This window comes from Dermacentor andersoni, chromosome 6 (genome assembly GCF_023375885.2).
Source record: "Dermacentor andersoni chromosome 6, qqDerAnde1_hic_scaffold, whole genome shotgun sequence".
Classification (NCBI taxonomy): Eukaryota; Metazoa; Arthropoda; class Arachnida; order Ixodida; family Ixodidae; genus Dermacentor; species Dermacentor andersoni.
The window spans coordinates 28637717-28754511 of NC_092819.1; the positions used below are offsets into that span (position 1 = coordinate 28637717).

A 116795-nucleotide genomic window follows, 5' to 3' on the forward strand; every position below is an offset into this window, starting at 1 on the left:
CATAGTGCGGAACACAAGAAATAGCAGGTGAACATGGCTGTGACACTGAATTGCACGTGGTAGGCAACATGAAATATGTGGAGTAAAGGCACCCCCCCCCCCCCCCCTCCACTTTTCAGCATAAAGGGCCATGGATCACAAGGCATACCGTGACAGGGATAAGACTAGAAAAAATAAAAGGGAAAATGTATTTATGTAATACATACAGAAAGAAACTGATGACAGAACTACATGAGCTCTCCTTTGATCATCGACATCACCTTGCTGGCGCTTTCTCCAATGTATGGGAATGGCTTGTAACATATGACCCCCGCTGGCGGGAGCTCCGTCTCAGCGCTTAGGGAAGGGAAGGGTTGTCGGAGAAGTGCGGTTTCAAACGGGCAACGTGTATATCACTAGGTGGTACGGACTATGACGAGACGTGCTACTGTCCACCGGGGCAATCTTGTATGTGACTTCACCGAGCTGGCGGAGAACCTTATAGGGGCCAGAGTAGCAAGACAGAAGCTTCGAAAACAGGCCCATATGGCAGGACAGCATCCAAAGGACCAAAAAGAGCCTACAGAGGTGGCTGTCACGGTAGGCCTTTTGGGATACCTGCGAGGCAGAGAGACGATCCCATTCAATCTGGCAAGCTGTTTGAGCCCGAGCGGCAGCATTGTGGGCGTACTCTGTAAGAACCTAGGGCTCAGACGACAGGAAAATTTCGAAGGGCAGGGTTGGGTGGCCGCCAAACAATAGGCAGAAAGGAGAAATGCTGGCAGTGTCGTGGCAGGTCGATTTACGCAATGTCACAAAAGGCAAACTGCTGTCCCAACCACGATGATCTGCGGAAATGTGTGTTGAAAGCATTGTGGTTAGCGTGCGATCAAGACGCTCGGCAAGTCAATTTTTTTTCCCCGGATGGTAGGCTATGGTTAGCTTGTGATGTGCAGAACACGAATGAAGGATGCTGTCAACGACTTTTGAAAGAAATTAACCCTTTCGCTGTCGGACCTTTCTGGCCGTGACGCACCCCCAGTGTCGGCTTGGCTTCAGGGAGCGAGCATAACAGGGAATGAACATAACAATTTATTTTTGATTATGATTGGTATACAAATAACATAGTCAATGCAATATGCACATTTTAATGTTCTGCAGCTGTTATTAGTAAACATCATCATCATCATCAGCCTGACTATAACATCCGTTCAACATCCGAATCTGACGATGCGGAACTCATCTCTTCGTCGCGTTAGACGCTGTCCGAGTCCAAATCTGAGCTCGGCTCGTATTCTGAATCGTAAGAGCCACCGCTCCAATGAACAGACGAAGGTCTCGAGCTGCTCAGCTATCCGAAAGTAACCGCGCGCAGGGAGGATGCGCTTTCAGTCGCCCGCGCAACGGAGATAAATGGGACGTTGTGTGATCAAGAAGAGGGAGATGGAAAAAGGCTAAAACAAAGTTCGAAGGGCTTTACGTTTACTGCTGCAAGTCGGAAGCGAGGGTGCGGCGAGAGAGCGAAAGCAGCAATCGAGTCACTCTTTTCGGAGAGGCAACGGCGGCGCGTGCACCTGAACTTGACGCGCCGTAGCAGACACACCAACAGAAGAAAATAAAAACGTTCAAACCGGCGGAGATGGCAGAACAACCCTTGAACCCATAACCACACGCGCGCGACGCATGATCCAGCGAACGCGGAGCCACCGCGCCACTCGGCAAAAAGAGAGGGGGGCGTGGCAGTCGCACCATACTCAATACGTGTACTAACACAGGCCGGGGCGAAAATACGAACTTGTAGGAAGAGTCAACAGATGGCGTGGCCAAGTCCGGGAGCGCCAGCTTTGCGCTCAGGCGCGAAATTTTGAAAGCGCGATAGAGAACGTACTGGTACGTCAGTGACACTGCGGGGGTGAAGCGCGATGACGTACCGGTACGTCAGTGACAGCGAAAGGGTTAATGACTGCGATCGGTCAGCCGCTGTCGTGGTGCGCCATGGTGGAGAATGCCGTTGTGAAGAAGAACGTCTGCAACGTCAGTAGCACCAGCTTGTCGGCAGTGCCTGGATGATGGCGTATAGTGTGGTGCAGCCAACTGCTATGGCAATCGACTTGTTCCCCGCAAAAGAAGTCAGAAATGGCCGAATGGGACAGTCAGGATCTCAATAGACTGAAATGGACCAGCGGGCAATAAGGACAGGCACTTGTGGCGCTGGCAGAACTCACAAGCAGCAACATACCGACGCCACACCCAGTTGTATATACAAGACACTCTGAGGTATCCCACAGTTGAGGCATCATGTAGCTGTTGGAGCGCAGCGGAACAGAGTTGCAGGAAGTACAAGCAGAAAGTCTGAGCCGTCGCAGTTAGTACTGCGTCAGAATACCATCACTGAGGACAAACAGGTGGAGAGATGGGTCGTAGAGGTGAGAGCGTAGATGATGGATTATGGTGCGCATGTCTGCATCAGTGAGCTGTGCCTTCTGGATATTGCTGAAGTCAGAGATGGTGAGAACACATGCGTCGGCATCATGGGTGGCAGAGTTTGGAGGATCCATGGGATGACGAGAGAGGCAGTCGGCATCCTGGTGCATTTGGCTGGACTTGTAAATGGCATCAAAGGTATACGCCATGCGCAGCACCTATAAAGGCGCCACTGAAAGCCGCATAGCGGCGTCTGTTGGAACCACAGGCAGGCCTCGTGCGAGACGCCTGCTTCCACTGCAGGCATGACTGACGTGTGTGCATGCGATTTGCCGCTTGTGTGCGTCCCATATACAGTCGCCGACTGACTTTTTTTACTCCAAAAATTCGGACATGCTCCATTATACTGTCTGCTTTGCTACATCACCATTCTCCCCATAGACCATAATGTGTAACAACTGCCGAAAGTTCGGACACCTTGCAACCTCTCGTCTGATTTTTCGGACACTCCTTGAGCCAACTCGATCGATGGCACTTGCCCCCGGTGCATGTTTCGACTTGCTGAACGCCATTGCTGTTATGAACTAAGCCTCCTTGCTGCCCCACGAGGTGACGCTACTCAATGTCCCCGCCCATCATCATCGTTTCTGCCTGGTTCGGTAGAGCGGCTGTGAGTGACTACAGCAGTTTCGGTCTCAGCTTAGTAAGCCATGTCAAGGCAATCCAGCAGCTGATTTATTTCTTTCTTCATGCACAACGCTGCGAGTAGGCCACGTTTTTAGTTTGTGCGAATGGTGCTGGCGTGACAGAGCAGTGGTGTTTGCTTTGTGTGCTGTGTGGAGGTTGCGGTGATCAAACGTGTTATACGGAAACATCGCGTCAAGTGTCCAATGGCACCAATAGTGCCCGCGCAGACTGCGCTGGGGAATGCTGGCAAGCGTGGTACTAAATATCCCACAATGTCAATGGCGAAAAAGATCGCCATTGTGCAGCAAGTCCATAGCGGCCAGTCTCAAAGCGGAGTTGCTCAAGAATTTAATATTTCGAAGCAGACGGTCTCAGGTTATATGATAAACAAGACTAAGATTCTCGGCAAAGCAACTGTCTTTCTCCAGTTTGGAAAGGAAAAATTTTAGAGATGGCAGCCACCCGAAGCTCAAAGAAGCCCTCCACATGTGGTTGTGTGCTACGGTTACCAAGCGGATTTCTGTGTCTGGAGACCTTCTGAAGCAGAAGGCAGAGACGCTCGCTCTGTAGCTTCAAGAAAAGATTCGCCCTTGCTTTCAAGAGCATATGTGGCGAGAGTAGTGCTGTCGACCGGACCCTTGTTGCAAATTATCGCTCGGAGACTCTGGAGTCGCTGTTGTCCCAGTTTTCCAAATGGGGCATCAGCTTAATAAGAAGTTTGGTGTGTGCAGACCGCTTGGTATGTCTTAAGTCATTCGCGTAGCAATCAGCAGCATTCTACAGATGGTAAGCGCGACCATCATTAGCTAGACTTGGCACACGAAATATCGCTGCGGCAAGTTTGGGCTGCGATCATTATGCAGGAAAAAAGAAAGAAAGAAATAAAATTTTGAGGCAAAATTCAGGGGTGCGATCATTATGCAAGTAAATACGGTATTAGGTAAAACGTAAATATTATAGAAAACGCCATTCTTGCTGTCAGTTGATAAAAACAACAATAAAAATGCATATCTACAAAACATTAATATTAAAGGAAACTCTGAATGTACATTTCAAAGATAAATAACCCAGGAATGGTGCTTGAGAAAATAAATGCTCAATACAGCGCCATTATTCGAATTAAAAAAAAAAAATAGACTAGTTCATTGCTCGCAAGCCATGCGGTGAAGCAGTTCCTGAATATTGTGAAGCATGGGTGCAGTCCACAAGTTTAGCACAAAGCTTCTGGTTTTTGTTCAACTTTCCGGTCCTCGTAACACATTTTGCAGTTCCTCTTTTGGGCCTCTTCTGACGATGGTCAGACAACAAGCCGAAGGAACGTAATTCATTAGTTCGTCTAAAGTCATGCACCTCTTCGAGGACCGATCGCTCTCAGCATAGCTGGGCAACTACAAGGTTATGCATCCAAGCATATCTGTTTGCATTTTTGCAGACTGTCTTTATCACCTCTGCAGAAAAGAGTACAAAGAAATCCCACACTATTGTAAACTGTCTTGCACTGATCTGTAGTGCTGGGCCAAAATGTGCTATGGGCGGCCTTCTTGGCGTGAACGGAAGTTTCTCTGCTGCCGATGACAGCACCTCATAACCAAGCGAAGTACGCATATTGAAGATAATCAGTAGAGCTCACAGGTTGTGCAAAAAGATAGGTAGATAAGCGCGCACAAGTAAGGAGACCGCTCAAGGCCGTAAAGGCAACTCGCCGGTGAAGAGCCGCTGATGTCCCATGCTGACTGAAAACACCATCGCCGTCGGAGCTTGAATCTGCTTCACCGTCATCTTTGGAATCATAACTAGAGTCCTCATAACTGAATTGCATGCGTGGTTTTGAGCACGACGCCATGAAAGCGACTTTCGGTAACTGCACAATGACACCGGCAGTGCCCCTTGCTTGAATTTGACGAGAAAAGCAAAACCGAAACTCTTGGAAACTGGTTGAAAATGCCAGGTCCAAATGTTGGAGATGCGGCGGACCTTCAGAAATACACTTTGGCGGAACAAACTGACCCATACTCCGAACCAAAGCTCGCTAATAAAGAACCCATGTCATTTTTGGTTAATTATCACCACTCAGCGCTGTCGGACGGCAAAGCCGGCGATATCATTTAATTCTCAACTTGCTGGGAGTCATTTCATAACAAAACTTAGATGCTAGTGCAGCATAATCGTGAGCAGCGTTCTTTTCTCTTCGAGTGCGGCAGAAGGTGACAGCCATGCCTCTTTTCGCTACAACACTAGCACATTAGTTTGCAAAAAGGTCCGGCAAAATTCACATCGGGGTAGCGCGAAAATTTAAACCGATCCTGAAAGTTCAGTGCCTTTATTTACTACTGGATGGCCTTTTAAGTGGATAAGCAACGGCTCCATGACGAAATCGGCCATCCGAAGCAGCAATCACCAGTGATCAATTTGATTATGTGTGGTAATGAAAGAGTTAAGTATGGATTACCAACACGCCCAACAGTCTGCACTTCTAGACCTTTGTTGGTTAGGTGGCGCCTCCTCCTTGGCTTGGGAAGTTTCCATTTGTCTACTTGGTGCAGGAGCCTGCTTAGGAAGGATAGCATGAGTTGGACTTGAGCATCCGTGCTGTGTACTTTTGTCGACTCTCGTTTTCTATATTTCTAAACATGCTCTAGTAGGCCACCATGTATTCTTATGAAAGCGTCTGCCCATAACTGACACTGTGAATTCAAGCCCTAGTTCATACTCTCAGCTACAATAAATCTGCATTCTCCAAGTCTGTTGCCAACTTCAGCAGCCAGGAAGTTTGTTGTAGCCACAGTTTGTGTACATACTGCACTAATGTGAAATGGAATGTGTTTAGACACCGAACCCTGCAAGCATGGAAGTCAAAAACCTGTTCTCTGCTATTTGCTACATAGTTGTTGCGTTTATAAGAATCCCTCTCATGAAACCTTTCAGTGCAGCAAAAAACAGCATCAAAGGAAAATCTGGTATTCCCCTTCATACTGGCCCATAGTTTACCTGCACTAGCTCTGGCACTGGGGTTCCAGCTAGCAATCAAGACATGGGCTAACACTAGACAGTATTATGCCAAGATGTTTACAACCAAGGGCGGTATTCTTGTGCTATCACTTTCGGAGAGATTTTCACCAGATTTTGTGTGACTAGCGCCGCATGCCTTGGCAGCATTCCTGGCACTTTGCAAAACACCAGCAACACTGTCACTCATAGAGACATCTAGTGCTAGCCGCATGAAATCTAGCAACAGTGACTGTCGGAGAATACTGCACTAAGTGCTTTGCATTGTACACTGTGCCCGAGCCTGTTCAGTGGTTCTTAATTTACTGCCTTTACAGACTACACAGTTATAGACGTACACAAAATTAAGCTTACCTCCGACCAAAGGTACAACAGCATTGACAAGGGCGCCATCTGTCAGGCAGGCAGACAACAGGTCCGCATCGTTTAGTGGCTTGCCTCCCTCAGCATATAGCCGCTGATCCTCTGGCACAATACCCTCAGCTGTGTGAAGGTAGTTCTGCAGAAGAATAAACAATAAAAAAGGACTGAAATGCATCGACTATCTTAAAATTAACAGCGAAGGTTAACAGCTGGCTGATGGGGCAGGGGGTCATAACACAAATCACTTCAGGAAGAGCAACAAGCAGCTAAAACAAAGATATAACAGAGGCTTCATGCCCATTTGATACCTCGTTAAGTTTCACGTCATCCACACTTCTATTCAGCTTCATTGATAACACACACACATTTTACACTACACATTTCAAAAGAAACACTGCCTGCACCACTTCTACGTCTTCTTTACTGCTAAGTTTTTCGTTGCAAAGTGTGTTTGTTCTCAAGCCCGGAAGCACCCCCGCCCCTCGCCATTTTAGGATAACTATTTTTTTTCACATCACAGAATTCTTTGACTTCTTTCTGCGCCACATGTCTCTGATCGCACGTTCAGAGTTTCTGCTGATTGCAACATGATCTACGCGGTAGTCATGGCCTAACAGTCGTTTCTTTTTTCGCATAAGCAGGCACACGGATAGCTAAGCAAGAAACACGGTACTAGTGATCGTTTTCGTGATGCCTACCTTCAGGAAGGCCACTGTCTCGTCGCCAGTCACATCAACGGCGTGACTCTCCTGGCACTGGATGATTATCTTCATTTTCACCTGTTTTCTGCATAATGAAAAACTCATGATAAACAACGCTGCCTAGCTGCTACCAATTTCATACAGGCGCGACAATCACAAAACGCGTAGGCAGCCATACACTATCATCACATAGTCAATATTCATTCATGCAAAGTCCGGACAGATAAAACGGGGTTTGTCCCATGTCCCAACTACCCAAAACTTCCTAGATTGAAAAGCACATTAACAAACTGGCGGATCTTCAGCGCAGCGGAATGAACGACATTCAAGATTAAAAGTGAAAAAGTTACGTTCACAGCCGTCACTCGGGACGCTTACAACTTGCCGACATTGGCACAGCGGCAACAGACACTCACGTGACAGCGGAGGGTTTAACAACCGTAAGCTGTGCTACATAGATAGCAAACAAGAGGCCAGCGGTACATGACAAGTCAAGCTGCCAAACGCCAATACACTTGGCTTCACGAAGAAGGGCGTACATTGGCAAAATCAAATAGCGACGCGAAGAAACCATGCCGTTCCCATAAGCCTAACAAACCAACCGCAACATGAGGAAAATTACTTAACGTCAAATCGCCAGATACATAACACTGTCGTGTTATGACCATGCACGATGCATTACAGAGGATTTGGGTAAGTCTTTTAGCTATTCCGAATATTTGTATATGCATTTATTAGCAACATACCTGGTACTCGCGACGAAGATCGTCAGTTCACCAGCGTGAATGAAGCGTAAAAGGTGGCGCCACGTGTTTTCAGAGCGCGCCACAATCGCTGCATTGTATCCAGACATAGGTAGCCAGTGCGACAAATTTAGCGAAATACAACTTTGACGTGACTTCTTCAAGGCAGTTGGCAGGTCACGAAGCCATATGCAGGCATTTTGTTTTTATATAACAAATATGCGACTTTACAACACCTCGACGGATTTGTACATTAGCAACCGTTTTACATGTCTTCCGAGATTACGGCGTAAAACTGCCATAACGCTTGGCGCGTAAAAATCTCGGAGGTCATGCTTTTGGTATACGGCTGTGTTTCCGCTTTTAAATAGAGAAGACACGCGCAACGCAGTGTTCCCGATTTCGAATGCAAGTAACAACCTTAGATTAGAAAGGGTCTCGTAATGTGAGAGAAATGTCACATTCATCTCAGTAAAGCACTTTCGCTCGCGTTCCTGCTCCCTAATAGGGAATTTTCACGCATAGTCGTTTGTTATATTGGACAGCGAGTGGTACGGGTTCGACGACCCTACGATCCGTCGTTATATGTTATATGCTTAGTTGCTACAAAAATGAGCGGTCAATACTTCCTTCTTTAATTAGGGTTTAGCTTGTGAAATTAGTGTTCTACACGTCAATTTATCCTTGTGTTTATACTATTATTTCCCTCTTCCTCTCTCCGCACATACACACACACAAGAACACATAAGAATGTTGATGTCAACAAACGGTGGGAGCAGGATAAAATCAGATAATTGGTCGTGCGTCTAAGACGCCACCTACTATTCCTCTATTACGGTAGCGCGGCTTATTGTTTATTCTATTATTTTAAATGGTGAATCGAAACATAAGAAAGAAAGAAAGAAGGAAAGATCGCATCCATGGTATCTTCTTTCGTCATATCCCGAAGTTTGTTATGGCAGTAGTGACAGTTTATTTTTATTTTTTTCTTTCTTCTGATGAGTACGTGTGCCTCCCAGTACGACAAAGCACGTACGTTTAACCACTTCGCGTGTGTCCCCTTGTCGAAACGTTGGCTCCAGCCTGAGACATATCCCTATATTCGACCTCTGTTAATTGATAGCTGAGTAAGCTAAGTCGTTAGGGGCAGTATCACACCAAACGCCTCGCTCAACGCCTTCAGTTGCTCACTGCAGCGGCAGGTTATCGTCATCACACGAAGTGGTTAACTATAGGTGGCATAGGCGGAAAGTTTTCGGTTTTCCAGGGAGGGGCTGGGGGCCGACCAACTTTCCGAATGCCACATATATATATAACCATTTACAAAGCCTCGTAGTAAAAGACAGTTCAATTTCTCAGCCTGAGCCCTGTTCCACCACCAAAAATCTGGTGCCTTTCGGTGATGTAATCTACCTACGCGTAAATGTCGTATACTTCGTTAACACTAATACTGCTTCGCTCTTCCGGAGAAAGTGCAGCCTCTCTCTTTTTCTTTTTTCCTTTTCTGTGAATCCAAGTATAAGCGCTCCTGCGCATGACTGCTGTTGATTTTTATTTCGAGTGTTAATCAGGAACCACCGCAACAATGGACAGTCTTTAGTGACTCCAAGGCAGCCCTTCAGTGCATACAAAGCCCAATGCGCCAGGGACCCGATGAACAACTGGCCTCAGAAATTCAACACATGTATCACCGTAGCCATGACAAGGTAGACAACATAATCTTTCAATGGCTTCCAGGACATTACAGCATCAGCGGGAATGACCAAGCCGACGAAGCCGCCCGATCTGCACATGAAAGTGGTCAACGTGTCTTGATTCTACTTTCGCGAACAGACGCTGCGGCTGGCCTCCGACTGATGTCCTGTGAATGTACTTTGCCTCTGTGGGACTCGAATGCTTTCACCATGTGTCGTTTGCGTTAGTTGTCTCCGTACATACGGATGCACCTACCGCCTGGGTTACCACGACGTGAACAGACCGTGCTGTACCGTCTGTGGCTAGGCGTTGCATTTACGAACTCGTATGCCTTCCTTATTGGAATGGCCAACAGCCCACGTGCGCCACATGCAACATCAATGAGACTCTCGCACATATTATCTGTGTCTGCCCGCGATATAGTGCCCATAGGCAAGTGCTGTGAAGAGTACTGGACCAGTTGGACAATCTTCCACTATCAGAATTCAAAGCTTTAGGTCAGTACTCCCTCAGAACATCCACGCTAAAGGCCTTACTCGCGTTATTAGAGACGTTTAGCGTGTCCGGTATTCGGGCAAGCGCGGGCGGTTTTCCGGTTTAGCGGGGGCGTGAAGGTGAGCGGGCAGATTGGTGGCGCCAGCTGGTGGCGCAAAGCGCAACCACACAAACACAGAGCTAATTACTATATTCTGCTTAGCTGCTGGCGTAAATTTTCGACAGTGGCGTAATCGTGTTCACAATTACGCCGCTGCCAAAAATTTGCACGGGTGGCGAAGCAGGATATGGTGAGTTACTGCAGTTTTAGCTATTGCGTTTGTCTGGTTGAGCTCTATGACACCAGGCGGCTTCACCGCTCACGTTTACGCCCCGACCATCCGGTAATCCGCCCAAACCGCTCCCGTTTACCGGAATAGCGTACAAGCTAAAAGTCTCTATTATGGTTCCTGCGGTCTGCGGGCCTTCACGACAGACTGCAAGAACACCGCCCCCTACCGCTCTGTTGTGTCCGCGGTTTGGTCGTGCTTGTCTCTAGTATCTATTTCTTTCTATCTCCCCCTTCCACTTCCTTTCTCTTTTTATCCCCCTTCACCCTTCCCCCCGTGCAGGGTAGCCAACCGGAACTGCCTCTGGTTAACCTCCCTGCCTTTCTATGCATCCTTTTTCTCTCTCTCTATTTCGAGTGAATGCGGCTTGGCCTCATTTCGGTTACTGGCAGTGTTCCCCAACTATCAAGCACCAAGACTTAAAAAAAAAGAGCAGTTACGTTACTCGATGAAAACCTACACTCTAAGAAAAGTTTACACCCTTTGAGTAGTATCTTGCCACGCAACGATAAACGTCATCTGTCCTGTTCCCATTTCCTTTCTTTAATGCTGCGAGCCCGGTACTTCTCAGTAACGAAAGGTATGCGCGTTATCAGCATGATACAGCATTGCCGACAGGAAAGTAGTGGTCGCGGCTTTTTCAAGAAAGGAAACGCAAGCAAAGCAGATGACGATTATCGTTGTGTGGCAGATATACACCTCAAAGCATAGAGAGACTCTATGCCTCAAAGGTTGTAAACGTTTTTAAAGTGTGCATACAGCTGTTTCCAGTACAGGGGAGTAGCCGCCAGTAATTCTTTCGTTCCTGAAATTTAATTCGACAGTTGCAATTAATTCTCTAATTCGATAAGTACTGTCCTAATTATCAAAGTGTAAATGAGGCATTTGTAGGCACTCTCAGACACCCACAATGTTATATATAACTGCTGTGTTTTCAGCGACGGACTAATTGCGTGCATTTTTTTCTGACTGGCAAACAAACCTCACGAAATATTAAAAATACCACGTGAGCGCGCTCCCACCCGCATTATAAAGCAGCGCCCTCAAATAAGCTGATTGAAAGCAACGGCATTGCCTGTGGCAAACCCCAAGAGACAGCGCATCACCTTGATAATGGCACGGAAGGAGCACCAACAGCAGGTTTCGCGGCTTTGTAGGTATTTTTTCCTCTCTTTGCCACACTTTTTATCCGCCTCTCAAGGCCGACTGATCACACTGATAACAAAAGCCCCTTGATAACACGGCCGAAGTGCCGCTCTGACCACGCACGAAAGGCGAAATGTGATAGGCATATCATGTTTAAAAATCCCGGCTTTGTTTGCACCGTATCGACAGAGTGCGCGCGAAGCTATATTTCGCGCCAGAAACTTGTTTCGGACCAAAACCAAATCAAAGTGACGGTTCTAGTTTTCACGAAAAACAGGTTCATGGCATAAAACAAAAGCGAAATAAAGAGACCGGGAAGCGACCCATGTGTTGATAAAGGCAAAACCGATGCGTTCAAGAACGTAAATAACCACTTCTAAATGAGCCGAGTTGGCAATCAGGACGCCTGCACAGAAAACAAACAACCAAAAAACCCCCATCAGATTTCAGTGTGCCCTTACTATGTATAAATTCGTAAGCGCCGTTGAACACCAGCTGCTGCCTAGAGGACGTGTTCGAATAGGTGTCCTTCTGCAGCTACGCGGTACTGAGTCCGCTTTATCACATCTTCAGTGGCTATCTTGATGACAGACGTTTGAATTCTACGGCAGACATCTGTCATCCTTCTCTTGAGCTAATCTGTCGTCCATCTCTATCATGTAAGGGCGATCTTTCACATAACCCCAAAGAATGAAATCGAGAGGAGAGAGGTCAGGTACCCCGCCGTGGCTGCTCAGTGGCTATGGTGTTGGGCTGCTGAGCACGAGGTCGCGGGATCGAATCCCGGCCACGGCGGCCGCATTTCGATGGGGGCGAAATGCGAAAATACCTGTGTACTTAGATTTAGGTGCACGTTAAAGAACCCCAGGTGGTCAAAATTTCCGGAGTCCTCCACTACGGCGTGCCTCATAATCAGAAGTGGTTTTGGCACGTGAAACCCCATAATTGAATTGAATTGAAGAGGTCAGGTGACCTGGCAGGCCAATTTACAGGCCGGTGCCTTTTAATATATTCCGCATGAAAAGTCGCATCCATCCAGTTTCGTGCTCGGCTGCTGTTGTGTGCTGGTGCTCCATATTGCTGATACCACAGAAGCGGAAGACGTGACAGCGAGACTTCGCTGATAATCTCATCCACCACTCCTTCAAGGATTTCGTCCACGTAACGCTGTCTGGTCAGTGTGTGATCGAAGAAGATGGGTCTGATTATAGCACTGACGTAAATTCCACAGCCCATATTGAACGCCCACTGGTACTGGTGCCGACTGCGCTTTACTCAGTGTGCATGCATTGTAGTCGCTCCAATAGTGTGCATTTTGCAAATTTACCTGCGTATTTGTCTGAAAATTGGCTTCATCTGAGCACATGATGTTGCTCAAAAAGTCCGGTGACTTTTTCGCCAGTCGGCTTTTGTGAGGACCCAATTTGAGAAATATAGACCATTCTACAGGTTCCTATATTTTCCAAGCATTGGCGCTGGTTAACGTGGTACGGGTGAAAGGCCGTCGTTTAGAATCCTCCAAACTGATAACCTGGAAATTGATACCTGGGCAGCCACGTCCCGCATGCTATAGCATGATGGTTAGAGGCCATAAAGTCCAGAACACGCATGCGTAGGCTAGGACTCAAAGACGGAGTCCTACGCCGCTGTTTCTTGAAGCTGCCGGTTTGTCTCAAGTTTTCATCATTTCTGATGATAGTCGACGCGTTTAGTCTACCGCCACATTTCCCATGACTGATATATAGTTGCGGCCTTCCTCTTGTTGGAATTTGCAGCTCCAAGACAAGGATCATTTTTAACTTCTGCTCACTAGAGAAAAACATGGCGAGTGGGAGGAAACAAAACACACCTTTAAACATTTGCACTGGCGATGTGAATTCGCTTTTGCGGTGATAGGTTTTGTGGCAATAATAATAATAATAATAATCTGTTCACTTTATCTACGCTAAGACAACAGCTATCACAGCTTGTTTCCAACCAACACCAAACGCGACGTGTTAGTTCGGCCGAGGCGGGGCAGAAAAGGCACAGTGCAGCACTACAGTACCACATCTCACGTAATAGAATATAGAGATGACGGTCGTCCAATCATCACTGTATTACGCGTAAAAATGTCACAAAATCGTTACCATTATTTACACTTTAGCATGCATGGTACTGGGAGCACGTGATGATGATGATGATGATGATGATAATGATGATGATGATACCCCCGTCGTCGGCGCGTGCCTTAATTATCACCCGATCGATGAGAATCATCGCCACCGTCACTGCCTGCTCTCGCGTGCCAGGAGAGAAGAAGACGGGCTCGTTCAAGATACACCCGTCCGTTTGGTTTCCGACTTCGACGAGCGAAGGCGACGACTTCCCACTTTTGGTCAGGATGCTACCGTCGCCTAAGTGGCTGCGGATCTCTTCCTACAGCGGTGTAAATTGGGACAGGGTGTGTTTCTTTTAGTTCTTTTTTTTTTTTTGGCAAAGCGGGACAACACTAATGCCCTACGTATGCCAGCTCGATAGATAACGAGGGAATTAGTGGTTGGTTGATACTTGACTGCAATTATGTCGCAGTTCACTAATGGGATGTGCCTTCTCGTGCAACCACATTTGAACTTTCGATCAAGAGAGAAAGAGGGAGCTTTTGATTCAAAAGCAGAGATATTTGTCGGCGTATAAGTATTCGCCTAGGTGTTTTTCTGTTAACGCTTAGGTCCACGTCACTCGCCGCGGTACCTTAGAGATTATGGCCGTAGCAGCATGACATGTCGCTTGTAGTGTGGTGATGTGGTGTGCATGCAGCCATGTGTGTGGGCTTTACAAGTTAGTTCTTTATTCTATATTGCGGGATGGTGTGGGTGTGGCCGATTTCGGCCGCGCAGGCGGCAGTTACGCAACTGAAGGATGATCCTGTTGAAGTTTCCGGCGGTATGCGGTTTTCAGAGGTCACGCCTGTTGCAGGAGTGTCCCTCGACGAGGTTACGAGTTAGGAGCTCGAAGCTGTGGTCAGATTCCTCGTTGGCGTTCCGTAATTATCTTCGCACGGGCGCGGTATGTTGCAGAAGCCGCTGTCGCGATCTATCGTCGCGACGATAGATAGCTTTTTTTACAACTACTGATCCAGCTGTAGGGCACATGTAACCGACAAACGGAAGTCTCAGGAGAGCACCGGAGATTATAATAAAGCAGGCGGCGCAGGAACTCCAGGTCACCCAAGGGACAGTGGGAGGATCAAAGCTCGAAGCAGAACGGTACGTAGGTTGGGGCCGTCGAGGCAGGCGTGTGCCCAAGGAGTGTTCCCACGGACAGGTTCCCTGGCGCGCACAGCGGTGCCTCGCAAGGTCAAAATACATTAAAGGCATCTAATGAACACATTGAGGCGCCAAAAAAGGAAGAATAAAGACTTGGGAGGGAGAGTACGAAACGACAGATTGAGCGCTGAACTGATTTTATTCTTACAGCAGGGCAGGGAGAATGAACAAATGCGCATGCGTACATCAGTGTTGCCTGATGTACGAATGCATGAAGCATGTATGTACGCTATGTACGCATGAAGGCATTAAGCTTGACTCCTGTCCGTTCCGCTCAGGACAATGGCACACGGCGTCGTATGCGCGCAGCTGCTCTTGTGCGTGCGTTCAAAGCTTATGCCAGAAGCTGCGACAAGCCATGCTCCGGCAGGGCCGATAGATGATGATGATGATGATGATGATGATGATGATGAAGCCTCAGTTAATGCCGATAGAAGGGATGGTGTGCGTGCTTCGCGCGTCCATTTGGCTTCGTCGTCTTTTGCGCTGCTAACTGCGCGTGTAGACCGCGGGGCTCGCGCTCGCCTCGAGCGCCCGACCTACCAGCTTTCTTCTGACGTGGCCATCGAACGAGCGTGGACGCTTCCTTTTTGATTGGGGGCCCTCACACACGCTGGCTGCGTCGGCTGCTCCAGGTTGTAGGCGAAATCCGAGGAGGGTGCGGAGATCTGACTACCGATCGCCTAGAACACTTCGCTAATGAGAACGGGGACCGGCAAGAGACGCAGCTTTGATCGCTTCGACGGGTACTGAGAGCGTCTCGGGCCGGCAGCTCAACGAACACACGGTGAGGATTTCTCTTCGCATACGTCTCTTGCGTGACCTTGAAGGCGGTCGGTATATCGTTTCCCAAGAGCGAAGGAAATTACGTGTCCTAAATGCAGCCGCTGTGACTGTCGCTTCGTCAGGAAGAGCTATACTCGCGACTTGACCGGAGTCGTTCTATTGTTGACGCTCGAACTGACGCATGAGACGTCGTAAACGTGGCGTCTTCTGTGCAACCCGGTTGGTAGTTACGCTACCATGTGTGTTTGTTTAAACTGAATAATTAGGACGATAATGAATTTGGAGGTGTTTTGTTTATGTTGGGGAGAAACTAAAACGGGTATGTATAGGCAGCCCTAGTCAAGCAACAGAAGTTCAGTGCTGGGTCATATGGCTGGGTTCTAAAGGAAGTAAGACAAAATGAATTCGCGTAAAATATTTGTTTTGGCAAGAGTCGAACGTGCGGGCAAGGCATATTTCGATTCCGATAATGGGGATATGGAGTATGGACGCCTCCAATACCCGTTGCGTCCAAATTGATTGTCGCGCATACTGACGCCACAGTTTTCCGCGCCAGTGTAAGTTTTACACGAGCGTCGCTTACCGCGGTTAAACTTAACGGCGGTGTTTCTTTTAACAAAGTTTAACGTCAACCGCAGTCTTCTGCAGCTACACGCGCATTCCCATTCACGGTTCACGGCGGCGATGAGACGCAAATTCAAGTTCACCTGGAATTCTAAGACAATGCCGCACTAACGCAAAAATGGCAACCTAGTTTGGCACGAAATGAGCATGGCGTGAAGAGCAGGCACGGTACGCCAGAAAACTTGCCAGAAGCTTCGGAGTCCTTGCTAGGCGCGCATCAATCTGCGCTCGGAAAAGCGCGCGCAAGCACGTAGCGAGCCGCGCCAATCCAATCCAGGCAGAGGAGGAGGGGGAGTAATAGGTGACGCCAAGTTAGGTAGATATAAAGACGCTGCGTATTTTATACTTTGCATTCATTCGCAGCCACCTAACGTATTTATATAGACTCTTGGGATGCGACTTACAAAACTTAACTTGAACCGACCCGCCACCTACAGAAACGAGCGTTGACAATAGTCACTCAAGCTTTAATGAATCTAGTCAGGCTTCGTTTAATCCAATGAATGTAGTGTCTTATGATACACGAATTCATAATTGATCCATGTGTTTTTAGCGTTGTCAAAAATAATCTACCGTTTCACCTGTCTGTATTTTACTCATCCACTCGAGGGACCAGAAATGGAACGTTCAGAAATTTTAATCTTCATCCTACTAGGAATATTTACGGTCAGCGTTTTATTGAGTTTACTGAGCCCAAAGTTGAGAATGAACTACTGGTAGAAATAGACAGGCGAGCATTTTTTCTTCGACGCTTAATAAATACTATATTGGCCTTAATTTTTTATTCTAATGTTATTCTTCATTTTCCTGAATTACTGATGTTATTGATAATGTGGTAATGTTGTGTCTACTCTTACACATTGTCATTTCAAGCATATGGTAGTACACTCCGTAATTTATTCTAATGCTAACTTATAAATATTTATAAGTCTTTCTTACTACAGCTTGCAAATATTCGCGGTAATTTGACGTTTCGATAGTGGAAGTGTTTCTGTTTATATTTGTTGGTTAAACGGCGTACCTGCGAATTATATAAAACGTGTTATTTTAGCTTTTGTAACGTTTAATTATATGTTCAAACAATCTTTGAAGTGAAAATAATACGTGTACGCGTATGGTGTTCTTATTTCTGTAATGTATTTATGCTGAAACTACATCGTATAATGGTATACCGGCATTTGCTTTACTGTTACTCTTTCATTGGACCCGCAACTAGCCTTAATTTGGCTATGGGTCTAACCAGTTTTGGAAACTCTGCACAAAAAAAAAGAAAAAGAAACTTGAAGAGAATGCTATACGTGATTATACTCCGTTCAATACATAGCAGTCAACTCTGTGGATGCTATAGAGAGACTACATGCACTGGCTTCGTTCGCGCTTGGATATAGTTCGATGTTTTTTGACCGCAATTGTGCGCAACTGTTGTTTATATAAGCTCAGTATCGAATGAAGCAAGTTTTAGTCCTCAGAAACACACCGTGGTATACGGCTGGCAACTTAGCTCGATCACGATGTTTTTCTTTATTTCCTTTGTTTCTTTCTGGCCAACTCAGAGGGAGCTTGTTCGAGGGCGCTGCTTTATGATGCGGGTGGGAGCGCAGTCACGTGGTATTTTTTTTTTTGTTCAGATTTCGCACGCTTTATTTATTGTCGGAAAAAATTAGTACTTAATAAGTACGTCGCTGAAAATACCGCAATTAGATGTCCCTTGGCTGTGCCTACAAATGCCTCACTAACACTTTGATAATTAGGATACTACTTCTCGAGTTAGAAAATTATTTACAATTACATAAACAAATTTCAGTAATGAAAAAAATTACTGCAGCTACTCTACTGTACCGGATACAATTATGCACTAGGTTTTCTTCGAGTAACGCAAGTGCTCTTTTTTTTAAGTGCATGATAGTTAACTGGGACACCCTGTATATATTTATGACCTCTACGTGCAAGTGACGATGTTTTCATTTCTAATAAATGTTGTAAATTATGAGCTTTTTTTTTCATGAGTCGTTAGCATTGCTTAATTGAAAGAGAAGCAATACTGAGACACATATCATTCGCGTGCATCTCACACGCCGTTGATGAAAGACTCTGCCTAAGGGGGCACTGAAGTCTGCAGGTTTTTTCAGTGTCAAAAAAGCCCGCAAAGCAATTTGAAACGAGGTGAACATACAGCAACATATTCATTCTCTATGCATAGGCTATCCATACCTTTAGAAATAACTTTTAATTGGCTGCCTCCTTCTATTTGAAAAAATATAATAAACTTTGTCCTGTGCGTATATTTAAATATACTGTATATGTGCATGGTACTTACAGTGGAAGTTCCGAACAATGCATGTTGAAATGAAAAAAATACGGATGAGGCAGCCGCTGCTAGTGCTTCTAGTGCACATGTCCTCCTATTGTCAGGATTTCCAGAAGAAATGCGAAAGTAAGAATTAAAAGCCGTGAACGTCCGCACCAACAATGATGCAGTAAGCTATTAGCCACAATAAAATTTTAAGTGAGAAGGTCGAGGCAAGCCAAAACAAACCTCAAATGATGCGGTGGCAAAACTCTGGCAATGACACATTAGGTGGGGGAGGGGGGGGAGGTGTAGGCTTAGGCATCGCCGTGAAGGGGGGGGGGGGCTTAGCCCCCACCCCCCACCCCTCGGAAAAGTCTGGAAGGGGCTCGGGACCCGGAGCCCTCGTGTAGTTGGCGCCTACGATACGTGCTTTGCCGTACTGGGAGGCACACGTATACTCATCAGAAAAAATAAAAATAATTAAAAAACAATAAGAATAAATAAATAATAAAGCAAAACTACCAGTACTGCCATAACAATCTTCTAGTTATAACAAAAGAGGAAGCCGTGGATGCGAAGTTGAGGGCACGAAGAGGTTTTGTTCCTTCCTTCCTACCTTCCTTCCTTTCTGTCTGGCCTTCGATTTACCATTTCAAAAAAGCAATAACATCGTGCACAGTTATATAAATATTAGTTGTGTTTAAATTTAACGGTCTCACACGTCGCCGCGCTACCGCAAAAAAAAAAAAAAAAAATGAATAGCTGTCTTAAGACGTTGGTTTCATTGGTAAGCACTTCGTCTCCGTCTTCCTGTGAACTTCTGCCTTCTTTGAATTCTTGAAATTTGCGCGAAAGTTGCCGTTCAAGCAGAGAAAGAAACAACTAATCAATCAAAGGTGCTTAATATTGTGCCCAGGAACAACCTCGAGGGTCTTGGTGCTGGCGCAGTACTACTACTACTAGTACTACTACTACTACTACTACTACTAATAATAATAATAGTAATGTTTATTGCTACTCAAAAATGCAGAACACGAACAGGCCGGTCTAAGCCTCAGTTGGCTTGTAGAAGCGTGCCTATAAACATGACACATATGGTGAATGAAATAGACATTGATGAAACACGCAGAACAAATAATAATAATAGTAATAATAATGACAACAACAATAAGACGTATGAATATGGTGTTTACCTGTACACGCGCACCATCTATAGTACAGAAATTTGTCTGTGGCCTGTTAACTCAACATTTAAAGTTTACATTGTGGGGATGCGCGACTCTCACGCGTCCCCTGATATGTTTTCCCGCATAGCTCCCGTCTCCTGTAAGCCGGCTTCGCCGCGTGGCTATACGGCGGCGGCGGTCGGTATGCTTGCAGGGTAGCACGAGAGATGGCGCGAGTGTTGCGCTGCTAGCGCCACCTAACGGCGGTGTTAGTCGGGCGCGACAGGGAGGAGGCTCCTCTTTGGCTCCGGATCGGCAGGCGGCGCGGTCGTTCCGCGCGTGCGCCGGTCCATGCTTCTGCGAGACCGGAATGGACGAACACAATCGTTTGAACGCGCCACCGTTCGCGTGACCGTACGCGCGAACGACCAGGAGTTAGTGTCCACATATTCGCTCGTTATCCGGTCGCGGTGAGTCGGACTTCCGCGATTTGTCGCGCGCCCATCCGCATGTTTTGTGGATAGCAACTCGGCTAGCAGGCATTGGTCTATGAAAGGTGCAATAAATGCCCTTGTGATTGTTTGCGCGACTGTATTGTCGTTCCTTTGTCCCAAGAGCGCCGGTGAGAATCCCACGATATATAGCACAGCATGCAGCAGTTATTGCCGCACTATTCCTTCTCAGTTTACGCTTTAACTGCGCACAGTTCCAAAGTAGCAATGGCAATGGTACGTATTCATTAATGAATGTTAAGTGAGGACACCACCATACGAATTAAAGCGTTTTCGAACAGAAATAACGAGGAAATGACTTACACTCAATATTATACCTGGACAAAGTATTATATCGACAAAGTATATGTATTGGATAACTGTAATGGCCGCAGTATAATTGACGGGACCCGTGGGTGATATATGAGGGAATCTTTAGTGGAGGGCTCCGGATTAATTTTTTGGTCACCCGTGGTTCTACAGCGAGAACCTAAATATCTGAGCGCACCCGTGGAGCAGCAGAACCGGACGGAGGAGAGAGTGCATGCCATCCGCGGCGGTTTGGACGCACACAGTGAGCTCGCAATAAAGCAGAAGGCGTAGACTGCAAAGCCTGCATAGCCGCCCGCTTGCCGACTCCAAAGACGTCTATCTTTAAATAATGCAGGGCACGACCTATAAGATAACTTTTCCTTTCACTGTGTCTCAGAACGAAATTACGGGCGAGCGATCGAAAGCGAGCGTGGTCGCTCTCCAACTGGGGCAAGTTCACGGCTTCGCGCGGCTGATATATGCGCTACGAGGGCGCGTAAACTAAAAGCGGCGCACGAGAGCACCTCTGGCTGGGAGGGGGGCTGTACGGGAGTGGCGGCGTGGCGACGGCAGCTTTGTAGTCGACGGCTGCGGCGGTGAGGGTGGCGGAAAGCAAATGGTAGCTGGCTCCTCCGAAAGAAACTGGGCAGGAGCTGTACAGTAAGGAAGCGTCGGCGAGCACCGGCTATTTTAGCGTGAGGCCAGGGGGGTGAAAGAAAGCAATTTGTGGGCGGCCTCCGATGAGCGCCGCGACGCTATAGTTGTCGCAATTCGAAGCCACGTGCGTTTGTTTTCGACCACTCCGTGAATGCCGCGCTCTGCCCGAGGTTCCAACGAACCAAAAATATCTGCTCCGAGCGTGTGCGGTGTACGCAGTGAATGCCGGGCGCCGACTGGAATGTATGCATGCATGCATACGCCAGTCGTTGAAAGCGAACGTGCGCTGTGCATCCACACGAACCGCGGAGCCGATGCGAAATGAAATGCGCATAAACGCCAAAGGTGCGTATATATTTAACTGGCGAAAGCTATAACCCAAAGTTCCATAATAGTGTGACCGTACGGTGACAACGCGACGAGGAACAGAAGGGCGACAAAGCTCCGACGGTTGCAGCTACTCGGTTCTTCTTCGCGAGTGGGTGTGACACCATGTTCCCAAAAACGACTACCGTATATGCGCTACATTATCTATACTATACCACAGCATTGCGGAATGGTCACCCGTGGTAATGATGATGCACTGAAAATTAAAAAAAATCAAGTACAAGACAAAACTAAGGGACAGGGCAAAGAAAAGGAGACAAAAATAACAAAATTTATAACAAGACAAGGAACAAGAGGAGCAGGGCTTGTTTAGGGAAGGGATAGTAATCACGAACTTAAAGGTTGCGGAGAGAAAAGGCTTCTGATCAAGATGTCTCGCTACCGGGCACAATAAAAAACAAAGAACAAACAAACAAACAAACAAAAATGTCATTGCACATTTGCGCAAATTGCGTTTGCCTACGTATGAAGCATGCGCACATGTCGTCGTGCGGCTCTAATTGATGTTGCGTAATCGCTCTTTGTCGTCATGAGCACATGACGACATAAGAGCAATTACGCAACATCCATTATAGTATACTCAAAGAGGAAAATGGTGCTGGTTACTCATTTTCATTATAATATCGTAGTTTTGGCATGTTACAACCGAGAATTTCTTTAAATATTTGATTACTCCACCTCCCCCACCACCCCACCCTGAAGATAATTGCTTGTCCCGTGTTCAACTCCATTTTCGAGCTTTCATAGGCATGCATGGAGTTCGTTTGCACTGCTTGAGCCCAAGTGAAGTGAAGAAACTCTTTTTAGGAAAACCATGGCTGTATATGACTCTTCAGATGGCGTTATATGTGGGGCAAACAGTTACGCCCGTGTAAAGGAGTTGCGTAAAAGAGGGCAGCTGCGGTGCGAGGCAGCAAATTAAGTCATTTCCCGTACAGCGTTTGTGCCAATCGTGCACAATCTACGAAGGAAAAGAAAAATGTTTTTCTTGGTGAAAGAACTTAGGAGCCAGCGAACGCTGTTTTGAAACCCACGTAAGGGCAACGTCTGCAGAAATGTACGACGTTGGAGTTGAATGGAGTAATGATGGTTTGCGTAAACCAGAACCCTACGGCTACAGCTCCTCCAGCCGTGGTTTTCTTTTTATATGTTACGTTGACACACAAAGACAGGTAGTAGAGGGCGAGGGCAATAAAACGAGTTAAATAAGAAAACTCGGCGATGTTGCGTGGAGGTTGCACTTTCGTCGCGCTAAAACACGAAGCGCGCGCGCGAGCTGCCCCCGAAACGCCGCGACGTGTTTTGTCCCGAAGTAGCGTTAGTGTGTGAAGATGAGCCCCAGCGAGAAAATAAATAAGCGAGCGGAGAGGCGCGTACGCCGACCACTCGGGCACAAAACAACTTTTAAGAGAACTGAGAGTGAAAGGAGTGAGTCGGCCTCAAAATCTGCTGACGCGTGCGCGAGCTAAAGAAACGAAAAAAAAAAAAAACGGTCAGCAGACGGCGGCAGAAGAGGTCGCGTGGCTACGCGCATGCAGGTGCGGATTTTCATTCCAGGTGGTCCCATAAGTGAATGGACCTAACGAGAACCCACTTCCCGCTTGCCGTCCTTCAAGTACGGGGCACATAAGACAACAAAAGCGAGAATATTAAATGTATGCGCACGCAGAAGAAAAAAAAAAAAAAAAAGAAAGGGAAGACGCTTGCCCCCGTTCTTCAGCATTTCGTAGTTTTTCACTCTCGTATCGCAGGAGTACAGGCATAGTGCGTCCCCCGTTCCATCGTTACAGACGATGAAAGCTGAAAATGTCAACAAGGGCTAGAAAAAAAATGGAGAACAGAACGGAAGAGACGGGGTTCAGACACCAGTGTTTACGGTCCCATTTCCGCCATTTATGTTGAATCCACATCTGTGCTTGATAGCGCAACGCGGTGGTACAGAAAGAAAATTTTCTTTATTTTTCCTTTCCCCCGTGTTCATTTTTAGTGTTTTTTCATGTTCATATACACCCGCGACGAAAGTGAGAACATGGCTATCTCGACCATTCTAAACTTAAGAAAGATTATAACAAGCTATATGAGCAGTTAATGATCGCCATCATTACACTCGTTTTGTAGCCTATATGCTACAAAAGGAATGTAATGATGGCGAGCGACCTTATAAGGTAGCTCGCTCATGCAGTGGCTAGACAGTAACTAGAAATCATCACTATACTAGGCCACGCGAGACTGCTGGGGAATGAACGGGCCCATCAAGCCCGCCTGCGATGTACAGTGCACCAGGATCCCGGCGTCCACTGGCCAAATTCAGACAGAAGGGCCAGAATATAAGAGTAGACTCTTTCTATACAGCTACATCCAAGCTTAACACGAGAGTATACGACACATGAATATGACAACACAAACGAACACACTAACACCAGCCGCGCGCGCATCATTAGCTTCCGGGGGCCATCTGTGCGTAGAACACACCCTGTGGTACACCTTAAAACTGCAAAAGCACACAAAGACGAGAACGAAGAGAGAAGACAGGACCCTTACATTGTGTACCCTTAAAAGTGAATCGATGTGAAAATTGGGCTAAAACTCACGAATTCACAACCAAAAAAAAAAAATAATAATGAGGTGTAAGAGGGAGAGTTACAGACCAATTTACACCCTTATTTACGTTTGAGGGCGTAAATTATTTTACAGTGTAACATCACACACATACTACGCGGTAATCCTCACCATCGCCTATTCTCGCTACATCCATTTCCCAGTACATTCATTTGCTGCACACCGACGGTTGACTCGGACCACGTTGCCTGGACCAAGTCAACGTGGCGGAATTTATCAGCAGCACCACGGGAAAACGCAAGAAAAGCATAACTGATTGAGGGTTTCGACATGATCTTCATTTTATGAATGAAGCGTTCTTTTTCTCTCTCCTTCTCTCGCGTTATCGCATCGCAAGGAATGGCGCAGAAGGTATTTAATTTAGTATGACTACCGTAATTATGCTAAGTTGAATTTATATACATGCACAAACGCAACTTATATATATATATATATATATATATATATATATATATATATATATATATATAAAATATGAAGTGCGGGAGCGAAATCTCTTTAATAATACACAGGTAGGGGATGAGGGGGATTGAAAGGCACTGAGATAGAGGGTGGAAGAAAAAGCTGTGTAAAAGATGGACTTGGCATTTACATGTAAAATGATGTCCGACGTGTCACATTCAAAATGAAGGCGATGTGGAAATGTGAAGTTCAGTCATTCTAATGTGTATATATAGCATTTCCCAAAGCCTTGCCAAGCATGCGAGTATCTCGAAGATGAGCAAAAACAAATTCGAAGCCTTCCGTTGCCTAGAATGGCGAGGTATTGGGCCTAATGTGCTTCTCAGCGTCAGTAGATGGTGCCTGACTATAATTTTGCCCATTCGGCTTTTATGAAAAGTTATTTCATCTCGATGGGCTGTGCTTTAAAACAGGATACGCTCAACAGTTTCTATAGCACCACAACCGTCACAGCAGACATTGGTACACTGCAAGTGTGCCGAGCTGCTCGCTCTAAGTTTCTCTGTTGGGCATAATCAGAAATTTATGTAAGAGTGTTGCTGTAAGAACGTTAAGACAGAGCAGAAACATTGCGCATCCGTTTTCCCTGGCAAGCCCTCCGCGGTATGCCGAGAGCAATGTGCACGGGCACAGCAGGAAATTCCGCAATTTCGATTCCCTGGCGCGGAGGTCGTATTGCTATGGGGGTGGGCTCTGGCACGTCCTTCAATGAACGTCAATCAATCAATCAATCAATCAATCAATCAATCAATCAATCAATCAATCAATCAATCAATCAATCAATCAATCAATCAATCAATCAATCAATCAATCAATCAATCAATCAATCAATCAATCAATCAATCAATCAATCAATCAATCAATCAATAAATCAATAAATCAATCAATCAATCAATCAATCAATCAATCAATCAATCAATCAATCAATCAATCCTTAATTTTCTTTTCAATTGGACGAAGTGGGGCTAAAAGACGTGAGAAAGGCTCTTCGTAACCTGTGTCCAATTCCATGCACAACGTCTTTCATCATTTTCAAAGCTAAACTTGTTAAACCACAAATAATAACGTAAAATAATTTACTGTAACACAAAGCGAGATACAGGCGACGCATTTCGGATACAGCCAGAAGACGCAGCAACCCAGGATGAAAAGTGAAGGCGAGCAACCGCCATGAAAAAGAAGAGGTGCTGTAATCTGAACAAACTGGAGAAATTGACTCTCAATCCACATATGCGGAGGTGCTGATGCGAGCACGTGCCCTTGCAATCTGATGAAGCAAGTACTTTTATCAGAATCCTAAGAAACTGCGTTCACAAGGACTTTGTTGGGTCTGAGGCGCATATGCTGTGCTATAGGCATTACCGCGTATCATTGTTGGATGCTTGTATAAAATTCCATGCTCAATATCTATCTGGCTGAAACAAAATATATATGATTCACTCTTCTACTATAGATTATCGTAGGGAATATTGGTATGGAGGGGGGGGGGGGGCATCACAACAAAAACTAACTACAACAGGCTAATTATTCTACAAAAGAAGATATTGCGCATTTATGAAAACTATCAGGAACCATGTTATGAACCATTATTTTTTAAATACAGAATGCTTCAATCGAACGACGTTTATGATCTTAAACTACTACAGTACATACATAACAATGCACTATATATACGCTAAAACATTAATGAAGTGCCTTACGATATGAGACTAAAGAGAAAACGGAAACTGAAAACAAGGATCAGTTATGGTAAACAAAAAACCAGCTACATGTACTAACTGTCCTAAATAAGCTAGAAGATAATATTGATTTCAATATGACTAGAAATGCATTCAAAAACCACGTGAAGGAATTGTTACTAACAGAGTGTTTGAGAGAGTGATTATTGCAACACAAATATATATTAAAATCCCCCTTTTTTTACGTTGGTACATACACGTTCATGGTCATATGCTGCATTTGAGTGTACTATTGTAATTTACATGTACAAACTGTACTGTTTGTGGACAGGGAGAGGAAAAGGAAAAAGGGTGGGAAAAGGGAAACATTTATTTCACCGTCTATTTTAAGAACCAACAGTAACCCAATAATTTGTCAAATTCTATTTGTAAGTCTCTGTGTAAAGTTATGTGCAGTGTGTGAAAATATGTAACGTGACGTGCATTCGCTCATCGCCGATGAACTGCCACTAAATGATGTTGTACAGGGGCCCCTGTCAGGCGCTGCACGCCTTTTTGCTCCTGCACCTTTCTTGGAATTGTATTCAAAATGAATACCTCATCACGTACGGTTCAGCGTAACGATTTCCGCAGGAAATCGAGAAGCGCAGAAGCGCCTCCAGACTGGAGGCAAATTAATTCCCCGGAGGCGGTTATTTTTTCCTCGTGGAACAGAGTACCGCGTTCTTCATTGTTCGCTGCACACTGTTTTTCTGCTCACGACGCTGCGCAAGGCGCCTTCAGTGACGACGCGACAAAATGTTGCCGCAGTTATGAGGTATGCATACGCGAGCTTCCCCCATTCATGTGTTTAGTTAGCTTCCACTAACCACGGGCACTCTTCAGGGCACATACAGTTACTTATTTTGCAGAGTTGTGTGGGTTAGTTTTAGTAAGGTGATTAGCGGTATCGCGTTTGGCATTTTCACTGGCACGCGCAAGATGCTTTATTTTTCGTCGTTTTTATCCTTTCCCTTCCTCAGTGCTCAGGAAAATCGTGCCTCAATGTCAGTTACAAAGCTCGCGCTGCATGGCAGCTTAAGAAAACATTCGAGTCATTGGTGTTGGAGCGGTTCGTGGAATCGAAATGCGAGAAAATTGTGAAACGAAGTTTTGTGACATGTCTCACATTTTACACATTTGTGAGAGTACATCCTATATACGTATACAGGTATACGCATAGGAAGCTAACGTATACGCACGCGAAGAAAGCGCAACGGAGCACACGCGCCGTTACGCTATATACAAACTCGGGGCGTTATGGCTGCGATGTATAGCCACTGTCACACGGGACAATACTTAGACCGGGGCCAGTTAGTGGCCTTGAGAGGTTAACTGGCATGAAGGACTTCCTTACTACTTCGGCCATGTGCTCAAAATAGTATAGGGTTAAATTTACGTGGATTGCTCGCGCTCATTTAAGGAATACATTGTTGCTCTAAAAGCAAGATAAAGACTTAGGAGGGAGAATAAGAAATGACAGGGTCCGAGCGCTTACTTTCCTACTCTCCCTCCTAAGCCCTTATTTTCCTTTTGGCGTAACAATGTATTCATTAGATCTCAACCAACTCGCCCAGCAACAAGTTCTATACTCGCCGCTCATTGTTTCGTAATTTTTTTGCTCTCTCTCTTGCAAGTGTCAGTGTTTTCTCGTGCTAAAGTGTCCTTGATTATTATTATTATTATTATTATTATTATTATTATTATTATTATTATTATTATTATTATTATAGTTGCCGTTGCTGCTGCTGTTGTAAGCCACTGCTTATTATTTTTTTTCTCGTCCCGATACGTGAAATGCAGCTTGAGACGTCTCCAATACTGAGACACCAACTAAGTTGAGCAAATTTGTTTACCAATCATATCCGTTAGTGTCAGTATACGAGCAATTGCAGGAGTAGTGAAGTAAGCCTCCAGTTTGAGCCTTTTAGGGAATTGAATGAACAGGAGTGCGCTGAGCTTCTAAGGAGCTATAGGCTGATTTTGTTTTTCTGCGAGAAGTAATTTTGGGAAATTCATTTATCAATTAGCCAAGTTAGTGTTGAGTATACGTACATCTGCAGGGCGAGTGTTATTTGCGTCGAATTTGAGCATTTCAGATAATTTAATCAATAGGAATGCGGTGAGGTACTGTCTATAGGCTGGCTTTTTTTTTGCGCTTTACCTAAGTTGAGCAAATTCGTATTTGAAACATATAAGTGAGTGGCAGTATACGATCAATTGCAGGAGTATGACCCGCTTATTATTCACGCGTATCCCTATGGCCTAACCGCGAACCCGTTTTCGCTGTAAACGCGAGCGGTTATCGTCATTCATTCGCACGCTGTTGCGCCGGATCATGCGCGCGAAACTTCTAAAACGAGCCGAGTATAGGTTACGGGCAGAATGACGGACCAAACCTTCACGGTGTTAGCTGGATGTGCATGCTTAAAGAAAGAAAGAAAGAAAGAAAGAAAGAAAGAAAGAAAGAAAGAAAGAAAGAAAGAAAGAAAGAGTTCACCGAGCAAGTCTCGTCACCCGGCGAGAGATTTTTTGACACAGGAAAGCACGACGATCCCGAGACGGCGCGTTATACCAGCGTTTATTACTTCTTTTTGTTTTCTTGTTCCGTAATTCTCCTTTATAGCATGGTACGCGCGGTCTTAGCACGGCAAGGAACAAATTGCGCATCAAGGTAAGGGTATGTATATATAGGATGCGAGTTGTAAGAATACGCGCGCGCGTCTACCGCGCGTTGGGGCGTGTGACAAATATAGATTATATGCGCGCCGTATACTCCGCGCCTCTCCCCGGCCGGGTGACGGGCGTGTGTATACGTGGCGAAAGCGTTGCAATCTGCATGATGAGGAAAGAGATTGAGCGAAGTCTATAAACACGCATTGTCGCGCACGGGGCGCACACATGCGCACGGGCTTTTGCGTCGAACACTGCACGTGCGCTTAACCTTGTTCTGTTGCCTTGGATGCGCGTGTGTATGTATGTATGTTTGTATGTATGTATGTATGTATGTATGTATGTATGTATGTATGTATGTATGTATGTATGTATGTATGTATGTATGTATGTATGTATGTGTGTATGTATGTATGTGTGTATGTGTGTATGTGTGTGTGTGTGTATGTGTGTGTATGTGTGTGTATGTATGTGTATGTATGTATGTGTGTGTATGTGTGTGTGTATGTATGTGTGTATGTGTGTATGTATGTGTGTATGTATGTATGTATGTATGTATGTATGTATGTATGTGTGTGTATGTGTGTGTGTATGTATGTGTGTATGTGTGTATGTATGTGTGTATGTATGTATGTATGTATGTATGTATGTATGTATGTATGTATGTATGTATGTGTCGCGCGCACTAAGGCACGAACTCAGAAAGAGAAACCAAGAATGCGAAATTCTATTTCATCGTAAAAGTGTGCGCTCATAATAATCTTTCTCGCCATGAGCACACACAGTACAACTTTCCGCAAGCGCTTAATGTAACAAAGGGAGCAGCTGATGTAGGCGTGATAATTGAAAGAAAAAGTTAACGATCAGATTTTAGAAGCCTCGTGCGTGCTCAGATCCGTATGTACAGCAACTGCGTCTAGCGAGCGTCGCCGTATATTGGCCGATGTATCCCTGTAACGACAAGTATGACAAGTGACAAGTATGTATTATATAGAGGTAGAGCTAGGGGACGATGGTGGGAGGGTCTCGTGCTCCACATCCCAGCGTGCATGCACGTTTTTTTTTTTTTCATCGGCACTGAGCATCACAGAAAATCGCCCACGCTTCGCAAGTGGCTAGGACAATGTCCCCATGTAGTGTCTTCTTATTCTTACTAACATATATTTCAACAGACTTCGATTAGCTGCACAATAATGACAATATTATACGAGAAAAACTTGGATCATGTATTGGTACCCCAGTTCAAAAAGGAGACAATATATCATATTTTAATTGCTTATTGCTTATTATAGTTGGTTTCCTTGATTACCACTCAGCTCTGTTCGTTTTATTTCAGTGTGAGTTAAGTGAGCAATCATGCATAACGTTTGCGTTGTATGCTCCTCCCACAATACATAAATGGGAAAAATGTCATCCTTTAGTCAAACTGTGTAAAGAGTGTTCCATAGGCTGTTTTCTTTTTATTTTCAGGTTTTATTTCCGGTTCACTATATGGTATATAATGACATAGCGGTTTATCATTTAAGTATTTTGAAGAATACTAATGTTTCATTATACTGCAGTACAAGTGGTTGCCGCCTTGGGAGTTGCAGCCTTTGTAAGGCAGATTGATTGCCTTTAGCCCGTGCCAACTGAGACATTTGTAAGTCTCGAAATTAATTTCGCTCAAGTGGCGTGTGTGTAGTACGTATAGCAATCGAAGAGTCTGTGAATCATTTCGACTTTCGAGACTCAGTCAAGCACAGATCTAACAGTGCCAGGAGCGTATGGAATCTAATATCGAATACTTTTACGAATAGTTCTTGAGTATTGAACAGGGCGCTCTAACAATCAATATAAAAAGACGTTCGCATCCTAGCATTCATAACGTTAGCATTAAAAGCACAAATGGACCCTTATGAACGATTAAGCAGCTTCGTCTCACGAAGATAGCTCTTCGGAGTGTGCAAATGATCGCCGTAAAGCCAGTCAATTATGGCGCCCTGAGCAATGTAGCCCTCTCCACTACCCTAAGTTCTCACGTTTTGTGCCTATGTTCACGGAGATGAAATTTATCGTACCGTTTTTCCAATTTCACGTTTAATTTGGCGCGATAGATGCTTAAAAGTATCCGAAAAGAATGCCAAAAATATTTGTGCTTACGAATAGTGATTATTCGATTCGGAGGCCGAAATCGAATAGGACAATATGCGTTAGATTCGTCATTCAAGTTTTCGAACATTCGCGCACCCCAACCTGATCTACATTTGGCCACCCCACCACTCTGCGCATAGTTGAAATCAAGAAAAAGAAATGGGCATGGGCAGGACACGTAATGAGGAGGGAAGATAACCGATAGTCACTAAGGGTTACGGACTGAATTCCAAGGGAAGGGAAGCGTAGCAGGGGGCGGCAGAAAGTTAGGTGGGCGGATGAGATTAAGAAGTTTGCAGGGACAACATGGCCAGGATTAGAGCATGACCGGGGTAGTTGAAGTATGGGAGAGGCCTTTGCTCTGCAGTGGGCGTATAACCAGGCTGATTATGATGATGATTTCGCGCACTCCGTTATACGCCACTGCGCTTTCCTCTCGTCCCTCGAAAGCGCCATGCCTTCCGCCGCGGCCCGCTCATGTCTCGGAACGCCGCATGGAGCGTTACCCTATACACGCACCTGCACATACACGGGAAACATCATCCGGGAACCCCCGCGCTTCCTCGTGAAATAACGCGCACGTTCGCGCTACTGCCGGCGCCTCCGGGATCACCCGGCGAATGAAACGGCGGCGTGTGGCAATCTCGCGCGCGCGTAACTGCGGAGCGCACGACGGCGACCACGACAACGCGCGCTCGCACCACACCGCGAACACAACGCGCTCCGCGTCTCCTCTCCGTCACGCTCGAGCAAGCGAGAAAGGTAACGGCAACGTCAGCAGAAACAACAACAATAGCGAACGAAAAAAGGTAAGACAAGAAACAGAAACTGACAAAAGGTACACAGAAGGAAAGCCCGAAAATCACGTACAAGAGAGACGCAGAAAGCCTAAGTGAAGCAGCAGTGTAGAAAGCCCCACCGCGAGTGCGTCTCCCCCATAGGCGGCAGAGAGAGAAAAAAAAAGACATAAAATAAAAATAAAAGCGAGAATCTGCGGATGAGCGAAAAGCGAGAGTTTTGGCGAAGGGAGCCCCGTGGAAGGATGGCTTCGCGGTGCGCGGCAGAGGTGCAGGCCGGCGGGCAAGGCGTGCGAGCGAGCGGCGTCGTGCGATTTCTTAAAGTAGCACCTTCCTGAAGGCCCGTTTCCCGGCCGACCCCGCGCTTGGCCCGGTCCCGGCAACACGCGGCGAGCCAAAGCGCGACAGCGCGCGCTTACACGCTTCTCGTCTCGTGCTGTGTGCTGCCACTGCCGCTCGAAAAAGTCGCCCGCCCTATGTATGGGTGGTTTGTATTTTGCCCAAAAGGAGGTCCTCACGCCCGGCTGCGTATAATGAGCTGGCGGAGGTACACGCCGCTGTACAGCGCGGAAGGTTAATCACTGCTGCGCGCCGCCCTGGCTCGAATCGGAAGCGTGTACCTTCCTGCATGAGAAGGGAGGAGGTGCCCACGCGTGACAAAACTTATGTATGTATATATATATATATATATATATATATATATATATAGGTAATATCGACAAGCGCCCAATATATGCGCCTGTTGCGAGATGTGTCGTCACGCCTTCGGCCGACAGCCTTCTACAGAATGTGGGTGAGGTTCGGTGTAGTTACATATGTAAAAAAGAAAAAAAAAGAAAAAGAAAATGTGCATATATCAGACATGCGGCATGGTGTGCTATTCGTGCGCCTACACGGATATGTATACAGGAGAGGCCGAGGTCACAAAAATTTCCCTTTGTAATTACTATTCTTCTCATCGGCAGGTAGAACGCCTTGACTAATACTATGTGTCTACTACTCTCATATTAAAGCCAAAAAATAATTCCGCATCAATGAAAATTAGAACGAATTGATCACCTTCATTTCTAGCCATTAAATGAACATGCGTACAACAGCAAAAAAGAAAAAAAACGGTGTTTGAGTTAGATTCATTAGTATAGTAACCAATTAATTAGTAATTGGTTTGATGAGCTGACCAGACCTGGCGAAAGCTTTGCTCCAGCGTATCAGAAACGCGACTACGGGTTTTGTGCCAAGTTTTTTACAGCGAAGCTGTTTACCGCTACCCCCAAACGGCACAATCGTGTCCACGGACAGAAAAGAGCGAGAAAAAACTATCATCATCAGCAATGGCTCATACCCAAGCAAGCAAGCAAAAAAGAAAAAAATGCATCATAGAGAACATGTTGAAAACTGTGATGATCAATGGCTCATACCCGCGGAAGCAATGGCTCATGCCCCCGGAAGTAAGCCCATATATTCAACGCCCAGATCGGACATCGAGTGATTCATGCGAACGCACTTCTCCGAACTGGCAAGTAACCACAACACACCGGTCATTGTTATTGGTCATCTTAATATGGACATTATCAAGCCACAAAGCAGGTGGTTTGTCCAGTTGGTCGCCGACGAGTTTGCCTTGATGTGCTTCACAGATACCACTCAGTCAACAACCACACAGGGAACGTGTATTGATCTTACGTTGGCAAAGAACATTTCTGCGGTTAGAACTGAAAATTTAGCCGTATATCATAACGTAACTCTGTAACTCACAAAGCAGTGGTGACGATTGTTACAAAATAAAATGTTTGCCAAAGTTTACTGTTTACGCCGCCATATCGTAGGGGGTGATGGTTCCCCCACAGCTTCCCTGTCCAACCACCTTCACAGGTTGGAATGGGTCCCGAATTTCTTTTTTCTTTCATCTCCCTCTACCTTTCTGTCTCCCCTTACCCCTTCCCAAGAGCAGGATACGTAGCAAAGTGAATACCTATCTTCCGGTTAACCTCCTGCCTTTCGCATCTCATTTAACTCTCTCTCTCTCCCTTAAAACTTTAGCTCCAAAGGGCTATCCAGGCAGTTGAAGGTTACGTCGGACCTAGGAGACTTAAATGTTCACCGCAAAAATCGGAACTGCTTCTATACCAGCCGAAAAGCAGGGCCAGTAAGGAGGAACCGCAAATCTCTCTCACAGCTGGGGGGATCCCCATTCCAAAAGTGGACAAAATCAGAGTTCTGGGACTTTTGATTCAGGCCAACAGCTTTAATGGCGAAACAATAAGGAAACTAGACGGCTGCGCACTGCAGACCATGAGGCTGATCCGCAGGATCGCCAACAGGCGGTCCGGGATGAGAGAAGCGAATCTAGTTAGGCTAGTCCAGGCCTTTGTGATAGGTAGAATAACTTATGTGGCTCCCTTCCTCAATTTTAGGTCATTCGAGAAGAAGAAGATTGAGGGCATCATACGTAAAAGTATAAAACAGGCGCTGGGGCTTCCCATCCGCACTGCAAATGAAAAGCTTTTAGCTCTAGGGCTCCACAACACTCTTGAGGAGATTATTGAAGCAGTGAGGATCTCGCAGTATGAGAGACTTGCGGGAAGCCCTACGGGCAGGAAAATCCTAGCTAGGCTGGGCATAAACTATGAGGGGCAAGAAGGCATCAAAGTCGACCTGCCGCGAAGCGTGCGGAATCGACTAATAATCCCACCACTACCTCAAAACATGCACCCAATCCATCACAAGGAACGCAGAGAGAAACGGGCGGAGGCTCTTGAGAAGCGTTTCAAAAACTCGAAGGACGTGCTCTACGTTGATGCTGCAGACTATGCCAACGGCCGCATGGCGCTAGCTGTAGCGAGCGCTGAAACTAGATTGATAGCCAGTGGCACAGTTCCAACGGATTGCTCTCAGATTGGAGAAGAATCTGCCATAGCACTTGCAACTGGAAGTACTTCAGCCAAAATTATAGTCAGCGACTCTAAGGTTGCGGTGATGAACTTTGCCAGAGGCAGAATTTCTCCCGAGGCGAACAGAATCCTGCAGACCTGCAGAGATAGCAGGAAAATTGAAATAATCTGGGCACCTGCGCACGCCTCCCTCGCTGGGAACGAGGCGGCCCACGAATTAGCTCGAGGACTTACATTCCGAGCTGGTGGGCTAGCCGAAGGCTTCACGGGGCGAGACCGCTTAGTGTGCTACAGAGAGATCACACAACACTACAGACTAGGGCGGGTTAAATATCCTCCGGCTGATGCATCCTTAAACAAGAGCCAGGCCTCCACTTGGCGTCGCCTGCAAACCAACTCGTTTCCAAGCCCGGTGTCGTGCAGCCTCTACTACCCGGGTCAGTACTCCAGCCAATGTAAGCTATGTAAAGCCAGGGCTAATCTTAATCATATTCTGTGGGAATGCCCACAGGCTCCCTCTGAGGGAAGGATAAAGTCTTTAGAGCAATGGCAGACCTTATTACTCAGCTCCGATCCGGAGATTCAACTGAAGACCGTCCAACTGGCCGAAACCGCCGCTAGGGTCCAAGGACTCCTGGCCGTCGTCTAGGTGGGAAAGCTTAAAGCCTTTCCTACATCTGTTGGACAAATAAAGTTTTACAATCCAAAAAAAATTAGGTCAATTTTTTACTATGAATTGGCAAAAATCGCAAATTTTCAGAAAACGAGACTATCAAGTTTACAACTTCGTAACTCAGCAACGAAAAATGATATCACAATTCTGTGAATTGAATCTCATAGTACATGTAAAGAGTACAAAACTGACATGTTACACATGAATCTCAATAAATTTAGTAATTTGTAAATACAGCATTTGCAAAACCCTTGTATCCATCGTAACAAATTCACGTAATACATGAATTCTCATATCGAATTTGTCCGCTCGGAATAATCTAATGGATGCCGTTTACAGAAGCTCGACGTGTTCTTGACGGAGAGCTATTAATTTGTAAACTTCGTGTTTCTACATTTTTCGAAAGTTCCCCGTACTTTTGAAAATTACTTCAACAAAATTCAGGCCCTAAATCGCAATTCCGCTTCCAACAGTCACTAGAATTTAAAGTTCTCTCTCAAATGCAGCAAATTTCATTAAAATAGGTTCAGGGGTTATTTTAGAAAAGCGTTTCTGCGTTTACATGTATTTGAATTTCGAAGTTGTATGTTTACGTGTATTTGAAGCGTCGGAGTTGGGCCCGAGTTAAAGCTTCCTCTTTAGCTCAGGCCCAACTCCGACGCGGCCTATTCATTCAACTGGATATTCAACTGGAGATTGGTTTCTCTAAATTCTTTATTAACGTTATTTCTCCCTGATTGTAGCCCTTTTTAACATTCACCTTTAAGTTAGTGTGACTGCCCGCTCGCATACTGGTCTTGTTATTAACAGCAGTTATTTTTTCCTCCTTTTTCGAACGTTACTACAGGTGTACCACAAGGCAGGGTTCTTGGGCCATTACTGTTTCTAGTATACATTAGTGACCTTACCCAATAACATTTCCTCACACGTGCGCATTTTTCCAGACGACTGCGTTCTTTATCGTTCCATCATGTGTGCCGAGGATCATACAATCCTTCAAAGAGATCTAGAACTTATTTCTCTTTGGTGTAACACTTAGCTAATGAAGCTTAACGTTTCTAAATGTAAAATTATCTCTTTTAGCCACAAGCATACTAAATCTACATTTCTTTATCACATAAATAACATCACTATTTTGCATGATACTCAGTATAAATATCTTGGTGTTAACCTAACTTCGACTCTTTCGTGGTCAACGCATATTGCATACATATGCGCCAATGCATCGAGATCGTTAGGGTACATAAGACGCAAGTTGCATAATTATAGTAAAGACATTCGTAAACTAGCTTATCTAACATTTGTTCCACCTTAGCTTGAATACGCCGCATCCGTCCGGTCTCAGCATCAGAAATACTTGATCGAAAAACTCGAATCTATTCAGAATAGGGCTGCGCGTCTTATTTCACGTTGCTATGACTTTAACAAAAGCGTAACGCAAATTAAGCTCGACCTCTCACTACAGCCCTTGCATTACCGTCATGATATAGCCCTGCTAATATATTTCATAATTATGTCCATAATACAGCACCATCAGTTCTGCCTCTTGAAACTCCTCATTAGAGGTCACATCGGTTGTACAATCTGTTCAATTTCAAACGCATCAACGGAAAGACTAATTCATCTAACTACTCAGCTATTCAAGGAGCCATTCGCCTTTGGAACAATCTTCCTAACGCCATCGCTTATGAGGGTGACCGGGAAAAATTCCGGCATCTTGTAACAACGCATTTTTCAAACTCAACATAACCTAATGTATTATTTTTTCTAGCCTTTCTCGTTATTATTGTGCTACTATCCCTTAAATACTGCTTTGTTATAGGCAAAGATGTCCCTCTCGCTCTGTAATTATATTGATTATATTGTGACATCTCGCGTTCAAAAGTATTCGGTTTGTCCATTGTACAATTTTAACACCACATTACTGTATGTTAGCGGATTTCTTATACTGTATTTTTTTGTATGTGTATTCACATATGTATTGTAATTATTGTATAATCTTTGAGTGTACCCTCCCCCCTTGCACAATGCCTCTAGGGGCCTCTAAGGTATTCTTAAATAAATAAATAAATAAATAAATAAATAAATAAATAAATAAATAAATAAATAAATAAATAAATATTGCATCATCTCCTTTTTTGTTTCTTTTACTTACTTTTTTACAGTGAGCCGCGCCCTCAGCGGGTACCTGAGAAGAAAGAAAGAAGAAAGCGCTTTCTTCTTTCTTCTTCTCAGGTTCCCGCTGAGGGCGGGTTCGAAAGAAGCATGCTAGAATAAGTGTGGGGAAAGCGTCTTGTCCTTTCGGGGCTCCCGCTGTTCTAGCTTCTCCTGCTTTGGGGGCTTATAGGTCAAGTGTCGGGTGGTATTTTCTTCCTTCAGCTTGTTATTTTACGTTAATAAGTTTTTTTTTCTCCTTTTTCTGATGTGTCCTTGAGTTATAGACTTGCTTGATGTCTGTATCATCACCTGGCTACCCAATGGAACTTGGCCGATGGCCGACTTAGTCGGCCGGACAAGCGAGGGCCATGCTCCGCTCATGCCTGGTCATTGACCACGTCGGCAGAAAGTCGGGCCAATTGCTTCGCCCAACGTCTTTGGGTGACCTGGGGCCGTGGGCTGCTCTCGCAGGTCGGTATAAGCGAGCGTGGCCGGTCAACCTCCTTATTAGATCGGTAGCTGACCCGCGCCGTCGTGAACATACGAAAAATTGCGTATGTTCGCAAATAAATAGAAGTGTTCGCCGGTCGGGATTCTAACACTGTGAGGCCTGTTTGAAAACCCGATACTCTACAACCGTTTGGCCACGGAAGCGTACCTCACCAGGTCGCACGCAAGCCGGCGTGTTGAAACGCTGGTACATCATTTAAAATAGGCCCGCGAAACGTGATCCGGGACTTTTTATAGAAAGCACGGAGGTCGTGACACGAGGTCGGAAAAACCCCATTTTAAGGTTTTAGAGCCAACACTTTCTTTGGTTCCTGGGAACAAGATAGGTCAAAGATAAACTGGCAGTGTATCGGATAAGTTTTTCATTGTATTGGTCTCGGGAGGTTTTTAGGATTTGTTTTTCTTAAGTGTAACGCCTAACTTTATTTTTGCACTTGATTTTACACGCTATAATATACGGTGGCTGCTGCTGCTGAAGTGAGAAACCGCTTGGCAGTCGCGGCGGCTGGATCGGTTATCCGGCATGCCAGCATTACGGACGCTTCTGCGACGCAGAGCCGTTTAACCATTCTTAGAAAGGCAAGTACTCTGTAATGAAAAATATCTGTTCATGTGTTAACGGCATAATATTCCGATTTGGCCGAGGGGGCAAGACGCCCCCGTCATCCTGTTGCAGCTAAGCTTGAGACGCCGGTCTTTAAAGTAAAGGCTACTTTTTGTGTTATTTCGAGTCATGAAACGCAGCGTTGTCTCGCTGAAAGGCACGTATTTCAGCTCCTGAGCATTGTCCTGAGCTTCTGGAACGCGGGATAATGTTGCCAGACAGTTCGAGGTAAACAATTCCAATGATTTTTTTCGTTACCTCTTCATTTGCAGACTGCCTCGATAGCGAACCACTCCAAAGCCTAATGCAAGATGTGAGCTCCGTTGGGATGCACTGGATCTTCAGAACCCAAGACAAAGAGGACGCACTGAAAGACTCCAGGTAGGTTAGACAGGGTGCAACTAACGGGCTTGACTTAAATTCACCGAACTGATTTTTGATGTTATCAGAATCTATACGGTACAAATATCAAATTATATTTATTTTTAAGCAGTACCTAGAAAATGTCATCACCGAATCAGGTATGCTTCCTAATTTCTGCAGTACAGTTCTTAGTCTAGTCACGCGCATTAAAACGTGAAGAAGCTTGAGTGCTTCTACCAAGTACGTTTTATAGATCTTTGTCACAGTGAATGGACCAGAAATATTCGCTGCATTCGGTACTTGTGTGTGCTGACCTTGCACTTGTGTGCATGTGCGGCTGCTTTACAAATGCATATACGGTGCTTTTTTTTTTTTTTAGCTACATCAAATTAACAAAGGCCCGTGGCAGATTAGCACAATTATAACTATCGAGATAAATTACTCGATGAGCGCGGCCATTACCTTTACGAAAAATCTGAACGCTTAATGGAATTACGTAACTACGCGAATCGACTCTGTAATTTGTTACTTTGCGGCACTTATTTCACTTTTCGAATAGTAGCTAGCGAGTTTGCTAAGCATACTTGGAACGAATTCTGATAGAGAATGGCATCGGTTTCAACATATGCGCCGTCAATCTTGCGATAAAAACGGACTGTTATTCCACTTACACTGTTGTGAAAGCGCTTTTTGATGCATTAAACACAAAAATAACTGGAACGTAAATTCATTTCGTCGGACACTTCGTTTCAAGTGAATACGCCTTGCGAACTCACCTGGTATAATTCGTCGATTTAGATATGTACCTTAAAATGATTAATTAAAAAGTTAGTGAGTGCAATTATGGTAATTATTGAATAAGCATTTTGATTTCTTGTAGAAGTAATGGCCGCGCCTCATCGTTTAACTCAGAAGGGTTTGGGTGCGAGCTAGTTGGTACGGATCATTCATATTTAAAACAGCGCCAAGAAACACAGACAAGGGAGGACACAGGACAGCGCTCGTCCTGTGTCCTCCCTTGTCCGTGTTTTTTGGCGCTGTTTTAAATATGAATCATCGTGTAATTTAGCTCAAGGGTTAGAATTGTGATATCTGCCACAGAAAATTTTTTAAATTTTGGAGCGACTAAAGAACACCTTGTATAAAAACAAATACATATATGTATAAACAAGCGGCCTAACAAATTTTGTTAATTATCAGCGGGCCAAGCATGTTCCCACTGTGGCTAACAGCTGGCCAGGTTGGCCATTCAGATCGGCCCACTGTCGCTGGCCAAAACGTCGGCCAACGTGAGGCCAGTGTCAATCCCCAAATGTGGGCCGCGCTCGCCCGCTGACCATGTGCCGAGTTCGGCCAGGTCGGCCAGAGACCTCGCGCCACGTTGTGCCGAGAACTTTTGTACCATTGTATACGGGGCTTCCCCGTGGTCAGCCTCGGCAGCTCCTCAGGAGCTGCCACTTGAGTTTTTCTTCGCAGTGGAACCGGCAACGTTCCTGTGGCCACGGTGCCTACCGACCGCGGTATGGTCGGTTGAAAAACCCAAAGGCGATTCAGGTGGAATTGCAGAAGGCTTCAGCTCACTTCCGACAGATCACTTAGGTCCGCCAGTTCGCCAGACCAGACACGTGTCAAGGAACTGCTCAACTGTTCGACATTCGCTTCGCATCAGGTGAGCTGTTTCGTACCGCCGCATCTCGCATGGTCTAGAGGCATTGCACTTCTCATAGGGAATCTCCCGGGGCTTTCGTTGCGCGCATTGCAGGCTCTTCTGAAACTGAGGCGCGTCCCTCAACACTCGGGGCGCGATGGTTCCAACGGGACGAAGCGGCTGCGTCGCTTTGCTTCGTGTCTATTCGCTGCGCGTGTTTGTGACCCGCCGCACAACTCTCGGATGGTTTTTAACGTGAACGCGTTAAAGGGAAGCCGAAAGCCTTTCCAGAAAAAATGAGGGAAGAGCAGTACGTCATGGTTTTCAACCCTCTGAATTCGAATATCGCATCGAAATTGAGCGAAAGGAAGCGCAAACAGATTTTATTTCGTCGAAAAGTGCAGCAGCAGACTCGGGGCAGCTCGCGCGCCTCGTTTCCGCCTGTGATCGGGCACTTCGTGACGTCAGCAATGGTGTTCGTCCGGACCGACTGCTGCCGCTATGCACGAAGCACGGTGGGTTTGGTGCTATTTTGCTGAGACGGTCATGGAAACTTTCGAGAGCTTGCGTTTTTCTGAGGAGTTCAGCGTTAAGTCCAAACCCCACGAGAGCGATCTTGCGCGCGACGGCGACGGGCGACGGCTTCGAGCGACAAAACAGGCCGTCGCTTGAACAGATCGCTCGGTGTTGGCGCTCCACGCGAGCCATCGCTCGCGTGGAGTTCGGCTTGTAGGCGACGAGTGAACGCGACAGCCATCGCCTCGCTTGGCGCTGTCACGTGCAAGATCACTTGTATGGGGTTTATACTTTAGTCCCTACATGTACGAGCCGATTGCGAAGAGCCAGCCTCTCCAAGAAGCAAAAAATGCTCGTGCAAGCAGTGCTTTCCACGCGCACGAAGGCGAAGTGTTAGCGTCTCCTTGTGTTGGAAATGTTCTTTGGCGAGTGTTTTTTGCTAAGCTGCACTCAGCGATCCAGTGAGTACGTTTCCGGGAAAACAACTGTAGTGTTATGTTCCTGCATGCCTCCTCGTAGAACGTAAGCGGTGATGCGATCTTCGGCATTTGTGCGCTGCCCCAAAGCTGTCGGCAATCTACACAGACGGTTTAAACGCGGGAAAAGTTTACCGGCTGCTGTAGCACGTGTAGCATAGAACCTTCATCAGCGCGCCATCAGCACGCTACTCGTAACCGGCGAATTCCGTCGGCTATGTGAGATGGTCGGTTTTTCCATGTGCGCGAGAGAAGGGAGAGCGCAGCATCCTGGCGTGAGCCGGCTTTCCAACACATGCAAACTTTGCACTTGCACTGCGTTATGGTAGCTGCATGCAGGCTGTTTCACAACACACGTGCGAATAGAAAATTCGCGGCGCTTGGCAATCAAACCTGCGTCAAGGGTGGGAGATAAACATGCACCTTCCGTTCAGCATGCTTACACGAAGGAGAAACCAAAGCACGCATTATTGATAAACTCTGGTAGTAATCGTCGTCACGGAAGTGGTTAGAGCACAGCACTGTCGTTCTTGAGCGCTTGAAGTTCTTTCGCTTCACAGCAGCCTCCAACTTAGGTGAAAGCTTCTTGTCTTGCGGGAACTAATAGAACATCGGAACATCGTCGCGGCTGCTGGCGTTCGTGCAACCGTAGGATGCACAGAACACCGGTATGATCGGCCTACAAGTTCAATTGATGCTGCGCACGTCTACTACCACTCCACATACACACAATCAAAGGAATGTAGGGTCGAGCGAAGCAGATTAGGACGGTACGCACGCAGAAATAAGCACGGTCAGGCACGGTCGCGGAGACTGCGAACGAACAGAACACCAGTGCTGACGTCACTACGCCGCTGTTTCCGGTGACTAAGAATAGGTGAACAGCATTCAAATGATTTGAGCGTGGTAACGTATGGTAACCGCGCACGGTTATGACATCGACACTTGGTCGAGCATTAAGGTGCAATTTGGAAGCTACGGTCACGCCCAGTGTTTGCTTAACGTTGTCACATAAAAGGATATGTGATTTCAATTAAGGAATTGATTTAACGACATCGTCAGACGCGCCATGAAAGGGTGTGACGATCGCTAAACAGTGGACGAATAATATAATCCGAATTGTCTTTGTCAAGGCAACAGCAGCTTCGACTATAAAGCAGTTGCCCTGGCAAAGACAAGTGAGTGCTTGGCCTCATCATATTTCTTGTGTGTGCATGCGTTTGTTTTGCATCCAAATTCTTTTCCTAACAAGATAGGCCCATCTTTCTTGTCAATATGTTTGCTCCGGCCTCAACAACTTGTTCACCCACTGTGAATCAATTCAAGTCTACATCATTCTGTGAGCCCTCTGTCTTGCCTGAAGGCTGATTATTGTTGCATGGTGTCTATATAAGGTCGTTCACACTCCAGTGCTCTCACAAGCTTTAATAAATTTCACTGGAAATGCATTCATTTGCATGGAATTACTTATAGGTAAGCTTGCCTGGCTAGATTATTACTGGAAGGATCTCTTTTGGTGTTATTGTTCAACCATTACAATATATAACACTTGCAGACAAAAATGTGCAGAATTTTGTCTCTGTTTAGCAAATGGTGGTTTAAATTGTCAATAACCTGCAAATGTCTGCCATGCTTTGCGATTGTTATGACTGCAGGTGCTTACTCAAGGCCTGCAGTTTTACTGAATATTACATGAACTCTATATCACTACTACGTGCTGCGAATGCCACATATGATCTTAGAACTAATGTTCCTGCACACCACTGGGAATCGACTCAGTGTATTCATAACACTGGTGGTGCAAGTGCAGCATATTGCGAGCACCTTGAGCACTGCGGCGCAGGCTTTGTTGTACACTTACAGCTAATCACTCAGCATCTGGTGCTTTGCACTGCATCCTTTTTAGTTCAGCTCAAGTTTCAAGGGAGTTAGTCAATTGTCAACATATGTCCATGGTATTGTGCTATAAGTGATGCTTGTTCATCAACTTGCACACGGAGACCTTGTTCAGTTATTGAACAAGGTTTCTGTGTGGAAGCCTAAATACCTAACCTCTTTGATGACTCCACTTTTGTTGGCATTCTGCTTCTTTCCTTAGTATGGAGTTTTAACCATTCATTTGCTTTTTAGCAGGCGAATAACTACTATAGTCTCAACCTTTCACGTGGAATTGATGGCACTGCTCTTAATATGTCAATATTGAATACAAGTTTGTTAATGCCTCAGTTATTGTCTCAAAGTTTCATGTTCTCTTTTTTTCTTTCAGCTCTTACGAGCCTCCATAAAGAGCAAAACAAACCGCGAAACGCAGCGGCGTATCCTTTTGTCTGAATGCTTCCACTCACAATGATGACACACTGGTGCATGCTATAGGTTTGGTTTTTGGCTTCTGTGTTCTCATTATCATTAGTACTAAATAAATTTGAATGCAAAAGCACGTCCCTTTTGCATTTTTAATTTGCATTAATGTGACTCTGCAACATTCGGATGAAGCTTTGCATGATCTTCTCAGCCAAAGTGGTATCTGTATTTTTGTTGTTTATGTTAATTGTTTTTTTTAGTTCTTGCGTAACAGAATTATGTTTTCTCGTAAATTAAAATTACAGTCCGATGCTATCATGTCTGTAGGTGGTGTGAAAGTCGTACTTTAGTTTTTTATGCATTTTACGTTGAGGAATTCAATTAGTTCAGTAATTTCCTTGCGCCACATGGAGGTCCTGCGTAGTTGGGTGTGCGAGGTTCAAAATTCTTTTTGCCAAAGCAACATTTAACACTAGATGCCGGACGCCAATGCCGGATTTTCTGCAGCACGGGCCTTTAACGCTATCGGGTCAATAAGTGAAATTATCAGCAAAACTTTGTCACCTACTGCATTTTCAGGCGCAATAGTCTAGCCCAGCTAAACTGAACATGTCTTTCTCATACAATTTGTTCTTCCACTTGTCTGGGCACGGAGAGGGGAAGCAAGGTAGAGGGGAGCTATGTGAGCTGCGTACTAACAGACTTTATTTTTAACAGCGGAGGGGGGGGGGGCACGTGCCCAGTTGCCACCGCCTGGAAAGATCATATGTTGCGTATATGCTGCGTGACACCTGCGGTTTAACAGATGTTACACATTTTGCTGCCATGGCCACAAGTGGTGCTGGCCAACACTCCCCAAAGCTTGATTGAAATATGTTTGAATAAATACCAGCATGAGATGCATGGTAGAACACTGTGCATTACATGCATAGGTTCTGGGTTCGACTCCGTCCTGTGGCACCTCGCAGGTGTGTCTGCATAAGCAGGCGTTTGATGTGTTGCGATATCACGTAACCGAGCACACGAGGGTTGAACCGTCCCGCGTCTTACCGTGCGCAGCTTAGCCTTGTACGGGTAAAAGAGGATCCTGGGGGTTGAGCCAATGCCGGGAGTTTGGACCTTTACGGTCCCTCAGTGGAGTCAACACGCCCCTTTGGCCTCGGCTTCATGTAGACAGCACTTCCGGGCTCACCCATCAGGGAGAAATTGGTAGTTGCTTTTTCCTGTCTTTATCTCTCCCTTTCCACCTCTCCTATTTTCTCCTCGCTTCATATACTTCCAATTTCCCAGACAGCAAGGGTTAACCTGGTGTAGTTCATCCAGCCTTAGATCTATATTATTAGGTTATAGTACCTATGTACATCTGCACTTCGTTCGTGTCTCTCATTGTCCCCTTGTTGGGCTCGGTGGTGGGTGGCTGGCGTAGCTACTGAAATATAAGTTATTGACGCTTTTAAGCACCTTTCCCCGACTTCCTGATCGCCCTCTTTCAGGATGAGGGTGCACTGAAGAAACTTCTCAATTTTTTGCCCAACGCAAGGGATCCTTCCCGCGCCACCATGTGATACATAGTCAGTGCTCTGAAAAGACATACGAAAAGAACTTTAATTATTGCGAAAATTCTCACCGACGTGCTAGGTCAAAGATACAAAATCACTAAAATGGCTAGTGGCGACCTACTGCTTAAAGTATGTGACCAGCTCCAACTTGTTCCAAATATTCTGGCTTTTGGTGATGTCATAATCACAGTAACCCCGCATCGCTCCATGAACACATCCAGAGGTGTGGTATCAGATGCTGAGCTTTTGAATCTGAGTGACGAACTGCTCGCAGGAAGGAAGGAGCAGGATGTTGTCAATGAACAAATAATTAAGATCAAGCATGACAACAAAGAAATTCCTACAAGACATCTCATTTTCACCTTTTCTACAATTGTACTGCTAGAATCTCTTGATACAGGATATATAAAAACACAAGTAAGACCAGACATTACAAAGCCACGTAGATGTTTCAAATGTCAAAGATTGGTCATGGCTCACAAAGCTGCCGAGGCCATCTCGCTTGCACAAAATGTGGTGAACAAGAGCATGCTTCCGACAACTGCACTGGCACACTCCATTGTGTGAACTGCGACGGTGATCATGCCATATATTCCCGATCAAGTCTGACGTGGAAAAAGAAAAGGATATTATCACACTGAAACTTAAAGAAAACATATCATTTCAAGAAGCGCGGAAACATGTTTCATTAATACCACAGGGTATGTTGGTGCGGCGTGTAAGGGAGCAACGCTGCAGGAGATTCCGGCATTGGCCCAACCCACAAAGTGCGGCCACGGCTGTGCCACCAGCCTCCTTGGCAATAACAGCCAGCGCTACTTTTCTGTCACTGAAAGAGGGCCCATCGACCTCAGGGTTGGTAGGCACCAAGGGTTGGTAGGCATCGTCTATTCAGGTGAGGCCTTCACGACAAACACGCCGCTCACAAGAGCGGACGTCCAGTGCCTCTCAAGAGGCAATGGACACTACTCCAAGCCGGACGGCGCAGCCAAAGGACCGTCGCGACCCCACTATCGACTCCAAGGAACAGAATTTCTTAGTCTAATTGATGAGCTGCCTGAGCTTAAATACTCGGGGATTTCAATGCACCATACCCTCTGGGGAGACTCCGATGCGATGCCAAAGGCCGCTTAATAGAACTTTTCCTTGTTTCTTCAAGTGCATGCTTATTAAATAAAAAGGAGCTGACATTCTGTAATATAGCGCATGACACATACTCTGCGATAGATTTAGCTATCTGCTCTGCCACACTTCTACCATGCCTAGAATGGAACCCATATGGGAGTAATCATTTTCCCATCTACCTCAAAACTTTAGAACAAAATGAATTCCTCCCACACCCTTCTCAGTGGAAAGTTGCATCCGGAGATTGGTAAAAATTTGAGGAAATGACCCAGATGCAGCGAAGCGCTGTTAAACATTTTAGTGTGAACGATGCTATTGCTTATTTTACCGCTTTTATAATTGACGCTGCAATGAAGTGCGTTCCACAGACAAAGGGGGCCACAAAAATGACACGTGCTGTGGTGGAATGACCAATGCAAAAATGTGTGTAAGGAGCAAAACAAAGCCTGGCGTTTACTACGTCAGCCTCCAACGACAGAAAACCTCATAAACTTTAAGCATGTGAAATCCCAAGGCGGACGAACGCAACATATTGCAAGAAGCAAATGCCTGGAACAGGCTAAGAAAATTAATTGGTTGACAAGCCTACCATATGCCTTTGGTCGATGATTAAGGCTACAGCCTTCAAGGCCAGGCGAACCCTCTGGGACAACATTTCGAGCGTTTGTCTAGCTCAGCGAACTACTCAGTCATTCCAGAAACATAAACAGATAGAAAGTAAGGCGCTGAACCGTACAGAGCTTCTTCGAATGACTGTGCGAAGTCGGCACCAGGAACTGACAGAGTAATGTACATACTAGTAAAACATATTCATCCTGACACATAGATGGCTCTGTTGTCTGTTTTCAACATTATCTGGGAAACAGGAGACATTCCATTGCCACGGAAAGAGGCAATTTTAGTCCCTGTCTTGAAATTGGAAAGATCTGTCCTCTGTGGCAAGCTACCAGCCCATAGCACTCACAAGTTGTTTATGTAAACTCTTCAAAAAAAAAAAAAATCAATCACAGGCTTTTACACTTCCTTGAATCAAACAAGCTCTTTGACCCATATTAGTATAGCTTTAGGGAAAGAATGTCGATGGCATACCACCTCGTTTGCATTGAAGCATATATTCGTGACACTTTCGTGCACAAACAGTTTTCTTTCCGTGTTCTTAGACTCGGAAAAGGCTTACTATATAACATGGCGGTATGGAATGCTATGTGACCTGTCGGAAATGGGCATCCGCGGAAAAATGCTTAATGTAATCGAAAGCTATTATCAAATCACACATTCTGTGTCAGAATCAATAATGTTCTCTCGAGACCATTTATACAGGAAACTGAGGTACCGCAGGGTGGCGTGCTTAGCTGCACACTTTTTATCATAAAAACGAATTCCTTTCGCTCATCACTACCGCATAGTATATTTTATTCGGTATACATTGGCGACATTCAGATTGGGTTTAAGTCATGTTATCTCACTATCTGTGAGTGACAAGTACAGCTTTGTCTAAAGTTGTCTAAATGGGCCAATGAAAATGGCTTTAAGCTCAATGCTAGCAAAAACAGCTGTGTTCTTTTCACACAAAAGAGAGGCCTCATAGCAAATCCCGATATAGAACTTCAGGGGCAGCACATATCTGTGAGCACAGAACACAAATTTTTAGGCATAATTTTAGACACGAAATTAACCTTTATTTCACACCTGAAGTACCTTAGAAACAAATACCTAAAAACCTTGAACATTCTTAAAATTCTGTCACACACAATATGGGGTAGTGATAACAAGGGCATCATGAACCTTTACAAGAGCCTCCTTTGATCACGCTTAAGTTAAGGGGCCATAGTTTATCAGTCAGCTACTCCTAGCGCATTGAAGATGCCGAATCCTGACCGTCACCAAAGTATCTGCCTGGCGACTGGTGCCCTCAGGAAAAGTCCTGCAGAGAGTCTCTATGTTGAAGCTAATAAGTGGGCGCTTCATCTTCAGAGGTCTTACTCAAGTTTTATGTACTTTCTGAAGGTAAATGCTAACTGCGAACATCTCTCTTACGTAAGTGTAAACAACATGACATCTGCAACTTTATTTAATAATTGACCGGCAGTTAGAGAACCCTTCTCATTGCATATACGGAAACTTGGTCAAGAAGCGGGTGTTCCACTTTTTGAAGTCCTCTAATGGCTCCTGTCAAGCTATGTCCACCATGGCAATGGTAGCTTGTTGAGTGTGATACTTCATTTGTTCAAATAACAAAGAACGCTCCCCAGGTGCACATTAAAATGCACTTTCTTGAACTTCAGTCCAAATACTCTTGCCAAGAATTTTACACAGATGCCTCAAAGTCGCATGCTGGCGTTTCATATAGAGCCATCGGCCCACCACTTTCAGAATCTAACTTCCTTTACCTGAAAACAAGCATATTCATTGCTGAGGTATATGCTGTAGTGACAGCTGTGAAACATATCAAGTAAACAAAATTGCAAAAGGCTATTATATTCACAGACACTCTTAGTGTCGTAAAATCTCTAATGTCACTCCAGAAACACAACAATCCTGTAGTCAATGAGATGTATTCGCTCCTCTGCAGAGCATATATGTCTAATCAGCATGTCATAGTATGTTGGGTACCTGGGCACAGAGGCATTAAGGGCAACATGTCTACTGATGAAATTGCCATATCCATTGCAATGAAAGCTGGTAACTCCTCCGTAGGTATTGCGGCCACATAAATAAAGCCATTTCTGCGCAAAAAACTTCGAAGGCATTGGCAACAAGTTATACACCGAAACCTCCAATAAACTTCATTTAATCAAGCCACAATTTAAAAATTTGCTACCAATAACAAAAATACGGCGAATCGAGGTCTTTTTCTGCCACCTTAGGATAGGTCGTATGTACGGCACACTCTTTTCTGTTGACCGGTAGTGAACCTCCCATATGCTGTAGATGTGGCAAGACGCTAACCGTCCTCCATGTCTTGCTGGAGTGTAGAAAAATGGAAGCTGAAAGGAAGAAACACTTCCCTCTAGCCTACCGACAGAATATTCTTTTTCATCCGGCAATGTTGCTTGGTGCCGACCCATTTTTTAAAACAGAAAATCAGTTTTTACTTTCAGCAACACGTTACTTCATTGCAAGTTATAGGCCCAAAAGTTTCGTAGCACGGCATCTTGACAAAGGCTAGTGCTGCGATAGTAGCATTTTGTAGAGCACGTGCCTAAAGGCCCTTGCATTTAAAGGCCTCGTTGAGGCAATAGTGGTATTGGCATTTATATATTTTAGTATCTTATACCATCAGAGCATATCTTTTAAATTCATAACACATCTGAGAAGTCATTGTGGCTATTTTAGTAGTTAATAATTTTATTCCTGCTTCTTAGACCCCTATACAGCCAGGTTACATTGTTATAGCTGACCACGCTGCCAATTGTCATAATTGCATAATTGACTGCATTACAACATTGCTTGGTGCTCTGAGGCCATGATTGGGCCTTGCGCCATAAATAATAATAATAATAATAATAATAATAATACAGGAAACTGAGGTACCGCAGGGTGGCGTGCTTAGCTCATCATCATCATCATCATCATTCCAGCTGTGGCAAGCTGTCTTTCTTTTTTCATTTTCCTTTTATGAGGAATATGAAGCAAGTTTCAAAATTTGTCCCTCATTCATAATTCTGCTGTGCAATAAAGGAATTCATAATTTACCCTATGTTTTCCTTAACTTTGTCTATTGGCATTGTGTGGTTACTAAAAATTGTACCCCTTGGATTTTCTGGTTCTCACCAAACTGCATATGTTGCGCGCATACTTGACATACTGTAGATACAGGGTGGGGTTACTCCTCATATTAAAGGTGTGTTGCATGCTCTCTTAGAGAAGCCCAGGTGCTTGAATTAATCCAGAAGCCTTTACTACATTGTACTTTTAGTACTTGTGTGTGTGTGTTAGTAACATCAAAATCTGTCAGCCTGAATGCTTGCAACACTCTTCTGCCACTATGGTCCTTGACTGTCTCTTACAGATACATAAGGAGACACCTGAAGCAGGAGAATAGGGAGGCAAACACTGAGAGGATGAAGGTATGGCTTTCTTTTAACACTTCTGTACTAGGTACACGATTGAAAAGTCGTCCTAAGGTGAAGCATTCTCTGCTTCAATCCTGCATGTTGCAGGAAGCTGCCTGTCTTGCCTCAATTTCCAGTGCACCACCTTTGGCATTGGCAGTTGCCATGCGACCATCATCATGATTTAGTCTTGCTGTCATTAACATTGTGCTGCTGTTGTCACCATGCTGCTGCCATCACCCATGTGTCAGTGTTGTCAAGCCGTCATAATCGCTGCCGTCACTGTAGACACACACTTAGTTCATATGCATAGTCCTTACATAGACACATTGTTCCATCTGGTAATACTTTTCGCAATCCGAAATGAGGCTAGATAGACAGCTATCTGCCAGTGGCGTAGTACTGGGGAGGGCTGGAAGGCCGTGGGCCCCAGGCCCCAGATGTCATTTGGGGGGGGGGGGGAGTCATATGTCTCATGACCCCGCTCTTTCCACCGGCTTCACTGGGCATAAGTGGTAAAGAATGCTCTGGTAACCAGCAGCCCGAGCTCGTGTACCCGATGTACCAGAAGTGTAATGTCGCAGAATTGTCGGCTGTAGCTTTATCAATATCCTATGTAATAATTAATATGAATGTGCAGGCTAAAAAGTTCAGTTCGCTAACTGGTCGCTAACGTGCTCGCCTTAGTGGAACGTTTCGTGTGCGGTGCGCTCACGCTCGTGCGTTGCTAAGCATACAGTCTAGCGATGTGACTCTTGGGTCCCTCTTTCGTTCAGTCCGCGCTATCCTAAAATAAGATATATTAAATAACTGTTTAATTAGAAATTATAGAGGAAACATTGCAATTCGGGAATTGAAGACTCAGTCATATTAACTCAACAAAGACTTCTCTAAACGAAATCATCTTGGGTGCTAGAGCCTGCAGTAGTTTGACACTGCAGGCGGCCCAGTGTGGCAGTACCAAAAGAAATATCCAATAGTGCACCAGTCGTGTCGATCTCTCTATCCTCTCCATTGCGAGTGCAGACCAACAGTAGCGGAGTCTTTCGCTGGCACGGACTTCTTCGTGGCCTTCTCTTTTTTTGCACGGTGACATCAAGAATCGATGCGAAGCATGCTCTATTCCGTTCCCGAACTTGTGGTTGTGCCACAGCAGGATAATCACATTTGGCTATAGCAGCAAATAAAGACTATATGGATCAGAATGACAAGAACTCGTAATGTCATAGCACTGTCGTCCACGCAGCAGGGAAGCAGGTGGCATTTTCTTTTACGGTGGGGAGATCAGCGTCACTGGCACGCTATTTAATTTTCGTTTGGGATCAGGGCTGCCCACTGCCAAAATACTGCACACCGTAGTACCTACAACGATTTCTGTTAAGTTGTTGTTTAGCAACATATGACTGTCAGGCTTCAATTTTGCAAATGCCATGTTGCCTCTAAAATTGCTAATTTTATTATTAACTTTATTAAGATGTTTTTGTTACTTGTGAGCCATATTTTCCACTATGCCACATCTGCATTGGCTGCCAAGCATTCCAGTCTGACAGCAGATGTGCAAATGCACTTATCACAAGTTATTACTGCAGCACCCTGTGTTATTTGGTACAGAAAATGAAACGGCATGTGTACCTGCTACATTCGCGATCTCTGGGAATGAAAGCGAAGGGTGGAGGGACATGCGCGGTATCCAAGTTGGTTGTGCTGGTGCTTGAACATCACCCCACTGCCCCTAAAATTTTTGAAATCCTCGCCTTCCCTTCTACACAAGGGGGGGGGGGGAGGGAGGAGAGAAGAATGCCTATGGGCCCCGGGTGCCAGATGGCCTAGCTACGCCACTGCTGCAACATGCCTTGCATAGCATTGATTCCCACAGTGAGTGTGACCTGTAATATATTTCTGTCTAATGTTATTGAAAGGACAACCAGTAATCACCATTTCCACTGTCAGCAAATAGGCAGAAAACAAGCAAGTGTATTTTATTTTGAATGTAGTCTGAAAGTTGTATGTTTGTAGATATGTTCTATACATATAGAGTCCAGGGTAGCTCATAAGAAGCACATTAAATATATATCATGAAGTTCTTGAGGATTGTTTTAAGCGTTTATTTATTTTAGGAGCACATATGAAGCTTTGTTGAAGTGTGTGTGGAAGAGAGTGGGAAGAATTTTGTTGTTCTCAGGCAATGTTCAGTGCATAGTCAGCTAGGCACTGACAAATGAAAACATCTGCTAAGGCTGTTCCACTCAAGTGTTTGCTGTTTCTTCCGTAACTTGCTACTTGAAGACTAATTGATACTGTTGATGCATTTGTGAGGGTCATCTCTACTGTGCCTTCAGGAACATAGATTAAGCAATAGAATTTAATTGAAGGCTTTATTCAAGTGTGCAACTTTACATTTGGGAAGGGAAGACAAAAGGTAACAATACCTGACGGAGTCATATATGTCTCATGACCCCGCTCTTTCCACCGGCTTGACTGGGCGTAAGTGGTAAAGAATGCCCTGGTAACCAGCAGCCCGAGGCCGTGTACCCGATGTACCAGAAGTGTAATGTCGCAGAAGATTTCAGTAGGAACGATAATTTTAATTTGGTAAAGAAAGTCTCAAAAACCAGCAAGTGGGGAGACCTGGCAGTGAAATCTAGGTACTTTGGATGTATTCTATGAGATTACTGTACGTAAAACTATCTGCCTGATCGCTTTCATTTCGTGCATATTCATAACGAAGATGCCACTTTACTGTTGCATCGCGAGTCCCCCAGGGCAGTGTGTTGGGCCTATTATGAACTGCTATTTTTGGACTTACGTTTACTGCCCTTCCACTTATTTAGAACGTGACTTGGGGATGAAGTTAGACCTGGTGGCTCCGTACTCTTATTCGGGAATTATGCCTGTATAAATGATCAAGTAAACGCAAGTAGTTGTCACTGAACTCTAGTACCAGCCGAGTGCGCCGTGTGAACAATGCTCGTTTTTTAGTCATTCGTCAACCTACCCCTGTGCCATATCTCAACTTTGCAAGGGAATATCATATAGCATCACTTACGAAAAGTCTTTTTCTAGTAGTTTTTAGAGCCATATATAGATGTGTTCACAAATGCCCTCACTCAAATTCATCATGGAACCGTAACAAAACTTCTATTTCCATCACATGATTTCCTGAGCACTCAACGTTCCATGGAATGAGCCAGAACTTGTTGAATCGGCGCTTGCAAGGTGGAGGCTGCGTCCTCCTTTTCAAATACACATGGTGAGGATATGGTCGTAGTACAACAAGTTATACCATCTATTTGTAATATTTTGCCTGGCTTTTCTGTAGTTATAGAAAAATGTTGATTTTAAATGTAGCCAGAAAGTATCCATGTAGCCAACCCGAATGTTTTCCCGACGCGAGCCTTCAGAAGCAGTTAAATTGGCGCAAAGACGCAAAGTAGCCAAACCTGGGAACCCTGGCTTGTTGATAATTTGAATATGGTAGGATTTTACGGCATTGTGATAATCGATCCAACAGCTCCAGCAAGCTTTTAGCGGAATCAAGGGTATTTCCGCTGGGAGGTCGTTGATAAGCATGACACCGAGCGTTGACGTAAGCCGAATGTCGTAGCACACTGCTGTGATAGGATTATTGATAAAATTAAGCCTTCCGTCCGCAGTCTATTTCTCAGGCGACGAGTGGTGAACGTGTTCTTCTGTTCACTTTTCACACTGACCTAGCCACTGCGATGCCTTCCAAATATAAAGTATGATTGTGTCATAATTCCTGCTGATTTTCTTGCGGAAACATTCTGCAGTTTCATGAAGGTTACATTTAAGTAAACGGTGTAAGCCATCTATGAATTTTCATGAGCGCGAAGATATAATACACAGTATATGAGATAAATATGAGATGGTGGCTTCTTTGTAGAAGCCTGCTAGCATCAAAAACAAGGAGAATTACTACCTTGGTTGTAGGTGTTCTGTGTTACTAAGTTACGTTGCAGTCAATGGGTGTGTTCTTGGTGCACAGCACTTCGAATAACCAACTTTCCGATGTCACGCTTGCGCAACTCACCGGTCGCACTGAGCTCTTTTATGCCAAGAATGCCAATCGACATCGCTTAACGAGTCACGGGGTGCTGAGAGGTTGGCGTGGTTTGGTTTCTGTGTTGCTGTGTGGTCTGACAGCTTTCCCGGTTTTCGCTTAATCGCAACCAACTATTAAAGGTTTAGGTGAGCACTAGTATCGCTCACCTTTCCTCCGCCTTCATGACGTCGTATCGCGTATGTATTATCATTTCTAATTATGCTTGCCATGCTTGCGCGCAAACGGGAACAGCTGTGACAGCGCATTATTTTGGGAACTTCAGGCTGCTTCATACGTAGGTGCATTAAAAAAATAAACAGATATAGCTTCTTTGTAGTGCTGCCGAAGTTTTTGCGCACGTCTTGTAGCCATCAGTTTCCTGCGAAACGAAGGAGAATAAGCCGTTCTTTCATACAGAAGTGGCTTGAGTTATTGTTTTGGCGTGTTGCGTATGGTTACATTGCGTTGCATCTTTAAAAGAAAATACTCGCTAAATGTTTTGGTAAAACTGTCTCGTCAAATCTGAGACGCCTTGTCCTCGTTTGCAGACATCCATGGTGGAATCGACAATAAAGGAGTTCAAACAGTTTCTTCAGAAGGACGGCCTATACCAGGCCTTAGGAGAAGGTGAACAGCATTCAAATGATTTGAGCCTGGTAACGTATGGTAACCGCGGACGGTTATGACCTCGACACTTGGTAGAGAATTAAGGTGCAGTTTGGAAGCTTCGGTCACGTGCAGTGGTTGCTTCACGTTGCCACACAAAAGGATATGTGATTTCAATTAAGAACCTGATTTAAAGACATCATCAGACGCGCCATGAAAGGGTGTGACGATTGCTAAACAGTAGACGAATGATATAATCCGAATTGTCTTTGTCAGGGTAACAGCAGCTTCGACAATAAAGCAGTTGCCCTGTCAAATACAAGTGAGTGCTTGGCGTCATCATGTTTCTTGTGTGCATGCGTTTGTTTCGCAGCCGAATTCTTTTTCCTAACAAGACAGGCCCATCTTTCTTGTCAATATGTTTGCTCCGGCCTCAACAACTTGTTCACCCACTGTGAATCAATTCAAGTCTACATCATTTTGTGAGCCCTCTGTCTTGCCTGAAGGCTGATTGTTGTTGCATGATATCTATATAAGGTCGTTCACACTCCAGTGCTTTCTCACAAGTTTTAATAAATTTCACTGGAAAGGCATTCATTTGCATGAAATTACTTATAGGTAAGCTTGCCTGGCCAGATTATTACTGGAAGGATCTCTTTTGGTTTTATTGTTAAAGCATTACAATATATAACATTTGCAGACAAAAATGTGCTGAATTTTGTCTCTGTTTAGCAAATGGTCGTTTAACGATGTTTGCATGCCTAGGTGTAATAATTACAGCTAAATCAAAGGTTAACCAAGTGAAACCAAGGCTTAACCAGGTTAAACGAAGCTTTTGCTTTGCATATCCAGGGTTAGCTGAGCTACGCCGCAGCCATCTTTGTTTTCACTACGCGCGCGGTTCCTGCTGCATAAATTTCTTTCAGAGCTTTAAGTTATCACAGCTGTATAAGTTTCTTAAATATGCAGTAAATGCGCTTGAATGCCGCAGTTAATGTGTATGGCCGTGCAACAAAGGTATTTCTCGGCCTAGAGAGGGTCACGGCCGGAGCAGCGTGAAATTTCCTAATCCTGCCGATGTATCATTGGAGTGACTCTGAAAAGAGCCGTTTTCGAAAGGAAATAAAATTGAGAGGAGAGGATTTTCGATGGTAGGGGCTGTTGACGGACATCCACCAGATCCAGGCAAGGTGCGAGCGCACCAGAACCGGCGACGTTCGGTTGCCGTTCCGAGCTAGTCGGCGCTTCGCCTTCTGCCATTCGCTCTCGATGCGTTGCGTGTTGGCCCATGCAAAAGGGCGTTTGTTAACGGTGTGCCAGCCGAAGTTAAGTGGCGTCCGCAAGGCTGGGTGTGCCCATTCGTCGCTGTAGACTGTCGTAACTGGGAGGACATTCATGGCGATGAGAGGGCCAAGGGTAGCCGCGTTTCTCTTGTATATTTTGAACAGCCTCAGCTACTTTGTCTGCACGCATAGCAAGCCAAAAGTACTAGCGCCCCAGTCTGATACAACGCCTGTAGTTATTACGGAACCTGTGAGGAACGTTATCACCAGCAAGGAGGCGAACACCGTTCGATTTGCGTTTGTCTCTCATTAGGCACTTGTCGATCTGCACCACCTGGCCTACACCTCGCAGCGGCGGCTTTTCTATAAGCTCTGCCAGCGCCACTTCTCTAATAATATTTCGCCCGTCGGAACGATTGATGTTGATCATTTTGAACACATTCTGCGCTAGCTTTTCCGCGCTTCTGGATGAGAGCTCATTCGCCAAGGCGTACGTCATCCAGATTATTTCTCTTCGTGAAAGTTTCACGTTCGGACGTCCTAGTACACCAGTGCAAGCAAAAAATGAACCCCGCCCTTGCTGCTCGTGCAGCGCATTGGTTCCGCGGAGCTGGGAAAGCTGCCTTCTGCAGGCATTGCATTTACAGTGCGGGCCGATCTCTTCAGGCGAGCCGATCCTAGCATGCCGGAAGACAAGAAGCTCCGTCATTTGATGCGGGGTGTCAAGAAGCACCTTTTCGGTGTACTTGTTCGTAGTCAGCCGAGGACGGTTACACACCTCCCAGAAGCCACTGTTGTGGAAAAGGCACTACAGCCGCAGTCGAACCAGTATGAGCGGCAAGTGAAAGCTGCTTCGACCGCCATCAGTCTGGGAGCTTTCGCAGCCACTGACATTGATGTACTCCGCGACATAATACGTTCGGTAGTCCGCCACGAGTTCCAACAGCTGTACCGGGCGCAGCAGCCTACGGTCAACTCTCCCCGAAAAAGCGCTCCAGGCGAGTGACTTTAGGCGCACTACTTACGCTGAGCTTCCTTACTTTGGAACCCACCACCCAAGGCGAGCTACTTCCAGCGTGTGACATATGGAGACACATGGAGGCGCTCCATTCCTGCATCAGCAACGCTAGGCCCCGTTAACTCCGCCCCCCCCTCCACGCTATGCTACGTTGGGCACAGGCGGTTCTTTAAAGACAAACGCACTGTCACACATAAATTGTACATTTGGCGCACGCCCGACCGACGACCGCTTTGTTATCATTGTGGTGAGGTGGGTCACATATACCGCGAGTGTCACTACCGCCAGCTTGACTGCAGGGTTTGGATGTGAATTCGCCTCGACCCCGGTTCGAATAGAGGCCGCGCGAAATTGAAGACTTCATCGCCCAGCAGTGCGCGCCACAGTCACCAAGACGCCAGTCGCAATCGCCATGGCCGCTGCGATACTATCCAAGACATCGAGCATGACGCAAGGACGGTCTCCAAGCCCTCGCCTGGAAAAGTGACGTCAGCGACCTTTCGGCGCAAGGCCGCCGATATGCAACTTGCTGAAGATCTCCATCCGAGGTGACCTCGACCGGACGGAGATTCGACGACGCCTGTATCCAGAGATTTGACGACGCCTGTACCTCAGCCTGGAGACAAGTTCTCAACGAACATGTGTGCTCGTCGACGGTCGAAATATCAGTGCGCTTGTAGACACTGGTGCAGATTATTCGATTATTAGTGGAAAACTGGCGAGCCAATCTTCAAGAAAGTTGTGCCTTGGACTGGCACGCAGGTTCGTACAGCTGGTGGTCACGTTGTCGCACCGCTTGGCGTGAGCACTGCGAGGATACGAATATGAGAATGCCACGTTTCTTGCTAGCTGCATTGTTCCGCATGAATGTTCTCGGGATTTAATACTTGGAAGGGATTTTATCCGGGAATATGGCGCCATCATCGACCTAGGAAAGCATTACATTACTTTCTGTACGAGGAAAGCTGCGACACAAGATGCCTGCCGCCATCCTCGCGTTTGTGACGAGAGCGTGGCGATGTCGCCCCGTTCCAGCGTTATGGCTTAGATGATATCTGAAGGGGCGCACAACGGTGAAGTCTTAGCAGAAGGCAACATTTCTCTTTTGCTGATCGTAAAAGTTTTTGCGGCAGCTTCGGGATAGCAGGGTTGAAGTATTGCTTGCAAAGTTTACCGACGACCATTGACACCTTTTTCGCGGCACTCCTATATCATCATGCGCTGAAGTCTTGGAGAACATCATTGAGTGTTTCGAATCTGAAGAAGCCGACACCGATGAAGGCTCGCTCCCAGGCATTGACATAATAACGAGCTGCTGGAGGAGAAAAGGAAGGCAATGCGGCAACTGTTATCTGAATTCAAGGCGTGCTTTGATTCCTCGTCTGAAGTTGGTCAAACGCCATTTACACAACACAGAATAATCGCCTACGATGGTGCATGCACTATCCACCAGCAGCCGTGCCGTATCTCGAAGGAACGCGACGCAATTAAAGCACAATTAAAGGAAATTATTGACGATGGCGTTATCCGGCAGGGGCCTCCTTCTGTATACACAAATTTTTGTAATAGATCTTATGCCTAAATAAAATCACTCCTGGCTTGCGACTTCTGCCTTAAAGCAGACCGTGGTCATCACCGATCGTCCTCGTCAAGAAGGATGGCAGGCTTCGCTTTTGTGTTGGTTACCAAAAGCTCAACGTAATAAAAAAACACGTTTACCCGCTGCAGCGCATCGATGACACTCTCGGCCGGCTACGTCGAGCTAAGCATTTTTCATCCCTTGATTTAAATACAGCCGCTATTGACAGATAGTGGTCGGCGAGTGGGACCGTGAAAAAACTGACTTTGTCACTCCTGACGGTCATTACGAGTTCCGGGTGCTTCCGTTCGGTCTCTGCTCTGCTCCAGCATCTTTCCAACGGATGATGGACACCGTACTGGCCGACCTGAAGTGACAAAGCTGCATCGTGTACCTAGATGCGGTTGTTTTTCAGCCAGCTTTTCCGACCATCTTATCCGACTACGTCAAGTACTTGAGGCAGTCCGATCGGCTAGCCTTACATTCAAGCCTCAGAAATGCCACTTCTACCAAGAGTTTAAGTTTCTTGGTCATGTCGTGAGCGCAGGAGGAGTCCGTCCCGATCCAGACAAAACTGCCTCTGTGGCAGCTTTTCCTGCCCCTGCCGATAAGAGAAGTGTCTGGTACTTCCATGGGTCTGTGTGCCAACTACCGGCGCTTTACGAGTAATTTTTAAGACTACTGAACCACTTACTCGTCTCATAATAGACGATATGCCGTTCATTTGTAGCGCTGAAAAAGAAGCAGCTTTCACCGAGCTCCGACACCATCTGGCTTTGCCGTGCGTTGTTGGATACCTTGATGGAGAGGCCGAGACTGAAATTCATACAGACGCCAGTAACATTGGTCTGGGCGCGGTACTCGTACAACGGCAGGCGGCTGTTGAGTTATCGCGTTCGCAAGTCGCACTTTTATTTATTTATTTATTTATTTATTTATTTATTTATTTATTTATTTATTTATTTATTTTACTTTCAAGGCCCGAATGCATTACAGAAAGGAGTGAGTGAACAGAACAAAAAAAAAAAAATCTCACAGCTCACCCGGGAAATTATAGAAGCTGATTTCATCAGAAAACTGGGTAGTGTGTGCGTTAGTGCCCCCTTTATCGCGGTGACCCCTGTGAAGTCATGTATCTCAACAGATGGAAATCGTAATGGTCTTTTTTTTTTTTTTTTTTCAAGTGACGATGTTCTTAGCACAATGACTGTCTGTTAGAACAACCCTTGTGACTGCCTTTAATTTTCTGCGCATGCCTCCTCTTGTATATATACACACGATGTGGCAACGCAATAAGATATTGTTGGAAGTCAGCGCTGTGTATGTCATCTCTCGCAGTCCTTGTCCTTTGCGCTGTACGTCATTTTTTGTATACTCGCACATTTACCCGGACAGAGTACTGTCACCTGTGCGACGAGCTAGCTTCGCTAAGTCTCATCCTCTGGGACTGTGAGGAGAATCCCCCTCCCCCGATCTCCTAGCCTCTCCCTCACCTTCATCGTGGGAGGAAGGGCTCCTTAGCTCCAGCCCGGACGTGCAACTCCGAGCCGTGGAGCGAGCCGAATATGTTGTAGTCACGCGTCGCCTGGCCGCCATCTAGCCTTCCTGACGAGTCCATGAATTAGCACTCCAACCTGATGAATGAAGTTCTCTCTCTGGAGGGAGGGAAGCTTACACACAAGTGAGGACGCGCTGCCGGCGCCGAAAACGGCATGTTTTACTGGGTGTACGCGTGCTTTCGAAAGCGTCCTGCACATAGCTGCACACATGTTATAAACGAGTGGGGCCTGCGTCTAAATTTTAACGAATCCAGCCCGCAATGCGCTGTGCAGCCAATCTTGCTCACTTTTCGTGCAGATGCCGGAGAGACTGCTCGGGATACTCCGGAGACCGAGCAGTGAGAACCCTTTGTTGCCACTGGACGAAGAGCTTGAAGTAAGGATTTAGCTGCCTGCGATCCTACAAGTGACAAATCATTCAATGGTATTAGGTAAAAATCAGGGCAGGAATAAGAATGATTCTATTCCAATGCTATTCCTTTTTTTTTACTTCAGATGGGCGATCATGCTATCCAGCCCCGCCCTGCAAGACCAGCTCCGACTGATCCACAGGGGCCAGGAGGCCCTGGAAGCATATGGAACCTGTGAAGAGGGAGCCACCCCATCAGGCGGTTAACGCGCTCCTTTTCATCTCTCGGTGGTCTGAGTGCCACTCCACCAATATCACTGGGATCAGCAGACTGAACGGTGAAGAAAAGAAAGGTAGAATTAAGTAAAAGAAATCCTTACATTATACCAGATTTTTCACTCGCCAGTGAAAGTTGGAAGGCAGTGATGTACTTGAGCCTCCGCTGTCTGTAAAAGTTATCTCTTTGGTACTTAACAATTGTTTTTAACAATACTGTGCTTAATATTCGTCTTTAGTGTCACATTAACATAGTCATTCGATAATCCATTGAGGTAGGCAGGGAGTCCGATTACAAACTGTGTGCTCCATTGTTTCAGATACTGACAAGACGTAACACACTTTATAATGAACGGAGAACACCACACCTGTGATGAAGATTCAGAACCCCAAAAACATCGAGCACAGGAACCTGCGGGTTAGGTTCAACGAAGAGGACGTCATAGACGCGGGTATGCTCATGAGCATTCCAGTGATGCCGGTTGGTGGGACATTAACGTTGTGGGATTCTGACCCATGCTCTCGGAACAAAGGAACGAAACAGCAAAAAGAAAGAAACTGTTTCAGTTAGATTCATTAGTGTAGTGACCAATTAGTAATTGTTTCGATTAGCTGGCCAGAACTGGCGAAAGCTTTGCTCTAGCGTATCAGAAATGCTACTACGGGCTTTGTGCTGTTTTTTACAGCGAAGCTGTTTACCGCTACCCCCAAACGGCACAATCCTGTCCACGGACAGAAAAGAGCGAGCAAAAACTATCATCATCAGAAGTGGCTCATACTCACCTAAGCAAGCAAAAAATTGATCTTGGAGAGAGAGAGAGAGAGAGAACATTTATTTCTAATGAGATAGGGTGACGTCCTCGTAGGGTGGAACAACATGTCGACAACTGTGACCATCAATGGCTACCCTCGCAAGCAATGGCTCGAGCACCCGTAAGCAAGCCCATACTCAACGCCCAGATCGGACATCGAGTGATTCATGCGAACGCATTTCTCCGCACTGGCAGGTAACCACAACACACCGATCATTGTTATCGGTCATATTAATATGGACATTGCCAAGTCACAAAACAGGTGGTTCAGTTCGTCGCCGACGAGTTTGCCTTGATGTGCTTCACCGATGCCACTCAGCCAACAACCACACATGGAACGTGTATTGATCTTACGTTGGCAAAGAACGTTCCTGCGGTTAAAACTGAAAATTTAGCCACATATAATAGTGACCACAAAACAGTGGTGACTATTGTTACAAAATAAAATGTTTGTCAAAGTTTACTGTTTGTCTCGCCGCCATATCGTAGGTGGTGAGGTTCCCCCCACAGCTTCCCTGTCCAACCACCTTCATAGGTTGGAATGGGCCCTGAATTCCTTTTTTCTTTCATCTCCCTCTCTTTCTCTGCATGTGTATATTTCTTTACCTTTCTGTCACCCCTTACCCCTCCTCCAGTGCAGAGTAGCAAAGTCTATCTTCCGGTTAATTTCCCTGCCTTTCGCATCTCATTTAACTCTCTCTCCCTTAAGAAGAAGCTTCAGCTCGGGTGCTCCTATCTAAATACGTGTAAAAGGAGAATTCGGTTTTTTTGACAACCACTGCACCAAATTTGACGAGGTTTGTTGCATTTAAAGGAGAACCTTAAACTCTTGTGACTGCTGTTCTCCAAGTTTTGATACAATTTGTCAATTTTTAGTAAATATTGGCGAAAATCGCAAATTTTCAGACAACAAAACGATCAAGTTTACAACTCCGTAACTCGGCAATGAAGAATGGTATCACAATTCCGTAAATTGCATGTAACAGTACACCTAAAGCGGACAAAAGTAACATGTTACACATGAATCTCGAAGAATTTAGCAGTATGGAAATACAGATTTTGCAGAACTTTTGTAAAGAACGTAACGAATTCACGTAAAATATAAATTCACATACCGAATTTGTCCCCTTTGAATTATACACTGCACCAAATTTGTCCCCTTTGAATTATACACTGCACCAAATTTGACGAGGTTTGTTGCATTTAAAGGAGAACCTTAAACTCTTGTGACTGCTGTTCTCCAAGTTTTGATACAATTTGTCAATTTTTAGTAAATATTGGCGAAAATCGCAAATTTTCAGACAACAAAACGATCAAGTTTACAACTCCGTAACTCGGCAATGAAGAATGGTATCACAATTCCGTAAATTGCATGTAACAGTACACCTAAAGCGGACAAAAGTAACATGTTACACATGAATCTCGAAGAATTTAGCAGTATGGAAATACAGATTTTGCAGAACTTTTGTAAAGAACGTAACGAATTCACGTAAAATATAAATTCACATACTGAATTTGTCCCCTTTGAATTATACAACGGATACCGTTTACAGAACCACGATATCTGTTATTGATGCAGAGCTATTAATTTATAAACTTCGTGCTTCTATTGTTTCTAACTTTCGAATTTTTTAAAATTCTTTTACCAAAATTCAGGCCCTAAACCGAAATTCCGCTTTGAACAGCCACTATAATTTAACTTTCTCTCTCAAATGTAAAAAGAAATTCATTAAAATCGGTCCAAGGGTTACTTTAGAAAATCATTTTTGCGTTTTACATGTATTTGAATAAGCCACGTCGGAGTTTGGCCCGAGCTAAAGCTTCCTCTTAAGTTTCAGTATGGAGGTATTAAACTCAAACATCACCTGGGGGCTCTTTAACGAAACAAAGATGAATGAATGAATGAATGAATGAATGATGGTGATTTCTATTGACAAACCATTTGAAACGGGGCAACGACAACCTACCTCTAACCTGTTTCAGCTAGTCAGGTTGTAGTGCATCCTTTTCAGGTTAGCATTATGCCTATCTATACTTTACATTTTCTCTCTATTCATTAAAACCCCTATCTCTATATTGTACCTCTGCCTGTCATGACACCTGCTCCTGCCGATCTCTTCCTGCTTTTTTTTTCCCCACCAACACTCTAAACGTCTCTTGCTTATTTTGACCGCTGACCAGTCAATAAGAACGCTCTCATCAGCTTTGAATCCCAGTGATTCTGGAAGGTTGAATTTCCTTACGGTCCTCGTTGGGTTAATATCTTGGCATTCCATTACAATGTACTCGGTCGTCTCCACTCCTTTGCTGCAGCAGACTGAGAGGCAAGTGCCCCTGAACGCCCGCTAGCGAGGATATGCTCCCATTCTTAATTAAAGTTTGTCAGTACGGGTACTTTGGTAGTACTCGAAGATACTTTTTGCCGGTGCCTGTAGCTCCAACTAAGGCTGCTCTTGGGATGGCACATCGGTAGCTTCATCGGTGGCGCCAAAGGTGTGTGTGTGTATATATATATATATATATATATATATATATATATATATATATATATATATATATATATATATATATATATATATATATATATACCTTTGACGCCACCACATCTACGACTGGGCTGTGACCGGCACAGACTAGCTGTATATACGGGCTTAATATATACTCCAGAAAGTATACAGAGAGAGAGACAGACAGAATAGAGGCTGAGAGTTTGACTAGACTTTGTCCAGTTTGCTGCCACTCACGTGGAGAGGGGGTTGATGGAGTGAAAGAAAGAGAAGACAAGAGTTAAGATTACGTACGTGCACTGGACGAGGCACATAGTTTCTATAGCCAGGTCGGCTGATTTCAGGAACTAAAGAAGCGTTCGCGTGTCTCTCTGCAATGATGAGTGGTGAGGCCAGGCTCCCAGGACCTGTGCTTCAGTAAAAGGTCCGTCGTGCAGTCTGCTCGGGGTACACCGGCGAGTCTGACGTCTTTCGTCGAAGCATGAGCGAACATAAACACGGTGCGCATATATATATATATATATATATATAGAGAGAGAGAGGGGGAGAGAGAGAGCTGTCGGACTGAATCAGAAATTACCGTTTACTCCGTTTACTTTGAGTTCAAATTAAAGAAAGGAAACCAATAAGAACATTGTACTGTTAGCACTTGAATATAGCATTCAGGAAATTTATATATATATATATATATATATATATATATATATATATATATATATATATTCTAGATTGATTTTCCAGTAAGCATTTCCTCCATAAATTTTACTGCGATGATTAGCCCCTGAACAGAATTCCTTGCTGGATTATTGCGCTTCGGCGTTACGTATATAACAGTGCGAAACCAATTTCTCGGTTGCGATATTCCAATGCTAACAGTACAATGTTCTTGTTGTTCTTCTTTTTAATTTTATTTTAACTCAAAGGAAGCAATTATTTCTGATTCAATCCGCAAGATCCACCTGACCGTACCTTCGCGCATCTGTGGCTGTTGCGAGTTCGTAGACAAACTAAGAAAAAAAAATAATAAAGCGAGAGAAAAGAAGAGGGAGAGACGGGGGCAAGTTTGTGGAGTGCTGACGTGAGCTTAATCCGAGACTCATCGAGGTTAATCCCCGCTGCGCGCTAGGCACTTGAAGACGAACGGAACAAGACTTATAGGCCGGCGGCACGATACATATCTTCCGCGCCGAGGTCATCTCGGTCATTTTGCAGCTCCCGCGGCATTCCCGGGGTGCCATGCGGGCCTTTCCGACATGTCCACCCTGCGCGCTCTTCCCCACCCTTCTCCGCCACTCTTCCCCCTTATCTTCTAAGCTGGGGGTTACGCTTCACCGTTTCAAGGGCGACTCAACGCGGCACGTAATAAAAGCGTCTGCGCGTCAGCGCGCCGTTACGCGTCTGCGCACGTTCTCGCGGCAAACGGGCTCCGTTTAAGCCCTAATCTGGGTATATGACGCCGGATACGCCGCGTGCATGCCAAGGTCCAGCGACGGACAAGCCGGATGTGTGACCCTACTCGTTCGGGTGCAATTATGACGCTTTGTTTGGGCCGAAGGGCGCGGAGATGAGGGCGTATATACGCACGGAGCTGTGTATAGCATAAGCTGAGCGTTGCGCACATTGCGATTGTGGCATCGCGCAGAGGTTGCTGTATGCACGTGCCACGCGCGCTTTTTTTTTCTACGCCGACTCAATAAAAAAAAAGAACACGCAGAAAATTGTTTGGCAAGAAAGCATACGCTTCACTAAATTGAACTGTAAACAGTCGGATTATCCGCGTTTTCCAAGCATTTTCATTGGTCCTTTATATTTAACACTGTGCAGCTTTCCCTAGAGAGGGAGAGAGAAATTAACGAAGCCTTACCGCGTGGTGTTAATAGCTAGACTTGAGACTAACACATATGAGGCACCAAGGGCAAGGGAAATATTTGTTTTAATTCAATCGAACTACGACTGAAGATTTTTGAAATTAAACAGTTTCGAGCATGCACTCGGGAAAATGTAGGTGTACTTTGGTGTTGCTTTAAGACGATGCACATACTGCGGAGCAGGGGCTCCAGAAGTGTAGCTTGAGTGAGGAGGGGGCAGAAGCCAAGGCTTATTTCGCCCACGCACATTTCTTCTTGTTGTAAAACCAAGTCCTAGCTTACTATAATAGATGGTGGTGGGCCCTCGAGGCTCGTGACCACTGGGCGCTGCCCCCTGCATTGAAACCAGGCGCACGCTCCCAAAACTTGTTTATCAAGGGACCTATACTGCACCCCGGCCCCCCTTCCCGGTTTCGAACTCTCTGCTACGGACACTTCAAGGAGTCGCTGCCCTGCACCGCGTCGAGTGTTGGCCGCTAATTCCACTAAAAAATATGCTCAGTTGCTCTTTGAGACCCTATTCCCAGTGAAAGGGCATTTTCTACTATATGTAGCCCTTGTGACCGAAAAAAAAAAAAGAAAACGCAGGTTCAACGTAGTGTTAGAATCTATGCGAAGCGAAGATTTCGTGAAGCCGGTTAATCAAATGCCATAAATTTTCCCGTTTCATTTCCGCGTCTTTGACGCAAGAGAAACTGGCGCGCGCGCCCCAACTGCTCCTGCGCACCCGCGTGTTGCACGTGATGTGACACACGCGCGCGGTGATAATCTCAGAGCGCTATGATTGGCGTTGGCACGACAGAACCAGACGTGCGATTGTCCATGCATATACGATTTTTCCATAATCTATGCAGGCCTATCAGAATACTTACCTCAAGAGCACATTTCTCTCCGGTGATTATGCAAATGAAGGTAATTTACGGTCAAAGATGAACGTCAGCTGTACTGGTATACACTTCTGACTAGGTGTTTAACTTCTCCTGTCAAGTTTTTGTTGTAATGGAAGGTGTCGCTTTGTATGGCGTTTTCTTTGCGTGTACAGTGCTCGTCGACATTTGCTTGTGATTGTCTAGTGCTCATAATATTGTAAGTAGTTAATGTGCATAAACCATTTCGTTCATTGTAATAAGTACGATGCATAAAGAAAGGGTAAGAAAAGATTGTGGCCTAATGGTTAGAGCATCGGGCGGTTGCCCTGCGTGACCGAGGTTCGGTCCCACCATCGCGCAAGTAATTGCCCCTTTTTAAAAGTGTGGTCTATTTGGCAAACCAACAGCACCACCCAGCAGCCACGGTTTTCTAAAAAATAGAAGAATAAAGGCTAAAAATGGACGCCTATTGAGTCTGTGGACTGTTTCATTCCTGGGAGGTCATGCCGGGCGCCTTTCATAGAATTCGCCATGTTTGTGCCCTTGTCGCGTGGAGTGAACTTATGTTTCCTTTTTCTTTGCGGAAAGCGTACAGTCTTGTTTGACCAACATGGACCCGCGCTCACAATGAAACTAGTTACGCTGGAACTGTTCGTGGCACTGGATACGAGCGAATCACGTCGTCGAACATATACACTCGTAGTCATACGGGTTTCGAGCCTCTTCGAGCTGTGTTGCCCCTAAAGGTGATAGGGCGATCCACAATGAAAGGGAAACCGGCTTGAGACGAAATTTGCCTCCAGCTGCGGGGACGACTTTGTTTTCGAGGAAACCGTGCAGTTTCCACTATGAGGAGCTCCGTGTGCTACGTCCGGGTAGACGCCAACTTTTTCCTTTCATGAATCCAACTCCAAACCCGAGAATTTCCGCAGAAATGGTGTGGCTGATTAATGTATATTCTCGGCTACGGCTAGGCATGTTCTAGCTTGTGCAGTAGGTTACTCGGGTGAAACCGCAGTTAACGTCACGCTCATCTAAATTCGCGTACTCTCGTGGCCGGAGGCGCGTATAGGGCCCCCTGGAGTTATCATAGTTTCTTAGCCCGACGTCCGATGCTAATAAATGATGGTGACTGACAGTTACCATAGTTCATCAACATTTTTTTAAAGAAACTACCGGCACAGCTTTCAAAACACGAAGGGCCACTTCATTTTCGCCTAGTACGTTATTATGCTGATCGATTCGAATATCTAAATGGTATACGACACTTCTGTGCTCATTCTTAGCAATTTGCTGATGCTGATCATTTGGACTCGTTACGAGCTATTCGGTTACTTGCGCGGCTTCATCTGGCGGCTATTAGTAGACGTAGATGAAATGGCGGATTAATTGGCGTTAAGAAGGTCATAAAACTAAACGTATGCGGAGTGAAGCGACGGGGTGGGGCATTTAATATGATGAAAAAGCTGAGTGGCTGACCTGAATCAACGTTATGCTTCGCTGTTCAGCATTGGGCAATGGAAATAAGAGCATTAAGGGGGAAAAGTGCTGACAATGCGGAAGAAGATGGTGGTTTGAGTGAACAACAACGAACGCTCTTCAAAGTACCAAATCCAGACCGCTATCGTGCAAGAATATAACGATAGGGCCTTTCGAATATCACGTCGTCGACAAAGGACCAGCCAAGGTTCCAATAGAACCTTTTCATACAAAAAAGTTGGGGGATGAACTTTGACATAAAGCTGTGCCACTGATTGTCATCCTCGCATACAACCTGTAAGAATACAAGTGAAATGATGGTCGAGCCTATTCCACGCGGGAAAGGCCACACCCGCAAGCGTGTGCGCAAAAAACTGTGTGAGAATTATGTGAATTCTGTTTTTCCGAAATGCAACAACGACAACGACGACGACGACGTACTTTTTGAGGAAAACATATTCACTCTTGTTAATATATAGGCTTCTCACAGTGAGGACAGAAGAGGTTGAGGACGTGCTAGTGAGGGCTCGTCCTCTTCAGGGTTGCCATGTCTGATCGCTTGACGCTACGGTTCGATGCGCATGGCAAGGTGACGGCTCCTGGTTGATCACTTTCGCGATCGTCATCTCCACTACAGGAGCGGCTCGCACAAACACTTAATAACGAATAGAATAACGAATTTAAAAGCGCGCTCTAGTGCGCTAGTAGTTGTCTAGGGATCATTTCAGGACGAATGCTTAAATTCGACATTATTATTTTTATTAAATGTTCGTGCAAGCCGGCCCAGAGATTTCATTTTCTATAACGGCGACTTTTATGGGTTGTTTCGGCTCTCGATGTCTCGACCCACGGGCGGTGCCGTGAGACTATCATCCAAAAGACTGCAACGTGCAGAAACACCCTCATCATTATGTCATCCTGTCGTAAGAAGAACTCGTAGGCTCAAGCAGTATGTTGCCATCCCCGTTTATATAACACCAGTCTGCCGGCGGCTTCGAATAATAAGTCTAAACTCTAGCTGCGCACTGGTCACACCAGGAACCAAGCCTGTGACCTCTTGATCTCAGTATCGGCGCTTCATAGCTGACACAAAGTGTATTCTAAAAAGAAAAAAAAGGCGTAGCGCCTTTTAAAGTAAGTTCTTCAGTGTGAACCAAAGCAGCGGTATCTTAACAGACGACGTCAGCGTTGACGTTTCACGTCGCGTACCCTGGATCAGCTGATACGGCAGCCTTGTAGGAGGAGATCAAGAGCTAAAAGGTTCGGTTCCCTGTGTGACCAGTGTGCAGGGTTTACAGTCATTACCTCGTGCCGCCAGCGATGGCGATCGGTGTTGGCGATGTCGTCGGGCCAATGCGAGAGCACTGCACGCTGAAGACGCGCCTATCTGTGCATTGTATAACCGTTGCAGTGCCTCAAAAATATCAACGAAGATGCGAAGATGAATCTCGTTCCACTATTCTGTCGAGCTATAGGTGCGCCATAAAGAAACCCCCGCTTTTTTTCTTGCGGTCAAACTTGATTCGGAGCCTCGTGCCATTGAAGAAATGCATTTTTGGGACATAAAACCCCCTCCCCCATCAAGAATTTATTACTTTCTTTTTTTTCGCGGCAGTACCAAGGACGAATTCCACTCGCGACTCCCTCCGTAATGCGCGATTACGCTATTAGCTACGGCGATGGCGTCCACACTTCCGGTGGTGGACGCACGATTTGTGACGTCACTCCGTCGATGCGTCCGCGCGCGTCGCGCGGCCCCTGATGGACAATGTGACCGCGTCCATCGAGGAGACCGGTGCGCGGTGACCCAACGTCCGATCCGTGCCATTCCTCGCGCGCGCACCTTACGGTGCTCGCGGTCAATGGGACACCCGTTTGCCCCGGCGCTTGTGCAAGCGTCAATTTCGAGTCGCCCTGCAGCGTTCTCATGTGCTCGCCGTGCGTATACCGATCGAGCCCGTCGCAATCAGGGTTCGCTGAAAGCGCGCGCACAAGCGTTTGATACCTCGAACAGACAAACGGTCTCTCGACCGTATAGCCTGTGCGGAAGGTCGTGAGTTCGATCTCGGCTTCTCTCCCGCCCGTCGTCAGTGGGCGAGCAATTTCGAAGGGCGTTGGCGTCCGGTGACCGTCGTCGTGAGTCACGACTGTGTGGACGCGTGTGCAAACTCGCTGCGTGGTTTTGCTTGTACGCGTACGGGCGCGCAGGTTAGGACACCGGTTTCGCGAGTGAGGCCCCGCGTGCGATTCGTTTGATAAGATGAATGCACTGCGTGTGGCACGGTCAGGACTATACCGTGCAGCCCGCTGCATTCGATACACCTAGTGCTTTCAGGAAGTCTTGCATGCGAAGCGCTCGCTGGCGTATATACTGCGATCGTAAAGTGCGATAACTGCAGGAATGCGAGTACGTTTCCTTTTAAATTCAATGCCAGTGATGCGCATTGCGACGTCGTAGTTTCAAGCAAGGTCACGGGATGCGATCTGAACGGGTGCTGCGATACAGATAGCGGTAGAGCTGGATGTGAGGTTTGACAGCATGTGTACTGAATCGAAGCGAAAACGACCATACCTGCGATGCCGAAACTTGATTCTTCCTCTTCCTGGAAATGAATTTAATCGCCGTAACTTAAGACCTTCATTTCACCGGCGAAACGCAGGCGACAATGTCATCATGATCCAACCGTGAAAGCGTTCCTGGCGCAAAAACAAAGAAAGAAAATCTATCACACGGGGCGTAATGTTTACATCACGCGGCAGCATTTATGTCTTTTTTCCCCTTCCCTAACACCACCATTTGTGCAATTCAGTCAAGCGGTTTGAGGCCATTATCCGCAACCCGGCGTCAAGAAAAGCAAACGAAGGGACGAACTGAGGAAAGCGAAGCAAGAAGAAAAAGGTTAGGAAGAAGGACAGAAAAAAAGAGACATAAATAAAACCCTGCTCGACGCAGAAAGTGACGGAGCAGGTCGTTGGCTGCGTGCAGGATGGGAAGCGCGAAGCGAGGGACCACCACCGCAAATAAAACAAACAAACAAACACGCAAAAATGAAATGACAGCAAAATCCCAGCAGGGGAGCTGCCAACAGTGCGAGTGCGACGCGCTCGCCGCAGCTGTCTCGGAAGTGCTGTCCACGCACCGGGCTAGACCGCGACACGCGGAACGCGTACCGTGAAGTCGGCGCTGCACGGACGCGACTGAGCCAAACTACGCGCTCACGCTGTCGTGCTCATTCTGCCCACACGAGCGCTATAGCTGTTGCGGAACCGTTCCGAAAACTTCTCCTTCCGACCTTCCTTCTCCACTGCTTAGCCTCATGGCCGGACATCTTAAGGTATACCATACGCCCGCCTGTCTCGTGATGAACGAGTTTTTGCTACCTTATGCGCACAACGCGCTGTCTGCACTGCGACAGAAAACACGTCGGTTCGGAACGGCGTTAGGGTTGCAGAATTAGACTACCGACCTTCCCGAATTCATGACCACTCCGTTACAGTATAGAAAAAAAAATATTACAACTACACCCGCTCTGTTGCCTATATGAAATGATTTGCCCCTGAGGTGATAACCATGCGAACGCATCACACCTATGTGCTGCTACTTAGTCCAATGACGCTAAATAACATTCAAGAAGCGAATTGGAGCCCTGGCTCTCGAACAATTTAGAACTTTTCTATAGGACATTTGTTCTCCATTCGTACCCTCCCCTGTAGAGTAGGATATAAGTGATTATACGCCGCATAAAGATTCTGCATTTAAACAAAGGGGTACCTTTCTCTATGTGTCTATAACTTTTCATAATACATTTGGTTTGGAAGCACACACACAAAAATAACAAGAAAACGGTGACATTAGAACAAACGTCGAAAAAGCCATAAAGAAAGGTTGCTTAATAACCCACTTGTTTCACTTTTGCTTTAGAGAAAATATAAATAAATAAATAAATAAGAAAGAAAGAAAGAAAGAAAGAAAGAAAGAAAGAAAGAAAGAAAGAAAGAAAGGGGCCACCGCCCAAGTGCACGTGACAAAGTAAAGTGACTAGCAATGACACTGCTACTCACTTTGCTTTCAAATGTGCACTACGGTGATTATAGGGTCTCCGGAGCTTTCTTCGTTGGCCATAGCTGTAAAGCACAGCGAGCAAGGCTATCATCCGCCTCATTTCGCACTGCGCCTGCGGTGCGAGGGAAGCCGTTCAAACTTTCCACTGAAATTGTGGCCGCGGTGTAGTTCCTTGAACCAGCGTAACAAAGTGTTCGCGCTAGGCCGGGGCTAACTTTTGAAGCAACTGCGAGGCGGACTCGCTGTTCAACAGTGCCTACACGGGCCGCAACCCTGCGAGACTTGGGCTTTCTTACAGTGGTCACAGACAAGCATACTTTCGACGATATGACGAAGCCAAGTCGGGCAGTCCAGGATATATTAAAGGTCAAAATTACCAATGTGGAGGTACTTGCTACGTGTTCCTCACCGATAAAACTGTCGGTAAAGACTTTCAGATACGTCAACTCGGTGCATTACAACGCCATCAAAATTTTAGATTCCGCGACAAGCCCATACAGCGCATGATGTGTATATACGAGAAGTTGTCAGATGGCAGTCCAGGTTTTTGTTGAAGCAGATGGCTCAAGTCGCACCCTTTGTTTTGGATACTCCAGCCCAGAAAGGTCGAGAGGGTTAAGAATAGTGGAAGTACGGGGCTCACACGTCTTCGGAGGAGCTCGCTACGCGTCAGACAAGGTTAGCAGACTGCCTACACAATTGATTGTGTAGCCAGTCAATTGACACGCGAGAATACGAACCGCTGGCAGTCGAGGCTCGTAGAGCGATACACTTTGACGTCATTAGCTGCTTGTGGCAAGCAGATGGCTGCTGTTAGGTTTTGTCTCCAGTCAGTTGAATTTCGATAGAGGCAGCTGAAAAAAAAAAGCACGTGGTTTGCAATCGCTGCTATATATGTAACTTAATCACATGGGAGGTGTAAGGACAGATGACTTCCCGAACTGGTACCAGCCGTTCCTTTAACCAAGTTTGCACGCGGCACAAGAGTAGCATTCAACGCAAAACACCAGGTCGTCCTGAGCTCAAACGTGGTCTCAGGCAACCACAATTAACAATGTTTCTTGAACAACGTTATTTTTTGGTTTCGTAAACTTGGGCCGTGATTCCAAAATGCAGTTAGGTGGAAGAAAATGTTGAAACTCGTTAAGGTCTTGTGCCATATACCCGCACCAAATTAACGGAATACCCACCGCCGTGGTGGTTTACGTGTTTGCGCGGTTAAGCACAAGGCCGCGGGTTCAAATCCCACCCACGGCATCCGGGATTTTCGGACGGGCGCTTCCGTCTGCTGACGTAGCTGCGGCGGTGCGCTCGGTTTCAATATTGCTTGGATTGAGCGTTGAAATGTGATGATGAATATCTCGTATTAGGTGCCATTCTCAACAAATAAAAAAAAATCATAATACATAAAAAATAAAAAGGAACGGGTGTATAAAATATGACTGCCTCCAAATTTGCCACATAAACAACTGCCTCCAAGCCTCTAATTAAATAATGAAAAAGCTAATTAAATATTTTTGTCAATTGGTATGCTGATGCTGATGCTGATCAGAGGAAATGTATGACCTCCTCGCCCAAGAACTTTTCTGCGATAACGCAATGTCCGTTACGTTCATCGCCTGTATATATATATATATATATATTCATTAGCTTATTGATATCCTCTGCAGGACAAAGTTCCAGGGTTAAAAGATAGCATGATCACGTACAGGGAAATTGTCGATCATTACAAAGCCGAAAGAAGAATCTTTCCGCCTCCGCATCGGTCTCTCTCTCTGGAGGACGCTCGCATTTGGCGACGCCTCCAGGGAAACAATTATACATTACCACATTGGATCTACTTAACACAGACGAGGGACTATAACGACGCCCTCTGCAAAATTTGTAAGCAAAAATGTACGCTAGACCATATAATATGGGAGTGTGCTGGCTCCCCAGGGGCCAAGGAAAAGATTTACAGTAGAGAAGCCTGGGAGGCCTTGCTCCAGAGCGAGGCTGAAGACGACCAGCGTCGAGCAATCTGCCTGGCCCTTGAGGCCGTGAAGACTCACCGTCCTCAAGGCGCGGGGACTGCTTCGTCCTCCCCCCATACCTACGTGTAGATTAAGAGGCGGACACTCCAGCTCGGTGGAATAATAAAGTTTTCAATCAATCAACCAATCTCCCTTCGATCTTCAATTACCCCTCTCTCGCGCCAACCGATTCCAACTAGCACCCACAAATTTCCTAATTTCGTCGAACTACCTAGTCTTCTGCCGTCCTCCACTGCGCTTCGCTTCTCTTGGTAACCATTCTGTCACTCTAATGGTCCAGCGGTTATCTAATCTGCGCATTACATGACCTGCCCAGCGCCATTTCTTTCTCTTAATGTCTATTGGAATATCGTCTATACGCGTTTGCTCTCTGATCCAAACCGCTCTCTTTCTGTCTCTTAAAGTTATGCCTACTGTTCTTCGTTCCATCGCTCTTTGCGCGGTCCTTAACTTGTTCTCAAGCTTCTTTGTCAGTCTCCAAGTCTCTGCGCCATATGTTGGCACCGGTAAAATGCACTGATTGTATATTTTCCTTTTCAATGATAACGGTAAGCTCCCAGTCAGGAGCTCACGATGTCTGCCGGATGCGATCCAACCCATTTTTATTCTTCTGTGAATTTCCTTCTCATGGTCAGGGTTCCCTGTGATTAGTTGACCTAGGTGAACGTATACACTCCTTCACAGACTCTAGAGGCTGACTTGCGATCTTGAACTCTTGTTCCCTTGCCCAGTTATTTATCATTATTTTTGTCTTCTGCTATTAATCTTCAGCCCTACTCTTACACTCTCCCTGTTAAGGTCTTCAATCATTTGTTGTAACTCGTCTGCTGTGTTGCTGAATAGAACAATGTCATCGGCAAACCGAAGGTTGCTGAGGTATTCTCCATCGATCCTTACTCCTAAGCCTTCCCAGTTTAATAACTTGAATACTTCTTCCAAGCACGCAGTGAATGGCATTAGAGAGATTGTGTCTCCTTGTCTGACCCCCTTTCTTCATAGCTATCTTCCTACTTTTCTTATGTGGAATTAAGGTGACTGTGGAATCTCTGTAGATATTTTCCACGGTATTTATGTAAGCGGTCTGTACTCCTTGATTACGCAATGCCATGACTGCTGGTATCTCTACTGAACCAAATGCTTTATTGCGAATCGCCCATATTGTCGCTTGTATCTCACTTGTAGCAAAACTTTCCTTCCGTTGAGAGCACTGAGCGACTGACGTCACAAGTCCTACCATGGACTACGGGGAAAGCCATGTGGTTATTGTCAAGCGGTTCTGCTGGGATCTGACACTGTGACATGAATACCGAGTGAATTTTTTTTTAATTATTGGGTTTTACGTGCCAAAACCACTTTCTGATTATGAGGCACGCTGTAGTGGAGGACTCCGGAAATTTCGACCACCTGGGGTTCTTTAACGTGCACCTAAATCTAAGTACACCGGTGTTGTCGCATTTCGCCCCCGATCGATATGCGGCCGCCATGGCCGGGATTCGATCCCGCGACCTCGTGCTCAGCAGCCCAACACCATAGTCACTGAGCAACCACGACGGGTGAATACCGAGTTTTCACGAAATTATATCTTGCTGCTTCGGCTATACACTTGGCGCGGCACTATTGAACACGTCATATTAACGTCATTGATCGGTAATTGGTAACTTAGTAGAATATAACCAACCGATCTACATAATTTTCATAGATTACCAAAAGGTGTTCGGTTCAGTAGAGATACCGATAGTGATGGACAAATTGCGGAACAGAGGTGTTGAGGAAACATACGTGAATATTTTAGAAAATGTCTACCGGGATTACACAGGCTACGAAAAAAAAAAAATATCCCAGTTAGTAATATTGTGACGCGTGCAATATAATGTATCAATTATTATTCTCTGCATGTATGCATGCTTGATTGGGAAAGATTACGTGTGGGGGCTAGCAGCGAATGTCCACGCGACTTGTAGTCTGCAGACTACAATGCCCTGTTAAGAAATGTGGCAGAAAGCTTGAAATAAGCTAGTGGAGGAGCCGGACCGGCAATACTCAAGGGTAAGGTTGAAGATTAATACGAAGAGAAAGAGAGAGAGAGAGAGAGAAGGCAATGCACGAAGGTTAACGAGGTCACAATTGAAACATGATAAGAACTAAAGTAACATTCAATAGCCTTACGAAGAAACAAGAGTCGGTGATTGTCAGTCAGCCACTTGTGTACTCAGGCATTTGGTAGGAACTTCAATCGTGGACGGCAGCCTACCGACGTCCTTTAAAAGAAGAGTGATATAATCGATGCATAGTATCTAAACGGCTGAAGATTCATGGATAACTGTGAAACTCGAAAAGAAGGAGAGGCCTGGGCCGCGAGCGATAGAACGGGGTGCAATGGGTGTAACGTTAAAAGAGAGAAGAGTATGGTAAACACTGGTAGATAATATTTTAGCTGAAATTAAAGGTAGATGTGAAGCTGCAGGGTAGGCCATGTATGACGTAACGCGTACGAAAAACCTAACCGACAGTCTATCAGCACAACAAGGTGATCCTGCGGCGGCGAGGGCGGCGGCGGATTGAATGAAGGGGCGAGGTTAAGAAATTTGCAAGTTTATGACCGAGTCAGTTGACGCAAGACAGGGGTCACACGAGCTCACTGAGAGGCCATCGTCATGCGAGTGGGCTTACTAGGCCGACGGTGGTGATGACGACGAACTTACGTGAACGAATCAAATAAACAGCAACAGTACAACATCAAACGGCGACCAACAAAGGTACTGTACACACAGAAGCGTGAGAAGTCTTGCATTGGCTTCTGCCGCTCTTTCCACACAACTCGGCCGGCGAAGTTTAGGAAACATCACCTTGACGTGACTTTCCGCATGCCGCCTGAGAGACCAGCATGTACTCTTTTCATCGCATTATCACCGCCAGATACCGGAAAACGAGCCAAAGACGCAACTGTTTGAATACGTTCCCGCGTGAAAAGCCGAAGGTGCCAACCAGACGGCATCCTGCAACGCCTCCGGCCAAGGACCCAGTGAGTGACCGTGCCGGACCCCGTGCCACGGGCCATGTACACAGTGTGCGTGTATTGCGGGAGGGTGGAGCGGGGATGTGCACGACCGTCGGGCGGCCGCTTCTTGGCGGATGGCGCGAACGGCGTGCGCCCACAAAGCGCAAGGGAAAGTACGCGCGCGAAACGCAGAAGAAGGGAAAGGGCTCGACAGTTCCTCCGGCGCGCGCCAAGCAAGAAAGGCGCGGGAAGAAGGTTCCCCCGGTGTGGCTGACGGCCGGCCCACCGACCTACATAGCGCGTCTTTCGCCGGCCTGCTCGTTATAAGAAACCAGTCTGCCGGTTGCGTCGGCGGACTCGAGCGAACGCGCACCACCGCTCCGCGGCCGACTCCTCTTCGTCATCTTCAGCGTCGTCCATCCCGGCTTTAAGCGGACGAGTAACGGCGCTTCGGGCACTCCGAGCCACAGGTGAGTGTCGCGCACGCTGCGCGACCGGGACGACGGGAATACGCCGATGGTGGACGCAGCAGTCGGAGGATATACGTAGAGGAGTGTGCGTTGGGCTATGCTATAGCGCGGCTCCATAGGATAAATGTCACCGGCTCACTCGTCGCTTCGAAAGATACGGCTCCCAACCGTGTCCGGCGCAAAGAAGGACGCTTTGGACTCCGCCCTTATCATCCGAGGATACTGACACCACACTGACAGCCGTTTTGAGTACGATTAGGTCAGCGTGCGAGCGAGCGAGCGAGCGAGGCACGAGAAAAAAATGCTTAAAAAATATGTGAAGGGCTTCAGTGAAATTTGCGTTCAAACTAAGTGAAAACTGAAAATGAAGGCAATGGTACTCGCCGCCATTGACCAAAAATATGAGTTTAAAAGCTCGAGGGTGGAGTTACACTATAGCTATATACGCGCTTACCATTAATTTTTCTTGGAGGAACACCTGAAACGTGGCACCAGGTTCTTCCCTAAACGCCAGCTATCCGTCATAGCCTTTGCTGCAAACTTGCTGTGACAACACTGGCGGTTTCAATTAACGGCTTAAAGACGGAATTAAGGTGTTCGTGAACAAAGGTCCGCATCAAGTGTCGGTGCAAGGGTGTAGTTCTCCTGGTGGAAACTCAACGCATAGCGGAGCACCAGCTTCCTTCCTCGGTCGTCGCCGGCTGCGGCTGTTCACCGTATTATGTGTAAGTCCAGCTGCTGAGCACGATGACGCGGGTTCGACTCCTCGGCCGTGTTGGCCGCATTTCGATGAAGGTGTTGATTGCTGCAAGGACCGCCATGTGTTTATGATTGTGGTGTGCGTTTGATAAATCTATAGATGTCTGTAGGGCCTTCCTTCCACATATACAAGATGTTACCAGGGGTTTCTTCGGAGCTATAGTTGGTGCATGACTTAGATACAAAACAGAGCAGAGATGACGCAAAGAGACGTTTAGGACGTTAGGAGACAGCAGGACTTGCCCTTCCACTGCGTCCCACCAGTGCTCCGAACGCTGCACGCTGCAGTGATCCAAGTGTCGCTTGGGAAGCCAACCATATCGGTCTGCGGTCATCAGCGTCTCAACCGTAGCGTTCTAACTGGTCTGGCTTCTTTTTACTTTACGGTAAGCGACACCACCCTATTCTACACCACCGCATCCTAAAGAAAGCGAGGGAGAGGTGAGTTAAGGATTTTGTGAACCCGGTTAGGCAGTCAACCTTACTCGTGTCCCGCCGGCGGCGGGCGCATCGCGTTGACGCGAAATGAGGGGGGGGGGGGGGGTGGGGGGGGCTCCCCGCTGGACCCAATGCGAGCATCTGGGCGGCCTTGCCTTGCTTTCCGAAGCGCGACGGTATGCGATGCGCGACGGTCATCTTCCAATCGCCTAGCGGGACGCGACACGGCGCGGGCGATCTGCAGGCTTCCCACGCGTCGGACGTGCGTGGCGTGGAACCAATTGATCGCTCCGCGCACGCAGCGAGCGATAACCCTCGGGGTCACTGTTACGCAATCAGCACATTGATCGGCGACCGAAAGTGCGCGGTGAAGCCACTGAACGCGGAACTGAGGTTCGCGAACTGCTAACGGCGCCAAAGTGGTATAGCGCCATTAGGGCTGGTTTTACCGCTCTTCCCTCGATTATTTTTGTTTCTCCAACCTTCACTGGAGTCACGGCTGAAGTATATGAAATAAACAAGCAACAGACACGTTTCTTGCCATGAATGCGCGCTTGTAATATTGCCATGAGGCAATCTACGCAGCCGTCTCGTTTCGCTGCCTGTAATTGCCGGTTACGTAAAGGACCAAATATAGTTGGCTATATATATGTATACATGATCTTGGCATTCGCGCTGTCTTTGCAGCATTGTCTCTATAGGCTTCTCACGGGAAATTTCCGGGTGAATCTCCATGCTGACCGGCTAGCCATTTTCACAGACGGAAGCGGGAGTACGGTTCATCGATAAGCGCCCCAAACTTGCGAAATCCGTATACGCACATGCACTCGAACGGTGTTTCGCTGTCCTGAGTTAGACTGAAAATCTTCCAGCAGTCCATTTCACAATCGTGATAACTGCCGCAGATAGGAGCAGTGATACAAGTGGTGCTTTGCGTGGGTTTTGATATCTGAAATCAAGATCTGCGTTGATAGATGAAGAAAACCTTTTATCAAGGGCACTTCTATATATATACGCCTAAAGAGGAGGCGCATTGTACGCGAAAATAGTTCCAAAGGTAACAAGCAATCCGCTGAGATTACATTCACTTCAAGCAGACTAACACATTGACAACGACAAGAACAAAAAAGAAACAAGCGAATGAACAAAGGGACGACGCAGGTTCGGCGGTCGAGCAAAGAGGAAAGTGCACCGCCAACAAAAACGAGTTCGCTTGACCCTAGCGACCCGGCGAAAACAGCCTTGCAGTGCTACAACCGGTACTACGAGAGTCTTCGGCGTACAACCAGGGGAAGAGAATAGGAGCATCGGCTGCGCGAATTACCTTTCAGGGCGCGAAAATCCTTCGTGCCGCTGCTGTTCCGCAGTACACGTGCGTGCGGGAATGCATACACGTTCACAGGCGTTTCGCGACGCAGTTCAAGGAGGTTACACGCGAGCGTTCACGGAGAAAAGAGGCAGCGCGGAATAGCGCGCCATTTTTGATCCAAGCGCTAGCGAGAACTATGCGTATCGGTACAGAAAGATGACAATTAATGAAAGAACGCGTACACATAACGGCACGCCGCTTTTAAAGGTTAAAAGGGACACTAAATATCAATAGAACGTAATATAAGGTAATAATAAAATATAAACCACATAAGATAGTGTAGAGTAAAGAAGGAGAGAGAGAAAAAGAGAGAGGTTTAATCATAAGAAAGGCGAAGAAGTCGTCTTGAGGTACATTCCTTCAGCCAGGCATACTGTATGCTGGACTAAGGGAAATAGCGAACAGAAAGAGGAACAAGATGGGTGACGATCGTGTCATTCGTAAATTACGAGCGTGATGCCAAAGCTATCGGTGTAGCAATTAGCGGCGATTTGGTAAGCCGGAAAGGATGCAAAAAAAGAAAGAAAGGAAAAAAATGCCGAGGTGGCTTCTAAACCATTTTGAGGTTCCCATATCGGTTCTATATACGCGTGACGTCGCCGGGGGAAATGTTGCACCGGAAACCGGACACAGTTGCGCGATAAAATTTGCCACCACACTTTTCACCAAGGACCAAGAATGCAGCTCTCACTCTGGTATTGTTACTACATACCCAACATTTGGCTTACCTATTTATAATTATTTGGCTTAATTAGGAATTTTGAATTCTCAGGACACTATTGCACTTGAGAAGACATCCGCCGCTCTCTTATCAGGATGTTGGCAATTCATCACACTTTTCTCTTTTCTGGTATTGTGGGACTCCGAGGTCGAGCGTGTGAAAGTGCTAAACATTACTTTGGCGCCTGAGGAAGTGTTTAAAAAGAGATAATCATTAAGCTGAATTGTACTACCCCTATCCCGGCGTTGTTCTTTACGTGTTAAGGAGAAAACCAAACATACATTTCTCGCTTTATAGCATCCACATATCTATAATTACGGATCGGTGCTCACAAACTTCAAACTATACCCCACTTATACTATAACTATAGAAAGACGGGTTTCGTTAGTTCTGCTTTGTTTATAATTTACGCCTGCCTCTTGCATTCAGGTTATTCAGCGATGGTGCATAAAGTAGAAGTTCTTAAACGTGTGGGTTTCGCTTTATTCTCAAACAATGCGACCACGTTATTGCTGACTAATATGTAAGAAAAAAATAAATAAAAAAGGTCAAGCTGGCTAAACAGGATCGGCACAGGAGTTGAAGGTCGGTACCATGCAGAAAGCTTGCACTTTTCGCAACCTCGTCGACGTTCACGAGCGACACGCCCCCAGCGTGTAACCGCTCGACCTGCGCGTAGTTTATCTCGAGTAACAACAATCTCGGGTCGCATAAAAAATCTCGCCATCCCAGATTTTTTTTTCATGTTTTTCCCCCATGTTCGCTCTGCAAACGCCGCAACTCCCTCACGTTTTTCCGCATGCCTGCGATGTGTCTCCTATCCCGTATATTAATTATACGCAGTACAGTATACACGCGTTCTCATCGTGCAGTGCTTTTGGAGCCGCGGGCTCTTTTTTTTCTTTCTGTTTTTCTGTTCGTATAGCCGAGCTTGAAGATTCCACGAAGCGAGCAAGTCGCATGCGACACATCGTGCACGTGGTACATAGTGCAGCGCGCGCTCAAACCACACGACTTTCGTGTCTTACCTGAAAAAACGTGACCCGCGGGCGATCAGATAGACGGCGCACTGCGCGCGATTTCGATCGCGAGCACGGAGTGCTACGAGAGGGGGGTGGCCACCGGCAACGAAGCATAATAGCCGGCTCCCTATCTTGAAACCTGAACGCCCAGCGGTGCTCGAACAATGCTGCAGAACCCAAAGCTGCGCTGTGTTGGAGGCTTTCCCTGTGGCTTGCTATTCGCCTTACAAGTCGCCAGCGGCTGCAGTTTCGCGTAAGAAGTGCGAAGCATGACTGCGATCAAAATTTGAAAAAACTGCGAAGACAGCGTAAACTTGATATCTGGTGGAGGGGTCTAACAATAAATCACGCACACACTGCGGTATCTCGGCGGCTATACTGAGTGCCCAACTCTCGTGCACCAATTGATTTAAAGATGTACAAATGCCATGTAGATGGATAGAACCGGGGTAATGTTGTTTGCCGTCGCTTGGAGGTACCCAGAGTATATTTTGCATTCCAGCTAATTAGATAATTAGTCTTAACAAATTAACAAACTTCTCAATTATTATAATTAGATGAAAAGTGTAAAGGAGAAAATCGTAGAGCAACATGACAAACTCCCGATACAGCTTTCTTTTGCTCAGTACGTGCTACATAAAAGTGTTTTTCCGAGCACAAAAGAAACCCGCAAATACACGCAGTGCCTCGAGCGGCCAGTCGCGCGGCATTTTTGCTTGTATTGGCGGGTTTCTGTCACACTCGGAAAAAAACACCTTTATGTGGCACGCATTGAGCAACAGAAAGCTGTATCGCGAGCTTTTCATGTTGCTCTACGATTTTCTCATTGACACTTTTCTTCTAATTATTATAATTGAGAAGTTGTTTAATTTATTAAGACTAATTAGATAATTAGCTGGAATGCAAAAAGAAATACTCTGAGTACCTTCAAGCGACGGCAAACAACATTACCTCGGTTTTCTCCATCTACGTGGCATGCGCATATTTTTAAATCTTGGTCCATGATAGTTGAGACACCCTGTATATATGCGCCTTGTCGTCTACTACGAGGTAGCGAGTTTGACTTCCGACTGCTGTCATTGCAAACTTGTTGAAGGGGAATGCGAAAGTGCCTTTGTGCTGAGATTTCGGTACAGTTTAAATACTTTATGTATAGTTAACAATAATTCCGGAGTATATGTTATGGTGTTACTTCTCTTCAGATCCTGGTGTTTGTTGCTAAAACTCCGAACCCCTAAATTCGGCGTACGGCGTTATTTCCCGCTTGGAAGATTCCGACGATGGTGTCAAACTGCTTTAACTATAAGAGGCTCTCTGTGCGTATACGTCTTCTACGCGTTACGTCTAGAGGGGCCGAGTCGTGAAGACGACCGCTGCCAGCTCTGGAAACGCTGCATTCAACGTCATATACACAGGAAGGAACAACCTTGTCGCTGTTGGTATAAACTGTAGTGAGATCTGTTTATAACTTTCTGCGTTCTTGAACTTTGTCAGCAGTGACATTAGCCAGGTTAGTGAAACCGCGATATAGAAATTAGGGCGCAGGCATACTTCATTCTACCAGCCGGCATTGTCATAGCTGAATTAATTGGGCTCTTGGCCATCGCGATCCACGAGACCGACGTCATAGATAGGCCAACACATTGTACCGTCTCTGTACCATCTCCTGTCAACCTTCACTTTTTATTTACTGTGAAACTCTTGACAAAGATACGGCATACAGCTGACGTGCCCATGGGATCAGAAGTATGCGAACCAGGGGTTCTGCGGAAAAAAATAAAAATCCAATTTGCTCAATGCCTTGGCATGTACGTAACGTGAAATTGAAACCCGCCGTGGTTGCTCAGTGGCTATGGTGTTAGGCTGCTAAGCCCGAGGTCGTGGGATCGAATCCCGGCCACGGCGGCCGCATTTCGATGGTGATGAAATGTGAAGACACCCGCGTCCTTAGATTTAGGTGCACGTTAAAGAATCCCAGGTGGTCGAAATTTCCGGAGTACCCAATACGGCGTGTCTCATAATCAGATCGCGGTTTAGGCACGTAAAACCCCACAGTTTAATTTAATTTGTGAATTTGAAGATTGCCGTTCGGATTCGGCATCGCAAACACCGCACTCACTTTCAGCTTGTCAGTCTGAATTGCCAAACAGTTCGGTTCTTTCTTAAAGAAAACTTATTGCAATTAAATTTTTCGCAATAGCAGATGTCATATAATCGTGATGTCGGACACGTCGTTAGCGAAGGCGGCCGGGCAATTACGAACAGTAAGCTTCGTTACCTATTCGGTCCCTGGTCCGCATACTTCTGATGACGGGTGTGTATAAAGCCTCGACTTTTCCGAAACAAGCAATTCGTAACGGAGGGGAGCTACACACTCCCCGTACTGCAACACCCGATGTAAAAGACGAAAGCGTTTGCAGGGAAACTATACAAGCAGGTCAGACAAGCAACAGATCAACTCGACCATCACTCCTCCGCGAACGGCGCTATGTGCCTCCCGACACCGTTTTCAAACGCCAGGATTGCAGGCAGCTGGTTTCGAGAAAGGCTTGCGTGGATGAGCGCATGTACGCGGTCGCGCATAATTTCTTCCACATCGCGAAGGACCCTCGCGCGGACGCTGGAATTTATGGCAACCGCGGTGGGCACGTGTTCGCCCGACCCGAGTGACCACACGTATACGTTTCGGAGAGGCCGTGTATACAGCGCAACCTTATAGCGATTGTGTACAGTTTGCCCGGTGACCGGGAGGTTAATGGCTGCGGAAAAGCGAAAGCGTGCTTGTTTGTCTTCCGTCATGCGGTCGACTAACTCTACACGTGCCTCTGTGCTGTTTGCTAAGTGGCGTGCGCGCACGTGGTGCGTAACGGCGGGGATCCGGCGCACCAACGACGGACTCCTCGCGCGAATCGCAAGTGGCGCGGTCAAGGAGAAAGAACTTGCGCATCTTTTATCACGTTCGCGTCGCCTTCTACGGTGGGAGAAGGGTGGGGGAGGGGGGACGTGGCGGGAGAGGACAGCGCTTACCGTTACATAAGCCTATAGCTTTCGCTGGACGTTAACTCCCGAAATCTTTCAGAGGCACGTTTGGTTGCATTTAAATGTCACATGCGGTTTGTCCCGCATAAAGTGCGAGTCGCGTCTGCGATGTACGTGATTAACGTAGCTAAATTACCGACTTGCACAGGAGTGAAATAAAAAAATAATAAAAAAAGCGTAAGGAGTTGTTTCTAGCGCTTTTTTTCCTTTGCACGTTATGGCTCCGAGTTACGGAGAGATAAGCAGCGTTTACAGTAACGACAGAAAAGGTGTTTGTATTCTCATGGCGTCTCGTTGCGACGCCGCACTCGATGCTAGAAAGAGCTTTTGTCGCGAGCAGGGATTTCACTGCAGAAACACCTCTGCGAGAATGTCTTTTATCGCTGTGCCTATGTGCTTGTGACGGGTCATCGAAACTGCATGCCCCATAGGGAGCAAAAGAACCTTGGGGGATTCTTGGCACGTTTCTTGCAACGAAGAAAGCTACCAAGAAACGTTAAGCCAGCTTCACCTTTCTTTGAACTGCGAAGCTGGCTTTTCCTCTACACGTCAAGGACATAATTGTGGCGGTCGACAAGTTGTTAAAATAATTTATGCATGCTATTACTGCGTTGTTCTTACTTTTGTGCTTTCAACATGTTGGGCAGGAAATTGCACAACAAGAACAGCGCAGAAGCAGCACATTCATCGATGCTTAACGGTGAAGGGCTATGGTGCTTTACAGAAAAGTAAACTTCACAAGATTAGAAAGAACGTATTGTGATTAGTTGCTAATGACCACTTGGGATTTCTATAGTGTCAGCTCTGCTCAGTTACGGCCAGTTGCGGTCTATTGTGCGACAAAAACTGCGCGTTGCCTCTCGCGCAGCTGCCGGCAGAGTGCGTCTTCTTGTTCTCACGGCCAGAGCAATCGAAAACGCAGAGAAAAAATACCGCAGGGAAAGCACGCAGGAAACGTATAAGCTTGCGTGTGGCTTCGTTCCTGGAACGCACTGCGCATGCGCTGTCTTTGCCACTCTCCATCCCAAACGAGGCAGCCGGTGTTACTTCGCAGGAAAAAATGTTGCTCGGCTCTTACTCCACTCACGCGCCTCGCACGGAGATCTTCATTCGTGCCTCACCGAGTCGGGCTCCTCGGCTTCGAATTAAGTACCGCTGGCGGACGGACACTCGGCGAAGTCGTTATATATATCCTTAATGAAGCAAGCACGCGCATCACGTCGGCTATAGCTGAAGCAAGTGAGAGAGTTGGCCACCGGTTTCGACTGAAAGGGTCGCTAGTTAACAAATGACCGGACAATGGCGCGGCGACCATTAGAGCGCGGCGCGCCAGGATAGCGCGGGAATAAGCGCTCGGAGATGAGAAGAGAGGACGGGTCCGGGAGCGCCCGCCGGCGCCGGACCTTGTCCCACATCGCTCTCTGAACGAGTGCAGCAGCAACAGAAGCAGCAAGCCACGACGCTCAAGCGTGTGCTTGATCCCAAGACTAGAAGAGGCGATGCTTCCACGTGGATGGCACGGCGTCGCGGAGGTCATGTCTGCGGAGGCGTCACGAGCCGGCCGGGGCGACGGCGACCTCAGAATGCCGCGCGGCCGGATCACATCCTTGACGGCCCCCCGCCCCCCTGCTCGAGGGTCGACCAGATCACGTGCACGCACGAATATGCCGGACTGGTGTAGCGCATAATGTGCTGCTATACGAGGCACCTTGCGTCCGCAGCCGCCAGACGTACCTATACACATATTGTCCACGGCCGCGAACTCGAAGGACATCCAGCGGTCAGGACGTGCTGCGTACGGGATCTCTTAATGTTCCCCGCGGCTCTTCTTCTTTCTGGTCTTGACTGATGCGTGGCTATTGTTGGGTACAGCGTAGGCGAGGACGATGGGAGCTGAGTGCCTTGCCCCGAAGATGAGGCCGAGTTTAACGTATACCTATACGGTTGGATAGCCCGCATCGAATCCTTTTTTAACATGTAGTAATGACTGTGTTACCGTTTCAAATTGCGCGTAGTTGCGATGTGCACCTCCAGACGAAGCAACACCCTCAGCGTTCTTTCTTTTCCTTCTTTTCATCTCCTAACCACCTTTCCCCTGCGTAGGGTAGCAAACTGGGCGTGCGTCTTGTTGACCTCACTGCCCTGCTTTCACTTTCTATCTCTAAACCACGCAAAGTAGCCGGGAAAGAGGAGAATAATGGGAGAAAGGGTACCGCGCAAAGCCAGAATACCAGACACGTACGTATAAAACTTACTAGGCAGGCATAGTGGAACGCAGAAGTCACTTCGTCTAGCTGACGAGCCGTCCTTACACGACCTGTCCTCGAAGGCGGAAACAGCCAAGCTATTATGATATCCGAGTACCGCGACATAGCGGAAACACTCAAAAGACTTTTGATCTAAGCTTTCCTAAATGCAATTTGCGTAAATAAAGCTCTCACGCACTATAATTTGTAAAAGCTCATCGTGAAAGGTTATCTTGCCTGTCACCTTTCTTGTGTTACTAACGCAAGACGTTATTAGCCAATAACGCTACGATTATTGTTTTATGCATGAGCCGACCAGCTTAAGAACAAGGTCTGTCAGCCGTTTTGCGTACACTCAGTCACTTTCGCTCATGCATTTGCTGATTACATCGAAAGTTTTACGCCTGGAAGGATTGCCGAAACAAGACAAAGTAAAACCACTTTCACTTTTCATAAACTTAAGTCTCGTGTCTTACAGAGCGATGGGGGAAAAAAACCGGTACAGGAACGGCGGCGCCGACGTGCATGCCTTTGCTTTTCACAAAGTTTTCACGTATACAGCTAGGTTCTCCATCTTGTTTAAAGTGGTAGAATGTAGTCACCCGTGTTTCCTCGGTGTTCTTGCTAATCCTCTTGCGTAACTTAATCCAGTCGTGAATGCACGTCTTCACATGCAGTCGACCTACGTGCCTGACCATATAATGTGACCTCGGTGGAACGTTCGGGTCTACGAGCACGTGCGTGGAGCTTTAAGCGCCAAAACTGGAACCGTTCGCGCATGAATCCAATCTTTAGTGGGTCGAGGGCTTCTACCCAATCCGATAGACGCAGTCGACGTTGTGGTATACACGTCTCGGCCTCTCTTCTCCATGAGACCTCAAAATTCACCCCGTTTGGAGAGCAGAAGCATTACATGCAACGAAATTTGTACCGTGTTGAAAAATGAAGCTCGGCTGTCTAAAGCCATCATTGATGATTCTGAGCCGCGCTGGTTAACTTGTAGTTCGTCCTTGGTTAACCTCCCTACCTTTCCATTTTCGTTTCTCTCTTTCTCTGCCGACTGAATCATGGATGAATGATCGATTTACGCCAAAACGATGGAAAATCTTTGTCAATTTAACGCCACTGAACTCCTCAGTACGATAAATTGCTGAACGACTGTTTCCACCAAAATTTCACGAAGCGCAGCTGGCAGAGAAACATGACGGAGAAGCCCCGCCGATCGAATTGAATTCATTCGATATCAAAATTTCTCTCGCACTGCAGGACAGCAGTGGTTTGAGATTAAATGTGTGTAACAACCTTGTTGATGCACGGAAAACAACTTTTGTTTGGAAAGAGGACAATCTGAAGAAAAAAATAAAAAAAAAATAAAAGAAAGAAAGAACTGCGACTTTGATTTGAACTATACGAAAATCCTCGTCCTAACTTCATAATATCTTGTGTTCGTTATACACCTTGCTGCCTTTATATTCCGCCATAGTGTGTCTATTTGCCGCGACCCGAAAGCCACTGAAATGGCCTTGGTCAAGCGCCACGGCTTCGGCTAAAAATAGAATTCAAGACGATTGTCGGTGTTTGCATGGTACAGTATACCTGCGTAAAACTAAATAGCGCGCAGCTAACGCGTTAAAAGTGTAAATAGACAACATCTGTATACACCGTCACGCAGTGTTTGCTCATGGAAAGCTTGCGAACCTCAAGAACTCTTCACCTACTCATTCCAGGACTTCACCTTGACAGGGGTGCTATCAAAACGCCACGGCAAACAGTTTCCTCATTTCGCGGACACACGCAGACCTTTCTTTTTTTTTCCTGGAATTGACGCCGTTAATGCGATGCCACGAACAAGGCGCGCATACCCAGTATTGTCTTTTGTAGCGTGCAGTGCACGTGAGATCGTCAGCTGTATAAGTGAACGTCTGCCCTCAGCCCCTACTCCTCCCAAGAGAACGCAACATTAGATGACAAAGCTGTCCACTCGATGGATGTACATGAAGCTTCACGTGAGTTTGCTCCAAAAGAAAGAAAAGAAGGCGATAACCACAACACAAAGAAAAACGTGGTCGTACAAATGTCCTGAATTAAAAATAAGTCCTAAAAGATGTAAATTTGAAGAAAGAAAACATACTATAGCAAAAAAATTAACAAAGCAGTAATAATGTAACTATCGAGCTGCCTTTAAACGTATGACGTTAGGTCTGTTCTGCGTTAAGTGGCGTTATATTCATGCCTGTCATTCGTTCGCTAACGGCATTTACTATATCCCATATATGCGCATTGAAGAGCGAAGGAAAGTACACTCGGTTGCTTCACAGCAAGAGCTTCACATTCTAAGGATATGCCGGAAAGAAAATGTAAATTATGGGCCAAATAAATGAAGTCTAGGCGGCTCATTACAAGAAATGCCGAAACGCTTGCGGTATAGTGACCGCACACGTGTAACAGGGAGACAGCGCGAACACTCGGATCTTTGAATAATGCTAGGCTGTTTTCACCGCTTTATTCAAATGAAAGCTGCCTCGAGCGATCCTATCTTACAATAAGTTAGGAATAGATGTGCGTGGATGTTTTATCGCCCACTAACGGCACGTTTGGCATGTTGGTACGCGCATACGCGGCACATTAGTATACGCGCATATACGCTTTCTGTACCTTGCAGTTCGGAACGTTTTCTTCATATGGAAGCTATAGGCTTGCAAGGAAACTTCTCCCGAACCTGTGTCTTTTACAGAGACACCTTGATATCCCGGGAACGCCAGTAGTGAGACTGCTCTTTCGGATTCGCTTTTTGAATCACTCTGATTATTGTGAAATGCTTAACACAGCGTAAGCAGATGTTGCTGCCAGACGCTGTGACTGCATCTTGACGCCAGCGAGCCACAGCGTTTGGCTGTGGCGTGATAATCAATGCCCGGCCGTGTGGAAGCCTTTCGCCAAACGGCACGGTCGTCGATGATCGCCGCCCTAATCCTACACACTAATAACAGCCTGTTGCGAGCACGTCTTGTTCTCGAGGGAGCCATTTAGTGACGCCGAAGTGCCTTACGTTTCAGAGAAGGCATATATACCCGAATGTCTGGCGTCCGCTTCGCCTTCCTCGTTCCGCCTCTCGACCGCGTCGAAACGGCCCGCGAGCGGTCGTCCTCTTCCTTTGGGTCCCTTCGCGCCACGCCCACGTCCGCCACATCATAAACCCTTCATTATGTGACGACCGCATTGCTGCATCGTGGTGAAGCGTGCCGTAGGGCTGCAACTGCGCAAAGGGAGTACGCGGGCTGGTCACCACCCCAGAACTTTTAATTTTTTTCCCCCTCCTACTCGAGCAGAAGTTCCTTCACGACACGTCTGGTGCAACCGAGACAAGAACACAAAGGAGCCCGCGGGCGCACCCGCTATATATACGACCCCGTCGCACCTAGCTCACTTTTGGTATACCAAAACCCGAAGTTCGCGGCAGACAAAGGCTTCCATTTATAACCACTCCGGGAGCGCGCGCGCCGACCTCAAAATCGCGCTCCGTCCCACGTCGAGTGAGATCCTTGCCCTCAGCACGGCAGCGAACGCGCACTGATTGGCTGTCGTCGCTGGGCGTTCGACCATCTCCTAAAGGTCACAATCCATTTGCATACGCATGACTGCTATTCGGACAGGCAAAACGCTCCCTCCTGCCCATTCTTTCGCTCTTATGGCCCGAGATGGCACGCGGTGACGCGTCCCACTAACTTTAAGCGCCAAGCGTTGGCGTCCGCGCCGGCGGACGAGAATATTTCGGCCTCGACTTTCTCCTACTTTAATATTGGCCTCACTTGCAGTAGCCAGCTACTAACTAATTTCATGTAAATGAGAATTCCTTTCTTTCCCAGTTCGCCTTTGCATAATGCATGTAGCACTAACAATGACACAGACAAGAATGAAAGAAGTAACGAGACAACGGAATCTTGTCGGTTTGTGTTGTGTTACTTAAAGTTAGGCTACACCATCTAATCCAAATCGCAGTTTTGTTTGCAGAATACGTCGCTGGTTTTCAAATGAGCTCGCTTTTCCCGAAGGCCAGGAGAGAGTGGGATCCGTCTTCTCATGCTTCAGTCTTGCACTTTTCTTAGTACCGCCGTTGTCATAACGTGGTGAAACACAAGAAGAACGAAACAATACTCGGGGTTTCTTGACGATATTTCAACGCCTCCTAGACTAAGCACAAACGTTATTACCAACTGGGAGTGCCGAAAAAAAGAAAAAAAAAAAGACGCAAGCTGTCTGCAATTACTCTTGAATATTGTAACGGGTTTGCCAAAGGCATTAGCAGTCGCAAGAGAGTTTAGCTCGGGAAGCCCAAGCAAAAATAAGGTTGCAAGAACTTGCTTCTCTCACGTGAGAGCCGAAACTAAAGCAAGACCGGCGAGGACGCAGTAGTTGAGTGAATTGGCATTTCGGAATAATCGCCGTCAAGACAGCCTCTAATCTTATCGTTCGAAAGTGATTCCCACCGTCGAACTCGCTGAAACACAAAACTCGAATAAGACTGCGTATTGCACTATAAGATTTCTGAAGTCTATAATAAGCTTTTTGCATTAAGTTGGCGCAGGCTAAGGGCAATAATTTTTTAAATCTTTTACTTGCTGATTAAGATTGCTGTATTTTTATTGTTTAGGGGCTGACTGAGACTTCGCTATAACACGGCATGTAACACGGCTGGAAAGCAATTGTTAAAGCGAATACTCCTTTGCCTAATATCCCAAGATTTGCTACACATATACGTAGGCAAGTTACGTTTCTTGCGGAATACACGACTTACATAGCCCTGAACGATGATCCATGTTGTCACAGTTAACAAAAACAAAGAGAATGTTGATCGACAAAGTAGGGACAGTGTGTGTACTTCTCTTCAGTGTAATCAAACAATAACTCACCACCATAATATATATATATATATATATATATATATATATATATATATATATATATATCAAACAGGTTATGTGCGGACGGATACTCCGGCTTTCTTTTTCTTTTCTTTTTTTATTCGCCTGGGTTGCCCCGCATCATGATGTTAGAATGGAATTAAATCTAAGCACGGAGGCTCGTTTCATGCAGATACTGTAATAGATGCCTAACAACTGTACTTTCCATGAGCCGAAGTTCATAGTCTCCAGGCTGGTCGCAATTCTCAAGTTCACATCCCTAAGAACACTTTCGCGGACTGTCTTTGTCACAGGGCTTACACAAATACCATGTAATTTCAATCGACGCGCCAGTAAGCGGACCTCTTCTCTGTGTAATAAAAAAAAAAATCACAAATAGAACCTGTACATTTGATGCCGTCTCATCTCTAAAGCACAAAAACACCTTTTAATGGAATACGCAACATAAGTAATCGTTCCTTGATTTTTTTTTTTTCATCGTACGTTGTGCGTCGTCACTCTTGGGTTACTGGGTACGTGCCAATGTGCAGGTACCCATTCCTGGCCAGTCACCTAGAGCGGGTATGTGCATGTACTGTAAAACAAGAGATATAGAAGCCTTTAGTTAGTTAGTTAGTTAGTTAGTTAGTTAGTTAGTTAGTTAGTTAGTTAGTTAGTTAGTTAGTTAGTTAGTTAGTTAGTTAGTTAGTTAGTTAGTTAGTTAGTTAGTCCCCGATACCGTTTGCATGTCATCTGCTACAGCTGCTACCTCGCTAACTAAAGCAAGCCTTGCGTCATCTAGATTCGAACACTGCTTTGAATCTGTGCAGTAATATTTTATCTAGAGTAATACGCAGCTGTGAGTTTCAGCCGACGCAATACTGACGGGAAAGGTAATACAGTACATGATTCTCGAGAAACAGCTATATCAAGTTTCTAAACAGAATGGGTTACAAAGAACTGTGGGAACGTGAAGGGGTTAACCAGAAGTCGTGGTTAGAGACTCAATAGCACTGTGTGTTTCTAACCACCATATTTAAGTACCACTTGTAGCTATCGGCTCGCACGCAAGGATACAATGAAACAACAGGCTCCACGTTTTGCCTTCACTATAAGGCTCTTTTCACTACTGCTACGATACACGTTGCATTTCTTCGTATCTCTTGTATAGCGACCGTGACCTCACAGAAACCATTTACACGAATCACTTTTTACCGTAGGTAAGCTTGCGTTGGGTTAAAAAGGCTTCGCACAAACGACGAGTATAGAACGGTAGGAAGGTGAGACGTTTTTTCCTTACCGAGTCGCTGCTTAACGATCCCGACAACTAGCTTTGCGCGACAGCTTACTATTGCTCGCGACGAAGTGTTCGCAAGCACTGGCACATTTTAAACGTGGGCTAATTTGCCCGCGGCTAAAATGGTACCTCGCGCAAGGGGCTCCTGCTGTGTAGCTTTACTACCACCTGTGTCCTTTAAGCGCCGCACGAGCCAAGTTTCAGCAGAGCGCGCTGCTATCGCACACACCTACAGCTTCAGAGAAAAGAAGAGGAAGAAGTATACCCGAATGCGCTAGAAAGAAACTACGTGGGGGTCATGTTTGTGTTTCTTCCTGACCTTACGGCACGCGCTGCTAGAAGCAAGAGAGAGAGGGAAACGTTGGCGCTTCAGATGACACGAGTATCCTACGCGTTTCCAGCCGGACGCGAGAGACGAAGCAAACTATACGCACAGAAGGCGGCGCTTACGCGCCTGCACGCAGTCAAATGCCCACACGCGACGCATCCATATGCAACAAGGACGGCACCGACGCGGCTCGGCGACCTTTTACGCGCGCCTTCCGAGAGGCTTCGCTGGAGAAGCCAGAGCGGCGCGGCGCATGCACTCGGGGCGCCCGCGGTGAAGCGGAGAACACTTCGGCTGCCGAAACGTCGTCTACAGCGCTGCATGTGGCGCAGAATTTTTCGGCGGCCGCGAAGGCACGCTGCAGAAATGGAGCCGAGGGTTGGCCCCGTACTGTCATCGTCGCTCCGGGTCTAAAGCGCGGTAACGGTGCGAGCGCGAGGAAAGTGCGGCGCGTAATACACACGGTGCTAGATGTCGCGTGCATGGCTTCCACTGCAGTTACGCGCCGCGTACGCTCAACGGTCGCTTTCCACTGCTTCGCGACGCACTAGCTTTAGAGCGCTTCGCATGAGCTGCAGTGGATGCATATCCGTAAGCAAAAGCATACGGGGCACAGCGGCCGAAAAAATAAAGCGCACGGATTCCTGCTTTTACCATTATTAGGTTGCCTGCCTACGAGAACGTAACCTAGAACAGACAAGTATACGACGATGTCCTCACAGTCGTGCCGAGGCACGCTCTATACTGTGCTACAAGTTGCATGCCGAGGCAGCAAAACAATTACCTTGCGGAATTTACCCGTGGTCCGCATACTGCTGCTGCTCACGTGTGCAGTGCTTATGTGTAAACGGGTATAGTTACACGAGTAACGACAACTGTGGTGGCAGAACGAACCAAACAACGCATCAAGCAAAGCAAGTCCCGCTTTTTTTCAAATTATGGGGTTTGACGTCAAAGAAGCAACTCGGTCTTGATGAGAGATGCCGTAGTGGGTAGGCTACGGATTTTTTTGTTTTACCACTTGGTTTTTTTTTAACGTGGGCCCGAATAACGCTACACGAGCGCACTCGCATTCCACCTCCATTGAAATGCGGCCGCCGTGCGTTGGAGCCGAACCCGCGACCTCATGCTCAGCAGCAGAACGCCACAGCCACTAAGCCACCTTGTCGGTTGCAAGCCTGGCAGGGAGCATGTTTTACAGAAGGGACGTTTCACTGGATTCGCCGCATAGCTCAGACGTCCAGACACGTAGATAAAACTTCATGAGGACCAAGAGCGATACTAATAGGGCGATCTATGTTTTGTAATATCGAGCCATCAACAAATTCTTAAAGTGGCTTCACTGTACAGCTCTGGGTTTGATCAAAACAGCGGCACGGCGATTCTTTGTAGCGACAGCGTGATAGTACGACGCGTATTTGGAGTGTTTGTGGAATAAATATGTTTAAGGGGCCTCTGGTGCACGGTACGTGCATTTGCCAGACGCGAAAAGAAATTCTAATAAAATATGACGAAGGTCTCCATTTTCTGCCCGCACCTTGAACGGGCTTCACTGCCATGTTATAGAGGATTGCGCAGTGTGGAAAGGCCAGCGCAAAGGAGTATGCAATTAATCACTCCGAGGATCGCGGATCTTGAGCGAATGAGAGCAAACATTGAAATGTGCGATCACTTCCCGTTTTTTACTACCTGTGTCCGAGCATTACCAGCGCGTATTTTAGCAAAAGCTGTCTGCCGAGCTTCCCTTTCAGCTCCATAACGGCACCGGTCCCGTTCTCGACCCAAACCGTTGTGTGGAAAGTGTAGCGTCTCTGAGCTGGACAAGGCTTTTCTACGGAAATTGACCGAACTCGTTAAAAGTGCACGATGTACGCAGGCATCGTGGAAAGGGTGAGACCGCAAAATGCGACTGCAATCCGCACTGCGCTGTCGGAATGACCGCGTGTGCCAGAGACGATCGCGAGCTTTCGAAATCTACACGGCACCTTCCCAGGCTTGTCGGTCTTTGCTTCTTCTTGTCGCGGAAAAAGCGGAGCGTGTCATGCGCTCCTCTACGATCGCAACAATGCGGACACGCGCACAGAGCAGGCGCATCAAGAGAGAGATGTCAAACAAGAACAAAATAATAATGCTAGTAATGATAATAATAATAAAAGACGAAATGTCAAACTGAGCAGCGCGTCCGCTGCAATGCGCTGTCGTCACGCTTCGTCAAAAAGCGGCTCGCCGAGTCTCGAGAAAGCGGCGGCGGCAGTGCGACAGAGGCACCTGGCGCTCTCGTCTGCAGCGCCCGGTTCCGTTCTCGTTTGACCCCGAAAACTCACGCGCCGTGGATTCGAATTCGCGCCGTAGCACGCCCACGAGCATCACACAGCTCCGGCGCCGCCGCCTATGTGGCGACGAGCCGCCGCCATCAAGCAAGGCAAACCACCGCTCGAGAGAGCTCTCGGAAACCTCGTAAACGTGTACGACGCTGTCTACAACATCACGCGGCACGCCTTCTTCTTCATCTCGCAACGACATCGTTTTGGCGTGACGACGCGAAGACGACGAGGCTCCTTGGGCTAGACCTGCCTTCTTTTCTTCTTTACTTTTTCTTTTTCTGTATGAATGAGAGACAAACAAAACAAGTTCAAATAGATGAAAATGTGTGCCTCAGTGGCCCGCCTATGTCGTGCTAGTCGTTGACGGCTCTTTCAGTCAGGAGTGTGTACGTGTGTGTGTGTAACAAACTCCTACGCGCGAGTGTTATTTGGCTCGTGGTGGCATGGTTTCGCATGGTCGCTAGCCTTCTCAGCGGGTCATATTGCTCCAGTTACCGCGCATTACACGTCTCCCGAGCGTGCTCGGACGTTTCCGGGTTTCTGTGTCGAGGGGCGGCCGGCGAGTTCGTGCGAGAGATTAATCTTCCCACGGCTCAGGTTCTCGCGCGTATAGCGCTATCGAGACGAAGTGACGCGGCCCGCCCCTAGACTAAACTTTGGTGAAACGGACGCGTCATGACTCACAAGGTAATAGTGCGACGTCTTGTCGAAGAGACCATTGCCCACGCCCATACACTCACGGAAGCCGTACTGCTTGAAGATGTACAAGGTGAATGAACATATACGAACAGATGAATGAACATATATGTTCCTGTTGTACCAAGTTATTGCCTAAGAGGGTACGGCAAATTACACAGCGTTTCTTGCTTAAGTTCTGTTCATCCCACATAGATGTTATTTGACACTTGTTGGGTACGTTCCTGCGTAGCGAAAAGGACAGATAGCTCTGTGTAAGATTGTGTCCCGCGTTGTCTTTGTACACGTTCTCTGTCCCGAGTACTTTGGTTTCCAGCATGTTATGTGACCATTTTTTTTTTTTGTCCCCACCGCAAAGCGCCTTGGCTACTTCACTAACTGCAGGCCGTTCAACGCTTTCTTATGGTGGTTTAGAGAACGTAAGCGAGTACATATATAGCTGGACCTAGAGTCGTGCGCAGTCGGTATAGTATACTCAATCTCCCATCACTGACCACTATACGGCATCGCACTGCAGAGGAGCGTGCCCCTCGACGCGTGACGCAAAGACAGGACGTTACCTAACCAGCGCTCGATGAAAGACGCTGCTCCGTGCAAGAACGCGGGCGCGCCATACCGCGCACGACCGCGTGCTATAGCGTCGCGACCGCGCTCGCGTGTGGTCCCTGCGCCGCTTCCGTAAAAGCCGGCCGCAGCCGCGGACCAGAAAAGGCCGGCGAGAGGTCGTTACCTGTCGTCGCCCGCATCCCGATGACACAACGGCACGCCACTGTCCTTCCTGCCCCGCGCATGCAGGTGCCGCAATCCGGTCAAGCGGGAGGCAAGGAGCAGCTTCCTCGGACACCGTCCCAAAGGAGCCGGAGGAGGTGCACGGAGAGGAGGGAAGCGACGCAGGAGAGTGTCGTCGGGCGGCCGGCTTTCCCAAGCCGAAGCGCCATGGGCCACCATGCCGCGGGGGTCACAGGTGAGTGAGACGGTTTTTGTCTCGTGCCGCTCGATTCTCCCCGGGGGACGGAAGGAAGGCGCCCGCGACGACCTTGTATAGGAAGGAAGAAGCGTCCGCTTCCTGGATCGCCGCGAACAGAGGAAGTATAGCGAGCTGTTGTGCCAGTTAGGTCTGCTCGCCCACTCGCGGGCACGGCGCTTTCTCATTTGAAGAAGGTGTAGGAACAAAGGAGAACCCGCCCGCGGCGAGACGCTTTCGCACTACCTGATCGCTTCCAGCCTCCTAACCAACCCCCTCGCATTCGCGCCTGCCCGTGGACGTTCTTGGGTGACCACAGGAGACGTGGGGGCACAGGCGACAGGACAGATACAAGCGTGGGTGACGCAGTGCGCGCCCGTGCGTTCCCTAGCAAATGGAAGAGCGGCGCTCTCCCATCCTATCTGAACCTACGAAATGACCGTGGCGGTGTTTATATTAAGGTCCCGGGCTTTAGTTGACGCTTACTTGACATGTTCGGTCGGGGCGAGTGGCCAAGTGGACGTCATTATATGAGCCTGCCCTCCCTACACACCGCGTTTCGTGTGTGTTTTGTTAATTTCTTCTTGTTATCTCTCAATACAGACAGGAATCTCTGAAGCTCGTCTTTGAAAAACGAGCTGCTGCTTGCGAACGCCGTTTGGAATAAGTGATCGTGTATGTATACACGCGTGCTCAGATACATTTACCTCAAATGGAGACGCCAAAGAAAGAAACCCTAATAGCGGCAGTATATGCGATTTCAGTGATAGTCTCCCCCTCTACCCGCGGTCTTATATAAAGACGACAAATAAGTACTGTTGACTGCAAATATTTAAATTAGGTGCTGCATTTGGGTGAGAAATAATTCCCTGTCTTACTCACCCCTTGGCATTCGCAACCAATGAGAAAAGGTTATTAATGGGTAGGAACCACATCGAACTTCGCTCATCACTATTGAGAATGCAAAGCGTGTCCCACAGTAACCGTCAGGATTACAAGTTCTGTACCAGACACCCGCCTTCATTAACTAGGGCGCTTACCCTCCCGATCTAAGATCAAAGTGTTGTACTCTCCCGACTGATAAGATTGCTGGAATTGCAACTTTCTTATGTGTTTCGTTTTGCATCCTTCTCACCTTCTTCGAAGACGTTTCTATACCTTCATTCCATTCACTGCAGAGTAGCTAACATATAGGCGAATATGCGCCGGCTAAGCACACTGATAAAAAAGAAAAAGAAAAAAGAGCTCTCGTGTCTTCAGCTGCATTTTAGACACAACTCGGGACGAAGCGCGTGATATTTTTCCGGTCTCGACTGTAAATGCATCGTGGCGAGAGCAGGTCGAATTCATAGACGAACCTCTACGAAACCCTACTACGGGATTCCAGGGGCAAGGCTGGCACCTGAGCGGTTCTCGAGTCGGTGGGATACTGCAGCAGCTACAGTGCGCTGCAACAACGCGACTCTGCCCGCTACGGCACAGCGCACTCTGGATCGTTATATGCTAGACATACGTCGGCATATTCATACGAGGCAACAACCAGGAAGGCACGCCGCGTGGTGCTGCCAACGGGGAAAGAAAAATAACGTCGCGCGGTCCACCCCGAATACTGCGAAACAGTGGCAGCAGCGTCCCTGTCAACTCGCCCCTCCGAAACGGTGACAGGTGTCAGCCGCCGAAAGCGTACGAGAGAAAGCGGGCGGCGGCCCCGTTACGATCAGGTTCGACAGTTCCCCACAGAGGAAGCGCATGAGGCTATAGACCATGTCTCGCCCAGCGTCCTCGCATCGACACAGAGCTCCGCCGCTTGGTGCGCCGTGTATAGTACGTCTTCGTCGAGACGAGTGCTAAAACCAAACAATAGCACTCTGTTCATATATAGAGAGGCTGCCGGTCTCGCCCCTCTTTGTGACGCGCAGACTCATTTGGCGCCGAAAGCGGCAGCGGGCGCGCTAACGAATTGAGGAGACGGTTGTTTTAGGCTTGTTCTCCCGGGCGATGCGAGTTGCAGCGACCTCGTTCGCTGCAACGACGCTCAACCTGTGCTCGTCGCGCACTGCTGTCACGTCACAGACCTGCTTGACGAACGCTTGACACGTTCGTTCGACACGGAGCTGTCTACTGCACGTTACCCTCCTCTAACGTGTTTGCTTTGCCGAAGGCCGCGACTAATTAAGTTCAGGATCGCTGGTATTGGTTAATTGCCGAAGTTTGATTAATTGCGCTTGCGCGCACGAAGCCTGTTGCTTTGTTTTAATATCCTGCACACCGACGGGTATACGTAGGATGCATAAGAGCCGGCTATCCCCATACACAGTTGATAAATACACGCGCACATGTCACAAACACACAAACATACTAAGTAAAAATAAACAAAATAAAAACAAAGGAAACTAGGAAAAACGACCCATATGTACCCGCATTAAGTAAGAGTTCGTGTACAGCGTACAAAAAGAAAAGCGCTACAAGACGCATAACAAACGAATGTCTTTTTTTTTTTTCAAGTAGTCCAGGCGTCAAACAGTCAATTCACATAGAGTTCCTGTATAGGCTGTCAAGGCACATTTCTATTTGGCAGGGCGTGACCCTGGACCAAGTGCTTTCGTAATGGGAAAGCTCACGTCTGTCGAAGTGGCTTAACTTATCTCGGAAATGGACTCGTTGTTGGTCATACTATGAACAATCTGTGAGTAAGTGTCCCACAGAAGCGTCCGAGGTGGAGGCATGTGAGCCCACGTTCAGTCGTAAACGGTGCAGAAGGGTATCTAATGTACAGTCAATATTTATGTGCACAGGAAATCGTAGACTCGATAAAGCGATAATGACGACTCTGCTCGTGAAACCACATATCTTTAGTCAGCGTCCCAATTTCCTTTCTTGAATTTCTCGCCGGACCTTCAACGCCACAATATGTCAGCGTGGCGTCACATATTTCCATACATTCTTCGATCTGGGCCTTTTTGGGGACAGAGGTTCACCGAACCTAACTGCCAAGTTGAGACCTTGGGCCTTTTAGAATGCAACGTAGCTCTTGTTCAGGGATAAATAATTAATAGGTGCGAGCAGACGCTGTCAAAATCCGTGACGTCGAGGCCAGCTCTTGCGGGGACGTCCAGGCGGTGTCGCCATCGGTCTTCCGTTCTCGCGTTATCTTCTGGCTCACCAAGCCTCCTTTCCCGCAAAATATTAAAATTTTCTTTCTCTACTTCAGGAGCCCTATCTGCTAATACAGCCTAACCTAACGAACCGCTTAGTGTAGCTCAAAGATTAATGATTCGCGCTCAAACTGTAGTCAGTGTACAGTATCACTTGCGCCAAGACAAACCACCGCTGCATTCGCGCGAGGCAAAAGGCAGCAGCTGATGCGAACGCGAACGTGTGCTGCCTGCGTCCAACATGCAGCGCTCGCAGCGACGACAGCGCATGCAAGTCGACGACACGGCTGACGACTGCCTTCGAATCACGCACGGACACCATTGCTTCTTTTCTTTTTTTTTCGCTTTGATTTCCTCGTGCATCCGCGGAGTGATCCGTGACACACCAGCACATATATAGCGTACACTTGCGACCTGAGCAGCGTGCGGCTCGAAGCCAGCTCAAGCGGTCGGCACGGACCGCTATCGCGCGCGAGGCTTGGGACCTGTTGCGTTAATGAAGTCGGCGAAGGCGTGTAACGGCTTTGGGACGCGCCACGAGACCGAACGAAGCCTTCGGAACACGATCCATCATGTCGCCCGCTGATGTCATTTTAGCGCGACGAATCCACGGCGGTATATATGTCGGTCGTCGCTCCGGGATGTAACAATGTGCCCGCTTTGTCCTGCGTATACGCAGAAGGCAAGAGCCGGGGCTCGGTAATGTGCCGACGGAATTTAGCGCCGTTAAACAATGCGGTAGAAAGGCTGTGAGATATGCGATGGTGAGATAGTGAAATGTGACAGCGCATGTGAGGAACCGGAAAAAAATATAGGCCAGCCAGAATCAAAGAGTTCAGGTGCAAGCTCACTGCTGTCAAGTTGCGCTTGCGTTTACAGTCCATCCACTTGACGATGACTGCGATGATGGCCTCATACCATGGCGCACACCCAAGAGGAGCCGACCAGAAATTGAGTGGTGCACGCAAAGAAAAAGCATTGACTGAATAGATATTTAAAGCTCAAGAAATTAAACGAAGATCTGAAAAATAAGGAGTGGGATTGAATGCTCTCTCTCCGCACTTCTTCTATATACTTCATCATCGTGTGCTTCTTTAAAATTTTATTCTGTATTTTTATTTCTTATTTTATATTTTTATTTATTTTATTCCCAGACTAAGGTAACGAATGCATTGCCGGTTACAGTGATAGCTCAGAGGCTGTAATGTTTTGCTGCTGAGTGCGAGGTCAAAGGTTTGATTCAGGCAGCGGCAGCTACATTCCGATCACATGGAATGAATATGAATGAATGAATGAACATGGAACTTTCGGCGCACGTTAAAGGAACCCCAAAGCGATCATTATCTGTGCGGAGCCTTCCACTGTACATGACGCCTCTCGCATCTTATAAGTGTTGCATTAGATGTCGAATCCCAATATAATTGTACAGGAACCGTCGGCGATGATTGTAAATACAAGCGAACAGCCCATCGCTTTCAGAAAGCTATTTACTTTATTAAAGGAATTACGGGCTTGACGGCGTATATTTGCTGCAGTGATGATATTTAAGTAGCGTTAAGTAGCGTACTAAATAAATAATTAAATAAATAAATAAATAAATAAATAAATAAATAAATAAATAAATAAATAAATAAATAATGTAAAACTGATGGATGAGCTGGAGGTACGATATGCTAGCTGGAATAAATAAGTACATATTAATTCCCTGCTAACTAAATAAAGAGAATGAAAGATAAAGAGAGAGAGAACGAAGAGAAGAAGACAAAGCGAAGCACATTATACTGGCGCTTCGAGTATACCGCGATCTAGGTGGTATTCACGGAGGTACTATTTGGGCTCCCGCTTTGTATTCGTCTTTCCGGGCATAAATCCCGCATATAACACGAGCTTACTGGTTTTCTTTTTTCCTGAAATTGCCACATCAGCTTTGCTTCTCGCATTGCATTCAAGCGCCAAAGGCATTAGGCGCTAAAATATTTTATGGTCGAATAGTACGCTCGTCAAATTATTTTATTTTATTTTTTTCTTCGTTTTTGCAGCACCTAGATTGCTTACAGTCGCTACTTTTTGCGGGCACATTTAGTAGCTGCCAGATTATTTCATTTAAGATTGACCAGAAATACAGAACGAGACAAAGATAATGTAAGCGGCAGTCGTCGCAAATCTAAGCCGAGCTCCACAAAACCTCACGGTAGTAATTAGAAAATTACATTGTGTCATTTTTCCATACTGAAACTTCAGGCGACATACAGGCAGCACTGCGAGGCTATAGTAGCTTCGAAGAAACGAAACCGCGATAACCGACACCTGCGATGTTAGGGGCCCAAAATGGGCAGACAGCGTAACAATTATGAAGCAACAAAAGAAACTGGCATTTTGTTTGCGCTTAAAAAAGGAAGCGGAAACAGTTTCCCTTCTTTCATTCCTTATTTCTTTAAACTGGATAGCCTTGAACTGCGAAGGTATACATGCTTCCATCTAGAGGCATACTTTTTGTGCATAGGGTTGAACTATAGCCACAAAGCAATTTTGTACGAAGCGATTGTCGGGAAAAGATGACGCATGATTGCTATATTAGGTCGCATGACTGCCTGATGAAATTTTCTTTTGTTTTTCGCTTCTTTATTTTCTCCTCTTAGGCCTCGTGCTCCTGTGCTTGGTGCTAACCAACTGTCCTGCTGCCAAAGGGGAAGTATGTGACTCCCTTTTTTATGTGACTCCCTTTTTTTTTCTTTCTTCTTTTTTTTCTCTATACCGGGTATCCCACAAAATTTGAGCCACATTGAAGATATGCAAATGCCACCAAAATGAACAGAACCACGGTGATGTTGTTTGCGTCGCTTGCAGATACTCAGATTATTTTTTGCATTCCGCCAATTACATAATTAGCCTGAATTATTTAACCAACTTCTCAACTATTGCAACTAGGTTAAAATTGTCAAAGAGAAAATTGTAGACCATCATGAGAAAATCCCGATACAGTTTCCTGTTGCTCAATACGTGCTACGTTGAAGTGTTTCTCCAAGCATGAGAGAAGCCTGCGAATATAAGCAAAGTCTCTCGAGCAGCCAGTCGCGTGGCAATATTTTGTATACTCGGGGGCTTCTCTCACGCTCGGAAAAACACTTTTATGTAGCACGTATTGAGCAACAAAAAGCTGTGTCGGGAGTTTTTAATGTTGGTCTACAATTTTCTCATTGACACTTTCCATCTCACTATATTATTTGAGATTAATTAGCAATAATTCTGTAATTATGCGGAATGCAAAAAAGTAATATGAGTGGCGCCGTCTAGCGACGACAAACACCAATACCTTGGGTCTGTCCAGCTACGTGTATTATTTGCACAATCTGAAGTCTTAGTGTACGATAGTTGGGACACCCTACATATTCCAGTTGTACTTGGAAAGGTTTAAATCGCTTACAAAGCACATGTTGCTCACGCTGTCCTCACGCCATTCAAAAACCTCGAAAGAATGTTCGATCGTCGAAGAATGTTCGAGATAGATAAGCGAGATAGGGGCAAAACGAAGAAAAATTAACGACCGTTATCGCACACGTTAAGAAAGTTATCCACGCAACAAAATATACGGGATGAGGAGAGGTGCTTTTTTGCATATATTTCTTTAAAGGAAACGAAGATACCGATAGGAGTCTTTGCTGCTTTGTGATGAGCTTGCGAATATTTACTTAATTTGCATAAACCGGAATAGGTGGAACTATCATAACCGAAACTTTGGCCAGCCTTTGTGAGGCGCTTTATCCCTATTTATGTAACTTCTATACCACAGCGTGCTACTTCATGTGTCGGCCCCCTTCTTGATTTTGGACTGTGTACTTAATATTTCGTAACAATGTATTAAATGCCGTTTTTATAACCTACCTGAACGTATATACTTTTCTTCTCTCTCTCTCTCAGCCGAAGACGGGCGCGCTTCCCGAAGATCGCGCCACGACTAGTCAGACGGCCACCGATGGGAACGCGACGCAGTCGTCCCTCGTGCCCCCACGAGCGGGCAGGCGCGTCATCGTGTACATGGGAAACCGGCCGTGGTTCTCCAGCATGTACGGAGCAGCCGACGCCAGCCGGACCGAGTACCACGTGCCTTCCTCCGAGGCCAAGCCGTCGACGGCGATAGTCAGAAGGAGCGACGCTCCCTCACTTTCGTCCAAGGAAAGTGGTCAGACCGGCGTCGCCCCCGGCCCCACCGCCAGCGACAAGGCGAACAAGCTCAGCCGCGCCACTCTCCTGGCCTCGGAGACCACGAGCAACGAGGCAAGCACAGAAGCCGAGAACGACAGGCCCGACCTCGTCGGCGAGCTGGACGTGAACAAGCATCCCCCTCCACCCCTGCCGCCGTTCAACGGCCCCAAGATCGAGTTCCGCACGACGACCGTGCACCACACGTCGCTGCCCAGAAACGACGACGTAAGCGGCGCCGGCGGCGATTTCCAACAGGACCGGAGAGAAGGCGATGCCGACGTCTCCGCGGCGGCGGTCGTCGGAGCTAACCGTCGCGCGGCCTTGCAGGAATCGACCGCCGGCAGGTCTTCTTCTGCGCAGCTGAGTGCAGCCAGACAGGAGGAACTCGCGGACCGCAACCTAAATTCGAGGTACTTCACGTTTGGTCCTGGCAGCGCTACGGCCGGCGGAGGCTCCAGAAGTAACAGTGCCTTCGGGACGACCGGAAGTGACGACGGCGAGTCGTCGCGCGACGACGATCCCTCACCGTTTAACGGAGGCGGTGACCGCTTCAACCAGCAACGCCCGACGTTCGGGGGAGGTCAGGACAACCGGAGACCATCTTTGCCACCGCTTCCACCTCCGCCGCCGCCGCCGCCTGCGCCTCCGGCACCTACTGCGTCTCCGCCGACCGCGCCGACTTTCGGAACCACCCGCTTCCACTTGTCGTTCCCATCGGCGCCCGCGATCTTCGGCAACAACAGCCTCGCCAACAGGGGCGACTTCCAGTTTGAGACGTCTCACGATCAGGACTCCTCGTCCGCTCAGAGAGACGGCGACGGCAGATCCGGTTTCACCAGCGCCGAACAGAGAACGACACCTCCGGTGAGAAGTCAAGCGTTGCGGCAGTTTCCGACACTTCCTGCATCACGTGCTCCTACTTCAGTGACTCCCCCTCCGCCGCGGAGAACTTCTAGCGCAGAACGGACTTTCCAGACGTTCGCAAACCAAAGGCAAGCGCCTTCGGTGGCTGGCGCTGGCGCTCCTAACGCGCCTTCTTCGGCAGGCCAAACGCTTCGCTTCAACTTCAGGGACTCCAACGGTCAAGCGAGGACGAACCCACCACCGCCACCTCCCAGGCCGGTTCAGACGCCAGTGACGAACTCCTTTGTCACGTACTTTACTAATTCGGATTCGAGTCAGCCGCAGAAGTCTGCACCACTAACGGACACTAGGGACAGGCAACAAAGTGAACCGCGGCTGAATTTCCGCAGCGGTAGCTTCCAGACGGCGCCACCACGTCCCCCGCCCCAAAGGCCAACATCGACATCGTTTTTCCAGGGACCGCAGGCTCCACAGATACCACGGTCATCCTTGAGGAACAACTTGGATGACAACAATGGCAGGTCGCGCGATTTCTCCGTACCTAACGCTAGAAGTCAGGTGACTTTCCGCCCGAACGTCTTTCCAGTAGACCCACCATCGAACACTTTCGCCTCAAACCAGAGGACGCAGAACGGATTCACTTCCAGTCCAAGGTCGCAAGAAGACTTTTCTGCCAGTCCACGAACCCAGAATTCATTCGTGCCAGCGAACACCCTGCCGCGGGGTTCTTCGACTCCGAGGAGCCAGAACTCCTTTTCGCCAGCGAACACATTGCCACGAGGAAACTTCCAAACTAGCCAGTCTCCCCGAAGCAATTTTCAAACACCTAGGCCCTCGAACAACTTCCAGGCAAACCAAAGGTCTCAAAACGATTTCTCCTCCAATTCGAGGCAACCGGACAGTTTCGATGGCAATGCCAGGAGCCAGAACAACGCTCAGGGAAACTCAAGAGTTCAGGATACCAGATTCCAGAGCTTCGGTAACAGCCAGAGCAACTTCCAGTCAAACGACAGACGACCGTCATCTTTTACAAGCAACCAGCCGAGTTCACAGTCACCGGCGCAGCGCTCCCAAGGCGGTTTCGCAGTTAACCAGAGGCCGTCCGACTCGTTCCAAGGAAACCAGAGAGACAGGAACGCGTTCCCAAGCAGCCCGCCAAGACCCCAGAACAACTTCGCGGGAGCAGACCAGTCGCCACGCGACAGAGTTCAGACAAGCCAGCGCCTACAGGAGGCTCCCCGTGGAAGACAGCAGAACAGCTTCCAGAATGCTCCTTCACCGCGACCGCAGGCACCAGTGTCCTCCCCTCCAGCCGTGAGGAACCCAACGCCGCAGAACAATAACAACGCGAATCCTCAGGACAACTTGGAACCGTTTCGCAATGACTTTCAGATCGCGCTGAGACAACGAGCGTTTTCAGCAACGACGGCATCGCCCGTGGACGGCAACGACGGTGGACGAAGGCCGACGACCACGCAGAACTTCCAGTCGTCGTCGCAGTCGAGCAATGCAGCGACAAGGAGAAAGACCAACAGGGTCGTCTTCATTCCCGGAAACTTTGGTGTGACTCCCACGCGAAGGCCCGACCCGTACCGGTCTAAACTTCCGGGACTCGCCGGTTCCGACTATCCGACGTACAGCGAGATTCCCTTCACGAACTTCAAGTGCTCCGAGCAGAGTACTTCAGGGATGTTCGCCGACGTCGAGGCTGGTTGCCAGGTGTGTGTGTGCAGTGGGCTGCTGTGTTTCATAAATATATAGGGCGGAACAATTTCGCGCGTGCCAGATTTCGTCAGACTGAACGACTTCCTTACCAAGGCTGAAAAGAAATGTAATGCGATGTATCAACGGTTTAGCATGGAGCCCCCGACCCCAACATTGTGACAAACACATCTTTCCACAAAAACTGCTATCATTGAACTTATGTCTAACGTTCTGGTCAAAAATGGTGTCCCGCCGAGCACAGCGCAGCTACTGTCAAGATCAGTATCCTAGGCAGTGCTTTTTTGCTCGTGTGTGGGTACTATTCGTACAAGTGAAGCATATCTATCAGCCATATCACGTTGAACACACCAGTTCTCGGGTGATCACCGAAGCTAAACAACATTGGAACTGTGCTCAGTCAGTGGTTAGAAGACTAAACGGTATGATAAAGCTAAGAGTTGACGAAAAGATGTAAATAAAAAAAAAGGCGACATGATCGAGTTAATGCAGGCTCCCCTCTCCAGAACTTACGCCCCGATGCGGCAGAGCCAAACAGAAAGGATGCTCTGTCCACTAATTAGACAGGCAGTGCATCTCTAATCTACGATTTTGCCAACTGTCTTGGTTGTTAAATGTCCTAAAAGTCGTAACAACTGTCTTGGTTGTTGTGAATCACCAGCTTGCCCAATCAGCCATCCTGCCAAGTCTTGTTTCGCCTTTCATGTTTCGAAAAAGTGAAACTACTGCCGAACATTTAGCGGAAGGCAAGCGGGGCTATTCCCTCGAAAAGTTGTTTACGCATACAAAGCTTTGAAAGCTACGCGATTCGCGGTGTAAGTGAGGTAGACGTTTACGTTCTCGTCAATTTCTTCTTTCTTTTTTTTCTGCAACTTGCAGGTCTTCCACTCGTGCGACAACAACGACCGACAGAAGAGCTTCCTCTGCCCCAACGGCACCATCTTCAAGCAGGAGCTCTTCACCTGCGACTGGTGGTACAACGTGGATTGCGATTCGTCTTCCAAGTTCTTCCATCTCAACGCAGAAATGTACACGACCACTCCGAGGCCCCAGCCACGGAACAGTCAGGACGACGTCGGCAGCCGATCCGACTCCGGTCGGAGCCGGTCCTTCTAGCTTTAACCATTGCCATTGTCATTTTGTATTCACCTTCATTTGCAAAACAGAGAGAGAGAGAGAGAAGAAGAAAAATAAAGGGGGGGGGTAGGTCGGGAATACTTGTTGAGCAGGCTGATGCCTTCCCGAAGCCACGAAACATAGCCAAGGCGCGCGCAACTAAGCACACATAGTATACGTGTATGTGTAAAAGATCTACATATTTCATCGCTCCATGGACAGGTAATTGTCTCGCACTTGCCAGAGCGGACTTGGAAGAGTCTTCACGCGGCCCAATCATAAACGTTTTGGCGACCGACGACTAAGAGTTTGCGATTAGTAGTTGTGCAATATTCGATTGAGTTCTTCCTGCACATTGTCTAAGCAGGCTATGCCAAGACACTTACTCGTCTTACGTATATATGTGCCACGAAAAAAGTCGAGGCTTGGGGAGGAAATTAGAGACGCGAATAGAGAGATCTCGTTGGAATGAAGGGGGCTTGTGCCAGCACAGTACCAATAGTTTCTACGGAACACTCGTGGTAACCAAGTCCGATTGCCAGTGCTTTCTTACAGGCTATAGACAAAAGAGAAAACGATATTGCTGACCATGTACAAATATGTACAAATAACTAAGCGGAAACCTTAAGTCATGACGGGGTCGTACGCATCGTTCGTAAATGCAAATTATGCCACAACGGTGTGCTCCGTTTACTGACCGTGGCGGTTGTACATCAAAATCGAACGTTTACAGTCTTGGACAAATGTCTACGCGCCACAGAAGCTGCGAAGATCACAAAGCATCAATTTCTTTTTGACCAAGGAGTGCTGTGTCAAAATGAGAATGCCTGCGCCTTCTTGCGTGCTACAGCGGACCCTGGCGCGCACCAATGTGTTTCACTCTGCGTGTCCAAGCTTAGCAAAAAGTGTTTCATTTTTTGAAGCTTCTATGTTTGTACACTTTTGACCTAGCGAGTTACGACGGTGCCTTTCCCGGGGCAGCACAGGGTTCACATAGATTGAACAGCTTATGCACTTTAACAAGCACTAGCTCAGGTCGACCTCTCTGTCTTTCATGTCAATAAATTCTATTCTATTACATATGAAGGAAGTGCAGAAAAATGCCACGTTTTTTTTTTTCACTTCGGTATTATTGCAGCGGATCGACGACTGTACACGCTGGTCCGAAATGTCAAGCGAACGTCAGAACGCACACTTGCAGACCTAAATAGATAAATAGGGAAACTCACGTCGGGATGTCGAGCACGTGATACGAAAATCTGTAAATCGAGCAACTCCCTGGAACTTCAATAAATATTTGTCGTTTTGTTTGATCGTTGAAATTTGAAATGTCTGATGGATGGAGGTGCATGCGAAGATGTCTCCGCGTGTAAACGGCAAAAAAAAAAAAAAAAGAAAAAAAAGGAAGGAACCGAATTGTGAGGACGCAACACTCGCCGGCACGGGCTGCTGTCGACCGGTTATTGGTTAAACCTTATTTTTGCAACGAACGGAATAAGTACACGTACCGAGAGGAAATACGTCATCGAGGTACGTATACACTATACTGTGACACTGAGTTAAAAGAGAACGACCGCCACCGCGAAGACGACGAAAAACGACTCGCCCTAGCTCGAGCACTAGCTCTTTTAATTGTTCCCTCTTTCAGATGGTTGCCACGTAGATAGAGCTTTATAGACGTAACAATACAAGCCCTATTAAACGTGTTTCCGGCGCATTTTCGAGAAGGCGTACTACGATGTCGACGGGCGGAATCAGCCATCACCTTGGTCCAACCCAGCAGGTTGCGTGGAAGTGTCACGCTGCCATCTGCGTAGAAGTGGACGTCGCACGACAGGAGGCACAGTTTCTCTCAGCGAAATATGTCCTCCGCGCGCATCTAGGTTCTCTACAGCTACACTGATTCAGTCTTTTCTCCAGCACACAAATTTCGAAAATTTCAAACCTCCCTGCCTTTCCCCTTTCTTCTCTCTCTATCCTCTCTCTCGCTCTCGCTCTCTCTCTCTCTCTCAAAGATTTCATTTTCAGAAGATTGCATGAGACCTTACAAACAGTTTACATATGCAGTAGGAGGTCCCATGGTTCAAAAAATATAGGCGGGACCGCATGCTTCGACTTGAAATGATCCTCTACTCGAAACCTTCCAGGAATATACATAAACTCTTCCAGCTCTTTCTAGACCAGACGGATGGATGGATAATCATGAGCAGTGCCTCTGAGACGGGCTTCGTAGCTGATACATTAAGATCGTTATTGTTACTTTTCTTCTGCGCTTATAATCGGCCCAAAAGGGGCAGTTTCCTTTAGCTCGGGGTGGCTCCGCGGCTCGGGGGCTTCTATCTAAATGCATGGGAACGAAGAAATCGTTTTCTCAGTAAACGTAGCACCGAATTCGATGAGGTTTGTTACATTTAAAAGGAAAAAGTTAAGATCTAGTTGATTATATAAATCAGATTATTGAAAATTGTAAAATTGAAAAAGAAACAACAATGACAAGAACAAAACTATCAAGTTTGACAATCTGGAACTCAAAAATGAAAAACAATATCACAATTCTGTAAACTTCACCTAATAATGCGCCTATAGCGGACAGAATTGACGCATGATACACCCCTCTGAATTATATACCAATAATTTGTGAGTACGACTTTGGAAAAACCTCGTAAACATCGTAACAAATTCACGTAAGCTGTAAATTCATAAATGTTTTCCGTTTTAGGTGCCCTCAACAGTTGCAGTTTATAGAACTGCGATGTGTGTTTTTCATGCAGAGTCATGGATTTGCAAGCGTCATTTTTCTACTTTTATAAACTTACCAAATTTTCAGCAATTCTTGTAGAAAAAATGTGAGGTTCTAAATAAAAATTCTGCTTGGTATAGAGTTACTAGAATTTAACTTACTCTCTCAAGTGCAACAAACCTCATTCACTTACTGTCCAGCAGTTGTCTAATAAGAGCATTTCTGCATGTTACATGTATCCAGATAGAGCAATTGGCGTTGGCCATGAGCCAAGGTTTCGTCATTGGCTGCATCGCTGCGCTGCTGAGAACGTGGTCGCGAGTTCGATCCCTACCGCGGCAGTGGCTCTCCGATAGGGGCGGAATGCAAAACGCTCTTGTATATACCGTGCATTGGGAGCGCGTTAAGAAAGCTAGGGGTGTTCAACGTTAATTCGGAGTCCACCGCTTCGGGCTGCCTCTTAATCATATCGTTGTTTGGGCACGTATAACCCCAAAATTGAATGTACTTCACTGATGTTGCGTTACATCAGCTATTACGCGATCCTGCAGCCGTTTCATACCTATTCTCCACCGCAGATTCGTCAGCTTTTCCTTTGTTATCGTTGAAGCACAAGGCATTTGACAAGGCCACTGACACGTATCGAACTACGTCTTTGTTTACTTCTGGGTGTAGTACATGCAACACGGTGACAAAGTGTGCTATACGGGTTCAGCACTATTTACACGCGCTACGCGTGCATGCATAGTTTTATCGGCAAATTTTCTCCCTTGGCAGCGAGTTCTCAGACAACCTGATCTGGCTTCGAATAGTAGCTCACTGACACGACTGTCCTTTGAATGAACGTAAAAAAATATGTTCTTTTTTTATTCCATTCTTTGCGGTTTGATATAGTTCATCCCTGGCTCCTTACCCATCGAGCCTATTCAGCAAACTGTTCCTGTCTCTCTAACTTACGTTTATAATTAGTCCCCTCTTCCTCATCACTGTCCATGCTGTTAACGTAATATTTCTATAGTAACTCCCCTAGTTATTTTTCTCCGCTATGAGTCACAGTTTATATATATATATATATATATATATATAAACTGTCACCCATATACATTTTATTTCTTGTTCCGCAGTCGTTTTTCGAAGAACATTTGAAGCACTTTGAAGGACGCTCAGCCCACCTATCCCTGTAGTTTCTATGTGCACATAAGCTCCCATAAAGAGCTCTTTGGTTGACCTCTAGCCTACTTTGCACTTTTATGCACATAAAACCGGGTTAACACACGTATATCCCGGAACCATTACTCCATTCAGCGGGCCTCGCTCTATGCCTCCTCATATTTGTCGTGCCCACATATGGCGCTCGTACCGTATTTCAATATGGCCGCGTTTCCCCCACTTTCCTTTCTTCTTGAGTAAGTCTTCGTGTTTTCTACGTAACCTGCAAGGGTATACAATGTATTTGTATTCTTCAACCTTCGGTATTTCGTTTCTATTCATCGTGACCGTCTGGTCAAAGCCGTATATATGTTTAAGCACCATAAGTCCCGATTTCATTTCACTGAACCCAAGTCCTAGAGTCTCGTCTTCCTCTCCGCAAATATCTGTAGGGAAGCAGAATATCTTCCGTCTATATAGGCAAACAAAACAATGACGTCGTCTGTTATTAGGGAGCCTTGGTGCAAGTGCTTGCGCTTTGCATTTAGGCTCTCTGTTGTTAATTACAGTTACCGTATACGCGATGCCTTCTGCTGCAGAAGTCAAAGCGCTTCAATGAGCACTTTTATATTGGATGAAAAAGGAAGAAATCCGTGAAACACAGCAGTGAAAGGTGCGCTTTTCATGCCAGGCGCCCGTGCAATAACTCTCCTCTATGATTTTTAACCGAGAAGAGTTCACCACACCAATCGACGACACCCGAGTAAAAAAGATGTGCAATAAAATTTCTTGGTATACACCGTGTTTACTGACGTGCTCTTACACATCATCATTTTCAGCGTGCTTAGGTATACGCGCCCAATTCTTTTGACAGCGGAGACGTTAAGAGGAGCTCCGCAACGGTTTATTTGCGTGTGCGCGCGCGCGCGCGCGCGTTTGTGTGTGTGTGTGTGTGTGTGTGTGTGTGTGTGTGTGTGTGTGTGTGTGTGTGTGCGTGCGTGCGTGCGTGCGTGCGTGCGTGCGTGCGTGCGTGCGTGCGTGCGTGCGTGCGTGCGTGCGTGCGACGGTGGAGAACGGCGTGCGATGGCGTGGTCGATACCAAATGTAAATGCAAAGCAACTTGTGCCGGAGGTCCCAAGTTACCTTGAATGAATGATTACAATAATATAAAGGTTACCCTGCACATATCTCATTCGAATAGACAACTTATATGCGCGACTAACTAGTGATCCATTATATTTTTCTTGCCTCACAACCAGCTTTTTTACATTGGCTCTATGCGTTGGAGGCCAGCTAGGAGTTCGTACGGCTGCGACAGTGAAAGGTGACTCCGTGATGCTGCAACGCAGCCTGCGTGGGGGCCGTCACTAATAATTTGAATGTTACCTTGCGTGCGTACCTCAGCGGGATACAAAACTGCAGTGAGCGTTTTACAGCGCAGCTGTTTATGGCTAGGGTTACGTTAAATTTTCATGTGTGCGAGCAAATACTATCATCATCAGCAATGGCACATGCCCCTTTAAGGCTGTTTATGGCCAGGGTTCCGTAAAATGTCCATGTGCGTGAGCAAAAACTATCATCGTCATCAATGATGACGTAGACCAAGAGTTCTACGACCGCAGCCATGCAAGCTGATGGCATTTGACCCAGTGAAGCAGCAATATCCTATCAACATCCAGATAGGCATGATCTATTTGTCCACGTCTCGACATAACATCTAAAGGATGCTCTACTAACATATATTTTGCAAAGATGAAGTAGCCGATGCCTTATTAACGTTCATTCTACTTTAGACTCTTTATGGACATTACATACTGACGTCGTAAAGACGTACGCAATACGCGATATCGGTTGGCTGTACTTTGTTTTTTTTTTTGTTTTTTAAAGATTTAGTTAATATGCCGTATCGGTTGGTCGGTGTAATCAAAGTTGTGCAGTTCAATTTTTTTATGCGACATGAACTTTGAAAACACTAAATTCCTATAGCTTTATTGCGTATGAAATGCCGTTCACATTGAATGAGGTATACTTAAATATCGCAGAAGTAAAATATGGAACCGTAGGCTCAGGTTAGGCATTAAAGGCTTGTCGAAAATCTTCAGAGAATTTTGTTCCGAAACGTGGTAGACCGTGGTCGTGGCGTTGTGCTGCTGATCACACGACCTGTAATGTATGCTGTTACAGCGTCAGAGAAATACTTTTTTCGCACCACTAATGACAGCAAAGCGATCTGAATGGGACTTTATCCACGGTATGTATATGTAGTGTCATTTGGATAAATCTAGATATGTATAGAATGTGTGTAATGTTTAAAACATCATGTTCAGTTGACATATATGGAGCATAAATGGTTATCTAGAGAGTACTTTGATATCCGGAAAGCGTTTTAGGTTATTTGGAAAGCGTTTAATAGAGTACCTCACGATACATATTGTTGGCTACATTACAACACGTGAATGCAGAATCCGTTTTAAGGGAGGGTGTAGCCATGGCACTCAGAGGTTGCACAACGCGTTTGGTAGTAAATAAGGTGGCTGGAGCGCACATCAAATTGGGACGATCGGTACGCCAGGGTTGCCCTCTGTCGCCATTGCTTTTTTCCGTGTACATTGAATATTTTTGTATGAGCATAATGAACAGCACCACCATACGAGGATTTCATCTCCATGCAGCGGAAGTATGTCTGCTTGCATGTGCAGACGACATAGCACTATTTTATGCTGATCATGAAAACATCATTATTACTGTAAACGCTGTCAAAGATTTCTCGGGGGTTAGTGACAGCGCAATCAACTGGGGAGTGCTTGGGATTTTGGCATGAATACTGGCCAACGACACCAAGAATTTTCTGCAATATATGGTGGGATATGACTCCAGCGTCATATTTGGGAGTGCCATTGGAAAATTATAAAGGTAGTGAACCCTTGTGGCAGCGGAAAGCCGTCGAAGTGCGCGAAAAGGCTGACAACTTAAGCGCTTTTACTGGCCAATTTTTGCGAGAGCAACAATGTGTGATTTGTTTTCAATAGGAAAACTATGGT

General features: G+C 46.6%; 2 protein-coding genes and 1 long non-coding RNA gene across 5 annotated transcripts in view; 2 read left to right on the plus strand and 1 right to left on the minus strand.

Moving 5' to 3' along the window:
- RpS30 (ribosomal protein S30) overlaps positions 1-8027 on the minus strand; it is a 9525-nt gene extending 1498 nt beyond the window's left edge. The window contains exons 1-3 of the mRNA XM_050170146.3: positions 7907-8027; positions 7158-7245; positions 6451-6595 (exon numbers count right to left, since the gene is read on the minus strand). Coding sequence (XP_050026103.2) covers positions 6451-6595; positions 7158-7245; positions 7907-8013 — 340 coding nt within the window. The 5' untranslated portion in view covers positions 8014-8027. The remainder of the gene's footprint in view (positions 1-6450; positions 6596-7157; positions 7246-7906) is intronic.
- Positions 8028-15388: 7361 nt separating this feature from the next.
- LOC129382278 (uncharacterized) lies at positions 15389-62863 on the plus strand. 2 transcript variants are annotated; one of them, XR_008610380.2, is made up of 9 exons: positions 15389-15663; positions 40666-40858; positions 44096-44144; positions 50827-50884; positions 55481-55559; positions 61276-61408; positions 61473-61679; positions 61923-62054; positions 62289-62863. It is a non-coding gene; the product is annotated as an uncharacterized lncRNA (long non-coding RNA). The 2 variants fall into 2 exon arrangements; XR_008610379.2 differs by having other exon boundaries at positions 61923-62863.
- Positions 62864-78598: 15735 nt separating this feature from the next.
- On the plus strand, positions 78599-109926 carry LOC126521449 (uncharacterized). Of its 2 annotated transcripts, XM_050170147.3 has the most exons (5): positions 78599-78701; positions 98637-98805; positions 104600-104652; positions 105879-108746; positions 109629-109926. In XM_050170147.3, exons 2-5 carry the CDS (start codon positions 98778-98780, stop codon positions 109863-109865), a joined length of 3186 nt encoding a protein of 1061 aa, XP_050026104.2. In that variant the 5' UTR covers positions 78599-78701; positions 98637-98777; the 3' UTR covers positions 109866-109926. The 2 variants fall into 2 exon arrangements, with proteins under 2 accessions (XP_050026104.2, XP_072144761.1); XM_072288660.1 differs by lacking the exon at positions 78599-78701 and having other exon boundaries at positions 98583-98805.
- Positions 109927-116795: the final 6869 nt, after the last annotated feature.

What these genes read in the sequence shown, in the direction of transcription:
- LOC126521449 (XM_072288660.1), top strand. Translation starts at nt 98,592, where the DNA reads ATGACACAACGGCACGCCACTGTCCTTCCTGCCCCGCGCATGCAGGTG. An exon ending in GTCCTGCTGCCAAAGGGGAA is followed by an intron (nt 104,653 to 105,878) that starts GTATGTGACTCC and finishes TCTCTCTCTCAG; the next exon opens with CCGAAGACGGGCGCGCTTCC. An exon ending in ACGTCGAGGCTGGTTGCCAG is followed by an intron (nt 108,747 to 109,628) that starts GTGTGTGTGTGC and finishes TGCAACTTGCAG; the next exon opens with GTCTTCCACTCGTGCGACAA.